General features: G+C 41.6%; 1 protein-coding gene and 1 pseudogene across 1 annotated transcript; both read right to left on the reverse strand.

Moving 5' to 3' along the window:
• Window positions 1-2,060: 2,060 nt before the first annotated feature.
• Window positions 2,061-72,554, reverse strand: UPF3 (Smg-4/UPF3 family protein). Its single transcript, XM_087666707.1, has 11 exons — window positions 71,887-72,554; window positions 60,309-60,415; window positions 60,140-60,235; window positions 59,869-59,976; window positions 59,716-59,792; window positions 38,039-38,155; window positions 36,790-37,036; window positions 23,745-23,932; window positions 23,100-23,652; window positions 2,719-2,846; window positions 2,061-2,583 (listed from the first exon to the last, which is right to left on the reverse strand). Exons 1-11 carry the CDS (start codon window positions 72,345-72,347, stop codon window positions 2,545-2,547), a joined length of 2,121 nt encoding a protein of 706 aa, XP_087522833.1. The 5' UTR covers window positions 72,348-72,554; the 3' UTR covers window positions 2,061-2,544.
• Window positions 50,363-52,503, reverse strand: LOC148013865 (uncharacterized; annotated as a pseudogene).
• Window positions 72,555-144,179: the final 71,625 nt, after the last annotated feature.

A 144,179-nucleotide genomic window follows, 5' to 3' on the forward strand; every position in this document is an offset into this window, starting at 1 on the left:
TGTAATGATCGATCTCACTGTAGTCATCTTAGCCAGTGGATTAAATGTCTCTTTATAATCCAAACGATATGTTTGAGCATAACCTTTTACCTCCCCTCGTATCTCTCCAATGAATCATCAAATTTGCACTTGACCTTATATACCCACTTGCAACCAACTGCCTTCTTGCCATAAGGCAACTCAACTAAGTCCCATGTCTTGTTCTTTGCTCATGCATCCATCTCTTCATCCATACCATTCTTCCCATATTTTCTTTCAATTGCCTTCAAAGAAAGTGGGCTCAACATGCTAAACATACAATACCATGTCCATTGGATGTCTTACTCTATCTGATCTCCTCAATTGGAATGCACTAAATGGTGTCACAATCGTTCTTGTATGTAGTGGAACATTCTTTCTTGCACTCTTACCTTGGAGTTTACATGTGGTATGCAAAAATTGTCATCCATAGACTCTCTCAAAACTTTCACCCATAGGCTTATTCCCTTGTGCAATCTATGCTCTCCTTCGTACACTCCTCAACTTACCACTCCATGGACTATGCCATTGCTTTCTTCATGACTTGAGGTCCAAAAATATCCTTAACATGCTAATTTGTTTGACCATTTGATGAACCTTTGTACTTTTCCATGATTTATCTTAAAATTGCACATTTGTATAGGTTGAGTTTTTCTTTAATTAATGTGTGAAACTCACTTTATTATCAAAATTTGTGTTTGTTTCTATGCATATTCACATACTGTACTTGTCATGCTAAACACATGACTCCACACTACGCCAAAGCAATGATAGACAGACCCCTGCAAAGCTCCTAGTTACCCCTGCTAGGAACATGGATTATGCCTTTCACCACCTGGCAATTGTTCCCACTATGAAAATCTCCTTGCCATGCACTAAAGAGTTGGACTATAGTCATTGTGCATCACAACTAGAGTTCAACCACGAGATGCAATTCAGATATTTTAGCCGGTGGACATTTTAAAGCCTAAAAAGCCTGATGAGTTATGTCAAAGTTTAGCCAAGTACCAGCATAAACTACTACTCGACAGATTAGAAACGTTGTGAAATTTCTCTCTGAGTTTTCATCAAACATTCCATTTACTAGACATATTTCATTTTAAAAGTCTCCTCTATCTCATCATGCCTTTGAAGGAAGTAAGAACAAACTAATCGGCTTGCAACTTAGATTTAGTCACATTATATAAGACAATAGTTTTTTCTGTGGACATGCCAATGCAGATACTATGGTTTATTCCCGGTATCCTTGATGTATATGCACAAAAGCTCAACCACGAGCACACATTCCACCTCAATACCAGAAAGAATGCAATGATACCCAAGGAACCCTAATCCTATTTATTGTACAACAATGCAAGTCACTAAAAAGAGATGAAAGCAGAGATTAAGTACATTAAAAATGATGCACCACAAATACCAGCTCCGAAGTTATATTACGCTTAGATCTTTACATAAAACATATGGTGAATACAGTAAGCATCATATCTACGCTGCTTCACATCAGCAGTAATGTTATCAAGGGATTACAACCATATATTGGGAATTAAGAAATAGTCAAAACACGTTAGATTCCCGTGGAGTAGACCTTGGCATAACCCACTTCAAATGAACATCCCTTTCAATGATAAAGCCTGCAGTTATCAGAAACTGTGAGCAGCGCAAGCATCTCATTGAGCTCTTGTGTACATACAGCTTACTTGCAGCGAGTGACTTGCTTACTTACATGGTACATAGGTTCCTTCACCAGTGTAACCCTGGAGGAACAAGATTTGCTGTTTCACCACAAAGAGCCTAAGCTCCTCAGTACCACCCACCAATTTGACATCTACAGCATGAAGGGAGATGGCCTAAGGATTGGAAAAGATCCACGTGTATAGGCTATGACAATCCACTCCTGCCCAAATCCAGGAGACAATAGGATGAGTTACCCTTCTTGAGTGACGCACCTGCATTGTTGAAACCAGGTTGGCAATACATGCTGTCCAGTTACAAATTTGTACACCATCCACAGGTCTCTCCTGATGAGGTACACCAGACGTTGATACCTTTTTGCAGTGTCTTCCAGGATTTCCTCTTTTAAACTCAGTTTCTGCCAAACAATAACCTGGCCATTCACCAGTATCTTGCTTGCAAAATTGCCTCACTGCTACAGTTACAGAGCAACAATTACAGATACTTCATTATCTAATCATCATGCAGATAACCCAGCAAGTAGAGGCCATGTTATACTCCTACGCCACCTCTGACACACTTTTTGCTGCCATTAATCAGGCCGCTAACTTCACTCACTACTGAAACCAAGGCCAGCCAGACAGCATTCAAGACCACAGCTTAGAACTTGGAAAGAAGCCACTCAGGTTTGAGCGAAACCCGGTCCAGATCAGCTCCAAAACACTTGTGGAAGGAGCACAGATAGATGCAGAGAAAAAGATCAGTACACTCAAATACTGATACTCCTCTTAAAAGACTCTTGATGCAATTATTTGATGGCAGCTTTCACATTGCCATACCACACTTCAAAATGATCTAAGTTCCAGATCCAAGCTTTGCAACCCATACTTGCTTCTGCAGGAACCACTAGTAAATTAGCACATCCACAAAGCATTAAGCAGAATGGTGTTAATCGGTATGGACCATTAGTATAAGCATGTCCAAGAAACATTGAAGTGTACGAATGACTCTCAGAAAAGGAAGAATCACCTCATGACCACCATAAGCAGCAGGCCCACTACCCCGCTTGGCTTTGCTGACATCAGACACTAAATTGCTGTCGGTATCTTTTGAACTGTGAGAAGAAGAACGATCACGTCGTACATGTTTCTGATTTCCTGCTCACACAAATTAAAACATAAGACATCTAGCAATCGGAATTTCAATTGATTCCAAAAGAATGGATCTATTCTATGCCCCATATTCAACTTATCATCACAATGTCATTCTTTTTATTCAGAATAATTTAGGTAAGAAATGTTGGAGTTGCTAAGGTCATGCTAAGAGGACCTACAATAGGCACACACTTAGAAAACATGTTACCATGCTTCTCATCAGGCTTCACAGACACAAAATGTACTACCTGTACAATATCAATCAAAACTTCCTATATCAAGGGATTGTAATTCAGCTCTGTTGCCTCTCAAAGGGGATCTTATTCACCAGGAAAACATGTAAAGCACAAGACAAGTCAAGCTTGAACATAATTCATGCAATCACATGTAACACTATGTATAAAACTTTCCCATCCCTGAAAAGATTGTCATTTTAGAGATGAGCTACATGAGAAGGGGCAAACTGTATATCTAAGAGATGGATTTGAATTACCAGTCTGAATTAGCATTAAAAATTTGTGGAATACATGGACTGTACATGTGAGATCATCTTAAAAAAGAAATGAACAGTTTTAAACTTCAACTTTAGAACGTATCATTCAAGAGTAAACTAATTACATTTAAATAAGAGTTTGAGAGACTGTCGGCGGGTTGTACTCTCTTTATGAAGAGTACAGCCCTTAGGCCCGTCAAAAAAGCCACCAATACATGCAATTTAGGTACCATGAGTTTCAAAGCTAGGAAGCTACCCCTACGAGGAAGGTGTAAGAAATAGATAGTTCTATCAAGACAGGAGATAAAAGACAAAAGAAGGAAAAAACCAAAAAACTATTTTCCTTACATGTTTGCCTACGATATTAATCGAGTGTTCTTACCTCTCTGAAGTGCAGTCAAGAGTAGGAGGGAGAGAGTTAGCAAGACAAAACTCCTAAGAAGTGAGACTAAGGAATAGATGTACAGTTAAAAGTAAACTCCAATATGAATTGTGTCTTTTAAAACAGAACCAAAACTATAAATTACATCTTAAACATGCAATTATGATTGAATTATAGAGAATATGGGCCATTTGAGTAATACGTCTACCTATTGTATTTGGGATTTATCCACGCCTGAAAGCATGGCAGGCCTATAATTTGAAAACACTCACTTAATAAACTATGGAAGTTTAATCCTATGGAAAGGGCAAACCTAGTATACCAAGCACATGCTTATATGCATGTCATAAACACATGCATACAAACATGCTTGTGCATACACAGACCATATCTCACAGTACCCTAATGCAGACATCAATCTGGTCTTTTCAGAATCAATATTTAAGGAATTATAGGGAAAATAATTCCAACAAAGGTGCAAATTGGGACAACTCAGTCGACAGAATCCAAACGTCAGACTAGTTAATCAGACATGCATATGCATACAAAACCATCCTGCAAGTAGCATGGCACACATCAAGCATGCATACATACCTACACAATGCACGCACCATCATACACAAGTATACAAATGTACATGCGTGCACACCCACATATATAATGACAGTTACATGTCTCGACATACCACGCATGTGCTATAGGAGCACACTTACCTCATGAATAGAGGCAGGGATGCATCCCCATCCAATAACAACATTAAAAACTACCTTTGTCCCCATGTATGCAATGATCAGTCTTTTCTTTTATTGTGGGACCGTATTTTACTAACCATCCATTCTCCCTATATTGGAATTTCTACCCAAGAAAACAAGAAACCATACATACAAGAGTACTATTTCTTCCTAGGGAATCTGAACCAAGACGCATGGAAAGAAAATCATAATTGCAGCTTTTCCCCATACTATTTCGGATATAGATGGGTGGGGATATCCTTGGTGCATACCACCCTACATTTTAAGTAGCAAACGCAGTTCCTACATGTCAAGCTTGAAGAGGGGCATAGTTCTCAAGTACGAAAGTACCCTACTATGCATGAAACACAATAGTGATTGGTACCTTAAGATTTTATAAGGTGTAAACACCCTGAACAACATAGTATAAACATAGTATACTTGACAATTATAATATTCCTTTATTTTCAAGCTTAATATTTCAAGAAATGGAGAGAACAAACACTTGAAGCTGAATATAACAATATACAACTATTGAAATGTAAACGTAATAGAGACAACATTGAGCGTTGAAACACTATCTTTTAGAAGCTACTTTCACAGTGCAAACCAACCAGCAAACATTGCCCTATTTGTTGACTCAAACTAAGTTGTTTGAGAAGCACATGAGATGGACCAACTTCTTATCTATGTTTCACTTTCAAATTATGTATATAGATGGGAAAAAGAATGTGGTGACTAATGCATTGCCACATAAGCCTCAGATTTCGGTTGTCAGTATGGTATATCACACTAAACACTGAATTGGATACCATGAAGGATCAATATGCTGCTGATTCGGATTTTGCGAATGTATAAGATCAGCTTTGCAATGGCCAAAGGCATGAGCACTTTGTGCTTAGAGATGGTTTTCTTATGATATATGGACGACTACGTGTCACAAAGCAATTTAGGCCTAAAGTAATCACTGAAAGTCGTGCTCCTCCTCATGTAGAACATAGAGGGATTCATGTAACAGTTGCAATGGAGGTTTTTTTAAATGGGCATTCTTTGAGACACAATGTTAAGCAGTTTTTAAAGACATGCATCATATGTCAAAAAGTGAAGTATGATAGGCAACAGATTCCAAGTTAATTGCAACCCTTGTCTATTTCAAATAGGGCCTTAGCAAAGCATTACTATGGATTTTATATTTGTGCTTCCTAGAAAACGTACACGGAATGATGGAATATGAAACATTATTTGCAAGCTCAGTAAGCATGCCCATTTCATTATAGTGAGGTAGAAGATAAAGTATGGCATTCTTATTTTTGTGGCATGTGTTTAAGTATTGTGGCATCCCAAAGTTTATCATCAATGATCGAGACCCTCGGATGACTATGTGAAAGGGGTGGTTTGAAAATATGGGTACCATGCTGAAATTTTCTTCGTCCTTCTATCCACAAATAGATGGGCAGTCAAAAGAGGCAAAATCTACAGTGCTTGATCTCTCAAAATGCTAAGTATCCAAGCATAAGTCACAGTGGAGTATTTGCCTTTGGTAAAGTTTGCATACAATAATACAGTGCATAGTTCCACTAGCAAAGCTCCATTTGAGGTTGTGAAAGGTGGCAAGAAAGTGCTTCCTATTTTGCACACAAAGAACGAGATCTTTGAGACTGATCCGTATATAGAAAATATGGATGCAATCTATGCAAAGGTTAAATATGCTCTTTAGAGGTCTCAAGAGAAGCAAAAAAAGGCAACTCCTTGCCGTAGACGTGCTTTGCATTTTGCAAAGGACAATTATGTATTGCTGCGTCTTGCCAAAGCAAGGTTGAAAAAGATGAAAGGTGGAGCGAGATTGCATCCAAAACTGAGTATGAGATACTATGGGCCCTTCCAAGTATTGGAGAGGATCAACAATGTTGCTTGTAGACTAAAATTGCCTCCACACTAGCAGATATACAATGCCTTTCATATGAGCTTGTTAAGACCTTTTCATAGTGATGTGTCTTTGGATGTATCTGTTGACATTCAACAATCATATAACCGAGGATAGTCTGCCAAGTCATCCTCTTCCATCCACTTAGCATCCATTGATGGAATAGTTTTCAAACTTCACCAAATATCTTCTGGAAACTTTACCTCTAATCCATTGTTGCAACTTTACCTCGAGGCTTTTCAACTAGAGCCAACCTTGAATCGGGATTAATCAAGTTTAGCAAACCAAGGGTCCAAAGCATTGCTTGATGCTCAAGGGAAAGGTAGTACTTCCACTCCTCCAATGCTAGACAGCTCTTGTGTATAGTGGATCCTGCATGTATTTAGTAGACATCTAAGGTATTGTGCTAACAGTATATCTGCCGTGAGATCACGATTTAGAATACGAGTGTGTCCTTAAATTGATATGCAAATGGGTGGGTATGGTCATCACTCTATGATCATCAAACATTCATTATCAGTTGCTCATTTTTAGTGGAATTTCTCTATCTACAGCATTCTCTCTCATTCTCCAATCATTTCTCAACTTTCTTCAACATTTTGCAACAATTTGAGTCATCGGAGGATGAGATTTCAATCAATCTCTATTGCAAATGCTAATTTGTAGCAGAAATTAGGGTTTTGATAGCTAACTCGAGATGGGTGCTCAAAATTAAAGGCCTTAGACTTAAATTCCTATTGAATTTATTTATCCTTGTGTGTGAACACACATTATTGTGTGTTAAAGTGTATGTTTAGGTGTGAAAACCTTTTTACACCACTTAGTATTAAATAAGGGTCAAAGGGTTAGCTATATACCTTAGCCTATATATTCAAGCCCTCTCACTCGTACTTTCATCAACAACTATCACATCAATCTATTCAGCTTATTGTGTACTAAAAAGATCTCTCTCTCTCTCTCTCTCTCTCTCTCTCTCTCTTTCTCTCTCTCTCTCTGAGCTGCATCCACCTTAGCCCTCTTTCTCTCACCTCATGCTACTGAACCCAACAGTGGTATCAGAGTCACTTGCCACCACTGCTGCCTTCAAATGGAAGAGCAGCCCAACTGAAGGTGCCACTCGCCTCCTCATCTTGCATGCAGCCCAAGCTGCCATTCCAGGCCAGTAACAAGAGAAATAAGCTGAAGAGGAGGAGGAGGAGGAGGAGGAGGAGGAGGAGTGGTCTTCTCCCTGCGACTTGCACAGTGGCACAGATCTGTCCACTGCTGAGTACTGCCCAATCTGTTGGCCTCCACTAGAGCACACGCTGCTGCTGCCAGCATTACGACAACGATTAACAGCCCATACGTCACTTTCCACCTGCTGCATCACCAAATTTGACATTGTCTCATGCCTGGCTGATGACACAACCTGCCTTGCCAGTGCACAAAAGCGGCTCCACCCAGCTGTTGACCTGATGTGCAGTCCATCAACCCAACACGCAACTAGCACATCTCAAGAAGCCGACCATCCCTGTTGCACGTGCCATGCTCCACATCTCATCCCACCTGCAACCCATGTCACACTCCAGCCTATTCAACAATACTTTGTGGCAGAGACGAGCTGTTTTCAAACCTTAATTAATGAAAATTTAAGACTGTTGTTAGGGGCTGTTCACATGCAGATTTGGACTCTTCAGTTTCTATTGAAATTTCCCAAATTTCTTAACCAAAATTTAGGAGGTTTTAACGGTGATTTTATTTTTTTTATTTTAAAAAATCCAAGCCTGCTTTCTTCAAATTTCTTCATCAAAATTTGACATGTTTTCAATTTGAGCCCTCTGCATGGCATCTACCATAGGGATGTTAAGATATAGCATCACAATTAAAAAATTATTGGGCGTCAAGTTCTCCATCTAAAACACAAATATTCAGCTCATACTTACGCGAGAAGGTGTGTGGAGGGTCATATCCACTAACGAGCCACAGCACGTTGGAGGCAACCCTTTACCAACAATTGACCACTCTCAATAGTTGTCTAGATGACGACAATAAAAAGGTTGTACTTCTTAATAGCTTGATGAAAGAAACACAATTCCATGAAACCATGACTGCCCAAAACATGGCTCATGAAATGAAATACAAGGAGATAGTCACTATTCTTTTGGACGATGAAAGGCACAACAAAGATACTAACATAGCACTGGCAGCCTTCTACACCAAGAAACAACCACCCAAATGTCAATATTACAAGCATATGGGCTTTGAGTTGCTATTGGACAGATCCGCACCTCATCACATCAACTGATGATTGAGATAGGTCAACGGAGTCATGTTGCAGCAAATGAGAGGATATGCCAACTTTGTGAATGGGAGCCAGAGATGGAGGAACTCTACATTTGTAGATGTATTGTATACTATGATATTTGAGGTCGCTACCATTGCCTCTTTAAGGAGGGCTTTGGACCATTGAGACGGGTGATGGACTTTGAGAACCAGAGATGTCTGGGTCTTTTCTTATTGGAGCTCCAATGGCACAGAGTAGCATTGTTACAGGATCCGGAGTCAATCCCAACCACATCCACCCCTCCAAAGAGTAGTTACAAACTTTTTCAATATAGCTAACCCCCCAACCATTGCCACCTTAGACACTACATCTCCTACTGACAGGCGCAATCAAGGAACATCATCAGGTGGCATCACAGTAGACAGAGCTACAGCGTTATGCACAGCACAATGCCCTAGGGCACCTACTCGACAATGTAGGCATGCTTATATGCGACACATTCACATCATGATTGCTTGCTACAGACGAAGATTACCACGCTGACTCGGTCGGAGATAGCTGGCAAAGTCTTTGTGCATTCCATAGACTAAGAGGAAGATACTATATACTCTTTCCTTATTTTCATTTCTCATTTCAAATTATCATGTAGATCAAGACATAATTTTGTTTTTCTTCCTTGATGAGAGATAATGATACCAGATTGCATTGGTTATGGTCTCATAGGCCATCTTGGCCTTTTAGAGACGTTAATCTCTCTCTCTCTCTCTCTCTCTCTCTCTCTCTCTCTCAGCTACATCCACCTTAGCCCTCTCTCTCACACTTCATACTACTGAACCCAACAATTTCAACTGCTAAAATCGAAGAATTTCATGGAGATTCAAAAGGCCAACCAACAATTTTCAATTTGGGGCTACATTGTCTAGTAAGGAGTAGGGTAAAGGCCACTTCCCCAAGGAAACCAAGAGCAAATTGGTTTCAAGGCTTGCTTGTCGTTAATGACAGCAAGTAGCACTTGGATTAGCAAAAGAGATTGTTGAATCTCAAGTATACTCTATCCATTTATAATAAAAGATAAAGAAATACCAAAACAAACACCAATTTTGGGGCCAACATGCTGTCCATTGTCCAAGAATTAAGAGATAAAGTCTGCATTTCAATTCATATAAATTAATCAGTTGCTGTAATTACTATTAAATCAGATTATTACCAATGGAATAAGAGGGTAAAAGCCATTGCCAATGTGGATCCATATGGAGGATGGACGGGTGTCACATACAACGACATGACGACGAAAAAGATTGATGAAGAGAAGGAGAGGATTAATAGAGCCCTTAATCCTATTCAACAGCATGGATAAAATATGGTTGATCCATTCTCACCAATGGATGGAGTGATTGTAAGAAACGAGGTATCATCAACATACTCATCTCATGTCCACTTGGCACTTACTTTTTACAGGCCGTAGATACCGGCAAGAGGGAGAGAAAAACGACAAATGCTTTCATCTACCACCACATTCGGCAAGCTATCATTGATGTATACATTGCCTTTTGAATTTGTTTAATTTTTTTCATTATAATTTACGCATAACTATCTATCTCCCTCTTCTCTATAATATCTTTCTCGATTCTCTCTTCCTCTCAAACCCCCATCTCTCTTGATTATTGAATCTTAAAACTTGAAAGGCTCAACTATCTCTTTCTCTTTCTAACCTTCAATTATTGTTACTTACTCGTAATTTGTGGTTGTAGGTGGGCCCCTCGATTGTGCAAATTGTTACTGACAATGCATCAAATTATTGCCGCATGGGCCATTTGCTTGAGACAGAGTTTCCCACAATTGCGTGGACTCCATGTGCAAGTCATTGTTTAGCCTTGTTCATGGAGGACATTGGGAAGCTCAAGTGGGTGAAAAGGGTGGTCCGCAAAGCTACATCAGTTGTCACCTTGTTCACTGTAAAAGTGAAAGTGCTTGCAATGTATTGTGAGCATAGCACACTCGAGTTGAAGAAGCTTTCTTCTACTCAGTTTACTTACATGTGGTTGTTGCTCAAGCACCTTAATGAGATGCAAGCCTTGCACCAGACAATGGTATCCACTCTATGGAATGAGTGCGATGGAGCCCAAAACCATGCAGCCCTTGTGCCTTAATGGGCAATTTTGGCAAAAAGTCCAGGCCATTGTCATTGTCATGACTCCCTTTTATAGGGTGTTACGTATAAGTGATTGCAAGGGATCTACCATGGAGCTTCTCATTCACTTCTTTAGAGAGGCATTGGTGGAGGCACGTGCTTGCATTGTGATCACAAAGCCACAACATGCACATGTTGATAGCACAGACGAGATCGGCATGGATACATAAGCCCATCCATGGTTTTGTCGCATTGGTACATTTGGCCTACAACTCATCGATGATCATGGATGATAGAGAGCTCCATTCAAACCAACTTGCTTATTTGACTCATGTGGTCCGTGTGAATGATCAAAATGCAGTTTTGGAGGAGCTAGGATGCTATGTGGCTCACAGAGGGTATGTGGCTTTTGCTTCTCCCACTTGTTGGAGAAGAGAGTCACTTGTGAAGCATTTATTTTGGTAACAAAACTTTGGATACGCATCGAAGACCCTTCAATCCTTAGCCATGAGAGTCCTTTCTCACAATTGCTCTTCGGGTGCATGTGAGAGAACTTGAAACACCTATTCTCTCATTCACACGAAGATTCACACTCGGCTTAGCACACAACACTTAGAGTGGCTAGTCTATTGCCGCACTAACTTACACATGATAAGGGCTATGATGAGCATGGGTAGTCCAAAGCAAGTAAACACTTAACCATTTGTAGTTTTAAACTTTGAGAATTTATACTTTACAATTTAGACTTCAGCATTTACAATCTTATGTGCATTGTGTAGGTGAATATTGATGCATTCAAGTTTATGAGCGACACTCTTTGGAGTGTGCATCAGAAGGTGGACAAGAAGGAGGGGATGATTTTTGCAAAGCTCTATAGAGAGCTTATAGCAGCAAATACTCACGACACTCACAATCAACATGCTTGTAGGCGAGGAGTTCAAGTAGGTGGTAGCAGGAACATGGTCATTTGATGCCCTCCAACATCGAGGGGGGGTGGTTCAAGTAGCTTACAGATATATGCAAGGCAGAGCTCTGGTAGCTCACATCTTGTGTCTCATGATGACATCCCCCCCCCCTTACCTGCACAACCGGCACCTAGAAACCCATCATTTGATGATGATGAACCTCATCATCAATGCGGATGAGTATGAGAGTGTCTCATCATCAGATACTAAGGAGTCATCTTGAGACTCTCTTGATAAGCACTCAGATGGTTCTGATGATGATGTCTCATCATAGATTCGTATATCTCTCTCTTTTTCGTATCTACTATCATTGTATCCGCATGCCACTATGATATATCGTCCATGGACCATGTATGTACTAAACTCTAGTTGTATCACATGTCGTGTGTAGCCCATGCAACCGCGATGGCCATCCTCATGTATTCATTTTAATTTGTAATAAAATGGCTATTTCCACTTTAAACATGTGCCCTATTATTTAATGATTTATGATTTTTTAATCATGTTAAAAAAAAATTGTTCTAATATCATATCGTATCTTATAAAATCATAAGGTACCATTTAGTACCATATTTTATCTCACCATACTATATTGTATCTTTCGTACTTGACAACTATGCATATGTTACCCCAGGACGACAGTGATGGCTATCCCCCCTCACTTTCCTCGTAGACTCCCCTCTTCATCTATCAACCTCTAAGACACAAGAATTTCCATCCTCTACTTATTGTGCATTATCACACACTCCATGGGTCACACCCATGCAAGGATTTCTATCCTCTACCCCACATGTCCCCATACCTTCTCCATGGGCTACTCATACAATCATTATACCCATGCATTGTCAATCCATTACCACTTTTGGATCCACTATGTACACTTCATGAATGCATCTGGCTGCAAATCACATCAATAACATTTTTTTGCTCTCTAACACTCTCCTTATCTCTCAAAATAGCTAGAATAGACTTCCACTAATCCCCAAAAACGTTTCTTTCAATTGCATGGTCAAGTTTTGCCAAGTGACAGCCATCTAATCCCATTTTCCAACATTATCCAACTTGTGAAGTTTTAGAATATTAATTCTGAAAATTAATTTAATAATTATTCTAGTGTTTAGAAAAATAATTCCACCAGCCAATAATTAAATTGGCTAGGCCAATTTGTCTTCCAAGTATCCCTAAGCAATTATTAGCCCTTAGATCGACATAAATTAATTAAGTGATGGCTAGTCTCTAATGTTACCATTGACATTAATGGCCAAAAAATTGATCCACATCAAAATCTAATACCAGTTATCACCTAGAACCTGTCAAACATAACTTATTACAACTTCTATCTTTCACATCAACTAATATTTCAAGGTCTTAGTCCCACATTGTGAAATAATTAACTTATGCCTCACATATGCATGTTACATTAGCACATTTAAGTAACTTTTAATCAAATTCTAAGCAAAGAAATAAAATTACACTTCCTCATGACAGACACTCCCTTGAAATCCTTGATATCATCTTCGATTGCACTGCAATGTGCCAAAGCATCCATTGCCACTACTGAAAATATATGCTGACATCGTAGTCAAACAATATGTGCACCTATTGCTTAGCCACGCTCATACCCTCTGCACGTGAAATTTCAGTCACTTTAACCAGTCATAATCCATACACATGAATCATAACCATTGTCAAAACCTTAAGGGGTGCATCCATATGCTAAAACCCAACATTGGTCTAACCACTATGACATTGTAATGTATAAACTAACCATAAATAACACATCATAGCAATGATGTACCACATGATAGTCATGTAAGGCATACATCAACTGCAAACCACATGTAACTTACATAATTGTACTTCTATTGCATCACATACAAATGTATAATGCATATTATTCATGTTTCATATACATGCCTTGCAAATGAGCATCACATTCAAATGTATATTCCATATATTTCACATGTTAGCAACCTTACAAATGTATAGTTTCAAAGCCTAAGTATAGACCATACCATGTGCATACCATCTTGTTGGTACGGTACTTTACAAGCTTCCTCGGAAGTTTGATGGTGTGGCAAATGCTTTACGGGCACAGACATCTATGACTCCTATCAGTTTTCTTCACATGTCTTCCATACTACTTGAGCATGAGGCTACTTTCCGACTACAAGGGAGGCTTCCGTCACATTATGGAGGTTCAGGTGAGACTCTTGCAGCTTCAAAGAGGGGTTCAAAGATGAAGAAGTCGAAGACCCAATGTTACCAATGTGGCAAGAAAGGTCATTTAAGGAAGGACTGCAAAGAGTTAGCGGCTTCCAAGAAGAAAAAGGAGCAGAAGACCAAGCAGGATGCAGACTCCTCCGACGAGTCATCATCTGCCTCAAATTCCGATTCTGATCCTCCAGCCAAGGCAAAGTCCAAGGCACGGAAGGGATCCTCTTCTTCGGATCGAGGAAAGGGCTTAGTGGCTCCTTTCTCAGTTGCTTTCTAGTGGTGGTGATGTGGACATCCCTCAAGACTCTCCAGTGCCAGAGAGGGAGTGTGAGAGGGTGGTGAGATGGGGCAACCGTGCCTCATCTATATGTCTATACAGATGCACGGGATCCAAAGAGGGACTTCCCTGACGCATTGATCGAAGTCTAACAGGTACAAATCCTGGAGCTAGGATTGACATCTAGGTTCATGATGGGTTGGTTACTTGATAGCGAGCGGGAGGCTTTCGTCTGGAGCTCACATGAGAGGACATTTTGGCAGTTTTGGCCAAAGGTAGGGATTCCATGGTCACATGTTCATAGACATGTTTGGCAGATTGGTCTTGTATGTCCTGAGTGACATAGGTGACATAACATAGAGAGTTGCTATGATTCTTCTCTATTTTCAAGTCGTGATCTTATGATCGACATCGACGTCAGATACTCTCCGAGGCATCTTGGTGGTGGGCTTGCCACTCACTGCTTGGATATCCATGGTTCTTCGTGGTTCTATGTTGTAAGTTTATAATACCCCATCATTATACTATTGTATTGTACCAACTCACCCCTGATCTAAGAGAGGGTGTTAGCAGATTAGTCAGCTCAGGATGAGTCTGTCCTGCAGGGGTTGTGGTAGTGCTTTTTCTGGCATTTTCTAGTGCCCTTTTTTTAGGGCTAGGGAGCATATAATGTTGGCCGACTGCATTTGATGCTCCCCCCATTTTATGCCTATATATTGTTGGGCTCCTACTCCTCTTTCAATACTACAACCATCATTTGTAGATTCTTGTGAGGAGAGAGGAGCCGATGCCAAGATGCCCACACAACCAGTGACTCACTGTTGTATGTTGTTGTCTCGTGTTCGATATGGATTCCGTTTCCCGAGCATACATCTGAGTTCTCATCTGTATTTGTGTTTATTTTTCTTATCTTGTGTTTCAGCATGTCATCACTTCTACATCTGAGTTCTACATCTTGCATGTTGTTTATACTTCCATTGCTGCACCACTTCTACATCTGAGTTCTCATCTATATTGGTGCTTATTTTTCTTGTCTTGTGTTTCAGCAGTTTATTTCAGCATGTTGTTTATGCTTCCATTGCTGCACCACTTCTGACAACACCAACCTACACACAAAGTTCTATAGAGCAACTACTCCCTCCACCGTAGAGTCCTCTTTGGTCCAACCAACGGCCCACCACGAGCACCTTAGACACAACCATAGAGAGATGTGAATCCCATCGCTCACATCCAGTTGTTCACGCCCTCACATGAAGCATCATATACAGAGGATACTACACCGTCACAGGGGAACTCTACCTCACCGCTTCAACCTCCCTATGCTAGACAAACCCATGAGAGAGATCCTGAGATGAGACCCTATTACTAGTGATGATCTACCATAGCCTCAAAGTGCCAACTCCCCAAGCTTCAACCGTCAAAACCAAAAAACTTTGTGCATAAGCATCACCCCAACACTGACCCAAACACAAGTACTTAAAAAAAAGGGTACCTTATTGCACCCACCACTTGCAACACAAGCCCTCTATGCATGGCTCTCTTACTAGCAATGTCCTATACCACTCTAGATAAAACTATGCCTGTCATTCATGAATGATCACTGTCCTATGAATAAAAGTGGTTTTATGCATGTCATCAAATCTTGCATCACACAGCAAGTTGACACTGATACCAATGTCCCAACCACCTAGGATCCAACCTATACACAAGACATGACACAAGCTACATCCACAAACATATAGGTATTGAACATCAAACTCACCTCCCAACCATAGAGCCAAACAAGCTCACCCCCCCCACTATGAGGCACCATCCATATGTCCATGATGTAACACTTTCAAAACAACTCCTTTTCTTTTAAGATTTCAAGATTTAGTAAATGAGCTATTGAAAATTTGTGTGAAATAGGAGACTAATCTGGTTTCAAGTTTCCATTCTCATCTCTAGCACTTTGACCTTGCCTCTGAGTGTTGGGCCCATCTCCTTAACGTCGCCTGGCTAGGAGGACCACATTAGTTTTTGCATTTGTTTTTTGTCACCCAGTTTTTCTCTCTCCTCAAGTACCTACGTTTTTAGTCTTTCTCTCTCCTCACTAAACATCTTCATCATACCCAGCTTCCAAAGCTGCATTTGCAGGTGTTTGACACTTAAAGCCTACCTTGCTATGTTTTGGGATCCATTGGAAGTACGATACACTCCTCAATTCATTACCTCTGCCTTGGTCCTTGAGACACAAGAGTTCGAGGATTAGTATTCATTCATTGCATAGTGTGTTTGCTGCATGAGCACTGAATTTTCAGTAGACATTCACTTCAGTATCCTCTGTGTTCATTGTCTCTAAGTTACCCTAACTCTAATTGTGTTCTATTAGTTCGTGCTTTGTCTCACGATTGGTCATGTGTTTTCTGTGTTTAGAGCATTTCTTCACATCCATTTCTTCAAAGAATAAGACTTTCCAAAAGCGCATGAAAAGAATCCACCCCTTTAGAGTAATTTTTGTTTTAAGGATTCTAGAGATATTATGTGTCCATATATGATTACAAGGCTTCTCCCTCAACAAGGTCTTTTAAAAACAAACACTATCGAAGCCCTCGGGAAAACCATTGTTCGGCTCCTTGACCCAAAGATAACAACGTTGCTTCTTGTTTGTAATTAAACTTGGAACTTATCAATTTCCCAACCATTTGTGCCACTACTTGCTTCTTGTCCGTAAGCTGAATTTCCATACCACTCCTACCACCTTCAACATTGAGTCCATCCAGAGCTTTATGAACTAGGCTGGCTTTATTTAACCTTTCCATGTGCTTCCTTTTATTTTGAATGTCAAGTGTATGCAAAAAGCCCTTCCACTAGTGAGGTAAACCAATTTAAATTTTGCATCTTCATAGAAATGTTAGCTCATATAAATAAGCTTCTTATACCACATCTAACAATTACATCTTAAATTTCCCTCTTATTTATGAAATTAAATCATGAGATATAGTTGCCTTGCAACAACTAATTTCCTTACACATGGAACCAAAGTTAAATCTTCTTATAACCCACCAACCTCAGGCACTCCTGTTGGGTATCTCACACGCCTTACTTACGCCTACGCTCATATGGGAGTGTGCGGGTGATCACTAGGACACTGGGGCACTTTTTACTCTCGGTAGGAGAGGTTTTTTCCCCCAGATTATGTGTACTATTTTGTATGTGCTTGTGGTGCACACTTACGGGCACTTACTGTGTTCGGGTGTGAACAGCCCCTTATAACTCTAAGGTATAAGGGTTATCATTTGTACTTTCAGCTTACTCTCTATTCAGTACTATTGCATTGGGTGTCGTGCTCAACTCTGTCTCTCACTCTCACACTGTCTACTGCACTTCAGCTGCACCTCGATCCTCTCCCATCTGACATTTGGTATCAGAGCTCAGCTCAGAGCAGTCTTCAGTCTGCAGTCTGCAGCCCCCGCCAGTTCTGCCCCAGCCACCTGTACCTGCGTGCTGCCACCTCTGCCCAGCGCGCCTCCTGTACCTGCGTGCTGCCACCTCTGCCCAGCGAGTCCTCTGCCCTGTGTCTGCCCAGAGTGCCCCTTCGCCTGTCAGTCTGCCTGCGCAGCCTCCCTGCGCTGAGCTAGTTTGTGCCGTCAGCTCCAGCTGCCAGCGCGCCACCTGTCTCCACCAGCCAGTCCTGGGTGCCGACTCCTCTGCCCAGCGCGCGCCCAGTCCTGCCTGCGCGTGTCACTGGACTTGCACGCCTGTACCTGTGCGTCAGTCCGACTGTACCCAGCAGTCATTACCTCGGGAATCGTGCCCGTCGTCAACACGTAGAGGTAACATTCTGCACTTTTCTTTTACACAGGAGTTCGTGCAACAGGTTCAGGTTCAGCATTGGGAAACGTGCTGTGTCTGTCTGTGACACATTGAATGCACATTTTGGGGCTTTTGTAACAGACATTTGTGACAGAAATTTTGGGCAGAAAATTTTGGGGCTTTTGATGTTTTAGTGCTGCTGAGCACTAATTGCACCTTGGGAAGCGTGCATCAGTGACAGTTTTTTTTTGACAGAGTACCCTTTGCACATTAATTGCAGACTTGTGTTTGCTGCAATTTCTGGAAATTTGCAGATTTCCAGCCCGTACTGCATTGACATTGCTCTATTACCTTTTGGGAAATAATGGCAAATCAGGGAGGAGATGTATTCACCTATGTGTCCAAGGAAGACCGATTGGATGGGAACAATTATTCCCTTTGGTCTTTCATGATGAAGAATGTATTAGTGGCCAAAAATTTGTGGGATTATGTCAGTGGAGAGGAAGCACGACCGGGAGTTGTGGCTCCCGCTACTCCTCCTCCAGGAGGACGTGCAAGAGGGCAACCTCAGCCCCCTCCACCTCACCCCGCTCAGCCACTTCCCCCAAGAACTGCAGCTCAGAAAACTTGGGATACACGGGATGCACAGGCTATGTCGCTGATTGCATTGGCAGTTCAGCGTTCTATCATTCCTCATATTCGTTCAGCAGCTTCTTCACAAGAAGCTTGGTTGATATTGGAGCAGATGTTTGCAGGAAAGAATGAGACTCGCATCTCTTTCTTGAAGAAAGAGCTAGAGACTCTAAAGATGAATGAGGGTGATTCTATGCAGGATCATCTCAACAAAATTCAGGACTTGCGGGAGCAACTCATGAATGTGGATGAGTACTACTCAGATGCGCAGCTGATTTCTACAACATTGAATTCACTGCCTCCCTCTTACTTGGCTTTTCATACTGCCTTGAACCTCACTATGAGGATTTCGAAAGAGCCCATCACTTTCATTCAGCTTGTCAGTTTGCTTCTAGAGGAGGAACAAACTAGACGGAACAATGGTGTGGATGGTATAGCCTTTGAGCAGGCTTTTATGTCAAGGCAGAAGGGTAAAAACAGCCAAGGGAAAAATGCTTCGCAGAGTTCTGGTAGTAGTAACACTTCACAGACAAGTCAGAAACAGGGGGGCACGCGAGCCAAGAAAGGAAAATGCCATTACTGCAAGAAGCCTGGCCACTACATCACTGAGTGCAAGAAGCGCATCGCCAAAGAGAAGAAGGAGTCAGGGATGTCTGTTTCTGCAGCTCCTTCCACTGCTAGTGAGTCCGCGTCCTTTGTTGCAGACAGGGACTATTGTTTTTACACTTGCAGTTATGATGTCTCTTGGGCTGATAGAGCATTTAGCTCTACAGAAGATGCTGACACTTGGTTCTTTGACAGTGGTGCTTCACGGCATATCACATCTCGTAGAGATTTGTTTGCTTCTCTTGGTGCACCTCCCGTTGGGAAGTCTGTTCAGTGTGCTAATAATGCATCATACCCTGTTCGTGGTATTGGGGAGATTCAGCTTACAGCCATTGATGGCTCTATTCTCCGCCTACAGGATGCTTTGTATGTGCCTCGCATTAAGAAGAATCTGCTTTCCATTTCTTCTATGGCACGTTGTGGTTTGCAGGTCACCTTTGATGATGACCGTTGCATGGTCCGTGACAAGGAACACATGACATTGGTCTTGACAGGTTCTTTGTGTCATGGGTTATATGAGTTGGATGCTCTTTCGGTAGATCAGTCTGCATATTTGACATCCACTCTTACTCCTGCTATGTTAGAGGCAGAGTTATGGCATGCTCGTTTGGGGCATGTAAACTATGGCAGCTTGATGCTATTACAGCGTACTCAGATGTTGGATGGATTACCTCTCTTGGAGAGACCTCCTGAACATTTATGCGAGGGTTGCATTTTGGGCAAAATGCATCGTTTCTCTTTTCCCCGTGATGTTGCTTTTAGAGCAACAGCCAGATTGCAGCTTGTGCATTCAGATGTTTGTGGGCCCATGCAGACACAGTCATTGGGTGGTTGTTACTATTTTGTAATATTTATTGATGACTTTACACGTTTGTGCTGGGTCTACTGCTTGAAAAAGAAGTCAGAAGTGTATGATGCATTTTTGGCTTTCAGTGCACTTGTGGAAACTCAGTCTGGTTGCAAGATTAAGACTCTCCGTTCAGACCGAGGGGGGGAATACATGTCCTCTATGCTGAATTCTTATTTGCAGCAGAAGGGCATTATCCATCAGTACACTACTGCATATACTCCACAGCAGAATGGGGTAGCAGAGAGGAAAAATCGGTCACTCATGGAGATGGCCAGATGTATGCTGAAGGCAAAGAGTTTGCCTCATAGTTTTTGGATGGAAGCCGTCATGTGCGCTTGCCACATTTTGAACAGATGCCCTACCAAGGCCTTGAAAACCGTCACACCTTTTGAGGCTTGGCACAGCCGCAAACCTTCTGTTGGCCACTTCCGTACTTTTGGGTGTCTTGCATATGCCCATATTCCACAAGTACTTCGAAAGAAGTTGGACAACAAGGCTGTAAAATGCATCTTTATGGGATATAGCAGCGAAAGCAAAGGCTACAGACTCTATGATCCCGTGACCAAGAAGGTTTTTGTCAGCAGGGATGTTGTATTTGATGAAAAATCAGAATTATCCTTGGCTGGTTTTGATACATATCAGGCTGCCCGTGATGTCTTTGAAGGGCTGCTGCCGATCACATTTGGTGATTCAGCTGGTACTTCAGCAAATGAACCTAATGTTCAGCCAGCTGCTCCTATGGAACATGCAGTAAATCAGCACATTGCTGAAACTGAAATTCAGCAGGAACTTGTACACAGTCAGGAAGCAAGACAGGTGCCTAGATGGTACACGCAGACTATGAGAGATAGTCATTTGGAAACACCCTTGGCTGGTCGTACTCGAAGGCAAACTTGACTGCATGATTCAGCACATTCCATGGAGTTTGTTATGGCAGCATGTACTCATGATAATGAGGAGCCTGAATGTTTTGAGGATGCACGACATAGTGTGCATTGGATGGCAGCCATGCAAGCTGAATTGGATTCTATTCATAAGAATCATACTTGGGATTTGGTGTCTTTGCCAGTTGGCAAGCGTGCCATTGGTACGAAATGGATCTACAAATTAAAAAGGAATGCAGATGGATCCATAGATAAGTACAAGGCACGGCTGGTAGCTAAAGGCTACGCACAGAAAAAGGGCATTGACTATGAGGAGACCTTTGCTCCTACCTCCCGTATGACGACCATTCGGTCTATGATTGCCTTGGCTGCACATTTTGGTTGGAAAGTGCATCAGCTGGATATAAAGACTGCATTCTTACATGGGGAACTTCAGGAAGAAGTGTATGTACAGCAGCCCATTGGTTTTGCAGTTGAAGGCTCAGAAAATTTAGTATGCAAGCTGAAAAAAGCTCTATATGGTTTGAAACAAGCTCCACGAGCTTGGTACGCAAAGATAGATGCTTTCTTGCTTAGTCAGGGGTTTGTAAACAGCCCATCTGAGTCTACCCTTTATGTACATAAAGAGGGGGGATCCATGCTGATTTTGTGTCTATATGTAGATGACCTTTTGCTCACTGGAACACATGCTGATCAGATTTCAGCATTCAAAAATAATTTACAGCAAACTTTTGACATGTCTGACTAGGGTATTTTGCACTATTACTTGGGCATCCAGTTTGTACATGATGCTAGAGGCATTGGATTATGTCAGTCAAGGTACATTGGGCAACTTCTTGAGAAGTTTGGCTTACAGGATTGCAAGCCAGTTTGTACACCCATGGAACCTGGGCTCAAACTGTCATTACATGATGACAGTGATTTGTTTGATATCCATACTTATGCTCCAGCAGTGGGATGTCTCATCTATCTATGCCACACTCGGCCAGACATACAGTTTGCCGTTTCAGTTTTGAGCAGGTACATGCATCAGCCTCGTATGTCGCATTGGCAAGCTGTGAAGCGTGTGTTTCATTACTTGCAGGGTACTAGAGCTCTTGGATTGCTTTATGCCAAGGGGGGACCACTGCAGTTACATGCTTACAGTGACTCTGATTGGGCTGGTGATTTTGATACTCGTCACTCCACTAGTGGCAATTGTTTCTTTCTTGGCTCGTCATGCATTTCTTGGCTTAGCAAGAAACAATCCACTGTTGCCACGTCGTCATGTGAAGCTGAGTACAAGGCAGCCTTCACTACTGCAGTTGAGTGCGTATGGCTTAGACGTTTACTTGCTGATTTGGATGTATCTGTTACGGAGCCTACTCCTTTATATACTGACAGTCAGAGTGCCATTGCAGTGGCACGGAACCCTGTGTTTCATGCTCGCACGAAACACATAGAGATTCACTACCACTTTGTCAGAGAGAGGCTACATGCAGGTGATATCAGCCTTGTCTACTGTCCTACCACCAACAATGTGGCAGACATCTTCACCAAAGCTCTTCCACGAGACAAATTTGAAGCATTTCGCGATGCTTTGAATTTGACGCCCTTTGGTGGCGGATGATCCTTGTACACTTGATCACTCTTCACTCCAGGGGGGTTTGTTGGGTATCTCACACGCCTTACTTACGCCTACGCTCATATGGGAGTGTGCGGGTGATCACTAGGACACTGGGGCACTTTTTACTCTCGGTAGGAGAGGTTTTTTCCCCCAGATTATGTGTACTATTTTGTATGTGCTTGTGGTGCACACTTACGGGCACTTACTATGTTCGGGTGTGAACAGCCCCTTATAACTCTAAGGTATAAGGGTTATCATTTGTACTTTCAGCTTACTCTCTATTCAGTACTATTGCATTGGGTGTCGTGCTCAACTCTGTCTCTCACTCTCACACTGTCTACTGCACTTCAGCTGCACCTCGATCCTCTCCCATCTGACAACTCCTACTTTGCCCTCTTATTGCATCTGATTAGATCCTGAGATAATAGTTGCCCAGTAACAATGACATTCCTGCTATTGAGACAAGAAACCAGCTTAAAAAGAAAAACCATAGTCTGACCTTGACTTGAAGATGAGGTTCCACCAGTGCTAGAAGATTGCATCATATTTGAGCCTGCAGGATTTTCAGACCGTTGGCGTACAGTCCAAACCGGTCGATCAGGCCTATCTCTATTTCTTAAACGCCTTTCAGTACCATCCCCATAAATAGCTTCGCTTTTCTCTTCCGTAGACCTTGTAGCAGCAACATTGTTTTGAAGTGCACTAGTTTCACTCTCACAGACAGGGATGACATTGAGTTCATTGCCACTGGCTTTCGAAATTGGTGGCCTTGGGGGACGCTTTTCTTTTTCAGCTTGCTCAGATTGAGACAATGGCTGAGCAGCTTGCTGCTGAAGTGAGCCAGAATCCCTTGATGAGAATATCCTGTTGGACCGTCCTCCATCTCGACGAGAAACTGATCGAGAAACCACAGATGTACCTCTGCTTGATGATATTATCCCTGATTGAGATGACAAAGATCCTGCAGAACCTCTGTTCTGATTTGTTGTTCGTTGCCTCAAAGCTCCATTCCCATTTTCATTTACAAACACTGAACTTACAGAAACAGTTCCCTGTAAATGATGTTTAAAATACCACCATCAGTACCTGCAAATAAAGTTGTTGACACAACCTCAAGATTTTATCAATGGAAGGGCAGGCATACATTATAAGCTTCTTTCTCTCTATCCTTCACTAAGAGCACTTTCCTTTTAGCTGCATTGCGTCCATCTCGAGCCTCTTTTGCCAAATCAGTTGCAGCATCCAAGGTCAAAGACATCTTCTCAGTGACCCCAAAAGAATCAGCTTGATATGTGTCCCTACTATCTGAAACTGTTGATGTAGGGTCTCCCCCTGCATTGCAAACTAGTCATTCAAAAAATATTCCACTCACAAAAGACCAAATCTATTACAATGCAACCACTTTCAAAGTGCCCAATAAAGAGAGACAAGGACAAACCCGTGGGTACTAGAAATGCCACACATTGGAAACAATCAATCAACACATTTAGAGCACAAAGCAATAATGCTCAGGTGCATACAGCCAACTAAGTGCTGACATTTGACAAGCCTCATTGGATGTAGGATTTCCCTTCATATTAAAGTTAAGAATCCCTTCATCTTCTCTATCTATCAATTTGTTGTTTCTCCACCTCAAAAATTCAAGTATGGATTTCCACTTCAATTAAAACTTAAAGACGCATTTCATCTTGACTATCAAGTTGATAGGCTTGAGACCCAAAGTCATCTTATGCGTATCATCAGGTAAGAACCTAGCAAGCGAGGCATCCTATTCAGCAAGGGCACTCAAACCCTAGCCCAAGTCTTGGCCTCATATCCATGGAAAGACACACATAAGTGAGGCCTTCGTTTTGGTGGACGTGGGTGCGTAGACCGGCTGAGTACCATTGCTCTATCCAAAGGGACACCTACAGAAGATGAGGTCCAATGATGATGTACTCTATAGGCTGTGTGGCAGTAGTAGTGGTATGTGCCATACTTAAGAAGACACAATGTAAGAGAGTGGATGCACTGTAGGTCTATGGATGCCTAATGGGTCTGTAGGTGTATGTTGGTTTTGTGGGTCCCTAATGTATGTGTTGATGGTTGCTCAGCACACCTAGGAAACACACTGAGGTGGATAAAAGTGGATGCTTAGTGTGGATGCACTATATGCTGCTATGGGTGCATCATGAATAGAGACCTGCAACAACTTTGCTGATCGTTATATGCCAACTGTGGGGTAGATTCATGTGCGAGTAACATGGCATGATAACCTGCAAAGTGCATGCCCTTACCTTGCAAGAGTCTTTAGAGACTCATTGTGCATTGCATTTGATAGGATATTTCTTTTGTCCCAAAGAAGGAAGTGTGTGCACTGTCACTTCTCTCGTGTTCCTATCAGCTGCTGAATTCTAGCCTGTATATGTCCATGAATGTATGTTTGCATATGTGAGACTGTGTGTGCATGTGTGTGTCTGTGTGTATGCACATGTTATGTAGCATTTTTCAATGAATAAGCATCCACAGAATGTAAGAGAGAGATCAGAACCTCACATCTTGTGTGAGTACACAGAACAAAATCTACATCTAATGTGGGAATTCAGTATCTGAAATGCCATTTTCAACCTTTTCAGGTGTTCAAGAGCACAGGTCATGTGACATGTCAGACTGGACAAATTCTGCTGGATCCAGAAGCTTTTGCAACAGATCAGAGTGTGGGGAAATCTCTAGATCCAACCAGGACTATTTGACCTACATCAAACCTGTTTACCTCAGCCATGGATCTAAAGCAGCAAAACTTCCTTTGCTTTCATTTTCCAAATGTCAGCCCTCCCAAACATTATGAAAGGGAAAAGCAAGACACAGACTGTCAATGTAACTAAGATCCTTGAGAAAAGAGCAAAGCCGTGTACCTTGGGCTTTCTAACATCAATTGTATAAGTGATCTTTGTCCTCAACTGTGTTCTCTGTCAAACTGACACGAATCAAGTTCCCTGCATTTTATGCTCTGGGAGGTCTTAAGGAATGGGGGACTGCGATTGACTACAGGCTGTTCTAGCTGCATCAACCCTGGTTACTTCTACCACAATCCAGAGCAGCAAAATTCCTTTGCTTTCATTTTCCAAATGTCAGCCCTCCCTTATGGAATACCAAAACACGAATTCACTACATAGTGATTGATATCTCTGACAAAGCTGTAAAGTCCCACTCCTTGAGCTTTCTACATCTACTTATAGCTTAGTCTTCTTTGTCGTGGGTCAAATTCGAGATGCCTCTGACTCCCTGCCTTCTAAACATCATAGGTTGCCTTCTATGTGCTATAGGTTGCAGCACTGGAGCTTCAAAATGGCATAATAATTGGGTGTGCACCTCTACTTTACAGGTCACATTACAACAAAGCACATGCTTCAAGCATGGGTGAAGAATCTCATGGGTTTTGATATTCTAGTGAATTTCATTTTAATTGGCAGAGGATTTTAGGATGTGATCGAGTTGCTTATTATATGCCTTGGAACCTCTTTTGTATCCTGCCAAGGACCCACGCTTTATTGTCCAGTTTGAAATACTTTTAACATCACTACTCAAGCATCTTATTCCAGATGGTCGTTTGGTGGCAGCACTCTTTTAAGTTTTGGGTCATGTCCTTCGTAAATAACAAGAGGGACTTTCTTTCCTCTGAACATGTCCTATGCAGTGTTGAGCTAAAACATGCATTACTTGCTAATTAGCCTCTAAAACAGCCCCGAAACACACTAAAAAATGCTCTTTTAGAGTAAAACCCTAAACGGGGAGCAATTCGAGAGAGTTCAGTGGAAACCCTAAAACAGGGAGCGGTTCAAGAAAGTTCAGTGGAAACCCTAAATTTTGGGACGCCCTTCCACATCTATAAATAGATAGGCTGCCCCCATTCAGCCTTGTTCTGTCCGTGCAGGTTTCTCACTCCACGTGCATATTTCAGCCATCAGCCTCCTCCCACGTGGCTGTCCAACCCTCAAGACTACTCTCATTCCATCGGTGTTTGCTCCTGCTGCTGGTGCCTTCATCCATGCCGACGTCAGCTGCTATCGACATCATCATCTGCTGCGATCTGATCATCCAGTCATCGCCAGCCACATCAGACACTATTTCAGCCTGCTGTTTACAGCAGACTGTGTGCAGTTCCCAGCCTCCAATCGGTGGTACACTGCTGCATTTACCAGTTTCCAGCCTCCAAACTGCTGCGTTTTGGTGACCAGCCTGCTGCTATTCACTATTCAGCACTCCTACACTCCGACTAGTGGTCACTGACTTGGGATCTGTCTCCGGTGGACGTCACACTCTGACATTGCTCTGCCCTTGAGCACACTGTACACTCTTACATTCATTTACAGCATTCATTCACTTCAAAGTTGTGTTCTCTCTCTCTCTTCTTCTGTTTATGTTTGAGTTTTGAGTTTTGCATTTAGGGTTTATGTTTTGCCCTCTGTGTTTATGTCTGTTTCTGTGTCTGTCTCTTTGTGTTTCTATCATGATCGTACACTCCGTGTGTCCTCGATGCAAACCCTAGCAGTTTTCTTCACATGGTATCAGAGTCGGTGCTCTTGTAAAAAGTATCCTGCGGATATTGTGGAGAGCTAGTCTTTGTGCGAGGCACACAATACAACTCGTAACCGAATTACAATGTCCCAAACACCTTCTTCTCCAATTCCTATGATGTCTTATCAGGCTTCTCCATCATTGGAGGCCCTGAGACGGCATTATGGACTCAATGAGAAGGACGACACTCCACCTTCACCAGATTTCACTAACATGACAGAGAAGGACTTTGAGGAGTACTATCGCAACAAGTACAGTGATGTTTACACCCCTCCTACCAGTTTTGCTCAACCCATCTTCATCATCTCAACCAGATCCAATGTCAGGTTTGTACAATTCTTTTGTGTTGCATGAATCAAAACCCTCACCTGTTTCTTCTTTTGAGATACACGATCCGGATGGCTTTGCATATGTAAACTTCAATAGAGGGGGCTCACGAAGCAAACGGAATTTAGGCACATCTACAGCTTCTGTTTCATTTAAGCATATCACACACACTTCTCACTTCCCTCTCATCCCACCCTCTTCTATATCACACCTTGATCACCTCTTATCATCTTTCCAAAACCTTGGATTACACTCCACATCTGCATCACACACCCTAGGGGTTGAATCTTCCATCTCCGCTCCTAGCACCTTTTCCTTCTCCACCCTATTCTCTACCTCTTTGCACCATGGTACTTCGTTAGGGGAAATGCCACGGTCGACTGTGATGGGCATCCCCCTCACTATCCCCAGCTTCACATCTCCCATGACCACTCATACGCAGGGGTTTCCATTCTCAGCTTATGGTGCGTCTTTACACTCTCCTTGTGTTACACCTACGCAGGGATTCCCATCTTCTACTCCCCGTGTTCCCATCTCACCTCCTTGGGCTTCTCATGTGGCTACCATGCCTATGCCTAGTCAACCCATCCCTACCTATGGATCCACCTTGCACACTACCCGCATGCCTGGTGGGCACTTTGAGGCCCATTCCCAAGTGTACTCCACTCCCCCATCCTACCCACACTATACTTTTTCACACTATCCATCTCCGAGCACTACCACTCCTATTGCAACGGCCAAGAATGCCTTTATAGATAAGACACGTTTTAACGGGTCAAATTTCACCACTTGGTCAAATTTCATGTAACAAGTGCTTGAGTCTCAAGGTCTCTGGGATCTCCTCCTTGGTTTAGAGCCTATGCCGGATCCTCGATTAGCTCACCCTGATTAAATCCGTCAATAGAGAGCCCGCAATGCCACAGCCAATGTTGAGCTGATGCAGGGATTGCTTCCTGAGTTTCACTCTCAGTTGTAGCACTTCTCGCTCGCGTCAGAGTGTTGGAGTCACCTTCTTAACCGCTATGCGGCTCGTGATCGTACTCACTGCATGAATCTCGACTTTGAGCTTCAAGAGTTCTCTATTAAGGAAGCGGATGATCTGAAAGTCAAGCTGGCTGAATATAGGCACTTACTTGCCGAGTTCGCTACTACTGGCTCTCCAAAGTCAGATGACTATCAGGTTACATTCTTCTTGAATAAGTTGCATGAAAAATACTTCAATTTCATTGAACACATCATCTCCCAACCTCGATTGCCAACCTTCTATGACTTTGAGTATCAATTCTTGTGTTACGCAAGGCTGCATAATCAAGTCCATAAGAAATCCTCATCACAGCCTAAATCAGAGCAGAGGGGGTTGGTTGCCTCTTCTTCGCGAAGAAAAACAACCAGTGGCAAGAACTTACAAGATGCGAAGACAAGCCAATCAAAGGGTGACTCCTCTTCCTCAGATGGAACCAACGAATCTAGACCTATCTGGCAGCAACTCCCTAAGAAAAACCAGTTTTGTACACACTGTCAATGAGCAGGCCATGTAGACAAGTGTCGCTTCAAGGCCCGAGGTCTTCCACATAAAAAGACTCTGCAAACTGCTGCAACTGCACAGTCCAGTAGGGCTACACCTTCCGCTTCTGCTTCATCTGCTCCTTCAGCACCCGTTGTTGCTGGACATGTGGCTTGAGTACAGCCTCAATAGCCCATGTCTTTCACTACCCCTGAGGAACGGGCTGATTGGTCTACAGATTCCGATACCGTTGCACTTCATGTATCTATCTCACCTTCCTCCCCACCTCGTCGGGCGTTTCCTTAGCAGAGCCTTGCTACTCGATGTACACGATAGTAGCCACCTTCTTAGACTAGTATGTCTCTAGGTCCTTTCAGATATCCTAGGTTAGTCTAGCATTCTTTTGTCTTCCGCTGCATTTACTCATACATACACATTCATTGCATTTATTTTGAGTTAGATGTTCTTTCTGTTATGTTTTACTTTGGAGCATCTCACCACTAACCTTTGTGTTTGCAGATTCTCATCTCTTTTGCAAGGTTTTGTCTTTCAGTGTAGGGCTAACTTACAGATTGCTTTGGTCCTACCTGGGCTAGAGACATGGGGATGCACATCGTTCCTTTCATGGTTTCATCATCCTAGAAGTGCTTGCTCTTCTTCCAGCATGACGGTTTCCCCTCCCAAGGCGGATCATGCAGCATCTCTCTTGATGCTATCCTTGCAGTGACTTCTAACTTGCTCTTCTGGCGGGGTGCTTCATCCACTTCTTCTTCTTTTATTCCTTATGGTTCTTGGCACCATCCAAAGACAGACATCAGGCTCCTCTTCCTTCTTCGATATCTACATCCAAGTTGAGAGGAAGTTCCTACCCTTCTTGATATTCTACAGGCTTTGGCACGTTGTCTTCGACATCAGCTTTTCCCCCCCTATTGTACCTTACCCTTTGCATTGCATGATTTCATTATCTTTGTACTAGGGCGCTTGGGCAAGTGAACAATTTCTCCATGAGGGACACTATCCAAGTGGCACCTGCTGCATGAGCATTCTTCAACATGTAGCATACTTTACATCTCATTCTACAGATCACCACTTGAGCGGATCCTAAGCTGTTTCCAACGATGGTAGATATCACCACACCACCATCCTCTTCCATCACATGGATACCTCATCACCTCTTTTTCCTCATCCCTCAACACGCTGAGTGGATGGGTTAGCTTATTCTGTTTTGTGATGTGTTGGATATACCCTCTCTACTCCTGTCTTTTGGGTCACTATTGCTCAATCAACCGCATCCCATAAAATTTACCACTTATTCAATCCAAAAAAAAAAAAAAAAAAGTTCCATGTAGTTCCATCCGCCTTTGTAGGGCTTGGTAGGCCCCTGGGCAGCCGACGTGCACCCTTTGTCCGATGTCTATTCTCTCTAAGGTGACTACCTGGATTCCCTTGGTAAGATAACCATCACCTCTATCGTCTTGGTAGGCCACTAGGCAGCCAACGTGCACCCTTTGTTCAAGGTCCTGGCTACTTTGGGGTGGAACGACTTGGGGTAAATAAACATCACAGTGGTTGGCCTAAGCTTTCAGCTCAATTTTGGGCCTAAGAGGAGATGTTGAGCTAAAGCATGCATTACTTTTGCTGATTAGCCTCTTAAACAGTTCCAAACCATACTAAAAAATGCTCTTTTAGAGTAAAATCCTTAAACAGGGAGCGGTTCAAGAGAGTTCAGTGAAAATCCTAAAACAAGGAGTGGTTCAAGAGAATTCAGTGGAAATCCTAATTTTCGGGAACACCTTCCACATCTATAAATAGATAGGCTGTCCCTATTCAACCTTATTCCGTCTGTGCAGGTTTCTCACTCCATGTGCAGATTTCAACCATTAGCTTCCTCCCACGTGGCTGTCCGGTCCTCGAGACTGCTGCCACTCCATCCGTGTTTGCTCCTATTGCTAGCACCTTCATCCATGCTAACGTCAACTGCTGGCGACATCCTAGTCTAAGCAACAAGACAACCATTGATAAAGAACAATTTCCACTTGTAGAATGCATAGATAAGTAGAATACCAAGACATGAGTGTATGTCTCCAAGATTGACCATGTCAAACATCGAAGATAAAACCTTCTTTACTTGTTGAAGGAAGTTAAGATTGTTAGAGATAAGTATGGTATCATCCACATATAGAGCAAGAATAACAAAACTATCATTGCAACACTTAAAATATAAGTTAGGATCTAAAGAACAAGAGATAAAACCTTGTTTTGTAAGGTGGAGATCGATCACTTAATACCAAGCTTGTGAAGATTGTTTGAGACCATAGAGTGCCTAATGAAGTCTACAAGCAAGATTTTTCTTATCTATGACTACAAATCCCTCTGGTTGCTCCATGTATAACTCAGACACTATTTCAGCCTGCTGCTTACAACAAACTGTGCGCAGTTTCCAGTCTCCGATCGGTGGTACACTGCTGTGTTTACCAGTTTCCAGCCTCCAAACTGCTGCGCTTTGGTAATCAGCTTGCTGCCATTCACTATTCAGCACTCCTACACTCCAACTGGTGCACAGACTTGGGATCCGTCTCCAGTGGACGTCACACTCCGACATTGCTTTGCCCTTGAGCACACTGTACACTCTTACATTCATTTACAGCATTCATTCACTTCAAAGTTGTGTTCTCTCTCTCCCTTCTTCTGTTTGTGTTTGAGTTTTGAGTTTTGCATTTAGGGTTTGAGTTTTGCCCTCTGTGTCTGTGTCTATCTCTTTGTGTTTCTGTCATGGTCATACACTCTGTGTATCCTCAGTGCAAACCCTAGCAATCTTCTTCACATGCAGCTACAGAATTCTCATTTCCCAATGCCTGCTATAGACATGAGCGATTATGACATTTTGTTGGACAATAATTCAACTTGGGAAAGGATCCAACCAAGATTTGTTCATTGTTTGAAGCATAATAAGCAGGGGTCACTGGTAGTGATAAGTGAAGATATTTCTCCCTATATACCTGACGAGTCTAGTATGACCTAAAATGTGCAACCATTTCTTATTCTCAAACTGAACCCTCATTTGAGAATTCTTTTCCCATCATCCAAACAAAGTTCCATCAAACTAAAATGGAAGAGCAGATATTGGAAACTCCATAGTAATATATCATTAATAAGGAAGACTTTGAATTAGGAAGGATTCCAGCTCCCACCCCATCCATCTATTTCTAGAACAGCCCCCTCAATTGGTCCTTAACCTATTCCTAAAAATAAAAGGGAATGCGATTCCTCTCTGACCCTTTTATGTTTTATCACAACCAAACAATCACCATGAAGATGCAGGACAGTCTTCCAATCAAGAAGATGGGCAACAGCAGCAAGGCATGGATGTGCCAGAGAAATTTCTTGTTCAATCTCCTTATATAATCAAGTACAGACTATAGTTGTGAACCAGCACTTGCAAATGGCAGCCCATTTGACGTACAGATAATGGTAGCCGCCTTAAGTTCAGCCATTAATGGTTAGAGATATGGATATAATGGTTAGAGATATGGATATGCGGTGTGGGGCATATAGTCAAAATGACAGACAAGATCCAACACTGTTTCCTTGTTTCAGGGACCCTTTTCCTCAACAATTACAAAGTACCATGGTGACTACGGATCGCGATGAAAATGAGATCAAAATGTTGACTCTTGCTGCCAAAAGGACCTCACAAATCTTTATCATGTGTCAAACCAATTCTTGAACAATCCATTTCCACATCAAGATGCTTTGTGATGATAAGTACGGATGGCAATTTGTGGAAAATGGGTTTTTGTTAGCAGACACATCTTCAACCGTCTTTCACTGTGCCTTGTCAGCCTGCCCTAGAGTCTAGCGAGGACATCCAGAGCTCTGCCCTAGGGTCTAGAAAGGACATCCAGAGCTCTGCTACTACCTGTGTCTATCAGTCCTGTGCATGTGACAGCAATTTTCACACTATGCATATCAGATGTAGAAATTCGGGCAGATCTGTCCTCTACTTTTCCGGATCCAGCCATAGTATTCTCAGTCTGCCCACTCTTCTCTGCAGCCCACATGGCTCCCAGATGGCAGGCAACATTTTTCTGCACTACGTGGCTGCTTAGAGGCTGGGTGGCACGTTTCAGAGTAGACACACAGTTTCTGGGCAGTGCAGACAGCAGATTGGGTCCTTTGACTATGATTGGCAGCATTTTTCATTGTGGCAACAGATTTCCAAGCAGGATGGCTGATTTCCAGTCTTTCTAACTGGTTGGAGAGCTTTGGCGAATTTATAAAGACTTTCTTTTACTTGTTCTGGTTACCACATGCATTCTCTATTTTACTAATCACGGTCATCAGACTGCTGTTGCAGTCATCTTCTCTCTCTCTTCTCTCCTAAGTCAGCTCTCCTGCTGCTGCTGCAGTATGGCAGCCTTAGTGACTGGTGAAACTTCATACTGTTCCCTCATCATTCATTGAGTTCACCCCCCCCCCCCCCTTCTCTCTCCCCCTCACGGATGGTCTAAGGGTTCATCCCCGGAGCCAAATGAGATAGTCAGGGCAAAGATGGGAGCACCCCCGTTTGTGCTTGAGGTCCTTCCAACACAGAGATACTCTCATCAGGCAAAGTACTAAGTGAGGATGGACCAGCACAGTGCACAACACTTTCTTACACAATCCTCACAGCTGGAGATATTTGCCCAAACATTGTGCTAGTAGCATCCCTCCTACACATACAGCCAGAGTATAATGGTAATCAAATTAAAGGGCACATTTTTACTTGTAAAGATGCTCTATGAGATAGATCAAGGCCCTGCCTTGCTCCTCCATCATGAGCATCTTGAAGTACCCCTGCAGAAAAATGCATCAACAATCAAAACCATGCATCCATCCTCGAGTACAAAGTCAAATCTGACTATACTATCTTGGCCAGATGTTGAGAAAAAAAAGTTGGAGCCAAGACAAGTTCAGAGGCAACTATAGCATATCTACTTACCAAGCGACGAACATGGCAATATAAGAATCAAAAGGCATCCATTCATATACTAGCTGCGATAAGTTTTCAGTACACAACTGTCCCAAGCTACCGGCCAGAAGCAAAAGCACATAATCAAGGCCTTCAACATGTCAAACATAAGAATACCCTTATGCGATAGAAGGCAAGAGAAGCACAACAAATAAATAGCATTCTCCAACTAGGGATTCTACCGAGAACAGGACCAAAGAGCTTCAAACCTCTTCAAGAAGAAGGAAACAGAAGGTTGAACCACTCGTAGCAGCAGCCATGGCTTTTACCATAATAGGTTATGGAATTGCAACACATGCGAATCTTACTACCTTAGCCTCCCATTGGGATGACATTAAGTGAGGAAACTGCCACACTTGAAGAGGAGCTGGAAAATTTTAAGAATCTTACTCATATGATAACAATTTATCTCACCCCTTTCACATTATCTTTGTTGTGCATAAAATCATTTGGGGCTGTGGTAAAACCTCAGGCCTCCATCAAAAGGTGACATGTAAAAAGCTGTTGACCCTATGGAAAACTAGATATGGTGCCTCTTGCATAAGCTGAGCCTACAAGGGGTGAGAATAAAGTGCCATAAAAGTCATCACAAAGAGCATGCTATTACATCTACCGCATGGTAGTGAAAGTCCTGATTCAGCTGTACAGTCTGGGTAAAATTTCTCTGCGTCCCATTGGTGAAATAAGCACCCAATTGATTTTTTCAATTCCTACCAAGTAATGGGCCTATGGAGCGGGTGAACATAATTCATACCTGATACTTCACAATGATCAATGTATGATATAATGTGAAACTAGCACATACAACAAAATGTGTATGCATGCATATGGTTGCTTCAGACGTGCATAGAATAGATGGGCACGTGTATATGTACAATGCATGTATATCATAACTTTTCAATGCATATACGGATTCACACACAGTTTGTGTGTATGTGTATATATGCATGACATAAGTCCATATGTCGTGGCATCAAAACTAGATCCCACATTACTAAACAAGCAAAGTTTCTACATCATCATAACCCACTGTATGCACCTGCTTAGCTATCAGCCTAGATGGGAAGAACACCCTCATGCACATGTGCATACATGTATGGCATGATGACTTTTGTTAAGTGGATGGGCATACCATGGGTGAATAGCCAACCGAGTGAAATGCACATCTTTGGGTTTCAGCCAGTGAGAAAACATGTGACGTTAATACTACAAATGGAAGTTCACAAAACGCAGTTCACCCACAGCATGGGTAATAAAGGTGAGTGAATGCACAGCTTTCCAGTTTCAGCATGTGTCCACAAGTACTAGATTGAGCACAAATGAGGGATAAACTAAACCAAAGGAAGCTGACTAAACATAGCATTAAGGGATCAAATTACCTCAATGGCTTTAAGAAGTAGAAATGTGCCGCATTTCAACTGGAAGAATCTTGAAATACGTCAGAGCTTGTAAGATGCAGGTGTCGGTGAATAACAAAGTGAATGAAACACACATGTTTTGGGTTTCAGAAGTGCATGTGCACAAGAGTTTACATAGATATAGAGACAAAAGATCTTAATACAACACACAGATTTCGACTAACTGTAGTCCACCCACTGCATGGGTAAGCACAAGTGAACAAATGCTCAGCTTTGGAGTTTCAGCAAGTGTGCAAAAAGTTATATAATAGCTCTAGAGTACAGGGGAACAAATTCAAGACATTAACACAAGAAATGGAAGTTGAGTAAGCATAGCACACCAACTAAACAGAGTTCTTTGCTTCTTAGTTCTTTAAGAAGAGCACTAAGAATGATACCACAGTTGAAATGGAAGTTGACTAAACATAGGACACCAACTAAACCGAGTCCTTTGCTTCTTTCATTAATAAGAGCATTAAGGGTGATATCGCAGTTGTCCACACCATAAAGATTTTGAAATACCACAACAGCTATAAGATGCAAAATGTGCAATCAGAAGATAGCAGCCTTCCATACCAAAACATGAGAATTTCCTACACCCCAACTTCTCCAATATAAATTACTGAAGAACAAGACCTTCACTCAGCAAGCAAACATAGGGACGATCATGAACATTTTGAAGACCAGGGAACCGGAGGTGATTGAGGCCCAGACAGTGAAACATCCAACACTACCCACACGCAACTTTTATGTTAGTCTCCTGAGCACAAGTTTAATTCTATAGTCTCTCAAAAAAAGCTACTAGGAAAAACCTTACCCATGCATAACTTTTATTTTAGTCTCCTGAGCCCAAGTTTAATTCTATAGTTTCTCTCAAAAATAGCTGCTTGGAAAAACCCTTGAACCTGTCAAAAGTTTGCCATTTAAGGCACTGCATGTTGGTTTGTAACTGACTTTTGACATCTCCACCCTACTCTTAGGCAGGAGGAGGAGCTACAATATTTGCAAAGTGATAAGAAAATGTTCAATCACCAAGTATTACCGCCACAAATGCATCCATAACTCCTCCGGAAAGACCACAAATGAAACTTCTCAAAGCTTCATTTCTGTTTTCACTTGCGCTCCTCCAAACTAATCATTGTTGGAACAAGAGAAAAGATAGTCTAAAGCAATCAGCATTTTGTTTGATTACTTTGGGGAAAGTAGATTGAAAGTATATGCATGTGACATGAATATTAGTGAGCAGAACCACAATTCAGGTCCACATAAACAGCATTATCCAAGCACCAGACAGCAAATGAAGTGACCAGATATGATTGTTCAAACCACAGACCATGGTAGGAATGATATGACTTGCTTCATACACTTAACAGCCTAACAGTACTTGTCTTACCTGGACTAGCTTCTGAGGATGTTTTTGGGCTTTCATCTTGAAATTCTTGACTGGAATCATGGTCTTGATCACTTGAAACCACCTTTGCCAACCCTTTCTCACGCACAAGCTTCTTGTCTTTAAAATCAAGGGACTCCTTGCGTTTTTTGTCTAGCATTATTTCGCGATCACGGCGTTGAGTGTCCTCCCTACGAGGGACATAAGTTGTCTTCTCTTTGGTTCTGATGGCCACTTGAGTTGGAAGATACTGCAAACCAAATGTTTTATGCTATGATTCAAAAGGGTTCCGGTACTAACAGTCATCTGCATAACTTATCAAGAGTAAAAACTACCTCAGGAAAATTCAGAGTTGAGGCAACACTACTCTCTGTTTATGACCTGACATATTAACATTCGCTGCCATGACTAGGTCAAATTTGAAACATAGAAATGTATATCCATCAAATTTTCTTGTCTTTTTTTTTTGTAAAAGATGAAATAACCTCTCCCAAAACGCTGAAAAAAATCAAGTCAAGGATAAGGTGTTAGGGAGATGGTAACTAGTGTGGTGCATTTTCTAGAAATCCCATCCATGACCTGCACACTTTTTCAGTGCGTTTCTAGAAATCCTGTCCATGACCTGCACAGTTTTTCGGTACCTCTCCATATGTTATTTTGTATCCTAGCCAAAAACAGATTCATCCTACTGAATTACTGCTTAAAATTTTTCCACCTATTATCCTACTACTGTAGAAGAACCAACGACAGTGAAATGAGAGACTCTTCTACTGGAGCATACACAGCTCTTGAGACTGCGAGCCCCATGTGATGGATGATAGCTAATCAGGATTTTCACTCTGCAGATTCTGTAAAGGAACTACATTGTAATCCACAAGCAGCTGATAGGTATTGCCTATCAAGCTAAGGAATTCAATGCTTCTTAAATGAATTTCCAAAATCTGCTTCACTACATCATATGAAACAGCACAAAAGTGATCAATCAAGAAGCATGAAGACAAGTATATTTATCCATAACCCTGGCTTTATCAGGCATAAACTGTGTACAACTTTTGTATATGCAAACCTGCAAGCCCTGCATAAATTTTGAGGTCTCAAACAAAACAAGACAGCAGAATCTAGCTCAAGAAGTGGAATTATGTTAATATCGACTGATTGTGCCAAATCCATCCTTAGCAATTTTCTGATTTCTAAATATTCTAGCATAAACACACAAACGCTCTCCTCCAGTAGTAAATAGGACAAGGATTACCATGGTAGTTGTCCTTGACCTTTCACCTCCTCGCCTAGATAATAAATTGTTTGACGTTCCTGGTGACGAAACCAACCCTCGTGTACTGAGCTTTCCAGCAGATGCAGCAAGTAGCCTCTGCAATGATAGACAATAGACCCATCCAATTTCCAGTAAAGAGAGGTCAACTGAGGGAAACTTTGCCATCAATTCCTTCTTGTCGTAAGTTCAAACTTTGATAATGCTCTTCTTAAAAACCCAAAAGTTGAAAAGAAAGCAAATAGATTGAAAGAATCTGTAGATAAAGTGACCACAAATAAAGCACCAAGACATCCAGACAGGATTCAAAATCTAAAAAACTACCTTGCACTTCATCAAAACAGGGCAAATCAATTAAAATGGAAGGAAGGAGACTCTCAAGCATCTTAAAACAAGCCCTGGGACATAAGGCAACACCTAACAATATGAAGGGAATGGCCGCTTTAAGCAAATCATAGGTGAGCCTTAACAAAAAGAATTGGTGGTGTCACAATCACATGAACATGAGTGCATCAACATGGATGACAGCACCAGAAATTATGTAGCAGCCTGGGCCCTGCAGACAAAGATGGAAGGGGGCAGTAATATCAGCTGAATAGTGCAGGTACAGAAATAAAGCAGAAAGATGAAGCCTTCTTGTCCCACGAAGAGAAATTATATAAGCCTGTCTGCATGCTCTAAGGAAATACCCTTTATAGAGGAAAAAGGTACCAATTCGGAGGTTGGTAAACTGGCTTCTTACGTCAAAATGTACCTTTCCGGCATCCTTCCCTCACAGTTTGAACAAAACGTGGCCTGCTGCTCTCTTGAAATCTGTTTTGAGTAGGACACACTCCTCCCTACTGTTTCTCTGTCTACAACCCAGGCTTCAGCCCCTACACAGCCTGGAATGCCCCTTCGAACATCCGTTTTAATCTAAAAATAGTGCATTACAGATTAAACCTTCATAAGCTCATTAAACACCCCCAAACCTCTAATGAACAGGTGTGTTTCAGTGCCCCATAAGTAAAACCCTAAACTTTGGTTGGTTCCGTCTCTATAAGTAGTGTGCCCTAGGTCAATTGCCTCCCGATACTTCATCAATCTGCACACTCCAGTCAACTAGCCACCTTGTACCTCCTGTAACCACACAAGCTCCATGGATAGCTCGCCAGGACACCAAGATTCCTCCACTAGAGCATCAGCATGCCCTTTGGGTCCCCTCGTGCGAGACCACATGAACACATCATGTCAATCATCCCAGCATCAACTTGGTGCTCGACACACCAGTCCAAGGTTTGGATCGCTAGAAGATGTGAAAGTGATGACACATCAAATCCACCAATGATGAAAGAGCATCAGCATGCCCTCTCTCCACCCCACACTTGCACCTTCAAGCTAGGAGCATGTGAGGGCATGCAGTATCACTAGAGCCGAGAAGGACCATCCACTCGAGCCAATGGTAGCCCACCTAGATGATGTAGACACGTATGCAATCTCATATACCGCCAAACACGACCATGATATCCACCACACAAAGTAGTAGCATGTCTTTCATATCTTCCTTCTCTTCAAATGTGACACTATGCCACACCATTCCATCTCTTCACCTTCATATCCATGACTACAATTGTGCCGCATCATAATAGAAGTAGAGATCCCTCCAAAGACTAGAGTAATCCAACATGCTTTGAAATGCATTGATTAGCATCACAACACTGAACAACAGCTTCATGATATATGTTAGAAGAAAGAATCTCGCAATCACAAGGGTACCCAGATGATCATAATGAAGTAAAATGAGAATAGAAAGTACTTGCATGTTACCTAAGTGACAAGGGTAGCAAAGGGAGTGTGAATGCCTGCACGAACCTTTAAAAACAACAAGCAGAGTATTACAAGTACAAATACAAGACAAATGCAAAAGATGAACAAGGCATGTGAACACCTACAACATGAGCACTAGAAGAACCATCAAAATGGACTCTACATACGAACAACGGTTGAGAAATATTCCAAGCTGGACACGTTAACCAATTGGGCGCCTTGTGAATACAAAAAGCATAGAATACAAATGGACACTTCAAGCAATGGATGCCAAGAAGTGAAAGGTGAGAAGGATCAAAGCTTGCATAGGAGAGCTATGGCGGGAGAGCAAGAGGAAGAGAGAGAGAGACATACACAATGTGGAAACTCCAATAGTCACAATGTGTGACCGGCCTTCCCTTTATTCAAATGTCACTGAAAGAATAAAGAATGAAGTGGCAGTGATTGATGGGCGCCCGCTACCTATAGTTTGCACACGCGAGTACTGTCAGTGTAGTAATACACGGGCGGCTAGGCAGAGACCCCTTTACCCCCAACAACCTCCCACTTAAAGGCGAATCTACCCCAGTGAAGAGTGAAAAAGAAAAAGAAAAGACAGTACAACATGTACACGTGTACAACAGGATGAGGAAATACGTCATCTCATCCCACGCCCATCAATCTCCTGAGGAAGGCAAAGCGCTCCATAGAGAGGCTTTTGGTGAGCAGATCTGTAGGATTCTGGTTAGTCGAGATCTTGACAAGGTCAACAAACTTGTCCTTAACAACCCCACGTATGAAGTGATACCTCACCTCAATATGTTTCGTCTTCGCATCAATATCGAATGCAGTGTAGGAATAGCATCAATACCAAGGTCATGAACCAAACGGCCTAACCATATTGCCTCTTTGCAAGCCTCAGTGGCTGCAACATACTCGGCCTCAGTGGTGGAAAGAGCCGTACACTTCTACACCTTGGACATCCCAACACCTCCAGCATAGGTGAATACATAGCCAGAAGTGGACTTCCTACTATCTGCATGTCCTGCATAATCAAAGTCGGTGTACCTCACGACTCCTGTATCCTAGCTGCCATAGCATATGCACATATCTACAATGCCCTTCAGATACCTGATGATACCCTTCACAACATCCCAATGCTTCTTGCCAAGTGTAGCCATATAGGGTGCCACAATACCAACTGCAAAGGCAATATCTGGACGAGTCGCTGTCATGGCATACCTAAGACTGCTCACTGCAGATGCATAGGGAATCTTGGCCATCTCGGCCATCTACTTAAAGCCAGTCTATAACTCACATAAAGCAGTAGTCCCTTCAATTAATACTTGGTCTTTTCACATACACACACAAATAGAGATCTCACTCCCTTGCTCAACACTAAATTGGCCCCAAAGCCTGATGCCCCTCTCAGTATTTCTTTATCAATTAAAAGATGAAAAGTTACAAAAAAAATAAAATGTTCAAAAGTACAAAACCTGTGGACATTTGGCTTTCATCTTTTCTGAGTAAATTTCAGCTGCATAAGAACAGTACAGCATATCCAAAACAACATCCCTTTCTGAGTGAATTTCAACTGCATAAGGACAGTATAGCATATCCAGAACAACATCCCAAGTAGGAAAACACTTTCTGTGACCATAACTCAATAATTCAAGTGTAGAATTGCAATCTGCAAAACTTTGTATTTACTAATTTTCACCTATTCTCAGCCCTATTCCATTCCAATTCTATTCCATACCAGTTGGGACTACAAACCCTTTAACCTTGCATCATTCCAGTAGTAAAACAGTCCCACAAACAACGCTAAATCAGAGCTGAAAGCCCTGTTCTTGTGTAGCGTGGTCAATACTTTATTTAGTTCCTGCATTGGAGAAGCAATCAGTTGCTCCTGAACCCGAACAACGAGGCTCTTGCCTCAACAGAAGAGCAAAGAAAACACAAAACTATACATTTGATTGAATCAGCCCATCATGCAAAGCATTTCTTCTGAGAATCGAGAGAGAGTTGACTAGAGGAAGCAAGCTCTACCTCCGTACATGAGTCAGAGACCAAGAAGTACTCTCCATAGCTAATGTACTTGGAGCAATCCGCCCTCGGCCTCTGAAAACTTCACGCTCAGATCTGCCCCTCTTGCCTATTATGTTTTTTTTTTTTTAAATGCTCTCTCTCTCTCTTTTGAAAAGTTGTGCCCAAATTGTGACACATGGCATACATGTAACAATTTTCTCATTTAAATCTTCTAGTCTAAAATTCTCCATGATTGATGCAAGATTTGACCTCGACACAAACCAAAGAATTAATCCTCATGCAAAAACGAAGATAGTAACTCCCTAAATTTTAGGGATGGTGACCCCTGCATTCGTCAAGTTGTTATGAGCAACTTTCATCATTGCAACCACATCAAAAAGTGCAATGTGGCTCAATTACGAAGACTTTTATTCCGTGAGCATTCTCACATGTGTATCTTCTGCCTTGGCCAGACTCATTGTCCTACACCATCTCCAGTGGCTAAGCACACGATTCCAAACCACTAGCATTGTATTCTTCAGTACCCATTCAATATGGAACCGGTCCCAAGGCTCAGATAAACCATTAGTCCAATTTGTCCCAATGGCTGCCTCTTCTGGCCATGTAAAGATCCCAACTTAATCCAAGAGAACTCTGGGGGGTAAAAAGCAACAACAACTAAAGAAAAGAAAGGTAAAATATTAATTTAAGTAAATAAGAAAAACAAATGCAAAAAGTATCACCACTTGGTGGCACTACTCATCTGTCTGCGGACAATCAACCTATAATACCTTCACATAAGAAGACAATGGACAGCCAATAGGTTTCACGTCTTGCATACGGAAGCGCTCAATGACTTTATGAATGTACTCTCTCTGTGACAAGTAGAGGAGTCCCTGATGCCTGTCGCGGCTAATGCGCATACCAAGTATGTTAGAGGCATGTCCCAGGTCCTTCATCTCAAAGCTCTTCTTGAAATGAGCCTTAAGAGCATCTAGCTCATCATAAGTTTTCCCTACTAATAGCAGGTCATCCATATAGAGTACCAAAATAAGTAAAGATCCATCACGGGCTTTCTTTGTGTACAAGCACGGATCCATAGCACTACAATTGTAGCCCTGTGACTGCATAAAAGCATCGAACACATGGTACCATTACCTAGGTGATTGCTTCAAGCCATAAAGACTTTTCTTCAACCTGCACTGCTCCATGTAAATCTCATCAAGCAAATCCCCATGTAAAAATGTTGTCTTGACATCCATTTGATACAAGTCCAAGTCAAGCTACGCGACTAAGGCCACAACCAAGCGAAGGGTGGTCATCTTAACCATATGAAAAAAGACTTCATCAAAGTCAACTCCATGCTCCTATTTAAAATCCTTAGCAAGAAGTATTGCCTTATAAGCCGACTTGGTGTGTCCAAGGGTACTCTTTAACTTATACACCCATTTACATGGCAGAGCCTTCTTGCCACTAGGCAATGAAACCAAATCCCAAGTCTCATTCTTATGCAAGGAGTCTATCTCAGACCCCATAGCCCTCTCCCAAGAGTGATTGTCACCCCTCCGTATAGCCTCATCATAAATAAAAGGCTCTCCTGCATCTGTAACGAAGACATAATGCATTGAGAGCTGAAATCTATCAAGGAAGTGTCTATCTCTAGTAGAACGCCGCACTGCAGGCTCTACGCCTACCCAACATTCTGTCCAACACCCTGCCATGAGTATCTGCTGCTGCTGCAGGCTATCCAGCTAGTTGTACAAGAGCTCGTGGCTCCTCCTGAAATATAACCCTGTGTATCTCCACTATCTTCTCAAGCTGCCTATGCATCTTCATGGAAGGCTACATCATGGCTGCGGATGACTTTCCACACCTCCATATCCCATAGATGGTAACCCATCTCTCTTGCATCTCCATAGCCAAGAAATATGCATTTAACACTCTGAGAATCCAGATTGTTACGCTTGTCCTTGGACACATGGCAAAATGCCTCACATCCAAAGACATGTAAATGCGCATAAGAGGAAGGCTTTCTTGTCCATACCTCCTCTACAACCTAGAAATCAATGGCACTACAGGGTGATCTATTAATGATATGCACGACAGTCGTAACTGTCTCAGCCCAAAAATGTTGAGGTAGGCCTATATGGCTAAGTATATTGCAAACCCTCTCCTGGATGGTCCTATTCATCTGCTCAGCCCTACCGTTTTGGGGAGGGGTGTAGGGTACCGTTAACTAACGCTTGATATTCCTCTCATCACATAACTGTTCAAAAGCACGTGAGACATACTCACCTCCATTATCTGTCATTAGGCATTTTAGCCTATGTCCAAATTGGTTTTCTGCCAAGGCAAGCCATCTTTGGAAAACTACCAATACATCGGACTTCTACTTTATGGGATAAGCCCATACTTTACGTGAAAAATCATCCATGAAAGTAACAAAATACTTCGCACCACCCATAGACTGATAGAGCATGGGCCCACAGACATCAGAATGAACCAAAGCCAAGGGCTCACTCATGCGTGACATACTAATCTTATGTGTAGACCTAGTCTGCCAGCCATAAAGACAATGATCACAACAATCAAAATGAGAATAGTCAAGGGGCGATAAGTATTGCAAACTAGAAAGCATTTTTATTCCCTTAACGGACATGTGCTCCAAACAAGCATGCCAAAGAGATACATGATGGTAAAGACCCCAAAGACAAAGCATAATCAACTGTAGATCCAAAAACAACTAAGGGGTAGAGGCTACCAGCCTTGGCACCTCTCGCAAGCACAAGCTTGCCACGAGTAATCTTCCATGCAAAGTCTCCAAAAGATACATGATATCCTGCATCATCAAGCTGTCCACAGTGGGCATGAGACTGCGTATCAATGTAGGTACATGACGTATATCGTGTATAACAAAATTGCTACCACAAGGAAACTGCAACCTAACATCACCAATGCCAACAATCTCAAGAGACCTATGATCAGCCAAGCGCACAGAACCCGAAACAGAACCATATGAATGGAACCACTCTCGGCAAGGTGTCACACGAAAGGACACACCTAAGTCCAAGAGCCAACATTGTGCATACATAGAGTGTATCTCTGTCATCTACGAAGCACTAGATGAAGCTACTACAAGGATATAATCCCTATCACTATCCTCGAGCTACATTACATTAATCTCTTCAATTTTAACACTTGACTTAGCAGATACTATACTGCGATCAGAAGACTTTTCCTACACTTTCTCTTTCTCCTTGTCTTTGCGCCTTTCATTGCGCAATTCATGACACTGTGGCCTTTCTTCCCACAATGATGACAATCAGATTGGCATTTCTCCCACGAGACTTACTGCACGACTTGTACCGAGATTTTTGCAAATCCTATCCACGGCCATTACCATGGTCATTCTTTGCATTTCCATCATGTCGGTCTCTAACTGTCAAAGCATGAGACACACGAGAGGCATCCAAATTCTTACGATTTATCTCTTCTTACAAAGACATCTCAACATCAGATAGCTTCAGAGTAGTGGCAGAAGCACATAAGGCAATGCGGAATACATCCTAAGAATCATTAACAGTTCCAAGCAAGAACAACGGAGTGATATCCTCTTTGAAATCAGTGCCCTGTGAAACCAAGTTCTTGAGAATAGTATGAAACTAGCTCAGATGAACTGACATGGTCACATTCTCTTTCATGCGGAGATCCATAAGCTATTTCAATCAATACATTTGACTTGCAAGACTTTGCTTACCATAGAGGATCTTGATCTTATCCCAAAGCTGCCAAGCACTCTGTGCTTCCTCAACCACATTGTAATGTACCTGTTCAATGAGAGACAAGATGAGGGTGGACTTGCACAACTCATCAAGCTCGATCCATTCGTCATTAGTCATAGTTTATTGCTACTGCCCACTCAACCTTAGTGGCTTTATCTACGATTTCTGCACCAATACCTGCCAAACTTGGCTCTTCCAATAGGCATAATTCGTACCATCAAGCTTAGTGATATTGAAGATAGCACTGTCAATGGAAAAAACTGCTTCCTATAAACTACAGAAAATGACAAAAAAACCACCAAAACCAAGGCAAAATGGCGAGAAACGAGTATCTAATGATGCTGCCCACCAAGTATCATCAAAAGTACATCAAACCAAGACGATTCAGCATGAAAAATAAATGATAGTCCGGAGATATATGCTTGCTGTAATTTATGACAATTGTGTACAATGAGAGCTAACAATAGGCAAAACCCAATATTCAAAGTCAATCACATGTTGTCAATGCAAAATCAACATCAAGCAAGCATAAACAAGCATGTAACAGTCAAACTGACATGAGCCAACACCCAAACATGTCAAACAAAGTCCGCTAGTAAAATCAGTACACCCCCCAATCAACAGGGTACAATGTGCATACCACTGCCAAGACCTAACACAAGTCGGTGTCAGCTCAATGAATACAAAGCTGAATCAGCCCAAGTATATCCACACGGACCAAGGTGTTGAGAAACCCTTCACCCGCAGTTTGCGTTTCTACATTTTGCGTTTAGGGTTTGCAACCCCAAAAGGGGCGCCATCCTAGACTGACTATGCCTATTTATAGGCCACTCTCTCATTCATTCCTCACGACTGATTCATTCAATCCGTCACCCCTTATCTCCAGCCTCTCCACTACCCTCACACCCCTTCAGGAGGACATTGCGGTTCGTGGTTTGTGGCTGTCTTCATCATCTTCCTTGTGCTACGGCACCCTTGTTCCCTTGTATCACATTTACTCTATGATTCGGAACTTCATCATTCCATTCATCAGAGTTTCTTCTCTCTTCTCTTCTCTTCTCTTCTCCATGTTTGCCGAGTTCACTCTGTGTTCCTCCCCGCCAACCCTATTGTCTCGCTGATACATCATCTGCTCACCTAGCAGCAAAGATCCTCCACTCCAATGAAGGCAAAGACCAGTGGCGGGTTCGGCATCCACTTCTCTTCTTCTGTTGCATCAAAATCTCGTTTTTGCATATTTCAGGTATTTCAGCTTACTGCTCACACCCCGGACGCAGAGGACATCGCGGTCCAAGCTCGCCATTGCTGTCTACAACAATTTGACACTTGTTTCCAGCCTCACACACACTATTTAGAGCCAATTTCAGCATATTGACTGTTGTTGCTATTTTTTTCTACGTTTTTAGTCTTTCTCTCTCCTACTGCCTGAGTTTTTAGTCTTTCTCTCTCCTGCAGGCTGTCCTGCCTACGTTTTTAGTCTTTCTCTCTCCTCACCTCCGTTTTTCTACTAGTTGCATAATCCTCCTCCCACTCGCGGCTCACTTCTAGCCCTTCCACTACCCTCCCACCCCTTCAGGCAAACATTGCGGTTCGTGCTTCACACTGCCCTCACACCCCTTGAGACTGACCTCTTCCTTCTTCAGCAAGGCACACTAGTATCCATGGCTTCTTTACCAACAGATAACCAGACTACTAGGTGCTCCTACTGTGGCATCACCGGGCACACCACCAATGCCTGCCGACTTCAACCCTTGCTCCCCACCCCTCCGGAATATATGCGTCTTCCACCAGGCACTCCTTGTGCCACCTCTTCTTTCTGGGCCACAGAGATCATTTTGCATCAGCTATCACAGTACTATCCTCAAGGCAATAAGACGCATCCGATGCACACTAAGTCCTTTCGAGCACATGGAGGATCAATTGGCGCTACAACCTCCTGGAGATCATCGCAATGCCAACGACAATATTCTCCCATTTATTTTCAGGAACAGTGGCTTCCACGACCTACGGATCTGCAGTCCGCTCCATCGAGAGACAATAATTGTTTGATACCGTCTCCTCATCAGTCTGCTCCTTCAAGAGACAGTGGCTGCTCGACTCCTTCCTCTTCTTCGGCTACCTAGTCCGCTCCACTGAGAGACACTGACTGTTGCCCACCTCCTACTCATTCTGAGCCCCACCTTTCCCTGCCCTTGACTACTCAAGTTCAAGAGGCTACCTCTGGGAGCTCTTCGGTACCCCAAATACCTTCTTCCGCACGACCGACAACACTTCCTTCGTCATCAGACATTTTTGAGTCTGTGATCCATGAGTTTTTCAATTCCCTATCTACTTCAGAGGGGGATTCGGAGGGAGATGTTATTTCTTTGCCCTCAGAGGGGGCATCTACTTCTTCTTCGACTCTTGCGGGGGCCACTCCACCTCCCACCTCAGAGGGGAAACCTACTCCACATGAAGTTCTTCACCCATCCTCTACTTTCTTGGCGTGGCTGTCTTCGACCAGTCATCTCTTCTACTGATACCCAGTATCTTCAGGTACCACGGGACCTCGGAGGTTCAGCCACGACTTGGTGACGAGGCCTTCGTATTCTTTCCAGTATGGATGCACGCAGCTAGTGGCTTCTCTCCCAAGGTTGTGTTTCGGATTCTCCAGTTTCCTCTACTACTGGTCTTTATTGCAGGTTCCCTTTCCGATGGAAATCTTGGATCTTAGGGATCCTCTACATCTTCTTTCTCCTCTTCTTCTTGCCTTCGTCACTTGGTCGGTATGGAGCCACCTCTCGAGATCAAGTACAGGCATATCCAACATTCCTCCTATGCATTGCATGTTTTCATCATCTTTGTACTAGGGCGCTTGGGCAAGTGAACAATTTCCCCATGAGGGACACTGTCCAAGTGACACCTGTTGCATGAGCATTTTTCAGCATGTAGCATTGCTCCATCTCACTCTTCTCTTGTTCTCCTTTTTGGGCCTGAGAGGGGGTGTTGAAAAACCCTTCATCCGCAGTTTGCGTTTTTACGTTTATGCGTTTTGCATTTAGGCTTTGTAGCCCCAAAAAGGAGCGCCATCCTAGACTGACTATGCCTATTTATAGACCACTCTCTCATTCATTCCTCACGGCTTATTCATTCAGTCTGTCACCTCTTCTCTCCAGCCTCTCCACTACCCTCACACCCCTTCAGGAGGACATTGCGGTTCGTGGTTCATGGCTGTCTTCATCATCTTCCTTGCGCTACAGCACCCTTGTTCCCTTGTATCACATTCACTCCATGATTCGAAACTTCATCATTCCATTCATTAGAGTTTCTTCTCTCTTCTCCACATTCGCCGAGTTCACTCCGTGTTCCTCCCCACCAACCCTACTGTCTCGCTGGTACGTCATCTTTTGACACAAGGTATATCAACTATGCATCATCCACGAGGAGATCCCGGTCTCAAAGATCCAAAAGCTCAGTATGCATAACCCGCAATGATAACATCCAATGTTATGAAGACAATCCCAATCAATCTCTAACGAGCCAAAGCAAGACCAAAATAAGCTCTAGAATATCCAAAGTCAAGCCCAAACGAAGCTCCAACAACATTCAAGTCCAAACAATGTAACTAGCATATGTAGGTAGCATAAGCATCAAGCATGTACCAACAGGTCATACAAAGACCATAGGTATAACCTTTGTCACAAAGCATACCAGTGTAGACCAATGTCAAGTAAATGCCAACCAATATGGAGCTCAAACAAGGCTCAAAATGCATTCCGAAACCCTCCAAAGCATTTGGCAACCTTCATTTACATCCCAATAGTCATATGAAACACCTAGAAAACACCCATGACCAATAGGCAAAGTATAAAGTGACTAAATAAGCTTCAGCCCTGGAGTGTACAGTAGTGATTTACTATGTAAAATTGAGTATTTCAGGCCACTAAATCAGCTCCAAATGATGGCTGATCAATAGGCATACATTCCCCTAACATTCAGGGACCCCAACCGGGCATCAAATGTCAATGCCAACCAAGTTGTAGCATCAAATGTCAGTGTAACACTGTTTATAACAGCCTGTGGACTGTTATAACAGTCCCAAAACAGTGCTAAATCAGACCCAAATTAATACCAATACTCAATGCTTCAATGTCAGGCTCTAAGTATGCTTCTAGCCATCAAATGAAACCTACCTAAGTACCCGATGGCTGAAGTAGCTGGAGAAAATCAATGTCAATCTGAGAAAGATACTCCTATAGGTCACGTGATCGTGCAAACTGATATGGGGCCTATGGAACGGCTGGGCAAGGTCAAGGCAAGGTTTTGTTGGGGGGGGGGGGTGTGGGTAGTCAAGGATCCCCAGGCATAGTAGCAATGAAATGGAAACGAGAACACGGGGTCCTAAGGGAACGAGAACGAAGCCCCAAGGAGAACGGGAATGAATGTAAGGGGAAAGACTTATACTATATATATGATTTACATATTTTAAACTATTCATTTATATATTTCATAAAAGCTCTTTGAAAAACACATGCACAATTTGCAAAACATGATAGTCTTTTTCATAGATGAAAGGATGGTTACATTGAAATGGCACATAACTTATAAGATCCAAAATAGATGATAATCTAGGATTATACTACATAAAAGAGTCAAGAAGCATCAAGTAACAAGTATAGTTGACAAAATATGGCAACTTGGAATTTGAAAGTCTCTCAAAGTAACCATTGGATCATACATGGCTGCCACTAGCAACAAGACTATCCAAAAGACTATCATCCACATTGTCTAAGAAAGCCATATCATCATCCAAATCAGCATTTGCAAGTTCCAAAGCATCTTGATCATCAGCCATATGTGTAGGCACAGGTGTCTCCCCATCCTCATCATTAGAGAACCCTTCTTCATCAAGAGCTATAAACTTTTATGCCTTGAGGGAAGCCACATCTGCAAGTAAGCGCAAGTTTGCACTGACAAATATCAAGTCATTCACTTGTTTTGTCCCAAACATATTCCGCTTTTTAGATGCAACATGCCCAAATACACTCCATAGTTGCTCAATGGGAGAGGAGCTTGCACGTTGAGACAAAATCTGCACTGCCAATGTTTGAAGCTCAAGTGTACGTGCCCCATAATCTTCCCACCACAAGGCAGCCCCAATCTTAAACCAATCTATTTGTGCATCAGCTGACCCAAACCTTCCTAGCTTGTTTCTATAAAAACCAAGCTAATCTTTCACCGATCTTCTCTTAGTATCAATGGGAACCAACCTCAAAAGCACTATGTCCCAACCCTGCATTACCTCTTCATCCTTCTCTTGACCACACCCTTGGAACTCTGGATCTAATACATATGCTGCTGCATGCATAGGTGAGTGATAAGCATTCCATCTTGCCTCACATAAATCTCGAACTTCTTGATACTTTGCATCATCCAAACCAAGCTATCCTAGCTTCTCAATCATGTGATCTACCCACTCATAGACCTTTCCAATGCATGGCTCTCGTCCATCTGCAATTCGCATGAAGCGCACGATTGGCTTCATGACAATATTGATGCTTTTTAATTCATTCCAAAATGCATGATCTTGTATAATGTTCTCCACTGCTATACCAACCCTTGATCTAGAAATAGCCCATCCCATCCACTCATTACTTACCACCAATTGCTTCAGGCGTAAGCTTACCTTCTCAAGTCTCTTTGTCATAAGAAAGTTATAGCCAAAGCGCGTCTCAGAGTACTTTAAGAGATCTTTTTTAGGTGATCTCTTGCAGAACTCACTAAGAATGAACTGATGGCTTTGGATGAAACTGATTATATCCTTGCCCTTTTGGATGAACGGATCAATCCATGACAAGCTACCAATGTCTTTCAACAAATTGCTCAAACAATGAGCAAAGCATGGGCTGAATGTGATGTGCAGATATCTCTCCTCAAGTCTCATACCTGCTGCCCTATTTGTTGCCTAACCATTAGCAACAAACTAGATTACATTTTCAGCCCCAACTTTTTCAACACCTTCCGCCCATTCCTCCACAAGCTGATCTGCACTTTTTTATATACTTGAGGAATCATGTGAGGAAATGAATTGCATCTTTCCTCGGGAATAAGCAACCATTCCATGGATGGACCGTTTTCGAGTATCACTCCACCCATCTGCTATCAAAGAGACACCATTCTTCACCCAACTTTCTTGCACAGTTGCCAAAGCACATTCAATTGTATCCTTTTCCTTTTGCAACAAAGTGGTATGCAGTGTCTCATATGATGGAGGCTTATAGGTCGGACCATACTTGGCAATCTCTTGGACCATCTCAAGGAAGTAGGGAGATCTTATAACATTGAATGCAACATGATCATGGTAGAAAAACCTTGCCACAGCTGCATCCACCCTGTCTTTTTTACGAGGATCCCAAGTTGTTCCCAAGGTTTGTTGCTTGCTACATTTTCCATGATGGGATTGTGAGGATGCAAAAGTTCCAAGTCCGCCATGGATGGCTTCATCACCCATGACTATATCATCAGCTTGTCCACGAAAAAAAGATGCATCACATGCTTTGTCTTCTCCACTTGGGTACTTTGCCAAGAGCTGCCTTCGCATTTCGGGTGTGGTATTTGGGCAGAAATTTATTTGGGCTCTGATGTCAACATGACACAAGTGTTGCTTCACACGATTCAATCCTCATGTTTTCAATTGCTCACACCTTTTGCATTTCCATTTCTTTGCACCTCCCTTTGATGCATATAATGGTCCACTTTCTCAACCTCGTCCCACCAACTAGGCTGAGATCGCTTATTACCCAAACGCTTTGATCCTGAGGAAGCCATAACTTCTACAAATTCGGGAATCAAAAGCATTAGTCGACCCTCCATGAGACTCAATCTATTTTGAGAGAGAGAGAGAGAGAGAGAGAGACTACTGTGAAAACAAAGCTGTTTGAGAGAGAGAGAGAGAGAGAGAGCTCTAATTAATCTGAAATGAGAGAGAGAGAGAGAGAGAACTGTAAAAACAAAGCTAAGATAGAGAGAGAGAGAGCTATAATTATTCTAAAATGGGAGGGGGAGAGAGAGCGAGAGAGAGAGAGGAGACTGCAACACAACAGGCAGTTTTCTCTTACCTAGAGGTTGAAACGAATGCACGCGAATCGCAGCACACAATGCCTTGCTCCCGACAATCTGACAGTTTACACACCAATCGCCACAATCCGAACACCCCATGGTCACTTCCGACAATTGCAACAATACCCGTCACTTTTTCAGCATTCCCCCGGACGTTCCCCCTTCACAAGCGTTCCCCCATAGCATTCCTCCGTTCCTTTGGCATTTTTTTCATGTGGAACGCGTTCCCACATTCCCAAGGGGGTGGAACAGTATTCCCTTGCTACTATGCCCCTAAGAGCTCCCTCTTGAAGAACAAAGTTACCAATGGAGTGTAGGCATCACAAGAAGTAAAAGGACATGGCTGCCCTACTTCACAAAACCTATGGACTGAAGTGAAAATAACAAAAGAGAGCTCCAATACCGCTGAAGGAATGCCATGAGGCTACCCAAATAGGCCGGGTAGGTGCTCGGGAAGCCGAGGAGTGATCGAAGCTCGGAGGAGTCAGATATGGCTACCAAGAGTGAGAACCAATGGCGTAGGGATTCGAATGAATGTTGAAGGAGTCATGGACCAAGCTCGAATGCTCAAGCAACCATGCTCTGATACCAATTAAAAGGTGAGAAGGATCGAAGCTTACACGAGAGAGCTATAGCGGGAGAGTAAGAGCAAGCGAGAGAGAGAGAGAGAGAGAGAGAGAGAGAGAGTCACAATATGGGAGCTCCAACAGTCACAATGTGTAACCAGCCTTCCCTTTATTCAAATATCACTGAAAGAATACAGAATGAAGCAATGGTGATTGATGGGCGTCTGCTACCTACAGTGTCACCGGGTGGTGATACTTTTTACAGCTACTTTCCTTATTTACTTATATAAATATTTTATTTTTATTTTTTTTAGTTGATGTTGCTTTTTACTCCCATTTAGAGTTCTCTTGGGTTAAGCTGGGATCTTTGCATGGCCAGAAAAGGCAGCCATTGGGACAAGTTGGACTAATGGTTTGTCCGAGCCTTGAGACCAGTTCCATATTGAATAGACACTGAAGAATAGAATGCCACTGGTTTGGGACTGTGTGCTTAGCCACTGGAGATGGTGCAAGACAATGAGCCTAACCAAGACAAAAGATGCACATGTGAGAATGTCCACGGAATAAAAGTCACTGTAACTGAGCCACATTACACTTTTTGATGTGGTTGCAATGATAAAAGTTACTCAAAACAACTAGAGGAATGTAGGGGTCACCATCCCTAAAATTAAGGGAGTTACTATTTTTGGACCTTAGAATTTGTTCGCCTCATTATCTTCGTTTTTGCACAAGGATTAATACTTTGATCTATGCCGAGGTCAAATATTACACCGATCATGGAGAATTTTAGATCGGAAGGTTTAAACGGGAAATTTGTTACATGTATGCCATGTGTCACAATTTGGGCACAAATTTCCAAAAGAGAGAGAGCATTTTTTTAAAAAACATAATAGACAGGAGGGGCAGATCTGAGAGTGAATTTTTTAGGGGCTGAGGGTAGATTGCTGCAAGTACATCAGCTATGGAGAGTACTTCTTCGTCTCTGACTCATGTACGGAGACAAAGCTTGCTCCCTCTGGTCAACTCTCTCTCTATTCTCACGAGAAATGCTCTACATGATGGGCTAATTCAATTGAATGTACAAGTTTGTGTTTTCTTTGCTCTTCTACTGAGGCAAGAGCCTCACTATCCAGGTTCAAGAGCAGCTGATTGCTTCTCCAATGTAGGAACTAAAGAAAGTGATGACCACATCACACAGGAACAAGGTTTTCAACTCTGATTTAGTGTTGTTTGTGGGATTATTCTACTATTGGAATGATGCCAAGGTCAAAGAGTTTGTAGTCCAACTAGTATGAAACAGATCTGGAATGGAATAAGGCTGAGAACAGGTCAAGAAACAGGTGAAAAACAATAAATACAAAGTTTTGCAAATTGCAATTCTACACTTAAATCATTGAGTTGTGGTCACAGAAAGTGTTTTCCTACTTGGGATGTTGTTCTGGATATATTGTACTATCCTTATGCAGCTAGAATTTGCTTAGAAAAGATGAAATTCAACTGTTCATAGGCTTTATACTTTGAAACATTTCATGTACTTTCCATCTTTTAATTGATAAAGAAATACCGAAAGGGACACCGGACTTCGGGATCAATGTGGTGTTTAACGAGGGAGTGAGGTCTCTGTTTGTGTTTGTATGTAAAGACCAGATATTAATTGAAGGGACTACCACTTTATGTGAATCATAGACCGATTTCATGCAATTTGCAAGCGCAGGTACTATCGATGTAGTAATACACGAGCGGCTAGGCAAAGGCGCCTTTACCCCCAACAAGAAGCAACCAAACACAAAGAATGACACAAGCAGCACGTGTTAAGTGACAATACGTTAGTCAATGCAGATCGGAGACAACACAAGATACGTGGATCAATAGCAACAATGTCGCTAGAAGCAACTAGACATACATATCAATGTAATACGTGAGCAACAACATGTCAAAAACAGCAGCCAATGATGACAAGTGTGACCAAGTCAACCGCAGGTCTAATCAATGCAAAGTCAAAACCAACTTGCCGCATGCATCGCAACTCTCTACAAACGTATTAGATGGCACATCAAAACGTAGGATATATACTTCAGAAACTTAAATGACAATCAGATGAAAAAGCAACACAAGCAAAGCACAAAGTCAACACAGTTGTGTCAATGCAAGTAGAAGGCACACCGATGACAGATCACAAATTAACATGCATAGGTCAACATGGTCTACGCAGCATTCACAAGGTTAACGGGACATGTTAGGTTAAAAGCAATCTAAGGGAAGCAATGTCAACAAGTCTACAACTAGAGACACGAGGACATGCACAAGTCAACCAATTGAAACTTGATCACAACGCAATGAGTCAACACACGGCAACCCTCAGGATCAACACATGATAGGCAGTTACATGACGACAATAGGTTGATGCAAGGCAAAACGCAAACTACAAACGCAAAGGACGTCAATAGTAGCAATAGCACAAGACCTTAGGTGATAAAAACATGCAGAAAAGCACAAAAATTGAGCAAATAATCAAAATCATATGCCTCCAAATGATCAAAGCAGCAGTAGCAAATGGTCATAGGTGCAACTGGAAGTTATGTACAGCAGCCAGTTGATGAAGATTGAAGCTGTTAGAAGTGGTCATATCACAGGTTCACAGGCACCCACGGCCTAATTTATGGGCATTTTCTTTATTCTTTATTTGGTAATTGGCCAACCTATTTTGCGGTAGGACAACTCTTTTATTTTTGTCTATAAAAGGAGGGCCACTATCCATTATCCACCCATTCATGTACTTGCTGATTCTTGGTGTGGAGAGAGGGGGCTTGCAGATCATGTGAGATGGCGCTCAACCATTGTACTCTTGTCATAGTGGATTCCTATTCCTGGTTACATCTTGTGCATTGTCTCTTTCATCATTCTTGGGTCTTTCATTAGTCCACTATGTGTTTTGCTCTTCTAAGATGGTATCAAATGTTTAGGTTGTCTAAAAGATGGTCAAGGTTCTAGCTGCTGACAACATCATTCAGTGCTGCATTTGGTTCAGATTGGACCCGCCCAGCCTGTTATTTACCACTACTGCCTGTCACCATCATCAAGAGAGCCCGCATTTTACCAATTAAGAATTCCCTCATCATCACCCATTTGCTGATTCACTCCTAGACGCTGCAGATCAGGCCACTGTCAATGCCACATCATCACTCCAGCTGCTAAATGCTACATTTTGAGTTTTTCAGCACTTTTCTGCATCAGCCTAATCTGCACTTGCATTTACAACAGGTTGTTTTTTAGTATTCGGCACTTTCTTACATAATCCACTACTCCAACTCGTGGTTACTGCACTCTAGATCTGTCTCCAATGGATGAATGGCTCTGACATGTCCCTCAGCCCACTCCCAAGAGAGTCATTCACTGTTAGACAGCTCTGCCTTTCAGTATCGTTACAATATCTCATTTACATTCAAAAATCAGGACTCGTTCAGTTTCATCAAATTCTACACTTCTCCCATGTTTTTTTCTAAATTATTGTGTTTTGGGCATGTCCGTATATATTGTGTTTTATCAGTGGAAAACTTAGTATGTCTTCACATGATATCAAGGCAGGTGCTCAACTGAATGGTATCCTATGGCTATCCTGAAGGCTTGGTTTGTGCAAGATACAAGAGCACGTAACAAACTTACAACAGTTGAGACACCTTACTCTTGGGAAGCCATTGGGTCTCCTTCATCATTGGAGACCATGAGGCAGCATTCTGCTCTCAATGAGGAGGACAATGTATCCTCTCCCTCATCTTCAACCACCTTAACAGATGATGTGCAGATGATGAACACAAAGTTCTTAGAGTACATGTGTAGTGGATGGCCTGACTACACTCCTTTGTCTTCACTTCACTCACTGTCAAGAGCTACATATCAATCACACCCCGCTAATGAGGCTGGCCACCCCTCCAGTAAGGGAGGATATAGCACACCCAAGACAACTAGTCAACCCTCTTCATCATAGCTAGGCCTAGTGTTAGATCAATATAAACCATTTGATTCATATGAACAAAAATCCTTCCCTATTGATCCTATTGTGCAAGATCTATTTCTAAGACGCCTTGGAGACCATGACCAATATCAATACATTAATGTCCGTGGAGGAGACTCCAGAGGCAAATGTACATCTTTGAGTGCACCCATTACATGACCTTGTGCTTCATTTGAGCATGCTGTGGATGTTGATCAATCAATCATTTAGATTCTATTGCTTTTGCTTTCAATGGCTCAGGAGTATAGATTCAACACTTGCATCATCTACATTATGCTCACTTCCTTCAATGTCAAGTACGATAGGATTAGGATCTTGATTTCTATTCCAAGTTCAGAATCCTTTTTCCCTTCCACAAGTTAGTATCCACCCATGCATGCCACATTGCACTCTAATTTCCCATTCTTGAGAATGCCACCCTCACACATTGAACCTCACACTTGCCTACAAGTGAGCATACCAATCTATCTTGGAATGGCTATATTAGGTATCTGCCTCGCTCCCTCATGACATTCACCCATGGCCGCTCACATGCAAGGATATCCATCCTTTGCTTATGATGCACCTCCACACAATCCATGGGCCACTCAGATGCAAGGATATTTATCCTCTACTTATGGTGCACTCATCCACCCTCTTTAAGACACACTATATGGCAATGATGTCTATGCCTAGTCATCAACCAATATACATATATGGATCCCCATGCACACATCTACAACGTATGGTGGCCACTTTGGGGAAGACCCCCGAGTGTACTCCAATCCCATGACCTACCCACCGTACACATCATTCAACACTAACACTCCTATTGTTACAGTCGAGAATGCTTTTAAGGACAATACTCATTTTAATGGGTTCATGACTTGGTCAAATCATAATGCAACAAATGCCTAAGTCTCAAGGTCTTTGGAACCTGGTAGTTGGTCTAGAGGCTATGTCGCACCGTCAACTTCCTACCCTAACCATATCAGTCAATGCAAGGCTTACAACACTACCGCAAACGTGAAGTTGATGCAAAGGTTACCATCCAAGTTTCACTCTCAACTTCAACATTTTTCTCTCACATTCCATCATTGGAGTCATCTCATTGACTGCTATGTGGCAAAAGATTGAACCCAACGTATAAATCTCAACTACGACTTACAAGAGTTCTCCATGAAGGGGGATGTACACCCACAAACAATACTCCCCTTGGGCAGCCGAGAGGGAGTCCTCCAGCACCTATACCTACTGCTACTGCTCGTTCTGGTACTCACCCGTCTCATTGGCAAACCATTGGCCATCTGGCATATGGACAACCCTCTTGCCCACACCTACCAAGAAAACTGAACGCTTGGGTGATTTATCTTGCACACCACATACACTAGACTTCACTTGACAAGCTTATCTAGCCACTCTTGTCCTAATGCAGCCACAAATAGATCAGTTTCTCCCCCACACCACAATTTTACTTAGTTCAGACCTGCTGATGGCTAGCACCTTCTCAATCCCTTAGGGTACACTAGGCTAGTCTAGCATTGCTCACCTCAGAGGTGACATCGGTGTCTCCCACTCCTCCTTCAGATCACCTCATCCCCAGTCCGGGCAGACAAGACAGGAACCAGCACATGATTTACCAGTTTCAACAAACTTCGCGTTCTGAAGAATCAATCCTTATTTATTTCATGCACATATGACAACTAGATCATTTTCAGGCCCTGGTAATAGAGGAATGGTGGTGCAAAGCAAATTTGAAGGGTCTAATGCATTGTTACGTATCAATACAATTCACATTGGCTTATAAAGACATCGTAGCAGTGGCCTGAATTCTTAATTTTCATATTTCAAGCCAAGTCAATCTTCAATAACATTAGATAGTTCCTATAATATGTTGTATCGATTCTTTTTAAAATACCTCATTTGCATTGCATGAATTTTCAGGCCACATTTGAAGCTGTAGATAAATACAAAGATAACAAACCCAGCAGCTGTTCTGATAAATAGAGACTCCATGAATTTTACTAGTAAATTTGATTGTACTATACATCCTCCCCACTTTAGAAAGCATAACATACTCAAATTGAGATAAGTGTCTTTTGATAATAATGTCATTAGAATCCTAAAATCGGAAATGTCTCCATGTATCTGTCCTCCAATAGATTCAAGCATAAGTGGGCCACCCATGAATTCAATCAATCAGGAAACTGATGCTCCAAGCTTTCTTGTTTAGAAAAAAAAAAACTTACAGAGAGACAACATTAACCATTGTCCAGACACCAAATATTATAAAAAATCTTGGCAGCCTTTCATGGTTGCTTAGAGTGATGTAAAATGGAGGATGGAAACAAGACTGTAAAAGCAAACAACCTCCATGAACAAATTGCAGTAAAAAACACCAGATAATACCTGAGATGCAGGTTTCAATGCCCTCTTTTGTCGCACATATTCCATAAGTGGTGTCACAATAATGGCTTCCTTAGCACCTAGTGTTCATGAAAACAAAACAATTGAGAAACTGCCAAACCACAAATTGCAAGCACAGGTAAAGTCAATGCATACCTAAATTCATGTTCCTCTCGGCTTCTTTCCTTTCAAGTTGCACCTCAGCACTTGGTAAGTTTTCAACTGGTTTGGCCAAAACTTCAAGAAACTCCAAATACTCTGGATCTGCAATGCTAAGAAAAACACATTCAACAGAGATTGCCTACACAATTTCTTTGGAACCTATGCTTTTGCATTGCAGCTGCGGTAACAAGTTTGAATGCAAAAAAGCTTTGAGACAGAGCAACAGCTTATGACAGCAAGCGGCATAGACAGTTGAATCTCTTGCCTTTAAAAATTGAGCCATCGCGTACATCCTTTTTGCAGGATGGCTTTGGAACTCGCTGAAATGGAGCATACTCTACCAATGCTTTATATTGTGAGCCTACCAGAAACATCAGAATACAGTGTTAACACCACCTGCATCATCAGCCCGGTGCATAAAAGCGCACATGTACCTTTCTCATTCACAAAGGTGTGGCCATCAAAAGCATCATGGAACTTGAAAACATCTTCAGGATTCTTAAAATCGATATATGCACGAGCATATTTGCTGCCCTTCAAACTGTTAAGAATAAGTCAAGAATTAGCACAGATGAAACCACACTTCTGTAAAGACATTTCGCTTACTGCAAACAAACTTTGCACCCTTGGATTTCCAAAGAAGATTTCTAACCCACAAACAAATTTCATGCCAAATTCAAGAATGTCAAAACGCATGAAAAAGTAAGCCTAAGACAGTCTTCACTAGCTTTTATCTTCTTTATTTATCTCAAAGTTGGTCCCACTCTCCAGTTATCTTGCCTTGTTTTTTAAGCATCACTCCCTCTCCCCCTCCCCCTCTCTTTGTCTTATCTTTTTTTCGTGATCAAGTGGCTACCCTAGTGGTAAACCACTTATTTTATCAACCGACTGACCTAAGTTCAAATCTCCCTTTCATATTCATATACTAAATGACCATGCAGACGTAGGAATTGAACTTGAGACATTTAGTCACCATGCGTTCAATCTCTCTCTCAATCTCTCTCTCTCTCTCTCTCTCTCTCTCTCTCTCTCTCTCATAATAGGTAATTGTATTAATCGCAAAAAAAATACAAGACTACAAGATGCAAGATGGCCCTAGGCCATTGAGCATAAAGCAAATACAACATACTCAACAATTACACTTCTGACACATTAAAATCTAAGTACAAAGGAGTGGATGGGCTAGAGGGGGCATAAGAAATTGCAACATGCCAAGAAAGCAAATCATGTCTAGGGAGAATATCCGCCAACTCAATCAAGTCAAGCTGCCAATGAAGAAGTCCTTTCTAGCGAACTATATGACTCTACACTCCTCATGAGACATCAAAGATGAATTGCATTCCTCATAGTCCATATGTGCCAACAACCCTAGAAACATAAGAAATGAAAGAGCACTTTCATATTGGCCTACATAGGATCCACAAACTTGGGATGTCCAAAGACCTAGTCTTTTGGAAACATCAATGGTCCAACCACTTGGAACCAAGTGGCCAATAGTAGTGAACAAACCTTCTGCACCACCGACAAGTAAGAAACCAATGGTGGGGGGGTTTTCTACAAATGTCTAACAAAAGAAGCAACAACCATTGAAAATCCTTTGCTTGGAGCCGATTTGGCCTTTTGTAGACATTAATATAACTCTCACTCTCTCTCTCTCTCTCTCTCTCTCTCTCTCTCTCTCTCTCAAATACACACACACAACAACAACAACAAAACAAAAAAAAAAAAGGGTTTGATCTAAAAAATAAAATTTAGACCAACATTGGATCATTTTGCACCAACTTTCATCAATGTACACAATCAAATACACTAGAGATTGATCATTTTGAGGCACCATAACTCGAGGATTTCAGGATTGAGATAGTTCCAAGAGTGGAATCTCCCTTGAAGGCACCCTACTAGATAATCAAGAAGGAGCTCTAGGAGCTTCGAACGCAAGCTAAGGAACTTTTGGAATAGGGACTTGTTCGAGCCACTACTATCCCATTTATGCTCAGTCTTGTTGATTTTAAAAAAAGAAGGATGGGAGCTCACAGTTGTGTATGGATTAAAAGACACTCAATAACCTCACCATCAAAAACAAATTTTCCTTGCCACAGATAGAAAAGTTATAGGATCAACTACTAGGCTCAATAATTTTCAGCAAGCTAGATTTAAGGTTCATTTATTACCAAACTCAAGATTGCTCTAGAAGATATTTCAAAGACGGCACTTCAAACTCCATTTGGACTGTTTAAGTTTGTGGTGCTTCCTTTTTGGCTGTCCAATGCACCACCTTACTTTCCTAGACTCATAGCTTGGATGTTGCACCCTCCTATTTGAAAGTGGGTTATTGTTGTCCTCGATAATATCCAATAAGTCTCGAAAGGAGCATTACAATCAGTTGCGGGGGGTCCAATAGTTGTTGCAAAAGAATCGCTTTTTCCTAATTAACCAAAAGTATGAGTTCTACAAAAGGCTAAGGCAGTCATGGAGTGGCCTTCCCCCAAAGATACATTGGAGACGGCCATGTTCCTGAAATTGACAGTGTTTGACTGCAGGTTTGTGGAGCACTATGCACAAGTGACCTTGCCTCTTATAAACACCAAAACACAAAAGTTTCAATACATGCGGACATGGGAGATGTACCAAGCTTACAACGAGTTGAAGGCTATCTACTCTTCAAAACCTATATTGAGATTGTCGAATCTCAATGAACCTTTAGTGGTGATTTGCAAACGCCCCAAGCAACGTAGTATGCTTGCAACTATAATATTCCCTTATTTAGGAGACTTTAACCATTCATGAAAATAAAAAGAACAATTTGATGATGGGTCAATCTCTCCCCTCCCCTTTCTCTCAAAGAAATGTCATTTTGCTCAACCTAAGCCTCCTTGGAGTGCGCTCGATTACAATCAATGTAAGAGTAAGGAATAGTTCTCTCTCTCACACAAAATCATGTCAAAGTCTGAAATCCTTCTATGAGTTTTCTATACAAAGATATGTGCATTCTAGACTTTCAGTCTACAAATGCGCATTGTACAAACTTTTGATGATCGTGCAATTTCGCGGATTGTAACTATCTATTCTAACAAATCTAGCCCACATTTCAAGGCATTAGTCCTTTCTATGTGCACTGATATGCTTGAGTTTTGGTCAAAGTCATCCAATTGGGTCATGTAGATAAAAGTGTGCACTACCTTTCTTCTAACCCATTGTGTGGGCCCACCATATAACCTGTAACCACTCATCAATGGGTCAATGCTAATGTACTTTTCTAGATATTTAGTATTTACAAGGGAAACAAATTCAATACATGATTAGTCAAACAAATTAATAAAAAGAATATAATTTCTTTGTGACAGCCCTCCAACTTTTATTCAATTAAAACAATGATTATGATTAAGAGCAATATGAAGTTTACAATGCAACCTTGCTTGGAACCTCCTAAGCTTTTCAAAGCTACTGAATGTATACGAAATGTTGGACCTTCAAAAGAAGCTTCCAAAACCTCTTTCTGTAGTTTATCAAATGGCTCAATTTTCCTTTGCCAAAGCCGATCCCATTCCATTTTACATCTCTTTTAAAATAACCATAATGAGATTGGCCTTGCTAAGCAAACAAAGAATCCACCATGAGAATAAGTATACTTAACATATCTCCACACATGCAAACAAGCAATTCAATGTGACCTCTTAGGTGCATTGAAATATTGACTAAACAAAGAAACTAAGTATGTTAAATATGGCCTAGTTTGAATTTACCAAAGAAATTTTCCCACCACTGATAAATAGGTGTGCCTATGGAAGGCCCATCATAGATCAATAGGTGTATCTATGGAAGGGTTGGCAATCAGGATCCTTAGAAAGCCTCACAATAGAATGAAGGAATGACTATGGGGCATATCTAATTGCTGCAATACTAATCTACTAACTAAAGGGTATACTTTTGCTAAGATATGAAAAATAAGTGAGCTGACCAAGACTAGTCATTTCAAATGTTGAACAAAGTTTGGCCTTTATATTTGCTATGGTGGCAAAATCTAAGAGTGTGATCAAAAGATCAACACCATATAGTAAGATAAAGTGTATTTTACATGTAAGTTGGATCATTAGGGGTAGAATGGTAGCCATGAGATCTAAGGAACTCATCCATTCCATGAAACTAGGAACGCGATGCTTGCTTCAATCCATAAAGAGTTTTCCACAAACGAATGGCCTTGTCTTGATGGTCTGGAAGAGAGAAATCGGAAGGCTGCTTCACATAGGCCTCCTCCTCCAAATACCCATGAAGGCAGGCACTTTTGACATCCATCTGATAGATAGGTCGATCGTGATGGGCAGCCAATGCAACCAAAAGATGGAATGATGTCAACCACACTGTAGACACAAAAGTCTCTTCATAATCCATGCCACGCTTTTGTTGAAATCTTGGTACCACAAGGCAAGCCTTATACTTATCCAAAATTTCCATCAGCTTTCAATTTAGTGCAAAATATCCACTTTGCCTCAATGGCCTTCTTGTGGCCTAGATGATCCACTAAAATCTAAGTCAATGCTCTCAAGCCCCTTGTCCATGGTCTCATTGGAAATGCTTTAGAGCCTCCTACCAATTGTTCGGGTTAGACTATGATATGTAATCAATTCTAAAAAAGGACGCAAATGAAACAGTAGGTGCAAGCCTATCAAATCTTTTGGGTCCCTCTGAGATGGAATTGAGTGAAAGGATCCTTGAATCCCATTTGGTCTATTGGTATTAACAAGAGAACAAGTGCCTAGCAGGAGACTTAGGAGTCGAAGACTTTGCGAGTGGGGTCACGAGAGAGAAGCAAACCAAGCTTAGATAACACTATCTTAGGTAATGTAGACTAAGGAATAGGGCTCATAAGTCAATGCAAAGGGCTGCACAATATGCCTCTTGTCAAATATAATATCTCTTCTCGTAGTGATGTGGTTTGTTTTATGATCAAGCAACTGGTAAAATTTTGCTTCAAAAGAGTAGCTTATAAATGTCAAGAGCTCTGGTCGAGACACAAGCTTTTCTATCTTGTCATCGAGAGTATGCATGTTGCATGATTCCAAAGAATCTTAAGGTGAAAAATGGCAGATTGAGTGACAAGGAAGGCCTCAAAGGGGATCTTATGAGAGACCAATACACTTGGGCACTGGTTGAGAATATACACTGAAGTGTTAAAGAGCCTCAATCGACATGTACTCAAGGAGCTCTGCTATGAACAGCTTAGAGCAAATCACATTCACCACAATCCAATTCCTACACTTTATGACTTTGTTTTGAGAAAGAGAGTTGGTGAGCTAACACTGAATGCCTTGCATATGTCAAAACTCAGAAAATTGGCGGGAGACAGAACTCTCCACGACTATCACTTCTCATTGACCCTATACGGACACCCATCTAATTTTGCACAAGGCACACCTATATAGAGAAACATGCAAATGTATTACATTTATTCTCAAGAAACTAGACCCCCACCTATATCTCGAATATTCATCTACAAGTACAAAGAAGTACGACGTACCATTAATGGCTGCTATGCCATATGGATGTCAGCTTATAAAGATTGACATGAAACAACTAAGGGGCCCCTCAACCCCATGTGAGTATTACATGCTTGGACATCCAAATGGACGCTAGTAGCATCATTCACACTGGTCATGAAGTCACTTAGTGGGAATGCACTAAGGGTGGGGTTAGGGCAACTAAGTCCTATTTATAAAACTCACGGCCCTATTGTACACATTCATTGCGTGATCACTACTCTTAGTGCAACCAACCTTCCTTCCTCGTAGAGGGTGGTAATGACCTAATTAATCAACAATTATAGCAAGCATAAATTTCACATAAACTGAAAATGCAAACGTTAGAGATATTGACAATTGCTAGGAAAAGCATTAAAAAGGCCCAAGATCGTGCCATGTTTTATGCTAACCAACATCATAATCCTCGAGAGCTCCAAGAGGGTATGTGGGTTTACCTTCAAGACCAAAGGATTTTGATTTGATGACAACCGACAAGTGGTATAAATTATCATCGAGGGTATGTGGCCTTTCCAAATCACCAAGAAGATAATTAGCATATCCTATAAGCTGGATTTACCATCAAAAATCCAAGTTTACCTTGTGTTCCATGTTAATCGTTTGAAAGAACGATTAGGAAAAGGTGAACTAATTATTCCAATTGAGAAAGTCCCATAACTCAAGGATATTGCTCATTATATTCCCTTGGAACCCAAATTGGTTCTCGACCTTACGACTAAGTGGTCTTATCACAAGTATTTGGTCAAGTGGAAAAACCACCCAAAGGCGGAGGCTACTTGGAAATCAGTACGTTTGTTGAAGAGTCATTTTCCCTACTTTGTCCCTAAGGATATTGCTGAGGACAGTGTTACATCCTTGGACATCTGAACAAGCTCTAGTAGCATTGGTCATAATGGTCATGAAGTGATTTAGTGCGAATGCATTAAGGGCACTTCGGGGCTACGGTAGCTTAGTCCTACTCAAGGGCCTATTGTACACATTCATTGTGTGATCACCACTCTTGCACTCTTGGTCCATTGGCCGACACATCCATATATTGGATGGTATGGGTTGGTGGTATGGGATGTCGATCCGTGGGATATGGTGTGACTCGAAGTGCTACTAGTTCCCAAGCTTAGGAGTGAAGCCGATTTGGCTCTATGGTGAGGAGGTGAGCCTGATGTCTGGTCCCTTATATTTGTGAATGCAACTTTGTCATGTTTCGCATGCAAGTTGGATCCTATGGGGACATTTTAGTGAGACTTATTGAGAATACGGTGTGCGATATTGTTTCCCCAACTGACATGGTCTACAAATGTCGTTAGACTATTTTAGGCGTGGAGGGCCCTCAAACATTTGATGGCATGACAACTTATAAAGAAAATTATATGCAAGGTGTCCCTGAGTAAAAATGTCAAAGACACTCTCATCATTCGTAGGTTCCCTAGCAACAACTAGGGCATGAAGCCTATGGAACTTAGAGCCCTCTGACATTGGCTAGGATAGAAATTGTATTATCAGATAGAGAATCATTAGCTTGTACCTTGCTGCAAACAATCCCTAAACTAGTCTTAACATCAAGTACTTCAAATGTGGTTGTTGTAAAGAAGGTAAAGTTAATGGTCAGATGAAAGATTCACCTTGATCACAATCAAGGTCATAGACTCTCGGACTTGTCTAGTGATTACTGGCGACAAGGCACAGCCTAGTAGCCTCTATATGATGACTCATTTTCTCTACTAGCCGACTGCTAAGGGCTCTAAGTTCCATTGCTTCCAAGCTTTAACGACCACAAGAGAACCCACAAACGATAAGCATCTTTGGCATTTCTACTTTGAACACCTTGGACATGACTATCTTTATGGGTTGTCGCACTGTTTCATGCGGTACTTTACCGTAAGTTCGTTTCGAACCTCTTCTCTTCTCCCTTACCTTAGCCATAATAAAAGGGAAACCCCCCCATCTCACCACACAAACGAGCTTGCATCTTCATCAATCTCCCTCTCTTGAGCTCAACTTTCAAGCCACTATCCTTCTCCCTTTTCCTCTCTATCCCTCTCCCCTCTCACTTTCAAGTTTCATTCATACATATCTACCTTTCCCAAATCCCTCTTCCTCTCCCTCTTCTCCTTCCTCCTCGTTCTTCTCCATGAGGCCTAGGACTCTCCATGATCTATCTTTAAGTTGCACATTTTATATGTGTAGGCTATTTTATATATAGTTTTATATGCGTTTTTCAATGAACGTACGAAACAACATATTTTATTCTTAAATTTTTTATGTACATTCCATACAGTACATATTCACGTACTAAATGTATCGTATTAAACATACGAAACCGCCCCACTTTGAGTTGTAAAGCAGAACCTCAGCTTAAGGTTGGTCCAATCAGCAGCCCACTTACGATTAATGACCAAGCCATTAATTAGCTCTTAATCAAAATTGACATCTAATCAAGAAGCAATTGGTTACTCATTTCGAAAGCTTATTTTGGCTATATATGGGGCTCCTTCTCTCCCATTTGAGCAGACCAAGTTTAGAAATAGACATTTTTCTCTACTTTCTACAAAAATTGCAAGTTTCAGCTACCATGGAATATGAGTTGACAACATGGATGGAGTGTTAAATGACAGCAGCCAACCTTCTCCTCTTGGCATATGCAATCCATTGGGCAACTTTGAACTCCATTTACAGCAAGTTATGCTATTGTTTTTTAGCTAGATATCAAAAAAACGCAATATTACAGCACTACCAATTGAGATCCTTTCTTCTCCTTTGAGATCTCAAGCCCGGTACACTTTCTAAGCACTTCATTACAAAGAGAGTGACGTTCTCACAATTTCATTGCGAGAAATTTCCTCTATTTGTGAAAGAAACGCCATGGATTGATTGGAAACTATACAAGACAGTTGTCTAGGCAACTACTCCATAAAATTGGGTTCAAATATTGGCTGTAATTTTTAGGGTTTAGCAAGCTCAAGTATTCATTCGCATCTTTTAACACTCTACACTTAGTTGGAGGCCAACATGGAAGGTGACAAGGTCATTGAGCACCCATGGATCAATTGTCTGGCAGAAAATCATTGAAATGCAGTCATTCGTAATAACCAATTCCAAGCATACATTAATAATCTAAAGAGATACTGAAAGGGGCACCAAGCTTTGGGGTCAACACATCTCATGTGTGGTGTAGGAGCACTCTAGCTCCAATTGTGTATGGATTTTTCTTGTTAAATTAAGTGTTTGCTAAGTAAGAGGTGGTCTACTACCTTTGAGCTTCCAAAGGCCAATTTCATGGTTTCATTGCCGAGATATCACCATCTTCCGAAGAAGGTGTGTTGTGACATGAAAAGGAAAGGATTCAAGATGAGCCTAGAACTTTTTAAGCCACTTATACAATGGAAATTCTCAAATCTCACTCTTAAAATCAATTCTCTAGAATTTTCATTTAATCATATGAGAGTGGAGGAAATATCCCATTATTGAAGATTAACTTTAGATTGAAATCTAAGGTCACTTAACAAGGACTATGTATATTGTTAAGCTAGTGAAAATATGAAGAGAGTAAATAAAACATAACAAATGTGAGATGTCATCACCAAAATGTCTACACTTGAATAAGTTTAACATTCACTCTAAAATGTATGCAATAAGTTATAAGGATATTAGATAGATGTGTACTTGAATAGTCTAATACGCATGCATGTACGCCTGAATTGAAGCTCCCATAAAAATACACAAAAGCCAATTGAAAACCAAAAAAATTTGATGATGATCCATGTCTAAATCTAAAACATGGGAATATCTCAAAATTAAGTAGGGTCAATCTTGGTTGAAGGATGAAAGAATGCCTCAAAATATGATTAGACCAAATCAAATTTGGGCAGCCAAATTAGAAGCAAGGCTAGAAGATCACGTGGCAAGGAGGGAAGATTAGAAACTTGTGATGTGTCTTGGGTGCATGATAGTGAAAATGGACACATTGATGATGAGGTATGACATGAAACTAGAGGCACAAGATGGAACTCACCCTTTAAAAGATGGAAACGATAACATGGTAAAACACCAAGCATTGTCAAAACTGCTATAGACAATTGCCTTTGCTAATATAGCATAGTCACATGGAACAAGACTCTTTTGAGAACGAGAATGAAGGCACTAAATATATATGGGAATGGAACAAGACTCCTTTTAAGGACGAGAAAGAAGGAGCTAAGTCTATACGGGAATGCCACATCACACTGATATATCAACAAGCTTTGCAACGCAAGATGATACAAGCCCCAAAACATGTAACTATTTTGGTGTAGCATTCTGCAACACTCTCATATGATTATGAAGTATTTAAGCTTAGACGTTTGCCCAAATGCACCCTAAGATAGCTTCATCATGCTATTACATATATGTGGAATAAGAATGGGATCAGTCACACTTGCTTCCAAATTCCTTAAGCCATGGAATGGAGTTCCATGTGACTATGGAATGTAGACATAAAAAGAAAAGCACAACAATCACCAAGTGTGGAATCTCCCAAGATAACAAGCATGAAAGGTAGAGGTGCATTCATTCCACATATGTCAATCCTCTATCAAACCACAGATGCAACAACCATGTGTGATTGTCGAGATATTCCACTCCACCACCACTAAGATCAAAATGTTGGTATTAAGCTTGGACCAACGTATGTACATTTGGGACTTCAAGTGTCAAATACCATAGCTACTATAAATAAACTACTATCACTCCCTTGTGAATCAACACATGCACTTACAAGAGTCAATGACAATTGCTTCACCTAAGCAAAGATAAATGTGTATCATTCCTAAATATAGAATTAACTCTATATGAACTTTATACAAGAAAGTACTATAAAATAGCATGCGTACACACCTTACCATCACTCTATCATAAAGCAATGCATTTAAAAATCAAGATATCTACCTCTATGTAAAGCATAACTAACTCAACACTACACCAAAACATGATATTGAACACATTGTCATAGCAATCTTCACCTCTATATGTTACATATTGCTTTTTCAATCAAACAAGTCCATATCCCATAGTACACAACCCTAACTTGCTAGGACACTCGCACATTCATAACTATTCCACTATACACCATTGGTATAACCAAGCAATCTATGAACCCAACTCACTAATAAACACACATAGTAGTATTATACAAAGCATCCATCTAAAAATCATAGATTTTCTCCTCTCAATGTGTCCCACAAGCTTTGAGACCTCCAGGTCAATCTATCTAGAACTTGGACTTTTGCTCACATAAGAATTTAATGTGATTGCTCCTAACTAACTATCATTTGTTCAAACAACTTTCCAACACAACAATTCAATAGATCAGCACAAACGCACATGTTGTGTGTGTGCATGTGGACATGCCTGCATGCATTGCTAGAGAATAGGATACAACACAAAAAGATAAGACAGTATTCACAACAAGAAAGAAACCCCTCCAAATGAGGGTTAAAAGATTCCTTGTGATGAGATACCTTCAATATATTGAGAGAAATTACCATTATCATGTAAAAAATCCTTCGAAAATGCTAAAAATGAGAGGTAAAGCAGCAAATGGTAAATGAGATAAAAGTTTTAAAAAGGCTTCTACAGATAATAGCATCTAATTTGCCAAGAAAATGAAAACAGCAAGTAAAAACTTCAATTCTAGGAAGAATTTATAAAAGGACAGGATTATAGCCACACAAAAATACTTAAAAGTTTCATGGTATCACCACACAGCCAACCAAGTACTCCCATGTATGTGCTTTAAATACCTGTGTGCTTTAACTCTGAATGAGATGGCTAAACAACAAGCATGCAGTGCAAAGCAGGACTGAAATTTGCTCCAAGGAAAGTCACTACAAGCATTTCACGCTCACATATAAAGGTGCTCACACATCGAACCAAGTTGTAGTGCACCAAAAATCTATACTACCGTCTGTCCTTGTGCCTCGTTTTCCCATGTGCCCAGTAAATGAACATGCTCAGGTTTAAAGCACAAAGAAGACAACTACAAACAAATGCATACTTGCTATGTACCCAAAAGTCTGTCAGAGCACAGAAATTCCATATACGATGTGAACTCTTAATTTATAGTATGCATTATAATGTCACTCTTTGTCATCACTAGACAAGGAGACCATGACCTTAACTCTAATCATGCTGTTTTTATAATCACAAGACAAAAGCTAGACTCAGCAATAGGATGCAGTTAAAGAATAAAGAGAATTAAAAGTAGCTCTATAGCTAGATTCTTATTCTTTCCTGAACCATTTTCCTGTTTGAGTGTCTAAAAAACACCATGAATTGCATAAGTTATCAGACCTACAAGAACCCTAGAGAATAGAAGTTATCTGCGAGTACCATCATAATCAACTCATAATAATTAGCATCTGAACCCAAAAAGAGAATTCTGGAGACCCTACTGACCAAAACTCTGTTTTAGTGAGCAGGAAGCGAGAGTAAGTATAAACCCTACCTGGACTTGCCAGGACAGAACGCGAAGAAGTGATAAAGGCCAGCAAAGCGTGATTCGATCTGCTCAAGGAAGGCACTTTCCGGTAGAGAAGGAGGCAGGTGTCGGATGACTACCTTAGTACGACTGGGAGGCTCTTTCATGGTTGCTAATTTGGACCTTCCTCTGCTTGTCGAAGTTCCTGCTATTCCTATCACGGCTGAAGATAACGATGTCGACGCTAGTGCAACAGCCCCATCCTGTTGTCCTTGCTGATCAATAAGACCTTCCCTGCCGTGCGACCAGATTAAACCCTGCTTTAGTAAAACCTGCTGCTCCGATTGATGATGATCGTCTTGGAAAAAAGGATGATATTGACTATGGTAAAGAGGCTCAGGATGATGCTGTTCCTGCTGCTGAGGAGGAGACGGCTGACGATTGAAATAATGATCCCGTCTTCTAACAATTTCTGCACGGCCGATCATCGTGCAGGGAGATCGAGACCGGGAACAGAGAAAAAAGAAGGCATGTGAGCCATCGATCAGAACGGACGCCGAAGCTTAAGCAATCTCCGCGATAACCATAGGCATGGCGCCTTCCCCTCTTTCTTTCTCTTCTTCGTCTTCTTCTTCGTCTGCTGCTCGAAAAGCTCTTGGCTAATATGCCCTTCGGAAAACGCTTTTTGGTGGCATGTCTCTCGTATAAATAACCTCTAAGGTCCCTATAGATTTTATACCAAATTAACTTCAACCATAAACTTATACTTGTGTTATGTTGACAATGGGCTCATTGAAGTGGTATGTAAGTTGCTTTGAGATACACACAAAAGCTCATATGTCTTGCATCGTACAAAAATGCATGACACTATTGATGTATAATTTCAAGTTATGGATGTAGATTACCTGATTTGGTGATCTTCATGTTCAAGTCTAAAGTATCAAAATTGAAACCACGGTTGCATCATCTCATGATGATATATAAGCAAAGCAAACTTTGTTTTATTTGCAAGACCTTATCATGCATTCTATTAGAATATGCCTCCTTTAAAGACCATTGTGAGGTATTCCATAAGCTCTTCAAATGGTCTCTGATGATTTGAATGGTTCCTTATATGAGGTTTAATTTCATGTGGTTTTAGATGTAGTTGTTATGACTAGAGAGTAGCCATGTAGAGATGTCTTAACAACTAGGAGATGACTCTAAATTCATTTGCTTATGCACGTAGCAATGTTCTCCCAATGGCATATCTAAATTGTTTGTAGAGTATTAGTAAACATTAGATCTATTGGAGTATATAATAGACAAATCTTATTTCTGGAGTGCAACCATGGCAAATGAGTAACATGATGCTTCAAGGGTCAACATGAAGCAATGGACAATTGGTACATGTCACTACCCAACCAAAGGCTACCTACACTTTACACCCTCCTCTGTTAGGAAATATCGCGAGTGGACTGACATTTGCTATATTTATAAAGCAATGGAGGTCAAATGAATTTGTCATTATCACTACATAACTACATGTATCCCTCAACATGTATCACTTTTTTGAAACGATCTATAGATAAGCTCCTTTGTAAGCTTCCACGGTGGATCATAAATCCATAAGCATTTATGGTGCCCATGTCCAATAAGTCTTAAGCATGATCTCAGTAGATAGTTGCATATCGAGGCCACTTAAAGTGAAGAGGACTTACCTCGTAAGAGCCTCACAACAACTAGTGTTGCCAAGACAAAAGGGCTTGTAGCCCATGACTCCTATTTATAATATAGCCTATGGAGGGTAAGGGGAACACATGTCATTACAAGAGGATGCCACATGGCATGACATGCATGTCGACACATGGCATGTTGACATCGGCGATGAGACATAAGCAATGATGTGAACGTCTTCTAGAATTTTTACAATCTTCTAAAAACTTGAATGAACTAGGAGCTATACAAACTTGCATACAAACCAAGGGCTATCCTTGCTTGAGCATCCATTATTAAAAAAGTCCATGAGGTCAATAACAAGGGACTTTAGCTCGATTCCATGTGTCATAAGAACACATAAAGTCCTTAACTAGTTTCCACATTTGCAACCACCAAAAATCCCTTGAAACTAGCTCGATTGTTTTGTTAACCCCAAAATGCCGTGTTGAGAGGAGATCGTGTCTCTTTTGGAGTATACCCACTTGAAAAGGACCAAGAGGAATATAGGAGTCCTTTATAATAGATTAGCCCATCAATTGTAATTTACTTATTGATCTTTGATAAGAATCCAAAGTTTTCTAGGGCTTTGTTGATAACTGCCCTTAGTTGCTAGAGTTTCAAGGTAACATATTTATATTGGTCATGGGCTTCATCACCTTCTTTTGGTAACATGTAGGATCTTCAAGATGAAGCATCTAGCTTCCCTTGTTTGGTGGCCACACCTATAGATAATGACAAAGTCAAATCTAGATAGGAAACCACTCCATCTTGTTTGGCAATGATTCAAGACACAAGAAGCCATAAAATATTTTAGATTTTTATGATCTATATAGATAGTGATCTTATGAGACACACGTTCAATCAGGTGTCGCTAAGTCTCTAAAGAGTCCACAATAGCTAGAAGCTCCTTATCATGAATTTCATAGTTGATTTTTGCAATAGAGAAATTTCTCAAGTGGAAAGCTGCTTGATGAATTGAATTGTCATCACCAATTAGGGATAGAATAGCTCTAAATGCAAAAACTAAGGCATCTGTCTTCAAAAGGGGTTCGATGGACTTGCATTGCATGGATAAGAATGTGTGTTGAACTGAGGGCTTACTTCAATATTTGAAAAGCTTGTGCAGCCTTTTTATCCCATACAAACTTGTCCTTTCTAGTTAGGTTGGTTAGAGGTCAGCAATGTTGGAGTAATCCTTGATAGAGATTTGATAAAATTTTGCAAACCCTAAAAGCATTGAACATCTCACATAAATGAAGGAGTCTCCCATTCTAGAATAGCATGTACCTTCTTCGAGTCCATAGAAAATTCATTCTTGTAAATTACGTATCCCAAAAACTCAATTTGAGTTTGATTGAAAGAATACTTTTCCAACTTTGCATAAAAGCCTACTTCTCGCAATTTATTTAAGACTATTTCAATGCAATGCTCATGCTCATCTTAGCTCTTGGAAAATATCAAGATGTCATCCAAACAGATCACAATAAAATCGTCCAAGTATTACAAAAAATATTGATTGATAATAGTACTAATAATTCAAACCATGGGTTCTCGAATTAAGTGACTAGTTGTTGCATTAAAGGCCATAAAGTGCCACCTCATAATTGATGCCCTCTTGATAAGGGTTATTGGACTAAAGGCTACAAGGGTTACCTTAAATTTAATGCCATTTAGAAAAGGTCGATGCATATTAGGATGGCCATCAACCATACATGGGCCATCACATTGCATGTTAGCTCAAGTTGAGCATCAACACCTCCCCTCCTATGTAAGTAGGGAGAACATGGGGAGTAGAGGGGCATGTCTATAAGGAGAAGGAGGCACGTTGCAATCATCATCATCATCACCATTCATCATAATCATCATCATCATCATTATTATTGAGAGAGAGAAAATGGTGTAGTGTTGATCAAATGCTCAATGATTGCCACCTTAGCCATGCTCGTGTCTATCTCCACGCTCTCAACCACCTCCATTGTCTTTTATCATTGCCTTCTTAGCCACCTACATCACCTTGGCCACCACCATCCTCTTGGCCCAACTTCTACCACCAACCTTGCTATTGGTCACCACCTTCTTGACATTTAGGCCAAACCTCATACCCCTACTCATACATCTAGCTAGTCACATGGAGATTAAGGAGATCAAAGGAAGGAAGATCTAGGATCTCTAGTCTATCAAAGCTTTGGATTTTTTCATGGCCCCATGTAGATGCTCAAATTTTGCCCCCCCATCTTTCACCACCAACAAAGCCTCAATGGACCCTTGCTTCACCCAAGAAGTCTAAGTGTACTTCCATTTCTCAAGTGTTCAATTCAATTTAAAAACTCCTATGCTTGTTGTGAGTTAAAGAACAATATGTTATCCATAGGTTTCCTCAAGGATGGCCTAAGAGAAGGAAACTATAGGTTGAAACTTTTTAAGATTTTCTTAAGAATCCAAGGTTGAATGCTTTGTAGCAAGGAAATTTTCATCATAAGGATTGATTAGAAAGTGAACTCTTGACAATAGACATTCCAATCATTCAAAGACTTCTAGTCGTAGATAGTTGACTATTAAATCATTATGAAAAGGAAATACGATATAAGAACTTTAGTTGAGAGATTCACTTATAAAAGACTTGAAGATAAAGGACCAAAATTAGGGACCCAATATCAAATCTCCTAGGGAGAGTTACCAAATAGGCAGAGGGATCTTAACAAACCTTAAACAAATTAAAAAAGACTTAGATATAATTAAAACTTGAACTACTTCACGCAAAAAATTGTTATGTAGGCTAATTTAACCCATCTAGCTCTAAGATTGGTAAGTATCTTATAACTAAAGGACCTTGGGTAGATAAAGACCAATCACTTTGAAGACTAGACCTTTGATTCTAAAAGCACATTAAAAGAGAATTCAAATGAAGATTCATTCATACAAGGCAAATAATGTAATTCAAACATGTGAGGGTACCTTTACAAAGGGATAAAGTAATTCACCTACCATAAGAATTTAAACCCTTCATCGAAGGTGAACTCTATAAGTCCCAAAATCAACTTTGCTAAGTTTTAGTGGGGGTCAAGCCTAACCTAGCAAGATTAAGAAGTCAAATAAGCATAAAAATATTAAAGAAGCACATAACATATTCAAAAAGTTGATGAATAAGATTCATCCATGAGCCATGGGTAGCAATTTGGGCGATTTTCCCAAGGTTGTTGAATTCTATGGAGTTTTAGTACATTGTTACCAAAAGGATTTGATTTGCTACACATAACAAAACAATAGAGCAATAGTTTACCTTTTTAAAAATTTAGACTACATGATATTGGAGTAAAAGCAATCTTTTGCGTTTTTAAAAAATTAGACTATGTGCTACTTAGGTATAGGGATTTGGTGCATTGGCAACAAGTTGAATCATTGTTCCCTTTTTAGTGGGATTAGTAGAAAAGAATTCCATTAAATTTATCAATCTATATCAAAGACATGCGATGCGTATCATGGGAAGTTCAAACCTTTGACAAAGGAGAGAGGTCCGAGTTGATATCACAAATGACCACTTACTTCTTATGCGTTAGCTTCTCACGAATTGGTTCTCCTTATGGCTTTGGTTAAAAAGATGTTACTCGATTGTTTAGGGATTCCTTCAAGTTTAGAATGCGATGATTTGCTCTTCTTAACTCATGAAGTTGATCATCAAGGTAATGCATGTAATTTATAATAAGGATATAAGGTTGGTGTAGCTTAGAGGCTTGAAATTAGTTGTAAGATTATACATCTATTTTTATTGCTTCATTGAGAGAGAGAGAGAGAGAGAGAGAGAGAGAGAGAGAGAGAGAGAGAGAGAGAGAGAGAGAGAGAGAGAGAGAGAGAGAGAGAGAGAGAGAGAGAGAGAGGCAAGCATAGATTGTACAATGGATGGAGCAAATTGGTGTGAAATTTTTTATGTGTACATGCTAAAACATGTTCATAGAGAGAGGGAGAGAGAAAGAGCATGTAAGGAGATGTTCATGACTATCTTTTGTGGTTTTTAAATTGGAAAACAAGTGATTTTGGTGGGTTGGTGGTTTTGAATAGCGATAAAGACTAGACCAATAGACCCAAGTCTTGAAAAGAAAATACCTTAATATTTAGATCTTTGTAGTGGGAGCTCACACTTGACCGCCAAGACCCACGGACCGCTTATTCTTTCGAGTGTTTCAAGTGAGCACAAATGGCTATCTCTCACCTAGCTGATGCACCTTTGATCCTACGGGGGTGTAGCAAGCATACCTTGATGCCCGAACAAGTAGCCTCCTCCCTCAAGAAACCCGTAGCTCCACGATTTGAGATGTGAGCTTAAGCAACCTCAAGCCTCCACCTTCAAGCTTCATCCTCCATAGCCGCATGCAAGAGAAGAGAAGAAGAAGAGAGGAGATGATGGAGAGCTTCTTCTCCTTAATCCCTCACCCTCACACACTCACTCTCCTGCACTCTCACACTCCCTCTCTCAAGCACACACAAGCAAGCAAGAATGAGAGAAGAAGGGAAGAAAAAGAGATCGCTTTAGCCACACACCAAGAATGAGCCTTTCATTCACTTTTTGAGTTTATATACAAAACCCTAAATCCCTTGGGCACCCATCCCCTTTTTTACATGACCAGGCATCTTGCCAAGGTCCTCTTTCTCTATTCCCTTCTAGTTGCCTTAGCCCTTCATCTATGTCCGTTTAGACTTTACAACTTGCACAGGAGGGAGCTTGGCGCTCTTTTTCAAAAGTTTTATGGGCGCTTTGCATTTAAAAATGCACTTTTGCCTTTGACTTAGCTTTTGAGGCCACCCTTGTGCTTTTGGTCGTTTTCCTTCTTGCTTCTTCCTTTGTGTCCACATTTGGAGTTTTCTTGGACTTCTTTTTCTCCATCTCGAATTGGGGTTAACATTACCCCCCTCCTAGCCACGTGCTAGTCTCATGGCACTGAGCAGTCACTTGAAGTTGGGGGAGTGGGTGTAGCCAGATGGATTTTTGAGCTTTTATATAAGCCCTTGTTGAGGATGGTGTTGGATGGATCTGGTCTTTGAAATTGAAGATGGTGTTGACACCAATGGTGGGCGGATCTGTCCTTTGAAATTGAAGATGGTGTTGACACTGACAGTGGGTGGATCTGTCCTTTGAAATTAAAGATGGTGTTGGATGGATCCTTCTTGGAGAATGGCGGATGGGCACATCTGTCCTTGAAATTGAAGATGGTGTTGGAGGGATCCTTTTTGGAGAATGATGGATGGATGGATCTATCCCTGAAAGTGAAGATGATGTTGGATGGATCCCTCCTCATGCCCTCTGAGGTCGATACGGCATGATCTTAACTTGCAAGACAAAGTTGTGCACTTCCTAAGAGGTGTATCTACCTCTCTATGTAGTGCATGGTGCAGGTGCCATTGGAATTGGGAGTTGGGTCTCAGGCAAGCCTGTGATGTTGTCCCACACTTGAGAATCCAATTCGTGCACCATTGTAGGTGCGGTGGGCAGCTTAGAAAGACACGTCTCTAACTATAGGCGAGCGTGACCTCCTAGGTATATCCTACCCTTGATGTGGCCTAAGAGTGATGTGGGGAATCAAAATGGGCTAGGGGATTAGGGAGAGAGCCGACTGACCAAAGCCACTAGACGTTTCTAACTTGAGGACCCCTAAGTGTAGTGACTGTTATCTATGTGCGGTGCATTTCCCTGGTGATTTTCTTCTTGGGATCTCTTGTTTGTTTTTGTTTTGTTTTTTTTTTCGTGCATAATTGACCTAGCTATTGCACATATATATTTGTTGGCATTTGAGGTAAAAAAAGAGTGGCGGGAGAGGCGGCATTCTTGCGAAGTAGGGTCTTGTCTTAAGAACCTTCTACTAAGAAGCTGTGTCTTGCTACTCCCTTTCAAAACTTGGCCATGTGTCTTTAGTCGGCCTTTGCCTCTCTTCTCCCCATTGCTCTACTGGCTTAGCTTCTTTGGGCCCTACAGTTTGCGGTTGGACGTGCAGCCTGTGTCATAGAGCCTTGCGGGTGATCTCTAGCTTTCTCCTTAATGACTCTACGGCCTCCTTTTCCTCAGATTGGATGGCATCCAAGAGAATGTGGAGGAAGGTGCATTATTGGGCTTCCAAAGTCACTTGTGTAGCCTTTGCCGCCCTGCTCTCTGCTAACACCATGTCACCTTTTGCAGCAAGGGCTAGCCGGTGCACTAAGTCTCTCACCCTTTCTTTGCTCCTATCCACCCACTCATATGCTTTTTTCTTCATTTCTTCAAGGCTTTCGTTGTGCTTGTAGGAAAACGCCCTTAACCCCCTTTCTTGTTTCTTGGTTTCTCTTTCCAAGTGTTGTTGCTCTTTAAGCTCCGAGGCCATCCTCTTTTCCAAATCTTCTATGTGCTTTTGGTGTTGTCGGCTTCTCTCTTCTTCTTCTGTTGCTAGCTGCTCTGTGGCATTTTGTATCTTTTCATTTTCCTTTTGTAGATCTTTATACAACACTACTAGCTCATCATAATGGCATTGTATGCTCATGAGACTTTGTGTTTCTGCCACAAGCTTTGCTTGCCACCTCTCTTCTTCTCCTCCCTTGGCCTCAAGCTTCTCCTTTATGTCCTTGATCTCTCTTTGATACATGGCCACTTGACGGGTTTTTTCTAATTGAGAGGCTGCCATTGTCTCCCTTTCAACTCGAGCTCAATGACGACTATTTTTCTGTCTTCTTTCTCCCGCTCCAATTATGACAGGAGTTCCTACACATGGTCATCATAGTTTGTAGACAAGGACAATATACTGGGACCCGTGGTTGTAGATGCTTCTATCTTTTGCCTTTTGGAGTCCCATCTAGATTCTGCATCCATAGCTACCTGTCTTTTTGCTCATGTCAGGGGTTTCTCCACTTGCGCCTTGAGTTGTCTCTTTATTATTGACCAGAAATTGCAAGCCACAAGATTGCTGGCATCCATCGTGGTGAAAGAGCCTTGGGTGGGTGCATTGACTGGGTGTTAACCCCAAGCCGAGAAGGCAGAAGGATGAATGAAAAAACAGAAAGAAGGTGGAAAAGGAGCCAGGATACGCATGCGGCCTCTAAAGCTAAGTCGGGGCCAAAAGCATAGTTTTAAATAAAAGGTGCCTCAAAAACTCCAAAAACTCTTGTAAAAGAGCGCCAGGATCCCTCCTGTGCCGCCTATAAAAGAATAGTTGAATATAGGCCTAGGGCATGAAGCAAAATGAGGGAATTAGAAAAAGGGACCTTGCCACAATGGCCGGTCATGTAAAAAGGGATGGGTGCCCATGGGGTTTTAGGGTTTGTATATATAAAGTTCAAAAAGTGAATGGAAGCTCATTCTTTGGTGTGTGCCCAACAAGAGCTCTTCTCTTCTTCTCTTCTTCTCTTCTTCTCCTCTCCTTGCTTGTGTGTGCTCTTGAGAGAGGGAGTGTGAGAGTGTGAGGGAGTGAGTGACTGGGAGTGAGGGATTAAGAGGGTGAAGCTCTTCACCATCTCCTCTTCTCTTCTCTTCTTTTTTCTTCTCTTGCGCACGCGACTATGGTGGATGGAGCTTGGAGATGGAGGAGGCTTGAGGATGATTGAGCTAGCATCTAGGATTGTGGAGCTATCGGAGTGCGCGGGAGAGAAGACAACTCATATCGGCATCAAGGTAAGCTCACTACACTCGTAGGATTGATGGCGCGTTGGCTATGTGAGAGGTAGCCATTAGAGCTCCCTTGGAACGCTTGAAGCAATAAGCGGTCCGTGGGTCTTGGCGGTTGAGCGAAAGCTCCCACATTTTAGTTCTGTTGTGCCGAGACCAACGGATTCAAGCTTGAGCACTTGCGCACCCCATATCGAGCATTGAAGTAAAGGATTCTCCCCCCAAAATGGAGCTTGAGGTAGGTAGGAAGGTTGGGTGTTTTGATCTTCGAAACAAGTAAGTATTTTGGGTTAGTTTGTTGTTTGATGATTGGAAAATAGGGAGAAATCATTTCAGTTTGTTGCTTTTGATTCTCCTTGCTGATGACCAGGAAATCAGTGCAAAATAAGGCACAAAAATATGCTCACATGGAAACAACTTTTTGTAAAATGACTCATTGCAATTGTACCCCTTTGTTAAAATTTCAAATATGAAGCAATGTAAAATGTGTAGTCCAAAAGGCTCACATTAAAAAAATGTTGAAAGGAAAGGAAAGGTCAAACACCTTTTGTCTCATTCCAAAAATTGAAAGGTCCTTAGACCTTAGCTAATGTATGCAAATTTGAATTTTATAATTCAAGAAAGGAAAAGGAGGTGATTGCAGCCGTGGGATTTGGGGAGGTGGGAGGTTGAGGTGGTTACACCCTCTCTCTTCCTTTATCTTCTCCTCTCACGGTTCATTTCTTCCTCTCTCTCATTTTGGCACAACACTTTCCTTCTGGTTCTTGTTTCCCTCTCTTGTGCTTCATGCTCATTTCTAATGGAGAGTGAGGAAGAGGAAGAGGGTGAGGATGGAAGAATTTCTCTCAATTTCTTGTGTGCCATTTCCTTGTGTGTTTGGAAAGCATGGTTCTTGGTGAGAAGGAGAGTTTTCTTGCAGGTTTTGTGGCCAGCAAATGTATTTGCAGCCTCTCTTGGCCAGTTCGTGGTTCTTATGGTGCCGTGGCAGGGTGCTCTTCATTTGGTGCACTGGCCGGGAAAAGAGGTGGCTATGGAGCTTGCAAGAAAACAAGGTTTTTGAGGTTGCCCATGAAAGGTTTCAGAAAATTTCTTTTATGTTTAGGAAGAAAGGGAAGAAGATGATGAAGTGCACGATGATTGAATTCTTCCAAAATGCAATCCTCTTATTCTTCATACCATGCCAAATCCTCCAAGCCCCCTGTGTGGCATTGCAATTAGGAGTGTTACTGCCAGCGTGAACCACCTTCAGAACTGCAACACACCTTGGGATTTTGACCCGCAGGTTCCCCACAAGGACCTCGTGGCCTATCTAAAGATGCATGAATATGTCGTCCATGAGAAATGGGTTTTCCCACTGAGAGGGCCAAGGTCGTCCATTTCTTCCTTATCTACCATCCGCTTCTCCTGGAGCCTCTCCCTCCTGCGAGCCCATCTCCATCGACCCCATGTCCTGGCCCTCCCAGGGCTTCCTTATCCGCGTCCACCTTTTGCCCACAGGGCCTGTGCTCCCACGAAACTTCTCCATGAGCTCATCGTCAAGAGAAGGAACCAGTCGCTTATCTAAAGCTGCCCACAATGGCAGCGCTGTTGCTTGCTGATGATGATGATGACCGTAGCTACAGTCGACAGGCATACATGGACAAGTAGGCAACGTGAAGCGTGAAATGTGGGCTTCCAAACGATGATGCTGTCTTCTGTCTCACGGCTCGATCCCTTCATCTAATCCTCCACGTCGCTTCGACCGATCGACGTCTTCTTCTTCTCCCCTAGCGTGATGTGGCCAATCAGAAGATCTTGAAAAATTAACATAAGAAACCTTAATTATTAACCTTTTTCTCATGGGTGGTTTATATGCATATCTTTTGTTATCCTTAATGCAACCTTTATTCTCACCAAGAACATTCTCCAATACTCACAAGCTTTAATTTAGGTTTTCCCTCTTGTTATTTTCTTTTTCAATTTTAATACAACTTATCTCTCCTTTCCTTTTCAAAAATGAACTGGGTGGAATACCTTATGGTCATATCTTTTGTGAGGGTATGCAGTACGGTTATATATTTTTCGGGTTTTTATTATGAGCTTTATGATGTGGTTGCTTTTTCTTTCTATCCTAAGAGTGAAGTTGTTCTTGTATGCAAAATTGTTGAAGAGCCCTATCTTTCGAGTTTTGTTTGGTGTGCTTTATAACCTAGGCTCAACGTCCTAGTTGTGATTCTATTTTGTGTGTTATTTCCCTCCTTATCCAATGGCAATTCAAAGATGATGAATAAAAAAATGAAGACCGAAGATTGAAGATGAAGTTTTTCAAAGATCTGATCGTGGTTCTTCTTCAAGTTTGTTCGCGGGGACGCTTCACACTTAAGCGTGGGAGGAAATGATGACCAGGAAATCAGTGCAAAATAAGGCACAAAAATGTGCTCACATGGAAACAACTTTTTGTAAAATGACTCATTGCAATTGTACCCCTTTGTTAAAATTTCAAATATGAAGCAATGTAAAATGTGTAGTCCAAAAGGCTCACATTAAAAAAATGTTGAAAGGAAAGGAAAGGTCAAACACCTTTTGTCTCATTCCAAAAATTGAAAGGTCCTTAGACCTTAGCTAATGTATACAAATTTGAATTTTATAATTCAAGAAAGGAAAAGGAGGTGGTTGCAGCCGTGGGATTTGGGGAGGTGGGAGGTTGAGGTGGTTACACCCTCTCTCTTCCTTTATCTTCTCCTCTCACGGTTCATTTCTTCCTCTCTCTCATTTTGGCACAACACTTGCCTTCTGGTTCTTGTTTCCCTCTCTTGTGCTTCATGCTCATTTCTAATGGAGAGTGAGGAAGAGGAAGAGGGTGAGGATGGAAGAATTTCTCTCAATTTCTTGTGTGCCATTTCCTTGTATGTTTGGAAAGCATGGTTCTTGGTGAGAAGGAGAGTTTTCTTGCAGGTTTTGTGGCCAGCAAATGTATTTGCAGCCTCTCTTGGCCAGTTCGTGGTTCTTATGGTGCCGTGGCAGGGTGCTCTTCACTTGCATTTAGTATAGGATAGGATTAGGAAATCGAACCGGGAAAGGGTAGGGTTTATTGTTGCAAACAGGGCAAAACAAAGCATAAAACATGCAAAAAATGGCAAAAAGTTGGCTTGGGATGCTTAATGTCGGCAAGTGAGTGATTGAGAGTGTCAAAGCCTTGCCCGGGAAGGGGTTTAAGAGCCAGGAGGCCAAGGGAGAGCTTATTTGCAACCGTTGTAGTGAGAGAGAGAGAGAGAGCCCCCGCAAAGATTCGATTTGATCGCGTCATCGGAGAGCCTACCGCTCACCCCAGGTATACCAATCACTTCCCTTGGTGCCTTAGCCAAGATCTGGAAGTTTGTGCTTGGGATGATTGCCTAACTAGGGAGATTTGATCGAAATCGTCACTGTGCGGCATTCGTCGCGCCGCGTCCGGCCCATTCGAATGGCCATTGTTAGGCTGAGTCCCAGACTCGGCCCTCGGACCCGCCCAGTTGGACCTCAACCCGAAAACTCTAATCGGCCCTCGGCCCAACATTCAACTCGGCCCGTCCGAGTTACTCCACTCGGCCCTTTGACCAAACCGACACTCGGCCCAAAGTCCACTCGGCCCGAGGTCCACTCGGCCCAGGACCCACGGCCCAAGACCCGACTCGGCCCTCGGTCCAACATTTGGCTCAGCCCGCGTCCGAGTTACTCCACTTGGACCTCGACCTGCGGAAAACTTTTTGCACTCGGACAAGTGCGATTTGGCCCATCCAAGTCACTCGCTCAGCCCTTGCAATTCGGACCAGTTGGGCCAAGTGTGTGTTTAACTCAGTCTTAGAGATTTGACCTGACCCAACTGGAGCTCAATAGCGCAACCTGTCATTCAGAGCGTGATTTTGGCGCATTGAGTAGACAAAATTGTAAGGCATAGCCGCTTAACAGTTTGAGTGGGCTGTTGCCATACTTAGAAACCCAGAGACCTAGAGGTAACTTGCTGAGCCATAAAACCCTGATCGAGCCCAAAAATGACAAGGCAACGTAACCGAAAGGCCCTAAATCCCGTCTAGATGGCTAGAGAATTGATCTACACAGCCTATCAGGCATGAGGGTGCATGAGACGCTTAGAGGTTGTTTGCCGCACTCACCTTGAATTTCTGCACTTGAAGTGCATTTAAGAAAAATTGAAAGCCTGATTGAACACAAGTGTACCAGAAAGAACACACGCACGAAGTGGAGATAACTTGAGGATTGTATTTAATAAGTCAAGGAACTCACTCAGATAAGCCACTTAAGGAACCCACGAATAGGAGAGAACCCATGGACGAAGACAAACCATCAACACGCAGAGCAGGACCAAGAAAGCGGCACAAATGAAGGGGATTTGACAAACCCACTCAATCTGATCGATAGCTTGGCGAAGCTCGGACCGCAGGTACAACATTAATCAATCACACACCATTACGAAGTTTCACTCTGATACCAACTATAACGTGCCCGGTCCATGCACGTTTTTTAGTGGACGAGTCTAAGCGATGCCGCCCGACACTCCCATGGAATGTTACGGGGTTTGTCTCCTAGGGTTTCCCATGTCTGCCTCGCAAACAACAAAACATTCCCGGCCAAACCCACTAGGATTGACCTAAAATCTGGGTTTCTAGTGGCAAGGTCTCCTGACGGCATTCTAGCATCGAGTCCTGGACATCCTACTTTACGTAGAGATACCCAAGCCGAAGCAGATCCATGTTGCACTTGGTTCAAAGAGAATGGGAAACGAGAGGGATGCATCACTCAACCTCTTTGCCCGTAGGCCATAGTTCCATTCTGGTCCCCTAAAACGGCATGAATCGAGTGCTAACTTAACAATACCTAAAGGTCGAACAATGGTAAAACATTGTGAGAAGCCTCTCGATTATTTGGGATGGACCTGTCTCAGGAGTTCCGTCCACCTGCTTCCCTTGATAGCTTTAGTTTTCTAATTAGGTCATATCACATTTATGTGTGACATTCAAAATCAGCTTCCTTAATTAGGCCTTTTAGGGAATAGGGTTCCTTGTGTAACTTAAGCACTGACACGAAAATAGAGCAAGCAGTCCTTTTTTGACAAACAAGTTTCCTAACTTATCTTCAAGATAATATTTGTCTCATGCCTAGACAAGAGAAATTATGCCATCCCTTCTGTCTAACAGAAGTACCCCTTCCAAATCACACGGCATCGTAATTTCCATCCATTATCTAGAATAGGATCTTCCAATGCCCTAGATGTTGGGATCACGGCATTATACAACTCCATTCCAGACTAACCAAGGGGTGTCCAGAGCTCCACTGACCCCAAGCAACCTAGGAGTGAGACACAACTTCCGTGGTTGGCCTTTTCACCACTCGACCTTCAGCCTGTGAGTCGAGCAGTGCCCTCTCATATTGAAACGCGGCATGACCTTGGAGATGATCCACCCATGCAAAATATCCTTTCTTAATTAATCCAATTAAAATTCAATCACAATCAAGGCAATCGGCCTAATATCATCTTCCAAGAAAACATTCATTTATTTCCCATGGCAACTTGTCATCACTGACCCTTGCCATGCATTTACCATCAAACACAAGCACTTAGAATAATCATCCAAATCACACCCCAACAATCAATTTAATGCAAAAGCATTTAGGACATTGTTTGATCAATCAACAAAAACAATGGTATCATTTTCCAAACATTGCCGGACTAGTCGCGATAACCTTTCCATCACATATTTGCTCTCCCCCTTGGAGTCAAGAGCGGTTCTATGTAAAATTTACTTAACATGCCCTTCTTTCGGCTAAGGCATATGTTATGGTTTCAAACACTATACAAGACATAAGTTCTATTAATCACTTACATCGATCAATAACCCAGCCTTCTTCCCGACAAGTACAAAAGCATCAGTCTTTCCCTTGACTCGGGCTTTCCTAACCCCTTGAGCTCTCTACTTGCCTTTGAGGTTTGGAGTTGTTGTTTGTATCTAGCCCAATCCTCGAATAGGATTGATAAACATAATCGCTATCGAATGAATCTCAAGGCATCGTAGTTTTAATCCTAATGATTGTTGTTTGTACTAGCTATGCATAATTTCAAGATCCCAATGAGCTAATAGCTTGTGATATTAGCAAGAGTTTAATGCAAGATCAGCTTGTGTACCATCGATGTATGTTCCATATAATATTTCCCATGCATGCACTGTCTACGTGCATAACCCTTAAGTAGCCTTATATGCTCTTTATGCTACGTATGATTTTGTCGTGTAGCACTGGGATGCATTGATTGTATTTGAATACAAGGGTTTGTGCGAACCTCAATGCGACATATGCATAAATCTATGCAAGGTCATTAATGGTTACAGAAAGAATTATCCTAAACTCCTCTACGAGTTCATTAACTATTGAAAATAATTTTGGGTTACTTATTAAGATGAACTCATGTGCATGCCAAGGTAGTGTAACCTATGTCTCAATGAATAGCGGAGATGGCAATTAGTACCTGGATATTCGGATATGAATTATCCATACCCGATGTTGTATTCATATTCGTAGAAATGCCATGTCTGATGGCTCCATTGTTGGATGTGGGATTACCGTTGGTGTGTGTCTCCTTCCGTTTTGGGGCCATACTTTCAGCTTATGAATCTCTCTCTCTCTCTCTCTCTCTCTCTCTCTCTCTCTCTCTCTCTCTCGTCAAAGAGATGGTGTGCCAGGTGACTCTTCTCGATTGCGATGGGGGTTAAATCGTGGGAGATGAGGAGAAGAGCAATGCATGTGGTCACCCTCTAAGGAGGGGAAGAGAAGAATAATCCTCCTTAGATTATTCTCTCTCTCTTTGTCACCTCTCTCTCTCTCTCTCTCTCTCTCTCTCTCTCTCTCTCCCTCGGCAATAGAAAAGGGGAGTGCAAGAGGTGGTATCTCTCCTCTTTACGATTGGGGGGGGGGGGGGGGGGGGGGGAGAGGTTATTATTGGGAGGGGAACATGGTGTTGCATGGTGGCAAGAGTTTTGAGGCTTCCCAGCTGCCCATGAACTAGTCAAAAGGCTGGGGGATGTTTGGCCATGTGGCCTCCCCCTTGATTTTTTCATCGTCATCCTCATCTCTGTCATCTCCCTTGTCATCATCACCTTCAGTCTTCATCTGCTTCCTTGACATCATTGTTGTCATCTCCTTCCTCCCCTTGCCATCTATTTGGCGGTGGCAGGGGGTGGGAAAAAATTTTCAAACTAATTGTATTAAAATTGTTAGAAGGGAGTTGCACCAAGATAGTGTAGCTCTGCTTCTACCATATGGCAAAGTTATGTGTATCCTCAAGCTTCTTGATGTGCAAAAGGTTGCTGCCATCACTCCTGCCAGCCATGATTATAGCCCAAAGATTATTCAAATGTCACCAAATACAAGCGCAATTTGTCACACAAATGACCAAGATGAAAGACAAGTACCAACCATCATATTTCTAAAATCTTCAACTTAGTACCACCTATTGATCATGTCCAAGCATATCTAGGCATAAACCATACATCAGTACATTACCAAATAGCATTTGATAGCATTATGGATAACCTATCTGCATGTAAGACCTACTATCCATAGTATACAACATGAAAATCTCTGCAAAAGTTTATATATTTTAGCCCAAAATTGAGGCACAAAGCATGTGCAATCACTGTTCAAGCATATACCAATGATTTAGTACCAAATCAGTACCTGAGGACATCAAAAGGAAGCATAAATTTGTACCAAATGCTTTTCTAGATATTGTACCTGCAACCTACAATTTTAGTATAGCTAATGATAATGTTGGCAAGCCTAAATCCAAGCTCAAAATATCCCCATAATCACCTTCAAGTGCATAACATCCATGATAGATATCAGTGTATCATAGAAAATACTTAAAATGGTAACCATAAGCATTAGGCATAACATAATCCATGTGAAATGCATTCAACCATGCGTATTCTAGCACCTATATCACTGTCAAATCTAAGCCAATGAATGCTCAATACAATGCCAAAATGATGCCCACACAATAGGCAAACATCCCCAAAGTTTCCAGCATCAATCAGGCATAAATAAGCATCATGTTGACATCACCTATGAGCATGGAACCTTCAAGGCAAGGGGCTGCCCTATTTACACAACCTATCTACCTATAATTTCCAGTCACTAACTAAGAGTGTGGAGCTAAAGCTCAATGCCAAGTCAAGGATCAATGCCAAGAAGCAGTGCTCAATATCCAAGCATTCAAAATGAGATGCCAAGTACTCAATGAGCTATCCAATGAAGAAGACAAGCTATATAATTTGAAAATGAGTTGCTATGTGCTAGAGTAGGATCCTAAAATCAGGCACAACCTAGAGTGAATCAACCTTGGGGGGTCGATGATAGAGCTTAGCACTATTTAGTGCTTAAGTAGCTTGAATGGCTTCCAAAGAACCTTCATGCAAAGCCCCAATAGGCATACATCCACATAGATGGGAGAGCATTGACATTCAAAGGCTAGTCATATTGAAATTTATAGGCTCAAACAAGCTGAAACCACACTAATCCACAACTTCCAATGTTGAGGCCAATGCCCACTTGAATGGGCTCAGTGCAATTGACAATGCCATGATGAGGTCTCAGTAAGTCCTAATGAATCCTTGGATCAAGAAGGGATCAACTCATATCTTGTAGATGAGCTACCATGACTGTCAATCATGCACATATTGAACTATTTGGTGAAGCAATACTAGGGAGCTCCTCTAGATTTCCAACTCTGATACCAGTTTGAAGTGAAGGATTCAAGATAGAGCTTCCTCTATGCTTCAATGGAGATGCAGTAGGTTGAGAGAGAAGAGAGCAAACACCATGTGTGGGTATAATGACTTATACCTCTTTAGGTTTTTTAGATAAATATATCAAACAGAGTACAATACTCGTAAAGTGTAAGTTTAGACCCATGTAGGGTGCAAGCACAATGGCCCTTTATTCCCAACAACACGAGCAGTTTGCACCATAATCCACATAATTTTTAATTTAAAATAAACCCTCATTGTTCACATATGCACGTGCATCCGCACTACATACACAATAATTTGTAATTAAAAGTAATTCCCCAATGTCATGCATGTATGCACTCTATGTCATATATCATCTAGTTATAAAAATGAATTGCATTGTAGAGACCCCTAGTCGAGTCGAGTGCGAGTGGGGATGGGTTATGTTAATTACAATTCACTATGCATTAATGATTTAAGTTAACAATGAACTAATGAATCATTTATAATGTAATAAAATGAATCCGATTAGCCTTCACCCATCCACCACTAGACCACACTTTAGGCCTAACAAAATATGCATACAAAGATGGGGTTTATCAATCGAGTCCTATCTTATTAGTCCTTTTCCAACCTAACTTTCAATCAATGATTAACATAATAGTCAATTTTGATCTATTTGGTCTAGTCAATATTAAGGATATGGTGTGTTTGATCTTTTCTTTTCTTTTATGTGCTTGATTACAAGGTCTTGGGTGCCTATTTATTTCATTTTACCAAGCGTTCACTCATATATGCACATAGGTCATGTTAAATTTTTTCCGTCATTCAGACATGGATTGCTTCGGGATGTCTACTCCAATACTCTCAGTTTAGTGGTTTCTTCCATGATTTTTCTCATTTGGGAAATGTGTTCATTTTTGCAAAAACTCCCCATGTTTTTCCCAGTTTTTGTATGTTTTTCAGTTTTTGCTATGTAATCTGAATGGCACCCCCATCAATGATAGTGGTTTAGCATGTCCCCATTCTTGGTCCATGACTATCATCTTATCTTGGAGGATGACTATATCCATCGATGATAGTGGTTTAGCATATCCCACTCTTGGTCCATGACTATCATCTTCTCTTGGAGGATGACTATATCCATCGATTAAGTCTGTGTGACTTTATAGCTCTCAAGTTTCCACTCATAGATGCAAAGCTATATTTTCTAGTGTATTACAAATGCCATGTTGGATTTGTCTATGGCCTGACTTTTGTATTTCCTCTGCCAATCTCAATGAGGCATTATCTTTGCCTCTCTCTACTCCACTTGTGCCTAGTGATATGCATATGTTATCAATTGAGCAAATTATGGCAGTCCTTGAAAAGGAAACATCTGTATAGTTGACTCCCAATAGAGTCATAAGCAGTTCAAGTGTGTATATGATTGCTATTTCTTCTCTTATGGAAGTAGCTCTACCAATTCCTGCAATACCATTTTATGTCTAGTAGACCAACATCCAAATGCCTATCCAATGAAATCTTCACTATCTCCATCAAGATTCTTAGTGATGAAAAGTTTAATTGGATCCAATTCTTGTTTACTAAAATGAATCAACATTTTCGGAAGGTCCAAAACGACCAACAGAGTAATGTGTCCCTTGGATTTTTCCTTCAGAGTGTGATTACTTTTGCATCTCCCCCTATTGGAGTGCATGTCCTCAATCATGTTTCTCTTTCTACACAAACTTTACCTTTAGTTTTGTCTCATTCTCCCATACAAGAAGATTATGATCATGATGAGCCTCCTACACGGTTTACTTGCAAGAAGCACTTACATACACATGGATGCTCATGTCTTATTCACGTCCCTTCTCCTATGTAGGCTCCTACACTTGCTATTTCACTCAATTCCCTTCCCTTGTTCCTCTCTTGCATAAACTTATTTATAGCACAATGGGAAGGTCAACTTGATTCTCAAGTCCCCTCATCTTTTTAGGCAATGTTAGCTAGACCTATACTATCACAAATGGTCTCCAATGTATAGTCTACTTTGGAAATAGTAATCACTTGCTATCTTCAATCCATATACAGAGGAGTCTACATATCCATGAAATACAAGGTGGATTCTTTGACCAGCCAACTTAGTAAAGCCTTAGAGGATTTAGCCTCCTCAGAAATACCCTTAGTGATATCCATAAACACATGACAAAGGCTATAGCTCTGACAGATTCACAAAAAGCTAGTATCTCTGACAGATTCACAAAAAGGCTATAGCTCTGACAGATTCACAAAAAGGATTTAGCCTTAGAGGATTTAGCCTCCTCAGAAATACCCTTAGTGATATCCATAAACACATGACAAAGGCTATAGCTCTTGATACATAAGATAGTTGCTCCATAGGATGCTCAAGTTTCACTTACCAAAAAATAGGATTCTACCCTTTCAAAGATGGTAATTGTAGATTCTAAATTTGGTACCTATGAGGGTGAATTGCAGCACTCTCAAGATACTATTACATCACAAAAAAAACCATTGAGGAGTCACCAAAAAAAAAGTGGCTGAACTTCTTATTCCTTCCCCTGCTCCTATGGTTCTACCTATTATATCTTCTCAAGAGAATCTTGAAAACCTATGACAGTAAGCTAAAGTTGTGCGATGCCTTTTCCGCTATGGTAGATTTTTTTTGGTAGTGTATGGATTGTTTGGATGAAGATTTCCTTCGAGATGCTGATATTGCATCATCTCCCCCCACTTTCTAGATTAAATACCACCAATAGTATTTGGCCATGTACATGCCTCTAAATATGGTTGATTTAGAACCTCCAAAAGATGGATGGCATAATCCATGGTCAATTGATTTACTCAAATCATATTTTGATCAAGTCATGGATGATCTCGATTGCCATGAGGTGTGTTATTCTATGAACAGCACTCTATGTTTATATTATTAAGAGGAGTCTATCAGATGGCTTGCAAACATATCTTACTTCCTAGTGTAAAGGTCATTTATGGTACCCACCTTTGGAAGATGATGTAATGGTCCAATACCATCAATGGATTATCTTTTATAAATTTGATATCTAGCCTTTGTGTGCCAAAGTCCTTTCCCATATTGCCAATAATCCTTTATCTATTGATGTGTTTTTTAAAGCATTTAATTACTATTCTTCTATCTATTCATTCGATCCTATTGATCTTATTTCTTATCATTAGATTTTTCATTGTCTTCCTATTTATATTTCCATTCTTAATACTAGTACAGATATACAATCCCTATTTTAACCATTAATCTTGCCACATCTCCTCACCTTCTTGTTTTTAATACTTGCTCTTTTATTACTAGGTATGCCTCTACTCCTACTCCTTTTGATCCTCCTCCTCTTGCTACACCTATTTCATCCACCTTTTTAGAAAAATCACTTCAAATGTTTTTGTTTTCTTTTCCTTTCTTTCTAGCATCCCTATTGCTTCAACTTTCCACTTTTTATGATTTATCACATCCGCCTCTTCATTGTTCAACTCTAATTCCATTGCCCCAACCCACTGACTACATAAATCTTCCTCCCCAATCAATCTTGGATACCAATGGATTTGACAATGACACACTCCATCGTTGAAGGCAATGGACTTTACAAGACTCATTAAGAGGGTTTGTCATTCTGGGGTCCTAGGAGAACTAATCAACATTTCAAATCTTACCTACAATTTGCACGAGTGCATGCTCAATCAAAAGATATATCTGTAAGTATGGTTTACTGTACACTTTACTTGAAAGTCTATCTCTCCTTAGACTATCAATCCTAATGAGGATGTGACAGCCTCTCACATGGATGTGTTATACTATTTCTCATAGGCATTTCCTTCTAGATTTATCATCTTGATATGGAGAGGATGTGTTGCATGCAATTCCTTCAAAATGCTTCTATTTATTTTATGGATGAGAGTAGAGCAATGGAAAATTTGAAGCTTAGCATGAAAAAAACATTTATATCTTGGAAAATTAGCAAATTACCTTTGATGTGTTTGAATTTTAATGATACTAACTTTTTTCTCTCCATTTTTGGGGGTTTTATCCATTCATACTACAATACTATATTGTGTGTTTAGGAGTTTCAGTGTTTGTATGGATGCCTTGTATGTGTCTAAGGATGTGTCTTATCCTTTCGAAGCGGATGTGCTAAGGTTGATGCAGTTAAATCTTATTCAACTGGATGTTTATTCAACCCAATAATATCTTTGATCATTAGAAGATAGAAGTACAAACATGAGAAAACTCTTATATCCTTTACTAGTTTTTCTAATTTATTTGATTCATTAATGGAATGGTTTATGGAGTTCATGATTTTCCTTCCATCTATGATTTTATATCCAAGTTATTTTTACAAAGAAGAGATGGGGTCATGGCCATGTCTGAGAAATTTGATTGAATTAAATTGTAAGAAAAGATGACTAACTCTTTGAGTTTTGTATTCTGTTTTTTGGAAGGTCGCAAGCATACTTAGGGATATGTTTGAGAATGAAAAAATGTGTACTTTTGGCTATTTTTTGTTGGCCTTCTTGTATTGAGTGGTTGCTTTAGTGCTTGATTTATTGATTTTGGTTGGCCTTGGAAGTGTTTTGGAGAGTCTTAGTAGTGCTTGAATATGTTTCATTGCCTTGTGATAGTTTTCTATTGAGTTGTGATGTGCTAATAGGTTTTATTGATAGTCTGATTGGATTTTATATGTTCTGCATATGTCAATTTGAGCTTGTTTTGGATTCTATAGATAGATTGAGATTGTCAAAGAATCATTTTGAGTATGATTGGATATGTACTAAAAGATTTTTTATATATTAAAATGGTTTTGGTTTAAAGCTAAGTGGTCTTGTTGTGTTTTATTGACCTTTTGTGTTATTATGTGAGCTTTTGTATGTCTTTGTAAATGGTACTTATGCTTTTGTATATTATCTATTAGATGGCTTTATAGCTTGGGTAAAGTTTTCTAACCTTGTAAGGAGAATAATATAAACTTAAAGTAGCACGTTTAAAGAAAGAACTAGAAATTGAAGATTGAAGTGAAGACTTGGAGTGACAATCTCAGTGCTAAGCTATGAAAAGACACTATATTGGCTTTGGTGACTCTTAAGATCACCCTTACCCTTTGAAGGGTGTCTCTGTGACCAAGAGAGGATTTTTGGGCATTCATTCTATTGTATTCTTATGTATGAGTGATTGAGAGTATATGAGTCTTAGTGTTTTCTAGAGAGCTCCACATGTTGGGGGTAAAGGCACCTGTGCTCAGCCACCCTTATATTAGTTACCCACACACTTGTACATTGTAAGTAGTGGGTGCCCATCACTATCACTTCATTCTTTATTCTTTCAGTGACATTTGAATAAAGAGAAGGCCGGTCATACATTGTGACTGTTAGAGTTTCCACATTCTCTCTCTCTCTCTCTCTCTCTCTCTCTCTCTCTCTCTCTCTCTCTCTCTCTCTCTCTCTCTCTCTCTCTCTCTCTTGCTTTCACTCCATGATTCCACTTCAAGGTTCACTCCCTTCAATTGGTATCAAAGCCATTGTACTGGCATTGAGGAGCTCTTTCCTTTAACTTACTTCAACTCATTCAAGGCAACCATGGATTCTTCAACCCGAGGTATGCATTGAGCTCTATCTTTTACCAAGCTTCTTTCCCTTTGAGGCTTGTTCAAGGGCATCACTTGGTCTACTAGAGCACCTTAGAGTTCTTCTAGAGCTTCAATAACATTAGTAGTAGTAGCCACATCAGCAGGGACAACCAGTGTGATTTGTGCCCGACTATCCTACTCCTCCTACATCATCTCACCTCTTCCCAATTGGAGACATTGCATCTTGACAGCACTTGGCAAAATTGTGGACTCTTCCCTCGCATTGGTCTTGTGATTCTAGGTATCATTTGAAACTACCAAGATCAGTCATTGGCTCATAGTTTGTGAAAGTTTGATGTCATATAGTTTAGGATAGCACTTACCTCATTGTTTGTGTGTCACTTATGCTTCTTAGGATGTCTTTTTTATTTTAGATCATTTGGGGATGCTATTTCAATGTATTGGAATGCTATGGGATTGATTTAAGCACTCATTTTCTTAAATTTACATAGGTTTTTTTAATGCTGTAATAAGCAAGATTGAATGCTATTTTGTCAAAGAAACTTCATGTCTATTGCTTGTTGATGCTTACTAACTACTCGGCATGCTACACTGATGTCTATGGTTGATGCCACATACTTGGTTATGCTTCCAAAATGCTCTTGAGCTGAGATTGGAGCCTTGACTTTTACCATTGTCCGTTATTCATTATTATGTATGGTCATTGGATGCGACAGTAAGTGCTTTGCAAGTTACTTGGATTGAATGCTCCCAGATATATGCTACTTGGATCTTGGATATATGAATCTCTTCCAAATGATGTTTCAAGCTTTTTTCCTAGTCTAGAATTTGACTTATGTTCCAATGGGAGCCATTACTTGACACTTGGATGTTACATCGAGTATTTGGTTATGCAGTTCTTATAGTGAGACCATGGGACTTGGTGACATGTACATGCTCTTGTCATGCTTTATATATGCAATTGATTCTTAATAGGCTTATCTGACATTACTTTTGGGTTGGAACCTATCTCTATCACAACGTTGTCAGTGATACATGTATATTTATGTATTAAGCTTCCATTACATTACTTAGTCCATTGTGCCTTTGGTTGGTCTCTTTTGTTATCCATGAGATGTACTCTATGCATGATGGTAATGCCTATGGAATGTATCTTAGTCTAACATATTGATCCTTTAACAGTTCTTGGTGCCAATCATATATTCACTCACTGCCAGTTTGCAACTATTTTGTGGCAGTTGCAGTCTGTCTTGTATCAGTGGTTACTCCTCTTTGGCATTGATTTTTTACAAGTGTACTTTATTTTCAACATTTTGTAATCGTATTATATTGCATTATTTATGCAAGCATTCACCTTCATTTGACAACAGTCTTTTGCATTGAATTTGTGGACAACTCATTATTTGGTTAGTATCCCTTGTTTTTAACTTGACCTGGCAGAGGATCTATGTGGCTGATTTATAGGTTATTACAACAATCTATTTTGCCCTTTTTTGTGTACATTTTCTTGGTCTCAATATGGCTTGTGGTTCCAATGATAGTGCTATCTTTAATATTGACTAGTTGGATGGCACCAACTACATCTATTACAAGGCCAAAATCTAACAAGTTTTAGTGCAGAAAATACAAGTTAAGCCTTTGAAACATGAGGGTATCAAGCCCGAACATATTGATGTAGAGGATTGGGTTGAAGTGGATAAGCTATATAAGTCCACCATTATTTCATCCCTATCTAAGCAAGTTTTCTATAATGTTGTCTCTGATGGTGGGCAGTCTGCATGGGACTTATAGGATAAGATTGGTAATGTCTATGACAAGCAAATCCCCACAAATGTATGCTTAAGCAACTCATGGACAAAGGAAGGAGAGCACTTCCATGTTAGTCCACTTAAATGAATATCATTCCATTCTCAGTCATTTTACTTTGCAAGGGATTGAATTTAAGGTTAATCTTCCCCTTTGTTCCTCTTGGTTATATTGCGTGAATCACGGGATGCATCATACTACTATGTATGTAAACATGCCCTACTAATAGGCTAAAGTTACATTATGTAGAGGGTGTACTCTTGAATGAAGAGGTTAACAAAAAGAATGTGTATGCTTCCCACACCTCTCATGCTTTGACACTTAGGGACAATAATGGTAAGAGTGGTAATGACCGCCATGGGAAAGACTCTTAGCAGTAATCTTGTTCTCAATCATGTGGATAGTCTCATAGTAAGTCCCATACCCATAAGTCCTCGTTGACTTATCATTACTATGGGAAAGTGGGACATATTCGGACACAATGCTATAAAATGTACAAGGACAAGCGCAACGGTAAATTATAGGACAAAAATGATCACAACATTGTCCCTAGCAAGTCTAGCATTGAGATTGACGAGATTAATATTGTGCTGATTGGAGCCCCAAGAGAGACACCCAGGAAGTATGGATTCTATTGTAGAAAAATCTATATTGTATCATCAACAACTATCTTTTTCATATTTGATATGATCTCAACAAAGAAAAGAACACCATAAACAATAAATCTTCATGCAACTTCATGGAAACAATTCTCCCATGTCTTTAACTTTAACAAAATCCATCATGCTCTTCATATTCTTCATAGAATTATTTGATAGACCACAAAAACACAAGATAATACACTACTTTGAATGGAAATTTATCACATATTATTCATCTTCAAAGATTCTATAGCTTTCTCTCACAATCTCTCATAGGTAGATACATTGTCTTTCATAGAATTGGCTATCTCTAACTTTTTCCCTCTCTCTCTCTCAATAGTACATCATATCCTCACTACAATACTCAATAATCACTCACAATAACCCTTCTTTGGTCATAAGTATCCCTCCCAAGAGGTATGTCTGATATGAAAGGTTACCAAAGCCACTACAGTGACTCTTCATAGTTCACTACTGTCACTTCACTCCAGTCTTCACTTGAGTCTTCAACAACTGCTTCTTCCACTTCTTTGAGCTCTTTTGAACTTTCATTCACCTCTTTCCAAGGCTAATTTTTTTTCCCCTATTACGCCCTTATCCAACTAAACACTTACATAGGCATACAGAATAGAAGAGAACAGAAACAAAGGCTCTATAGAAGCTCAATAGAGGGTTACATAAGGTCAACAAAAAGCATCTAGCTCAACTAAAACCAATCAAAACATCAAAGCCCATTCAGTAAGCTTTCAAACAACCTCAAACTTCATCAATTGTGACTTTATCCTTCCATATAGAAGAAAAACAGAACAAAACAGAAGGTCAATAGACTTAAACAAAACTAATCAAACATTATCAAGACATCACAGAACCTCATATCTTTATTGAAAAGCATTATGAGCTTATCAAAACCATTCCACCCTATCCAAAACACTCTCAAATTACTTCCAAAATAATCAATCATAATGTAAAATCAACCATTCATCCCACAAAAATAACAAAAATCAACAAAAAAAACAAGTCATTTCAGCATTCAACATATCCCCACACTTAATAAAGGAGCACCCTCACGACCTAGGAAAAAGAGAATACAAGTTCATCAAAGAGCTCAACTTGATCTTCAACAATAATCTTTAGAAAGCACCATCCAATCACGACCCCATCTTATAGCCTACATCTAATAAAGAATACAATTAAAGGAAAATCCTTCATTTGTTAACACATCTTATGAATAACAAAAAATCATGGCAAACTCGTAAGGATATAAGAGATTCTGCATCTTTGTATCTTGAGCTATCCATCTAGCATCACCATCACTGTAAATCTCCAACAATATATCTTTCGAACCAATTGAATATCCAACCACCATGAACCCATCACATATAAATTAACACACAACACAACACTAAACATAAAACTTCCATCTGAATGGCACCTCCAAAAGAGAGATATATCATTATAAATCACGAAATATACATCCAGAGGCATCAATGAAGATGATCCCTCTTGAAAGCTTGGTGATTGCAAAAACGATCCATAGATAAGGATTCATCTACAAAAGCTTTTGGAGGATTTTGGAAAAACTGAAGGCAATACATCCTCTCTAGCAAGACAAGTTATTTGCTAGGTAAACAAAGGGCATGAAAAAACAATACATCCAATTGTGGGGAATCAATGTTCACATTCACATCCATGCATAACTTTGGAATGGCCTTCAGATAATTATGTGAATGCATGTGCATATACGCTAGGTACCAAGCAATGTGAGCCATCAATCTCACTGAAGGATCTGTAGGTTAAGAATGTTATTGAGTAAAATGTAGATAATTCTGATATGCTTGACTAGTAGTCGTCCACTCCCCTGGAATCAATGGCTAGTTAACCTGAATGCTAAGAAAAGGCCCACAAACTTGGATAATCCCACTTTAGCTACAAGGTCCAAATCTAGCAACAAGGAATAAGCATGTGATACCAAAGGCACATAGTGGATTGGGGGAGGGGTTCAAGGTGCCATTTAGATGGTTTATACACACACACACACCACATACAGAGATAGTCACAATGAATGCCTGCAAAACAACATGATAAGAATAAATAAGATATCGATCATAATAAACTCACATGACGTGATCAACTGACTAATTATCCCAAGTAGTTCTCATCCTAAGAAAAATTTGGCATGATCTCTACACACGTACGAGTGAAAGCTTCATGTGATGCAAATAAATAGACACCCTGAATCCCCGTAGTATTAGGTAGAAAAGAAAAAGAAAAATACATATCGTATCCTAACTCGTCAACATGAGTAAAATATATATATAGAATTACATAATAACTTATTAGACCGACATGACACTCGAACTATTTGACCATCATCGACAAGATGAACTAGACAAGACTCCACTGTTCTCATCCTTATGAAGTGTGTTCATTAAAAAAGGAAATGTGTAGTGTAGGAAAAAGAAATGTAATGAAGGATTTATTTCAATAAAATTATTAATAATGGGTGAAATTTTATTAGGTAATAAACCTTAAAAAGAAAATGATGATTCCTTATGATTATTTATTTAAAAATTATTAATTTTAACACGGTGCTTTAAGCATAACCGCGACTTTGGACCTTGACTAAGGGTCTTTAAATGCAAATTCATTTATTAAAAATTAATTATGTATTGGGCACTTTTTTGCCAGCACGTGTGTTTTTTTATGATGATTGGTTCATTTTTAATTAAAATTAAACGTGTATGTAGCGCACAAAGCACGTGCTAAGTGAACAACGGGTTGATTTTAATTAAAAAATATGTGTGTGGCACAGACGTGCATGAAAAATGTGGTGGTTATGATTCCTTTTAATAATAAATTGTGGGTTTTGGGGTAGCAAAACTAAAAAAGGAAAGAAAAGAAATACACGGGAGGATGTGTATGCTAGCATAGTCTGAATGCGCTATCAATAATGGAGAGAATGCAGCCACAATGTAATCCAACAAGAAAATCCAATGAGCTGAAAAAGTTTGCCAATATAAGCTTAAACAAACCAAACACCATGGTGAATAATTTTCAATAAATGGTGATATATTTTTCTCTATCAAGTTTTCAATCAATGATGTCCAAGAAATGTGTTGAATTTGTTTGTACTATGTATGATTCGATTTATTTATCAATTTAAGATTGTTCTATGCATTTTTTCCTTAATAAAATTAGATATGAATGTTAGATTAATAATTTTTCTCTTTTTTTAATTCAACAATGTGGGTTGGAAGCTAAACACAAAGGTTTTTTTAAAAAAAAGGTAATTTTCGAAGCAAAAAATATTTTTTCAAAGAATTTACATGTTTAATAACGATTTCTTATTCAATTAATTGGTTCCTTATTAATTTTAATCATTTTAACACATGCAAATGATCCAAAAATACAAAAGAAAGTGAGTATGATTTTTTGGATTTTTATTTTATTTTTAAAACTATTTTAAAGAATTTTTAGATAAATTTTCATTGAATTAAAGGTTTTTAATTACTTTCTAATTTTATGTTAGCATTTTCAACTAAGAAAAAATCTGATTTTTTAAAGAAAGTGTCAAATTATATCGTGAATTTTTTCATCTTGATTTGGAATTTTTATGGTTTTTGTAATGTTTAATGTGTTTTTTAGTATTTTTCAATTTTGAGAGATTTAAACATTCAAACAAATGTACTTGGGTTGCATGTTAGCTACGTGTGAACATCAGCTAGCGTGTCACCCCACGAAAAAAACGTACGGATATCCTCGCACGTGAATAACCGCAATCACGAACACGCATATTGAGGTGTAAAACCCATGGACACAATTAAGGCATAAGAAGGCACACATATGCACAAGACGGGGCAAAAGGGGTCACGTGCAGAAAATGGAGTAAGAGACACAGGGCCAAAAATCTAGGGGTGGGGATTGGGGGAAATTAAGGGGGCATAGAATGTGGGGGTTATGTTTTTGGGTGGTTGTTTTTGTTATTTTTTATTGTTTAATTTTTGAGTTGATTTTTTGTGTTTTTTAATTTAAGTATTTTTTTTGGGGTGTTTTTGTAGTTTTGTTGGACAGTATTTTGTTCTGGGAATTGAGAGGGCATGCGAGAATATGCGCAGGTGGAGGACGGCATGACAGACGTGTCGATGCGCCATAGAAGTCATAATCGAGGATGCTCCCGTGGAAACATGCGCAATATTGAAACATAAATTCATAGAAAAAATAATTCTAAAAAGTCAGACATCCTAAATGGAACGCAAAAGGAAGGAAAAGTATGCAAAATGACGGGCTGAACAGGCCTGTCCAATGAGAGTATAGTTCTAATAGGGATAAGACATGTTCACATAGAAAGAACCGAGAAAACACACCTAAAACGAGAAATAAAAATTAATACAAAGAGATCCGTCATGCAAAACCTGGCGGGGTAAAAACAAAAAATGCCCCCATGAAGTTTTCAAACAAGATAGGTAGGGTCGAACACAATTTTGAGCATGGTAGAGAGTGTTAAAACACAAATAAAAACGGAGTCAAAAATTAAAACAAGAAAATCCATACATCGAAACAAAGTGTAACAAGAGGAAAATGTTAAGGGAATCTTGTGGGACCGGTGTTTCAGGTCAAAATACAGTTCCGATGGGCATTAGAGGGTGTTCACATGGGAAAAAGAAAAAAAAGAGCATGAAAATGCACTAAAAATTTAATAAAATGAAATTGGTAGGCCGGATCAGGATGGTGGAAAAAGGAAAATCATGCAATGGAGTAAATCGGACAAGGTGTCAAATCAAAACTAAATTCCAAGGTGGTTAAGGCAAGTTCACATGGAAAAATGGTCCAAAATGCACATGAAAATACTCGAAAAGACGGAAAAATTAATAACGGACAAACCGTACATCAAAATTATGGAAAGTAATAATAAAAAATGTCCAGAGAAATGTGTAGGTCAGGGCTATCACATCATGTCATGATCATAGCTAGGTGTATCCGTCACTGTCTAGGGAGGAAGGTTAATGTAATAGGATGGAGAGAGCAATGGAATAAGAGGAGAAGATTGTAATGGAGGATAAGATAAGTCATGGAATGAGGGTAAATGAAGTGATAAGGAAGGTGGAAACGATCAATAATGCATTAAAAAGGTTTGAAGGAAATCTGCCGAAAAAATAAAAGGAATAGGAATGGTAGGAAGAAGTTCATAAGAGGTAGGAGATATCATTCGATCAGCAATAAAAGGACAAATGGTAAACACAAGAATGTGAGGCGACCCAGAAGGGGTAAAAGATAAAAGATGAGTGGTATCAGATTTAGAGGAAAGAAGAGAAACATATAAAGGGAAATGATAAGATATGAGGGAATAAGACAAAAGACCTGTAGGATCCAATGGATAGAAAGATGAAGATTTTGGAAAAAGGAATCAATAAATTATGGATGATCAGCAAGATAGCTCAATAACTCAGATTGTAAAGGCTGGATATCAAATTTATGGAATACACTCTTGAGACGACAAGGTTCCAAAGTAGCAATCTCCAAAGGTGGAATGCCAGGAATGTCCTTTACACCAAGATGTCTACTCATGATAAGTCTTCAAACTCTCTGCTAGCAAAAGCTCCATTGAGTGCACATACATAACAGCTTGCAAGATCACATCTCCCACTTAAACATTTAGATCTTCCTCATCAGGGATCTGCAAATGGCTTGTAAGATACATAAAAGATAATAACTGAACTTCATGGGAAACCAACTCATCCACGAATCTATAAAAAACAACCCTCAACAAATCTACAGACCAGAGATTTGACCATCCATCCTCTAGAGGTTCCAAATCCACATTGCTTAAGGATATATATAAGGAAAATCTGTGCTGATGATATTTAACCCAAAAGGAAGGAGGTGGTGACACCAAGTCAATATAACGAACAAAATCTTCTTGCACACAATTCATGCACAGTTGGAGGCATTCTACTTTAGCAAAAAATCCATCACGCAGTTTGGCTTTATGTTGCAATTGGTCAAGCTCCTCTCTAGAAGATAAGACTAAAGAAACTACAGGGGCTGGAGGAGGAATAAAAAGAGTGGCAACTTTCTGATTAAGCTCTTTAATAAGCTTCTTTTGGGCCTCAATATTTTCTTGGTAATGTTGCAAGTGACCTTCACAAGTTCCCAATTTATGAGCTAACTCTAACATGTCCTCAAGAGTTGCATTCTTTTTAGTTGTTAAGGACAGATTCTCAGCTTCTAATGTAGCTACATTAGCTTCTAGCTCTTGAATTTTGACTTTCTGGTTATCCATCAAAATAGTCGCCTCAGTCATTTGCTTATCAATGTCACTCAGGGTAGCTTTGTTTGATGCCAAATCCTGCAAGGCTTTACTCAACTGGCTGGTCAATGAATCCACCTTATCTTGCAAGGAAGTATACGCTCTTGTGTAAATAGACTGAAGACAAGATGTAAGAGAGGTTTCCAACGTAGACTGGACACTATAAACTATCTGAGAGAGCAATGGTCCAGCTATTAGTGTCTGTAAGGAAGTAGGAATCTGTTGATCTAGTTGTCCATTCCTCTGAGCTGCAAATAGGTTAGGACATGAGAGAAACACAGGAAGGGAACTACTAGAAACAGAAGGAATAGTATCCTTGACCAAAGGATATGTAGTGATACTACAGAGGGACTAGGTGGCCCTTTAGTACGTCGGCGCTTAAGTTGGGAAAATCTTGGAGGGGACTCATTGTCTGAATTTAAGGTTGCCTATAATGGTGAGGGGATGGAACACAAGGTGGTGGCTACTTCGGAAGAGGAGCAGGATTTTAGCCATTGGCACATCACCAGGAGGAGGGGCAAGAGTGATAATCTTCTGAAGGAAAGCACCATAAGACACACTACTACCCTAACCTTTTTTGACTCTTTGGAAATGTTGATCCATCTTGGCCAACATGAAGGCTAACCAATTAAATTTAGCCCCTTCCAAGATCCGAACAGAAGCAGTAAAAAGTTCCTTGGAGAGACATTTAGATGCAGGCTTGCTGACATACATCTGTCTTGCAGAAACTGATAAAGTTGCTTCCATATCGAGGAGGCGATAGGAGCAACAAAAACACCTAAACTAGTATTAACCTTGCTAGATACCAACGGGATAGACGTCTCCTTCTGAAGAAGGGAAAGGATCTCTTCAGCTATCAATAATTGGTTTCCACTAGGGACAAAAGAAGCTAAAAGGGGCAAATACAACGCATCACTTATGTTGGTTGTGGATAAGCAAAAGCATCTGTTATAAACCAAGCCAGACTGGTTCTTGTATGACATCAGGAAGAAGTAGGAGATCGTGTTGTCCACTGGTGAAAACTTCAGGGTCACAAAAGGACAAAGACCAGCATGGCGAATACAATCCGCCTCCAGAAGGAAGGAATAATCATGTACTGACAATTGCACATGCTGGATCACAAGTGGGGGAATAGAGAAAAATGATGCCATTCAAACTACACAGGATGTCCACACTCACACAACCAAGGAAAAATAGGAAAAATTCCTGCAAAACCCCAAACAAAATCAACTCTAAGTAGGATATCACAGAAAAGTCACAACAAAAAAATAGGATTGGACCAAACTTCCCCAAACAAACCATAGCCTATAAAAAAATTTCAACATGACCTACGCACACGTGTGATCGAAAGCTTCGTGATATCCATAACAATCAAGCACCCTGATCCCCATAATCAAGCACGTAAAAAGAAATATAGAAGTTCTAGCATACCGTAGCCCAGACACTGACTCGACCGAAAGCAGAATGACCGACTCAAACCATCATGGAGCAAATACGAATGACCTTTAGACTAAAGAATCCAAATCCCCATAATCATTGAGCATACACCTAAAGCGCGGTGAAGTGAGCGGGTGATCACTATTGCATTCATTTTAATCAATGAAAAATTAGTTTGCAATTCATTTTTAATTAAACCCTGAATGCATGGTGGATCGATTTCATAACCTAACCCCACTCTGACAAAAGAACTAACCGACTGGACTAGGGGTCTCTAAAAATGCAATTCATTTTTACAATTATATGATGTTTGGCGCAAAGCGCATGCATGCGTGACTTCGGGGGTTTATTTTTAATTACAATTTAAATGTCTCTGTAGCACGTGTGCACATGCACTGTAAATGGATTTTAACTACAAATTATGTGGGTTATGGTGCAACAGTGCTCGTGCAACTATGGGGTTCCTTTTATAATTAACGGTCGGGTTCATTTTAATTACAAGTTATGATGTGTAGTGTGTTTATTCGGTGGGTTGCAACGATCGATAGATTTTAAATTACAATTAATGGTGTGTTATGGTGCACGTGGGAGAGGGAAAAAGGAAAGGAACCTAGAGATGGGTGGACACCTGCAAGGTTTGAAACGTACTCCGCATCCAAAGAATCCGCACAAAAGAAAAAAAAAATCCATAAGTAGTAATAGTAAGGCGACTAGGGAATAGTCTACCTCTTATCAAATACAAACCAAAAGACAAATACCATGATGCCCCAAAGAAAAAGATGGAGAGCTTGTGCAATGTGGATGAACACATCATTAGGGAAAGGGGGATTTGAAAAATTTTAGGGGTCTATTTTAAAATTTATCGGCCATTTAATAGGATTTTGGGTGGGGGTGTTTCGTTTAACATTAAAGTTGTGTGTTTGGTTTTATTTTAGGTTGGTGTTTATGTTTGTTTTTTTAAAAAAATTGTGGAGATGGATGATGGAAGGGTAAAAAATGTAGATAAGATTGGTTTTTAGGTTGTGTGTTTGTGATTGTTGTTGTTTTAAAAAAAAAAAAGTTTATGTGTGGAGGCCTTAAAGGGTTTGTGTTTGGATCATTTTGTTTTTCAAGTGATGTGTGGAATTTCAAATGAGTGTGAATGAATTATGTATTGGATTCAGGGTTTTTATTTTTGTTTGTTTATTAATGTGGTATTTTGTTGGTTTTTTTTTCTTTAAATGAGTTCGATATTTATATAGGCAATATAAGCTCATAAAATATTGAAAAACATGTGAAAGAGTGTGTAGACATTTTTGGGATTTTTTTGGAAATTTTTATGGATTTTTAGTGTTTTTTAAACATTTAAAAGAATTTTGAATTTTTAATAATATTTTTTTGTCATTTATTCATGTGTGTTCAGCAAAGAAAAATGATTCCAAAAATTAACCATTGGTTTAGAAAAATTCATCTATTTTTTTGGTGTTTTTTTTTGAATTTTTATAGATTTTTTATGTTTTTTATTATTTTATGGGTTTTTGATGTTTTTAATGGGTTCGGGTTAGAAAAGTACATGGGAGCATCTGCTAGCACATATGAACTATGTAGAAATGGCTACAACGCGTGAACGACTGTTAGCGTCTGCACCACCGCACGAACAAGAGGACATGCGCGTCCATGCGCGTAAACACTGGCTAACTAGCTCTCGGATGAGGCAGGAAAGCACCCGCAAACGCACATGATTGCACAAACGCCCGCATGGAGACACGAAAACAGTGGGGGTAATGGGGGCTGGGGAGAGAAGTGCTGGGGGGGAGGGGAAAAAGGGGAAAGGGGGACTAAGGGAGAGGTGGGGAGAAAAAGTGAGTGTAGTGGTGGGGGGAGGGTGTAGGGTGGGCGAGTAGGGCAGGGGGTAGGAAAAGGGGGCGTGGGTAATGGGCGCGTGGGAAAGGGGGGTAGGAAAGGGGTGGGGGGGGGGGGGGGGGAAGGTGTCGCCGAGGTGGCAGCGACAAAGGAGAGGCGGTGGCCGGGGGCGCAAAAGAAAGAGGAGTGCAGCAGGGGAGAGAACAAGAAGAAGAGGAGGAGGGGAGAGAAGAAGAGAAAGAAGAGGGAGGCGGAGGGGGGGAAGAAGAATAAGAAGAAGAAGAAGAAGAAGAAGAAGAAGAAGAAGAGGAAGGCAGGAGGAGGAGGAAGAGGGGAGAGGAGAAGTAAAGGAGAGAGAGAGAGAGAGAGAGGAGAGAGGGGCAATGGGGGAGAGAGGAGGGTATATAGAGAGGAGGGGAGGTGAGAGAAGAGAGGAGGGAAGGAGGGGGGAGGAGGGAACCATCGGGAAGGGGGGAGGGATTTAATTTTTTAATTTAAAAAATAAAATGTAAATAAAAATAAAAAGAAAAACAAGGTAGCCTCCTGTGTCTCGCGCACAGGTGCGGGGCGGGGGTAAAAAAATTTGTAGTGGCAGGACTCGTAGACAGCCAAGACATGCGGGCAAACAACACATTGGATGCATCAAAAGAGGGAAAATTTAAAAAATGCATGTGTTCACGTGCAACACGAGAGGCACGTACACACTTAAAAACACGAAAAATTTAATAAAACGCAAATCGTGCACATCGGAATGAGATACTGTCATAACGGAAAATGTGTCAAAATGCATTATAAACATAATGGAAAATTGCAACAAGGGGTCTAGGAAGAATGCAGGGCATTCACACGGAAAAAATGCAAAAATCAAGCTTGAAAATGCATACCATAATTAATATCGGATAACTTGTTCGTCGAAACGAAGTGTGGGAAGAATGAGAAATGAACCAAGATTGTGCTTGCCAATCCTATCACTTCAGAACACAATTCTAATCAAGATAAGATGCGTTCACATGGGAAAAACCCAAAAAGCGTACCCGAAAAGGGATTTAGAAATTAATCATTAATGATCCGTCAATCGGAATGGAAGGTAGTCAAAAGGAGAAATGTTAGGACATAGATGATCTTTAGGGTTGGCACATTAGAACTCGGTTTCGATGGGGTTAGGAGGCATTCACATGCAAATAACAATAAAATAAAGCTAAAAAATATCGATAAAAATTAATAACAAAAATCCATAGGTTAGAATAGGGTGGTGGAAAAAGGAAAAATGGGAAAGAAGGGGGGATAATTGAGCCTATCTACTCAGAATTGAATTCTAATGAGAATAGGGCAGGTTCACATGGAAAAATGACAAAAGTACACACGAAAAAGACACAAAAACCTGCAAAAATTAATAATGGACAAACCGTACGTTGGAATGACAAGGTGTAAGAAGAAAAAATGTCATATGGAAGGTGTAGGATAGGGTTGTCACATTAGATCAACATTCTGAAACAATAGAGAAGCGTTCACATGGTAAAACATCCAATGTGTGCGAATTGCTTCAAAAATGAATAAATTTTAATCCATTGCTCGAAATGGGGGGCGGTAAAAAGGAAAAAGGTACATTTGAAAGGGATACACAATGATATAAGGTTGGATGTGGGTTTTTGTAAGCTGAGGATGTGTTCACATGGAAAATGACCAAAACATCGTATAAAGAAAAATAACCATAGGAACGATCTCGTAGGTAAACGAAACGAGGGTTAGTGGATGGGCAAGGGACCTATTAAGGTAAAGTGAAGACATGGAATATATGTAGACTCTGTGAATGACATATGCAAGATGTATGATTGGCAGACATGCACGTATGCATTCCCACACTTAAAACCTTATTGGGTAGGGTGAAATGACTCAGCATGAATACAAGACATGTCACCGAATGGTACGTGAACATCCCCACACTTAAAAAACATGATTGTTACTTTTGCAAACAAAAGGTGTAGGGTTAGAAAAACTTGGCCCAGTTTGCCTAGCATTGCGGTTGACTGTTGACATCGCGTCCTGTGTCGCAGTCGGCTATAGGAGGTACCAAGATGTCTTCACAACATACGTCCAATGTGGTAGGGGCCACGCAACAGCACCCAGGGAGGTAGCTTTGTTGATGAAGGTGTAGAAATTCGGGTGATGATGAAGGATATTGCACTCAACGCACGGTCACTCAAATGGGAAGGAAAGAACTGTCACTCGCCCCATAACGTACATCACTCGATGAATCTCACAGAGAACCCCATAACGTGTATCCGGTTTAGAAATCGACAAGAGAAATGGGAAAGAAGGAGTATGCCATGGTGCACAGTTGATGGTGCATAAGTGTATCCAACCCTATCTAGAATAGGTGCAAGTAGAAAGGTCAGGGAGCCTTATAGTGCAGTGTACAAAATAGGGTGACATATCATGTGATGACGGCAAAGATCCATCCAGTGGGTGTGTAGGGAAAGGAAAACATACCTTGCACCAAGTGTCGTAACATCCCTCGATATCGCCTCTTGATGATTGTTTTGAGGACACACCAGTCACACTCGATCCCCCCTCCCCTCTAACTTACACTTTGTTTGATAATACAAGAGGGCAACCTGATCCTTACACCCATTATTGTATGCATTGTGCGCATTTGATGGTGCAACAATGTATTCGGCACTATGCTGGCATACAATGCAAGAAGGAAGGCCAAGGAGCCTTATAGTATAGTGCACATGAACAGATCGTGCATTGTGCATTGAGAGGCCCATCACGTGCGTGCAATGCTCCACTCCACACAACTTGCCTCTCATTTGAATTAAAGGGAAAGGACTAATCACTCACCCCACCCTCTGTCTCATGCTTTCTTGATAAATACAGAGAGCAGCCCATAACTCACAGTCCATCCTGCTAGGATGAAAGCTCACATCACTCAATTGTTTGTCGATGAAGATCGCTTCATCTGTTACTAGCATCAAGGAGTTGATGTCGACGCGTACCCAGGGAGGTAGCCCATATATCTGGTACTGTAGATTTTCTGGAAATCATGTCGACTGTGTTAGGGAAGCACACCAAGGGAGGTGGCTTTGGAATTTCTTTCGAAAAAAGCGTATGCTGACGATTCAGCTATCCTAGACTGCGGGGTGTTACCACCTTTTCCACAGCCAACTTCCCCTCCAAGGGTATTTCCACTTTTTCTCAGAACGAGGCCTATTATGATAGGGAACTGCTTCCTTTTCTCCCATAACAGTCCATTTTGTTTCTATTTTTATTTTTTTCTTACTCCCAAGGGTATTTCCACCTTTTCCCAAAGAATAGGTCGGCATGACACGGACTGAAGTTCTTTTCTCCCATGACTGATATATTTTTATATTTATTTTACTTTTTTTCTTTTTCTTATTATCTTTGAAGGGTCGAATGGCAAGGATGCCATATATCAGAACCATCCTCACCACCTTTGTTTCATCATATGGAAAGGAAACCAAGGAGGAGGAGAAGTTGGCTGCAAGGGGCTTATAAGGGCCCATCCAGTATTGTTGAAGCTTGCCAAGAAACTCGCCAAATTGAGAATCATAAGCGAGAACTAAGTCACCTTCCTTGAACTCCTTCTGCTTGATAAAGCTATCATGTAGGCCTTTCTGCAAGCTTATGTGGCTTCCATGCATTATAGAGCCATCCTGTGAATCTTGTCTAGGCATTCCAAGTGCAAGAGATGGCATTGCAGGGACTCGGCATCTCCCAAGCGCTCCTTGATAGCCACTCGCAAGGAGGGCAACTCTAGTTCAACAAGAAAGACAACTTCTATACCATACACCAGCTGGAAGGATGTCTATCCTATAGCTGCCTTATGGGAGGTGCTGTACGCCCAAAGGGCCTTTGTAAGTTGATCATCCCAATCACGACGATGTGCATTAATCATCCTTGTCAGGATCGAGTAGAGGATGCGATTTGTGACTTCAACTTGGCCGTTGGCTCGGGGGTAATGGGGGGTGGACTTGCAATGGTGAATCTTATACAGCTCTATGAGTTCTTCCACGATCTTATTAATTGAATGAGTGCCTCTATCACTTACCAGCCCTAGGGAACTGCCAAAATGGGTGATTATGTTTTCATACAAGAATAAGGCCATGCTATCACCATCATCGTGAATTAGAGCTTTAGCTTCACACCACTTGGTGACATAATTCGTACATACCAAGTTGTATCTATTCTGCTTTCGTCTAGTGGGGGGATCGATTAGACCTATGAAGGGGATGCCCCACTTCTCGAACGGCTTTAAGGGAAGAATAGGGTGCAGTGGCATGGCACTGGTCTTGGTGGGTTTCCCCACCTTTTGACAAGCGTCACATCACTTACAGTAGTCATAGGCATCCTTATGGAGGGTCGGCCAAAAATATCCTACTAACAGAGCCTTTTTGGTTGTTGCTTCTCCTACAAAGTGGCCTCCGCATGGCTCGTCATGGCAAGCCTTCAGAATAATCCCAATCTCATCTCCTACAACATATCTTCTAAGCGCTTCATCTTTGCCTTTCTTGTACTATGTGCTGCCTAACAAGATGTAGGGGGCTAATTCTAACAGAAGCTTCTTCCTTTCTCGACTAGAGATGCTAGGAGGATACTATTGGGTTGCTAGTAGATTGGTGATATTTGCGTACCATGGGGTAACATTTTGGACTAGAAATAAGGAAGCATCAGGGAGCTCTAGATCATCCTACCCCTCATCTACATTCTGCGGGATACGTGACAAATGATCAACCAGAACATGGGAGCGACCAGGTTTGGTGATTACCTCAAAGTCAAACTCCTTGAATAGAAGGAGTCATCTCATCATTCTTCCCTTCACATCGGCCTTTTTCATCAGGAAGGATAGGGCTTCATGGTCCACGTAGAATTTGAAATGCGTCAACAGTAAATAATGTCGGAACTTTTTCAAAAAGTAAACACCATTGCTAGACATTCAAGCTTTGTCACCACTGTGTAGTTCTGCTCTATGTTGGTTACTTTCCAACTTGCATAATATATTGGTTGATCTAACTTAGAGGGGGCCTTTTGGCGCATGGAACTCCTTCGTCCAATCAGGAGATCGCAAGATGGGTGCCTCAATCAGACACTGCTTCAGAGTGTTAAATGCTTCGTCACGGTCATTAGTCCATGTAAACTTGACATCTTTCCTTAGGAGTTTACACAAAGGGGCTACCTTCATCCCAAAGTGTGCAATGAACCATCTGTAATAGCCCATATGGTCAAGGAATCCCCTCAATTGCTTAAGGTTAGTCGGGGCTGTCAAGGCGGAAATCTTCTCAATCTTAGTAGGATTTGTTGCTATCCGTGTGCAGAGACAATGTGGCCCAAAAGAACTCATGATGAGACACCAAAGACACATTTTTTGGGATTGAGAGAAATCCCATACTCTCACAAAACACTGCTCTAGGTGTCCCCAATGCTCACGGATTAGGCTATAGACATAGAAGTCCTTGAGATACACCTCAATGAAATCATGTAAATGGTTTTGGAAGGCAGCTATCATCACTCATTGAAAAGTAGCAGAAGTATTACAAAGCCCAAACAGCATCACTCTGTAAGCATAGGTTCTCCATTCACTTGTAAATGTTGTTTTAGATTGGTTTTCTTCTCTGCAATTTGGACTTGGTTGTATCCGCTGAATCCATCCAAGAGGGAATAGAGCTCATGGCATGCCACTGTATCCAACAGTAAATGGGATAGGGAAATGATCCTTCTTTGTCTTGGAATTCAGCTTTTGAAAGTCCACACATATTCAAAGTTTCCCGTTCTTCTTGGGTACTACCACAATGGGTGAAACCCATTCACTATTAGCCACTAGATAAATGAACTCAGCTTCAAGGAGCTTCAATAATTCGGCCTTCACCAGAGTAGAATAATTGGGATTCATACGCCTCTGTCTTCGCTTCATAGGTTTGGCATCAGGCTCTAGATCGATATGGTGTTGGCATACTGTGGGATCAATCCCCTTTAGATCTTTGTACAACCATTTTCTCCTTTAGTAGGTCTCGCAGGACCACTAGTTTCTCTTCTAGAAGATTTAGACCCACTTTCAGGTGACATTCAGTACCATCAACATCCACGAATGTCAATTGTCTTTCTCCTTCCACTTCACAAATAAATGTCCCACGGACTGCTTCTGGGTAAAGATCCGACTCCTTCAAGGGAGTGGTCTCATCTTCTGATGATGCACTGGAACTGATGTCCTCTTTTAATGGAGGCCTAGCTCACTCTTTGGGAGGCTGAAAGGGTATCATTAAGGTTTTAGGTTTGGGTTGAGGATTCGTCTTCTGAAGATACATCCAAGAACGTCAGATAACATGAACTTTCTGCGTTTTGTTTGAGCTGCAGGGCTGGGGGTTGTTAGCAAGGTGCATCATTATCATCTTCTTTAAGAAAGGGTAACTTTGGACGACAAGAGCCACCACCGAAGGAAGGCCTATTCTTCTTAATTTATTTCTTATAAAGAATTTGCTCATGTCGTGACTCATTAATCAGTCCAAAGGGTACCACAATCATTCTATCGAACATAAAGGGATCTTTTGCTTCTGAGGCTTTAAGAGCTTCAGGAACTTCTTCCTCATCTTTGCCTTTTATGAGTAGGATAAATCCTTCTAGCTCGCATCCATAATCTTCTTCTGCATTATCGCCTTCGTCCTCTTCAAAGTCTATTTCTATCTCTATGGGAGCCCTGTAAGAGAGGAACAAGCTCTCTGTTATGTCCTCTACTTTTGTCTCTGTGTCTATCTCTATCTCTGCTCCTGTCCCTGTCTCTGGCTCTATCTCTGTGACTGCCATGTAACACGGAGAACAGTATATCCATGCTTCTATTTCGCTATCAAAGATGATTTCACAAGTCAATTAAGATTCAGGCAGGAGGTATTCACCCATAGCCAAGGAATTTGCTTCCTTTGGTAGTTGGCTTATAGTGCCCACTATGAGGGACTATGTCTCTATTTTCTTGGGAAAGATCTGCTTAATAGCCTCTTCATCTCCTGATGTGCCATCTATTACTTCATTAGAGAAGTCAGTCACGACTTTGATGGATGTGGATCCATTGCCTTTTTTGCGATCCATACAACTTCAACACCACTTTGTTGGGTCCTCAGCCTAGGGTTAGGGTCCCTTTGAACCAATTTGTCCTTGCTCTTGCTTCAAAAATCCAAGATCTTCCTAACAACAGAGGGTATGAGGTCCTATAGGAATTTGGTTTGACCACTAGATATGTCAGCCAATAGTCTCTTCCTACAAGGGTTGTCTTTACATATGGGAGAATGCCCAACGGTTTGATTCTACTTTGGTCTGCCAATCTGATAAGCCACTGCATAGGTTGCATTCCTTGCAATCCTAGATCCTTCATTGTCACATTTGTCATTATGTTTACTGATGAGCCTCCATCAAAATCAATGCATCTGCAATAAAGCACCCTTCAATCCATACGCTAATCTCGAAAGTTCCACGATCGTGGAAAGCGTTAACCACATCTACTTCCTTTATGGATTCTGAGGCTCTATTGGACTTGTCTTTACATACGGGAGAATGCCCAAAGGTTTGATTCTACTTTGGTCTACCAATCTGATAAGCCACTGCATAGGTTGCATTCCTTGCAATCCTAGATCCTTCATTATCACATTTGTCATTATGTTTATTGATAAGCCTCCATCAATCAATGCATCTACAATAAAGCACCCTTCAATCCATACACCAATCTCAGGGGTTCCAGGATCCAGGAAGGCGCTAACCACATCTACTTTCTTTATGGGTTTTGAGGCTCTGTTGAACTTGGTTGTTGTTAGGGGAGCAATCCTTAGGTCGTGTCTTCTTGTTAAGTTGCTTTTGAATATTTTTTGACAACTGGGAGACATCATCAGCAACTGTCAGAATGCTAGGTTTGGTTTAAAGGTGTCTAGCTCTTTGACCAAATCATACTCTTTGATAGGATCCACACGCTTTTCCAATCGGCTGGGAAATGGGGCCATGCCCACTTTTATCTTCCCTTTTTCTTCTAGGAGCGGCAACATCTGCGCTTCTTCTACATAAGAAGATACTTTCTCATCCTCTATTTCTTGGATCTTGGGTCCTGTCTCTACCACTATCTTTGTAGCTCTCTGTGGCTCTATAGTGCTCTATACTTCATTGTTATGGACCGCCTTGTTTGCTTTTCTCAATGAAGATTTAACTTCATAGTCTTGGCAGAAGGAACATTCTCTTTTGGAATTACAGATTCTCCTTTCTTTGCACACATTATGGCGACCACATCGAATTCCACCAAATTGGAAGTGGGTTCTTGGGTCTTCTGTTGGGTATTAGAAGTAGATTTCACAGGGGTTGGACTTGGACAATCTTTTGCAGTGTGGCCTTCTCCTTTGCATCGACTATATAAGGGCTTGTAATCTAGAGACCTTCTAGGGTTTGGACAATTCGGTGAGATTTGACCCTTTTCTCCACATCTATAACACTCCACCTCTGATCTTTGACCACCGCCAAACTGTCGTCCTTTGTAACTCTGAGAGGGAAACCTCCTTGGACCAAAATTAGGACCAAATTTCCTAGGCTTTGATCCAATGTCCTGCATTGTCATTTTGGATTCTAGAAAGTTGAATCTTGTGTCTTCATCTCTCTTTCTTCATTTATGCATCTCTTTCAGAGAGCATATATCCTCTGTATGGTTCTTTCTCAAACAATTTAAACAGAAGGCTCCAAAAATGGTTGGTTTTTGGGTACATTTAGTGGCTAAATGTCATGCTTGATGGAACCTTCTGCGCCATGTATTAGAAAGCATCACATCTCTCCCACCTCCTGGAGGAACTGTTTAAGACCACTAGTGTTGTGGTTGAACCATCATTTGAGGCATTGTCGTGTGCAGCCACTATGTATTTGGTGCATTGTACTATGGCATTGTTTGCATCTGGGGGTAGGGGTAGGGAACTGTCCTTGGGACTGTATTTGGTGGGTATACCATTCTTGGCATGGGAGGAGGTAAGACTCCTCTTCTTGAGGTCATTGACAACCTTGCTTCAACTTTATCATACAGTCTTGCATCTTCCACTATAGCTTCCAATTTGACTGGTCTTCTTAATTACGTGAACTTGCGAACTTTTGGTTGTAGGCCTCTAAGGAACACTCCTTTCTAGATGCCTTCATCCAAAGGATGATTGGTCCATCTGTTGAGTGTTGAAATGACTTGTTTTTTGACTGATTTTTGTTGTTTTTGAGAGCTGAATGGTTGATTTTATGGGATGATTGATTGATTTGGAAGTGGTTTGAGAGTGTTTTAGATGATATTGATTGTGTTTTGGAAGTTCATGATGTTTGTTGGTGGTTCTGTGATGTTCTGATAGGTTCTGATTTGTTTTGTTTTGTTCTGTTTTGGTCTGTTTTGTTCTGATTGTCTTCTGTAAAGAGGGATGGAGTATTGATTGATGAAGATTGAGAACTTGTGAAAGCTTATTGAATGGTTTGTGAGAGTTTGAAATGGTTTGAGAGTGAGTTATGAGGTTTTGATAACCTTCTGTAACCTTCTGTAGGTCTTCTGTAGAGCTTTTGCTTCTGTTCTGTAGCTGTTCTGGTACTGTTCTGTAGACTGTTCTGTATGCTTCTGTAAGTGTTCTGTGGAATGTATGTGTGACTTTGGGAAAAGTTTTTTAGCCTTGGAAAGAGGTGAATACAAGTGCAAAAGAGCTGAAAGAAGTGGAAGAAGTAGCTGTTGAAGACTCAAGAGAAGACTAGAGTGAAGTGACAGTAGTGAGCTGTGAAGAGACACTGTAGTGGCTCTGGTGACTCTTCATATCAGACATACCTCTTGGGAGGGGTATCCACGACCTAAGAGTGATTATTGAGGGTGATTTTTGAGAGATTGTAGTGAGGATATGATGTATTATTGATGGAGTGAGATAGAGAGAGAGCCAGAGATAGCCAATTCTACTGAAACAGAGTGATTGTATATGAGAGATTGAGAGAGAAGACTATGAAGATATTGAAGATGAATATTATGTGATGTATTTCCATTCAAAGATGGTGTATTCCTTTGCTTTCTTTGTTCCATTGATGGATTTTGTGAAGATATTGAAGAATATGGTTGATTCTATTAAAATCCGTGGGAGATTTACATGATGCTGCATGAAGATTTGTTGTGCCTGGTGTTCTTTTCTTCATTGTGACAATATGAAATATGATAAACAAGCTTGTTGATGTTACAAGATAGATTTTCTTGCAAGAGAATTCCCTTTTCCTTGGTGTTCCTCTCGGGGCTCCATGTTTTTGGTGCGCAGCCGAGGAATCTTGCCATCAACAAGCACCAAAAGAGGCTGAAAATGAAGGAAATGGCATTGCCAAGAAGAGAAGAATTCAATGGATGTTTGTAAAGTTCCTTCTTCCACTGAAGAATTGTAATTTCTCATAATCAAAGCCACTTTCCACAAGAAGTTCATCCCACAATGGCGGAAACACATCACCATCATGATGCATGCTCTATGTGGTGGACAGTTTCCTCTTCCTGTTGAAGCAGCAGAAACTTGCATCTTGGTGGCAAACTGTTTGGGAACAAACTGAAGGGCAGAAACAGAAAGAATGACCATCCATGGAAGATTTGACATTCATTGAGAAGTTTCCAGACAACATCAAGTGGGAGATTGTGAAGAAGCTTCAGGAGTCTTGGTCTGTAGAGGTTCACAAAGACAAGAAGGAAAAAAGTTGGAATTTGTTCTTGGACGCTCAATAGCAAGATACATGGGATGCTTGGTGTACTGATAATCTTCTGTTTGTTCAATTAGCAACCCACTGGAAGTTGGTAGACACAGTGTTTTTCACAACATACACTATTGAAACCATCAGAAGTTGGCATTACTATGATGATGGCACCACTATAATGCTCAGACGTATGCATTTTGACACCTTCAGAACCGAATACTTTCCTCTGTGCAGTGGCATGAAAGCAGAAGTCAGGGACGTTGAAAAGAAAGAAGTAGAAGAAATGTTGGCAAGAGAGTTCTCCAGAGACTGAAGTCTTCTGTTAACCCTCTGTGGAGCACTAATAACCTAGTGGAGCCACACCCCTAATGAATGACACAATAAAGAGGCAAGCGTTAGAACGAGTCCAGAGGTACGTGAGAAGAGAGAAAGCAAAAATCAGAGCCGAGAGCGAGCTTGCAGCAGAAGTCGCCTTTGACGCCCTTGCGGAACTCTTTACAGAAGTCCCAATGGCACATCAAGCCCTTCCTCCTGCTGCTGGAGGTCCACTTCCAAGCCAGATCCGTCCTGGAAATATTGATGACAGGCCAGTGAATGTAGTCCCATTGCCAGTTTTTAAGGGAGAGTACAATGAAGACCCTGATCTTCATGTAGCAGAGTTTATGGTAGCGTGTGTGGCTAACAATGCTAGAACCCCTGAGCATTGGTTAGCAATATTCCCCGCCACTTTTAAGGGCGCGGCGTTTCAGTGGTATGAGAGACAAGCAGCAGGAACTTTTGGCACATGGGACGACCTGAAGTTGGCATTTCTCACTAAATTCAGGCGTGAAGGTTTTGAAGAGCGGATGCGAGAGGAATTTATGAACCTAAGTCAGTCTTCTGGAGAAAGAGTAGAAGCCTATGTCTCATGAATGGAATCCATCCTGAAGAGATGGACTAACCATAATTTAGATGATGGCATTCAGAAGGGGGTGTTTCTCAGAGGATTACAACCAGAAGTCCGTAAGTTTGTGGAGCTGCAAAGACCAGCCACCCTGCAAGCTGCAACAGAAGGAGCAAGACTGTACGATGAAGTGGAAGCTAGATTGGCGATGAATACAGGAAGAGGAGTCCTACCTCCTCTGATGCCAGGAATGATGTATCCACCAAATGCAGTCCCAGGGACTGTTCCCTACCCCTACCAACAGATGCCCCCGGTATCACATTACAGTGCACCAAATCCACAGTGGCCACAATCCATGCCTCAAATGATGGTTCAACCACAACAACAATGGTCCCAACCAATTTCCTCAATGCCAAATCAGCAGCAACAGTGGAACCCTATCAACTGGAGTCAACAGCCAACAGTTCAAACAGGAGCTATAAATCAGAACCAGAACAGAGACCCCTCTGTACCAGCCCAACCCGTTTATGCAGTGATTACAGAGACTCCTCAAAACCCTCCTGCCAGTACGTCCGGAGGAGAAAGCTTGAAGGATTATTTATCCAACTCAGTTGCAAACATTAAAAAGGAGTTGATGGATGTGATTACAGAACAACTACAGACGTTGAAAGTGAATACCGCAAGCATATCCAATGTTGTGGGAGAAGGAAGAGATGTGATGCGGTCAAATACTTGGTGTGATAAGTGCCATCAAGCAGGCCATTTAGCCACTGAATGTACACGGAAACCAACCATCCCTGGAGCCTTCTGTTCCTACTGTTTGCGGAAGAACCATACAGAGGACATTTGCTCTCTGAAGGAGATGCATGATAGGAGAAGGAAGGAAAAAGACGCAAGATTCAACTTGCTGGAATCCAAAATGACAACACAAGATATTGGACCCAAGCCTAGAGAGTTTGGTCCTAATTTCGGACCCAGAAGATTTCCCTCTCAAAGTTACAGAGGAAGACAGTCTGGCGGTGGTCAGAGATCAGAAGTGGAATGTTACAGATGTGGAGAAAAGGGACACAACTCACCAAATTGTCCAAATCCTCGAAGGTCAGTGGATTACAAGCCCTTATGCAGTCGATGCAAAGGAGAAGGCCACACTGCAAAATACTGTCCAAGCCCAGCCCCAGTGAAAAACAGTGCTACTGATAGTCCGGCCAAGGCCCAAGAGCCTACCTCCAATTTGGTGGAATTGGAAGTTGCTACCATCACGCGTGCAAAGCAGAAGGAACCACCTATTCAGAAAGAAAATAACCCTCCTGCCAGAACAGTGAAGTTTAGTCTTCCACCAGAAGAACAGAACAGAACAGAGCCTAACAGTGCCGTACAGAGCCCTACAGTGCCACAGACAGTTACAGAGACAGGACCAGAGGTCCAGGATACAGAAGAGGAGGAAGTGCCACAAGTGGCAGAAGAAGCTCATGTAATTCCTCTGTTGGAAGAAAGAGGGAAAATGAAAATGGGTGTTGCCCCATTCCCTAATCGGTTAGAGAAGCCAGTGGATCCTATTAAGGAATACGATCTGGTTAGAGATCTAGATACCTTTAGACCAAACCTTACATTCCGACAATTATTGTTGTTGTCTCCCAGTTGCCGGAAAAGGTTCAAAAGTATACTGACAAGAAGACGTGGCTTAAGGATTGCTCCCTCAACAGCAACAAGGCCCAACAAGGCTCCAGAGCCTGTAAAAGAGGTGGATGTGGCTAATGCTTTTCTAGATCCGGGTACTCCAGAGACTGGTGTGTGGATAGAAGGCTGCTTCATTACCAACGCACTGATTGATGGTGGTTCATCAGTGAACATTATGACGGATGTTACAATGAAGGATCTAGGCTTACAAGGTGTGCAACCAACCCAATGGATCATCAGACTGGCGGATCAGAGTAGAATCAAGCCTTTGGGCATTCTCCCATATGTGAAGACTACAGTGGCTGGAAAAGATTATTGGCTAACCTATCTGGTGGTGAAGCCAAAATCTTATGGTACATCCTACCCTCTGTTACTGGGCAGACCATGGCTTTTTGAAGCCAGAGCAAGGACGGATTGGTTCAAAGGAACCTTGACCTTGGGTAGAGGACCCAACAAAGTGGTATTGAAACTGTATGGTTCTCAAAAAGGACATGGATCCACCTCCTTGGAATTATCTTCTGACTCTCCTAATGAGGCTACAGATGGAACATCAGCAGACGAAGATGCTGTCAAACAGATCCTTCCTAAGGAAACAGTGGATACTGTAAGCCGACTTCCAAAAGATGCAAAGCCATTATCAATGGGTGAATACTTCCTGCCTGAACCAGGAATGACTTCTGAAATCACTTCTGACAGTGAGATAGAAGCATGGATGTACTGCTCTCCCTGTTACATGGCCACAGCAGAAGCAGAGACAGAGGCAGGAGAGGAACCAGAGAATCTATTCTTCTGTTATAGAGCTCCTACAGAAGTAGAAGCAGAAGCAGAGACAGAAGCAGAAGCAGAGACAGAAGCAGACGCAGAGACAGAGACAGAGACAGAAGAGGATGGATATGATATGGACGAAGAAGATTATGAAAGTGAGCCAGAAGAATCTATCCCATCTGAAGAGGATACATTTGAGGAAGAAGTTCCAGAAGCATAAAAAACAGACGACCTCATGCTATGGGACAGCATGGTGATGGTACCATTTGGTCTGGTAAATGGATCTTCTCATATGCAAAACCTTTATAAGACGTGGATTAAGAAGAACAAGCCGTCTTTCAGCAGTGGCTCATGCCGTCCTAACCCATCTTTGCCAAAGAAAGATGATGATGATGCACCATGCCAACAAGCACCAGTCCCACCAATCCAACAGGCATCAGAGGGTCCCTGTTATGTGACATTCCTGGATGTGTCATCATCAGAAGATGAGTCCTCAAGCCAAGAGGTAATTAATTTTGACACCAAACCCGAAACGGCTCTTATCCCATTCCAACATCTTAAGGAGCAACCTAAGTCTCCACCAAAAGAAGAAGTTGGTTCTAGTGGGATATCAGAAGAGGACACCACTCCCTTGAAGGAGTCGGATCTGTATCCAGAAGCAGTCCGTGGGACCTTCATCCGTGAAGTAGAAGGTGAAAGGCAGTTAACTTTTGTGGATGCGGAAGGCACTGAACGCCACTTGAAGGTGGGTAGCAGTCTCCCAGAAGAGGAGTTGTCAACCTTGTACAACTTGTTGAAAGAGAATTTGGACGTGTTTGCGTGGTCCTACAAAGACCTAAAGGGGATTGATCCCACAATATGTCAACATCATATTGACTTGGAGCCTGATGCCAAGCCAGTACGGCAACGACAGAGACGAAAGAACCCGAATTATTCCACATTGGTGAAAGCGGAGCTGCTGAAGCTTCTGGAAGCCGAGTTCATCTATCCAGTGGCAAATAGTGAATGGGTTTCACCCATCGTGGTTGTACCCAAGAAGAATGGCAAATTGCGAATATGTGTGGATTTCAGAAAGCTTAATTCCAAAATGAAGAAGGATCACTTTTCAATCCCTTTCACAGACCAACTGTTGGACACAGTGGCAGGACATGAACTTTATTCTCTTTTGGATGGATTCAGCGGATACAACCAAGTCCAAATCGCAGAAGAAGACCAATCCAAAACAACCTTCACCACAGAATGGGGGACCTATGCTTACCGAGTGATGCCATTTGGGCTCTGCAATGCCCCTGCTACTTTCCAACGAGTCATGATGGCCGCATTTCAAAATCATCTGCACGACTTTATTGAGGTATATTTGGATGACTTTTGTGTCTATAGTTTGATCAGTGAACACTGGGAACACCTGGAACAATGCTTTGACCGATGCCGGGAGTATGGGATTTCCCTCAACCCCGACAAATGCATCTTTGGGGTCTCTTCTGGAGTTCTGTTGGGCCACATTGTCTCTGCACAAGGGATATCAACAGACCCTGTAAAGATTGAAAAGATCGCAGCTCTGGCAGCACCCACCAACCTCAAACAGTTGAGGGGATTCCTAGGCCATGTGGGTTACTACAGAAGGTTTATAGCCCATTTTGCGACAAAGGCAACTTCCTTGCACAAGCTTCTGAGGAAAGATGCAGAGTTTACTTAGACGGAAGAATGTGACAAAGCCTTCCACACTCTGAAGCAGTGTCTGATAGAGGCACCCATTCTGCAACCTCCTGATTGGACGAAAGAGTTCCATGTACACACTGATGCATCAATTGAAGGCTTAGGTGCAGTCCTATGCCAGAAGGGCTCCTCAAAGTTGGATCAACCGATCTATTATGCAAGCCGAAAAGTCACTAATAGGGAACGGAACTATACAGTGACCGAGTTGGAGTGCTTGGCAATGGTGTTTGCCCTGGAGAAGTTTCGCCATTACCTCCTATCTACCCACTTTAAATTTTATGTGGATCATGAGGCCCTGTCCTTCTTGATGAACAAAGCAGATGTGAAAGGACGAATGATGAGATGGCTCCTTCTATTCCAGGAGTTTGACTTTGAGGTGATTACTAAGCCTGGTCGTTCCCATGTTCTGGCTGATCATCTGTCGCGTATCCCACAAACTGCAGATGAGGAGCAGGATGATCCAGACCTCCCTGATGCTTCCCTATTCTTGGTAGAAACTGTAACTCCCTGGTATGCAGACATTGCCAATCTGCTGGCAACCCAACAGTACCCTCCTGGTATTTCTAGTCGGGAAAGGAAGAAGCTCATGCTAGAATCAGCCCCATACACCCTGCTAGGCGGTGCACTGTACAAGAAAGGCAAAGATGAAGTGCTCCGAAGATGTGTTGCAGGAAAAGAGATTGGGATTGTTCTGAAGGCTTGCCACGACGAGCCATGTGGAGGTCACTTTGTAGGAGAAGCTACAGCCAGGAAGGCTCTGCTAGCGGGATATTGGTGGCCTACCATCCACAAAGATTCCTATGATTACTGTAAAAGATGTGATGCTTGTCAAAGAATGGGGAAACCCACCAAGACAAGTGCCATGCCATTGCAACCTATCCTTCCGTTGAAGCCGTTTGAGAAGTGGGGCATCGACTTCGTAGGTCCGATCGACCCTCCCACTAGAAGGAAATAGAATCGATACATCCTCGTATGTACGGATTATGTTACAAAGTGGTGTGAAGCTAAAGCCCTCAAGCGGGATGATGGTAATAGCGTGGCCCTGTTCATGTATGAGAATATCATCACCCGTTTTGGCAGTCCCTTAGAGTTGGTAAGTGATAGAGGCACGCATTTCCTCAACAAAGTCATGGAAGAGTTGACAGAGTTGTATAAGATCCGCCATCGCAAGTCCACTCCTTATTACCCTAGAGCCAACGGCCAAGTCGAAGTCACGAATCGCATCCTCTGCTCGATCCTGACAAGAACGATTGCCGCACATCGTCGTGATTGGGATGATCGACTTACAGAGGCCCTCTGGGCGTACAGAACCTCCCATAAAGCCGCAACAGGACAAACACCCTTCAAGCTGGTGTATGGTACAGAAGTTGTTTTTCCTGTTGAACTGGAATTACCCTCTTTGAGAGTGGCTATCAAAGAGCGTTTGGGGGACGATGATTCACTGCAACGCCGTCTCCTGCACCTCGAATGTTTGGACGAAATTTGCAGGATGGCTCTACAGTGCATGGAAGCCACGCAAGCTCGACGTAAGGCTTACCATGACAGCTTCATCAAGCACAAGGAGTTCAAAGAAGGTGATTTGGTCCTAGCCTATGATTCATGATTTGGCAAGTTTCCTGGCAAGCTCCAGCAGCGGTGGATGGGCCCCTATAAAGTACTTGCAGTCAACCCTAATGGCTCTGTCCAAGTACAGACCGTGGATGCCTCTGATGATCCCTTTCTGATCAACGGATATCGCTTGAAGAAGTACTTCCCTCCTTGGGGATCTTGACAATTACGGACACTTGATCCTTTCCCTCATTGGCGCGGCACTGTACTTGTTATGATGCTACTTCTAATAGTCGTTCTTCAGTCACTTCTGATGAAGTGGACGCAACCCTCTGTCTCCTCAAACCCCCCTTCCAGCCTTGATCTCTTATCCTCTATTTTCCACCAGCGACAGTGGCGAGGTGGGTTTTGACAAATGGTCTTTCTACCATTCCCTTGCTCAATTTGAAGAAAAAAGAAAAAGAAAAAGAAAAAAAACAAAACATATCAGTTATGGGAGAAAAGGACTTAGGTCCCTGTCATGCCGACCTATTCTTCGGGAAAAGGTGGAAACACCCTCGGGAATAGGGAAAAATAAGAAAAAGAAAAAGAAAAAAACCAAAGAAGCAAGAAAAAAAAAAAACAAACAAATCTGTTATGAGAGAAAAGGAAGCAATTCCCTGTCATAGCAGGCCTCATTCCAAGACAAGGTGGTAAACACCCTTGGGCGAGAAGCTGGCTGTGGAAAAGGTGGTAACACCCAGCAGTCCAGAAAGTGGATTCATTGATTGATATCCCTCGGATCCAATTCCGAAGTTGCCTCCCTTGGTACGCTGTGTCATGGGTCTCTCTGCAAAGCGTCTAACTGTCCTCTAGCAGACAACATGTTCCTATCCAATACAATAATCGATTTGATGGCTACCTCCCTGGGTACGCCTCTTCAACAACTGATGACGCGATCTTCATCGACAACCCCTTGAGTGATGTGAGCTTTCATCCTAACCGGATGGGGAAGTGAGTACGGTTGCCCTCTGTATCTATCAACAGAGAGTGAGACAGAGGGTGGGGCGAGAGACCAGTCTTTTCCCTTCAAATCGAATGAGAGGTGAGAAGTGTGAATGAAGTGTTGCACGCACGGGATGGGCCTCTCAATGCACAAAGCACAATTTGTTTCTGTGCACTGCACCATAAGGCTCCCTTGCCTTCCTTCTTGCACCGTATGCCGGCACAGGGCGGGATGCACAGTTGCACCATCAAATGCGCACAAGGCATACAACCTTTGCACAAGTGACTGTGAGGATTACATCAACGGGTTTCAGGAAAAGGCTGTCCTCTTGTATCTATCAACAGAGAGTGAGACAGAGGGTGGGATGAGTGTGACTGGAGTTTCTTCAATCAGTTACCGAGAGGTGAGATTGAGGGACGTTACGACACTTGGAGTCAGGTATGTTCCCGTTTCCCTATGCACCCCCGGGATGGGACTTTGCCCTCATCACAAGACACATCAATTCTGTCCACTGCACTGTAAGGCTCCCTTGCCTTCCTCCTTGCACTTATGCCAGACGGGTTGGACGCACTAATGCACCATCAAGTGTGCACCCTGGCATACTCCTTCTGCACCATTCCCCTGTCGATTCCTCAAGAGATATTAGTCATGGGGCGAGTGACTATTCTTTCATTCCAATTGAGTGATTGTGAGTTGAGTGTAGTATCCCTCATCATCGACAAATTTCCTGTGATTCCTTCCATCAGCTACCTCCCTGGGTACTGTCGCATGGTCCCTGCCATGACGGACGTGTGCCGAGAAGATGCCTTGGTCCCTCCAGCACCGACAACTACACTGGACGTGCCATCGATACTCAACCTTGATTCTTGACGAAACGGGCCAAGTTTTTCTAACCCTACACTTTGGTTTCTTCGTGCCGGTCATGTTTTAAGTGTAGGGAAGTTAGTGGATGGTCTGTGGCGTGGTCCTAGGTCCCTGTTGTTCTGTTAACCCTATCCGTTAAGGTCCTAAGTGTGGGGACGCGTCCCTGCGCGTCTATGTTGCATACCCCTCTCCATATGCCTTATCTTGCTCATGCATGAATGCCATGAGTTGCTTTTACCCTCCTGGGGTCCTTCCCAACCACCGGTTATGTTCCACCCACCCTTGGGGCTGTTCCCTTCCAGTTTTTCTTCATTCCTTGATTTTGAGGTCCTACTATGTGAATGTACCCTACGTTCATCAAAATCCCAATCCAACCTTATAGCCCTGTTCCCCCCGTTGAATTGACCATTTTTCCTTTTTACCTACCCCTGTTCTGGTGCACGGTTTTTGCGTTATTAATTTTTGAAGCATTTTACGCAATTTAGCCGGTTTTCCATGTGAACGTGCTTTTTTGCTTCGGAACCATGATCTGACATCATAGCCCTGACAACCACTTTTCCCCTGACATTTTCCCTTTTTACTCTGAGTCATTCTGATACACGGTTTGTCCAATATTAATTTTCCGGGTTTTTACGACTTTTTCATGCGTATTTTTGACATTTTTCCATGTGAACCTGCCATGTTTGCATCGGAATTCCAATTTGATTTGACAGCCGTGTACCTTGTGCCTTCCCCTACCTTTTTCCTTTTTCCTCCACCCTTTTTCGACTTCCGGATTTTTACTTATTAAAATTTAAATGACTTTTCGGGAGTATTTTTGGAGTTTTTCACATGTGAACCCCTCTTACTTCCATCGGAACTGCTTTTTAACATGATACCCCTGTGTCACTCCTTCCTGTGGACATTTTTCCTTCTTACTGCATGTCATTCCGGTGAATGGGTTGTCCGCTATTAATTTCCGATCCCATTTTCGGGTTTATTTTTGGGTTTTTCCCATGTGAACGCATCTTATCTCAGTTGGAACTATGTTTTGATGTGATAGGATTGTCGGGTACATCTTTCTGCACAGTTTTCCTTTTTTCTGCACCTCATTCCGATGCACGGATTTTTTGCTATTAATTTTTACTTGCGTTTTTTGGTTCATTTTTTGTGTTTTTTGCACGTGACCACCCTTTACCCCTCCCAGAACCTCCTTCATATATTTTTCTTGTTTTCCCTCTGTCGTCCTGCCCACTTTTTGTTTTTACACTATGTCATTTTGACGTCCGGATTGGGAGTTATTAATTTTTCTTTATTTTTACGTTTTTCTCGCGCTCGTTTTGTGTGTGAACGTGCCTTTTTTTTCGATTTTCCGAGTCTCTACGCGCCCCGGTTGTGTCCGCGTAACCCGTACCGTTTTCCCCGCGTCATTTCAATCCCGTCACGGCAAATTTTTTTACCCTGCCCCGCGCATGAGCGCGGGACGGGGGTACGCGCCCTTGCCCCCCACCCCTTCCCCCCCAACTGCCCACCCCTTTCCCCCACCTGCCCACCCCATGGCCCCCCCCATGGGCCCCCATGGGCCCTCGACCCCTTCCCCCCCAACTGCCTACCCCTTCCCCCCAACCGCCCTTCTCTCTCTTTCTCTCTCCCTTTCTTTATCTCTCTCCTCCTGCGGGCCCTCCTCCTCTGCAACTCCTCCCTCCCACGCGCCATCTCCCACCCTGCCCTTCTGCCTCCCACCCCGCCCTTCTGCCGCAAGCGCCCTTTCTCCTTCCCTCCCCCCACACCATCGCCTTTCTCCCTCCCTCCCCCCAGCCGCCGCCTTCTCCCTCCCTCCCCCCACACCGTCGCCTTCTCCTCCCTCCCCCCACACCATCGCCTTTCTCCTCCCTCCCCCCACACCGCCGCCTTCTCCCTCCCTCCCCCCAGCCGTCGCCTTCTCCTCCCTCCCCCCAGCCGTCGCCTTCTCCTCCCTCCCCCCACACCGCCGCCTTCTCCTTCCCTCCCCCCAGCCGTCGCCTTCTCCTTCCCTCCCCCCAGCCCGCCGTGCTTCTCCCCCGCCCCCCCGCCCTTCTGCCGCCCTCCTCTCCGCCTCTGCCCGCCCCCCTGTTGCAGTCGCCGCCGCCGTGCCGTGGAGCAGTCGCCGCCGCCGCCGCGCCGTGGAGCAGTCGCCACCGCCGCGCCGTGGAGTCGCCGCCGCTAGCCGGGCCACCACCTCCCCCTCTCTAACCCTAGGTTAGTCAGACTAACCCTAGGTTACTTAAACTAACCCTAATTAACTTACACTAACCCTAAAGTAGTTAGTCTAACCCCCTAACCCCCTAGTCACCCTAACCTAACCCACCCCCTAACCAACTAACCTTAGGTTAGTTCCCACTAACCCTCGTTAGGTTCAATTAACCCCCTAGGTTAACCTAACCCCCTAGTAACCTTACACCTAACCTACCCTAAACTAACCCTAGTTAGTTCCCTAAACTAACCCTAGTTAGTTTACTAACCCTCCTCTAGTTAGTTGACTAACCTAACTATAGTCAACCTAGACTAACCTAACCATACTCAACTTAATTAACTAACCCCTACCTAGTTAACTTACCTTGACTAACCTAACTTAGTTGACTAACCTAGCCTAGTTGACTAACCTAAGCAACCTAGACTAACATGACTTGCCTTGGGCAGACTAACATGACTTACCCCCACTAACCAGACTTAACTGACTTATGCCTACCTGACTTATCCGATTAATGTGATTTAGGTGACTTAATTAATCACTACATTAATTTTTTCCTTAAAAAATTCAGAAAAATTTCTAAAAATTCCTTTTGCCTTTTGCCAATTTTTGGGAATTTGTCCGCTGGCAATTGCCTACCCTATAATTTGTGAAAATTCAATATTTCCTAATTTCACCTCCAAATTGCCAATAAATGTAGAAAATTCATTAAATTTTTTTTACAAAATTCTAAAAAAATCTAAAAAATTCCCCTCACCTCCCTTCATCGTTTTCCCTTTATTCAAACATAAATAATCACAACTTAACACAAAAAAAATAAAAAATAAAAATCAAAATAAACAACCAACACAAACCAAATCCACCCATCCGCTAAGGTGTTGTCATTGTTGTTTCATCAGTGGTCTTTACTTTTCCTTTCCTGGATTCCCTTCTTTTGGTGGACTCTTCCGTGCGCATTTCTGCATTACATACACACCCCTTCTAGGTATTTATTTTATGTGATTTATTTATTTTTTCATTTTCCCCTTAATCACAAATTAATTGTTAAAATGAACCCTTTAATTCACCCACAATTTCCACACGCATTCGCGCTAAACACACATTCTTTTTAATTAAAATAAACCAGCCGTTCACTTAGCATGCGCTACGTGCGCTAAAGAGGCACTTTAACTTTTAAATTAAAATCAACCAGCCGTCACATGAGCACGCGCTGGCAAAAAAGCGCTCCACATCACCTTAAGTTATAATCAATGAATTGCATTTAGAGACCCAGTTGGGAATCGAATAACTGCACCGTTTTAACCTAATAATTGGTAATTAAATTTATAATAAGGAACCGCCGTTTTCGTGCTAAGGTTTATCACCTAATAAAAATTCACCCATTTTTAATAATTGATTAAAATCAACCCTTCATTCAATTAATTCCCCCCTTACTGCACTTAATTCCCCTTTTTAATGAAGCGTTTCGTGGGATGGGTATGCGCAGTCATTAGAGTTCTTTTCCATGGTCCAGTCTTGGTTTATCACAGATGTCGTATTGATATGTGTCGGATGTGGTCTTATTTTGGTTTCATGTCTTTGTTACGGTTACGGGTACGGTATGCAGTTTTTTTTTTCTTTTGTTGCCTGATACGGGGTTCAGGGTGTTTGTCTGATGCATCGCATGAAGCTTTCGGTCGCATTTGTCTCAAGGTCATGTCAAATTTTTTCTAGGATCTGGTTTGCTTGGGGTTAGTAGGTCGTGTCACGTTTTATTGGTAATTCTCTTATCTTTGGTTTTTGTTTGTTGCCTTGCAGGCATTCTCCTTGATTGTCTGTGTTTGTGGTGTGTGTGTAACCATCTGAATGGCGCCTTCTCATGCTCCTCCCCCTATCCAGTACGTCCCATTAGTTAGTAGGGATTACTCTTCCCTACTTACTTTTGAGCCTCTCACGAAGGCGGGACTTGCTGCTTTTGTGGCCACTCCTTTTCCCCTGCTTCCAGAGGATCCGTCGTTATGTGATGAGTTCCTGGCCTCTTACAGCAAGAAGACAGGTGTAGTCCAAGGAATGTCTATGACTTTGACATCTCGCGGCTTAGGGAAGGCTCTGTCTCTTCCCTTCAACGGAGAACCTTTTGTGACCACTCGTCAGCTCTTCTCTAATGAAGAGATTCTTAAGCTGTTGCAAAAGCAGACAAGGGAAGTCCTTGATGTTAAGAAGGTGATAAACTCTTCAGGAGTTTCTTTTTCTATGATCACTGATCCCGTATGGAAGACGATGTGTCAGTTTCTTCAGGACAGGTTTATGCCTGCCAAAACGCCATCCCACTATTTGTCCAAAGAGCTTTTCACAGCTTCCAGGATGGTGCTGAAAGGAGTTGCTATTGATTGGAGCACTTACCTCCTTACTAAAATGGATCAGCATTTTGTTAAAGTCACCAGGGATAATGTTACCAATGTTACATATGGATCATATTTTTCTGCCTTCTTGACCTATTCAGGTTTACAGAAGACTGTGCCTCCACCTCCTCCATCAGATCCAGTACCTCCTCCTCCACCTTCAGAAGAGTCAGCACCTATTGACATTGAGGATGATGATTCTCCGCCTCCCCTGGTCATACAGCGCAAACGCTTGAAACGGGTAGCGGATAAAGCCCCTGCTGTACTTCCCTCAGTGCATATCCCTGCTACTTCTGGCAGTGAACTCCCTGGGTATCTCACTTGTAATAACCTGTTCAGAGCACATCGAGAAGGATCCTTGGAGATCTCAGTTCCTTCCCTGAACAGTCTCGTCTCAGGAGATGCCATTCCTTTCCTCTGCAAGGATATTCAAAGTTCCATTGAGTTGTCAGTGACAGCCTGTGTTCAACAGCTGTACACATCTTTCTATGAAGAGCTCATGCAGTCTAAGGACCAGTTGCATAAGGCAACTTCTGAGTTAGCTTCTGCTAAGGATACCCTAGCAGATTTATTTAAGCAAATTGAACATCAAACCCAACTGGTTGCCACTCAAAGCGATGAGATTTCTTCATTGAAGACCCAGTTATTCGAGGCTCAATCCTAGGTTACTAGCCTTTCAGAGGAGAAGGAGAGGATGTCCAGCGAAGCGAAGGAATTCCAAGCTATCTTAGATGACAAGCTTTCAGCTTTACAGATGGCTAATGACACAGTGGCCAACCAAGCCTCCCAAATCCGGCAGTTGCAAGATCAGCTTGCAAAGTCCCGCTCTGTTCCTCCAAGCCCTCCTGTTCCATTAATTCCTTCTCTTTCACAGCAGGACTTGGCTGCTCTTCAGAGACAGGCTACTTTGTGCCCTCTATTCCAAGATAAAGTGGAAAGATTGCAGTCCAGAATGGACTTGTTATGGTCTACCTTTGAACAGTTTCAGGAATATGTCTTACCTGACCATTCTTTCTTTGTCCACTACCACTTACAGAAGATGGTTTTCTATATGAAGCTTTCCACGATGGATTTACATTTTCCAGAGGATGGCTGGAGTGGGGCTTGGTCTGCTGAGTTGTTGACAGAGGTAGTCAGAATGGTCTTTGAAGATTCTGTCACGCCAGATACCATGTTGATATCATACATGTATCTCCGAGGAGATTTGTTAATTCCAGATGAGGTAGATATGGCATGGTATGTGGGGGATGTGGTCTTACAGGCTGTTTTATATGTCAATCATTTGGAGTTGCGCATAGCTGATATGTTCCAAAGTTATTCCTCCAAAGTAGCTGATTGTCAGGATAATTCGTGGCATCCCATGATTGATTCGGTGGTCCTCAATCAAAGACAAAACACAGCTCCTACCTTTGCCCAGAGTACTAACCAACTGAGGATGGATCTCTTAACCTATCTTTCCAAACATAATCCATTTGATGCTACCTTCTTTGATGCCTATCATAGACGATCTCTCTTAGGACCTTTTGTTCCTACCCTCCTCTATTACCAACAAATGGCTCACCGCTATGCTATATATTTTTTCCTTTGTCAATCTAATTCCACAATTATTTTACCACTTCTTTTCCAACCTTCAAATTTTCCTCAAATTCCTATTTTCACTTACTGTTCCTTTATTGAGGATAGGGTATTTTTCCCTTCTCCACCCTGTCCTTCACCCCTCATTAATGTACCCTCCACAGTTCCTATTTATAAGTTAACACCGTTCCTTAGTGATTCCTTACAAATTTCTGCCACTCCTTCTTTAACCTTTTCTTCCTTTTATGATTTTTCCTATCCTTCCCTACATCCATTTTCCCTTATTCCATTACCCTCTCCTAGCACTTCCATATCTCAACCACCTCAGTTGGTTAGTGATTGTGACGGGTTTGATAATCAGATTTCCAGAAGAAGGGGATGGAGTTCGGATGATTGCCTTACAGGACCACAGATTAATTGGCCAGTAATTCCAGGAGAATGGACAGCTTCCAGTCAAGCTGATCAAAACTATGTTCATTTTGCCCAACAATATTCACAGTCTGCAGATCCCTCAGTGAGATTAACTGCTCACTTTGCTTGGTACCTGGCGTATATGCATAGGCACTCTCATACTGATTCAAAGCCTATTCCAAAGTTGTGCATGAATGTCAATGTTAGCATTGATTCCCAACAGCTGGAGATACTGTATTTTCATGCCCTTTGTTTGCCTAGCAGATACTTGGTCCTATTGGAAAGGATGTGCTGTCTCCAATTTTTTCAAAATCCTCCTAAAAACTTTGTAGATGAATCCTTATCTATGGATCGATTCCGACAACATCAATCTTTTAAGAGGGATCATCTTCATTGATACCTTTCCAATGTATGGTGGAAGCTTTTTAATGAACAACTCTTTTTTTTGAAGAAGTCATTCAGATGGTTGTGTTGTGTATTAGTGTTTGTGTTGTGAGTTCATTTATGTCAAACGAACGTGGTGGTTTCCTATTGGATTTCGTGTACGAGCTCTGTTTTGGAGATTTGTAGAGATGGGGTCGTGGTTGGAGAGTTGAAGCTGATGCTGAAGAAGACGAAGCAAACTCTTATATCCTTTACAAATTTGTGGTGATTTTTTTAGTTTGATAAGAGGTGTTAATGTATAAAGGGTTTTCCTTTCTTTGTATTTTTCTATCAGAAATAGGTTATAAGTTGGGGTTGTGGTGGATGGATTCTTTATGAAAAGATATTGAAGATCAAAGTTGAGCTTTTCCCAGAACTTGTATTCCCTTTTTCCTGGGTCGCGAGGACGCTTCCTTATTAAGTGTGGGGATATGTTGAGTGTTGAAATGACTTGTTTTTTGGCTGATTTTTGTTGTTTTTGAGAGCTGAATGGTTGATTTTATGGGATGATTGATTGATTTGGAAGTGGTTTGAGAGTGTTTTAGATGATATTGATTGTGTTTTGGAAGTTCATGATGTTTGTTGGTGGTTCTGTGATGTTCTGATAGGTTCTGATTGGTTCTGTTTTGTTCTGTTTTGGTCTGTTTTGTTCTGATTGTCTTCTGTAAAGAGGGATGGAGTATTGATTGATGAAGATTGAGAAATTGTGAAAGCTTATTGAATGGTTTGTGAGAGTTTGAAATGGTTTGAGAGTGAGTTATGAGGTTTTGATAACCTTCTGTAACCTTCTGTAGGTCTTCTGTAGAGCTTCTGCTTCTGTTCTGTAGCTGTTCTAGTACTGTTCTGTAGACTGTTCTGTATGCTTCTGTAAGTGTTCTGTGGAATGTATGTGTGACTTTGGGGAAAGTTTTCTAGCCTTGGAAAGAGGTGAATACAAGTGCAAAAGAGCTGAAAGAAGTGGAAGAAGTAGCTGTTGAAGACTCAAGAGAAGACTAGAGTGAAGTGACAGTAGTGAGCTGTGAAGAGACACTGTAGTGGCTCTGGTGACTCTTCATATCAGACATACCTCTTGGGAGGGGTATCCACGACCTAAGAGTGATTATTGAGGGTGATTTTTGAGAGATTGTAGTGAGGATATGATGTATTATTGATGGAGTGAGATAGAGAGAGAGCCAGAGATAGCCAATTCTATTGAAACAGAGTGATTGTATATGAGAGATTGAGAGAGAAGACTATGAAGATATTGAAGATGAATATTATGTGATGTATTTCCATTCAAAGATGGTGTATTCCTTTGCTTTCTTTGTTCCATTGATGGATTTTGTGAAGATATTGAAGAATATGGTTGATTCTATTAAAATCCGTGGGAGATTTACATGATGCTGCATGAAGATTTGTTGTGCCTGGTGTTCTTTTCTTCATTGTGACAATATGAAATATGATAAACAAGCTTGTTGATGTTACAAGATAGATTTTCTTGCAAGAGAATTCCCTTTTCCTTGGTGTTCCTCTCGGGGCTCCACCATCTCTTCAGGATAAATTCCATTTGTGAGACATAAGCTTCTACTCATTCTCCAGAGGATAGACTTAGATTCATGAACTCCTCTTGCATCTGCTCTTCAAAACCTTCACACCTGAATTTAGTGAGGAAGGCCAACTTCAGGTCATTCCATGTGCCAAAATTTCATGTTGCTTGTCTCTCATACCACTAAAACTTCATGTCCTTGAAAGTGGTAGGGAATATTGCTAACCAATTCTCAGGGATTCTGGCATTGTTAGCCACACATGCTACCATACTCAGGGTCTTCATTATACTCTTCCTTAAAAATTGGCAATGGAACTACATTTTCTCACCTGTCATCAATATTTCCAGGATGAATCTAACTAAGAAGGACCTTGAGTCACCATGGGGACCTCTGTAAAGAGTGCTTTTAAGGCGTCAAAGGAGGCTTTTGCTCTGCAAGCTCATTCTCGGCCTTGATTTTTGCCTTCTCTCTTCTCACATATCTCTGGACTTGTTCTAGTGCTTGCCTCTTGATTGCATCATTCATCAAGGTGTTGGGTCCTCAACTAGTTAGTATGTACTCAACAAAATAGAATCAAAAGGGGCTTCAGTCTCTGAAGGACTCTCTGGCCAACATCTCTTCTACTTCCTTCTTCTCTAGGTCTCTAAATTCAGCCTTCAAACCACTACAGAGGGGGAGATATTCCGTTCTTAAGGTGTCAAAACTCATTCTTCTGAGGATCGTTGTTGTGCCATCATCATAATAATGCCAGTTTCTGGTGGTTTCAATAGTGTGTGTTGTAAAGAACACCCTATCTACCAACTTCCAATGGGTTGTTGATTGAACAAACAGGAGATTGTCTGTATACCATGCATCCCATATATCCTGCTATTGAGCATCTATGAACAAATTCCCCCTCTTTTATTTCTTGTTTTTGTGAACCTCCACTGACCACGACTCTTGAAGCTTCTTCACAATCTCTCACTTGATGAAGTTTGAAAAATTCTCAATGAATGTCAAATCTTCCATGGATGGTTATTCTCTCTATTTCTGCACTTCAGTTTGTTCCCAAACAATTTGCCACCAAGATGCAAGTTTTTGCTGCTTCAACAGGAAGAGAAAATAGTCCACCACATAGAACCTGCATCATGATGGTAATATGTTTCCGCCATTGTGGGATGAACTTCTTGTGGAAAGTGGCTTTGGTAATAAGAATCTCTAACTCTTCAGAGGTAGAAGGAACTTTGCAAGCATCCATTGAATTCTTCTCTTCTTGGCAATGTCATTTCCGTCATTTTCAGCCTTTTGTAATGCTTGTTGATAGCAAGTTTCCCCAGCTATGCACCAAAAACATGAAGCTCCAAGAGAGACACTAAGAAAAAAAGGTTTCTACTACAAGAAAATCTATATTGTAGCATCAACAAGCTTTTTTTTCATTCTTTACAGAACCACAACAAGGAAAAGAATACGACTAGCAAGAAATCTTTACGCAGCATCATAGAAATAATCTCCCACGGTTTTATCTTCAACAAAATTCATCATTCTCTTCATATTCTTCATGCTTTTCATTGATGGACAAAGAGAACACAAGAGAAACACCAATTTGTATGGAAATAATCACATATGATTCATCTTCATTATCTTCTTAGTTTTCTCTCACAATCTCTCATAGATAGATACATTGTTTAGCATAGAATTGACTGTCTCTAACTCTCTCTTTCTCTCTCAATCAATAGTACATCATATCCTTACTACAATACTCTATAATCACTCATAATAATCCTTCTTTGGTCATGGATGCCCCTTCCAAAAGATGTGCCTGATATGAAAGGTCACCAGAGCCACTACAGTGACTCTTCATAGCTCACTACTGTCACTTCACTCCAGTCTTCTCTTGAGTCTTCAGCAGCTACTTCTTTCACTTTCCTGAGCTCTTTTGAACTTATTTTCACATCTTTTCAAGGCTAGAAAAATTCCCCAAAATCATACATACACTCCACAGAACACTTACAGAAGATCTACAAAACATAACATAAACAGAGTAGGAACAAAGGCTCTATAGAAGCTCAATATAAGGGTTACAAAAGGTTTCACAGAAAGGATTAGAACCTCATATTTCATACCAAAACCATTCCAAACCATCAAAAACTATTCAATGATCCCGCAAACATTCTCAACTTCCATCAATCATCAATCCATGCTTCATACATAAGAAAAAAAAAACAAAACAGAAGCTAAACAGAACCAATCAGAATCTCAACAAAACCTATCAGAATATCATAGAGCCTCATATCTCTACTAAAAATTATCATGAGCTTCCCAAACATAATAAATCTCATAAAAAACACTTTCAAACACTTCCAAAATAGCTAGTCGTCACTCAAAATCCATCAAAAATCAACCATTTAAACTTCAAAAATGATAAAAATCAGTCAAAAAATCTAGTCATTTCAACATTCAACAAACCACCACATCGATTCTAAGAGACCTTAATTGGACTATAACCTTCCACATTCACATTGATGCCTCAAAGTTTTCCATGGGATCTGTGCTATGCCAGCCTGGTTAACACAATCTCCAATATCTAGTGAGCTTTGCTAGTAGACAACTCATGGATACAAAAATGAACTACTTTACAATAGAGAGAGAGGGTTTAGCCATAGTGTTTGCAGTGAAGAAGTTTCAACATTACCTTTTAGCTACACCCTTTATCTTATTTGTTGACCATCAAGCCTTGCTTCATCCTGTTTACAAACCCCACGCTACAAGATGCATCGCTCAATGGTTACTTCTACTTCTAGAGTTCGACTTCTTTGTGGTTGTATGCAAAGGGAAGCAGCACTACATGGCCGACCATATGTCTCGCATACCCATAGAAGTCGTTGGACAGGGCATGATGGACGATTTGCCAAACACACATCTGTTTAACCTATCTAGCAAACAAGATTTATTTAAAGCTAACTTGACGCCATATTGGGCAGACAACATAGTCCAAGTGCTTGAACAAGGATTGCCTAAAAGACCCATTAAAAAAACATGACTTAGGAAACTCATCCTTAAAATACAACCATATCAGTTGATAGCATGCCAACTCTATAGGCTAGGGCAAGACAGGTTGCTATGAAGATGTGTGTGTGAGCATGAAATGCATTTCATACTTGTAGAGGCACACGGTAGGATTGCAAGAGGATATTTTAGCAGAGACACAATAGCCCGCAAGGTGCTATAGTCTCAACTATAGTGGCCTACTCTTTTTCGAGACACAGTATGATTTGTTAAGCATTGTGGCGAGTACTAATAACGAACCAAGGTACCTATTCACAAGGACAAAATGGAGTTAAGTCTCCAATCATTGCAAGACAACCATTGAGAATTGGGGGACTGACTTCATTGGGCCTATTAGTCTAGCATCACAATACTCACAGGCCAAATACATCATTGTTACCACCGATTATATCACAAAATAGGTGGAAGCACGAGTCACAAGGCAAAATGATGTTAGGACCACAACGAAGTTCTTATGGGAGCAAGTGATCTCACGATTCGGCTACCCCATTAAATTGGTTAGTGATCAAGGCACACGCTTCATCAATGAAGCAATCACTCACCTCCTATCCATCTTCTTGATCATCCATAAAAAATCCTCACCTTACTACCCTCAAGCGAATGGCTAGGCTGAGTCCACAAACAAGATCCTAGTAAATATCCTGACCAAAGTAGTCTGTACTTTGCATAATGACTGAGATAACAAACTAATGGCAACCTTATGGGCCTACCAAATAGCCTATAAAACGGCTGTAGGGCAGATTCCTTTCAGGTTGACCTATGGAACTAAAGCAATTCTACTAGTGGATTTCTTCGTTCCTAGCTTGAGAAGATCTCTTCAAGAGAGATGGGACAGAAAGGAAGCATGGATGGAGTGCCTAATCGAGCTAGAGCGCTTATCGAAGACTCGACTTCTAGCCACCCATGCACTGATTTGCAAAAAGGCATGATGAAAGAGCTAGTTTGATAAGCATGTCAAGCAACGAGATTCCTAGAGGGTGAGGGCATAGGATTTTTCAATGGCAATCACATAAAGAAGTACTACCCACCCACGCACCCACTACATGAGCCTCCAATGTTAGAGTCCCCTATCAATATACAAGTGGCCACTATCATGGAAATTGAAGATGAAGATGAGGAAGCCATAGCTTCGGCTTACCTACACACGAATGTCACTACCCAGCAAACACATACATTTGATGCATTGATCGATGAGGGAGCTGACTTTAATATTTGACTCACGATCATTGGATTCAAATTGACAGACCACAATTGCAACCCACTAATGCCAAGCTCAGCCCATTTGGGGGTCGATCATATGCACTTTTGGGAAAGTGCAAGGTTGTAGTCTCTATCGAGTCTAAAAGCATACCAATGATCTTTTATGTGTTGCGAAATACAAAGGATGTAGGTACAAAATTGCTATTAGGATGTACGTTTAAAAAGTAGACACTTTGTAATGTCACCTACCAGCCACAGCTCATTTATCTAGCCATCGGCAACATACATATAGCCACAGCTTTCAGTAAGGGCAGCGCGACTCTATCAAAGCCTGCCAAGCCACCGATAGAGAAACCCACCATAAAGCCTAAGGAGGGGGGTCATGACTTGTCACAACTTGCCAAACCTCAATGCCAACAAACAACATAAATTAGAGTGGCCCATGCATCACAATTCAAATGGATACCTAAACATCAAGGGCCGTTGCCTAGAAGCACACGATCACAATCTCTCAAGGCTAAGAATTCATATTTGAAACCTAGGAGGCATAGAAGGAAGTATAGGCATCGACGAACAGTCAAGCAACAATGGGTCCCCAAGATCTTATTGCAAGTGCAAGGCTATTACAAGGGTAATGCCTAGATATGGGTACCTAAAGCCGAGATGGTCAAGGGAACTACTCAAATGCCATCTACAACCTTGATCACACCAAGCTACGTGATAGAAAATGCTCCATTTTCACAAACGATTTGGGCTGCAAAGCCCATAGAGCCTCAAACACATGAGCTAAACAAGTCTATCGACCAAAGACACAGCTTGCTACTCACACACTAAAACCTCATTGGCGTCTAGTAGCTCAACATCCGTATCACAAGCTAAGCCAAGTGCACCAATGACTCAACCATGCCATCAAGAACAACCAAAGCCACAACCATCAACTATCTAGTTCCGTCAAACCCCAACCACCTACTACAAGCCTTAGACCCTCTTATGCAATTCTCATTTTGGTTGCGGACTTTGCTGAAAATATGAGGGATGACTTGGTTGCATGTCTTTGATAGTTGGATGCCACATTTAACACACTTGCTAAAAGCTATGATCGACTTGACCTAGGTCTTTGGACAAGCCTTTAGCAACGGAGGTACGTACACAGCCTTGTTCGTGGAAGGAATCCAAATTCGTATTTGTTAAGGATTCCTAAGCAACCAAGGAATTAATTGCCATCGAGATATCCCAAGAACACACATGAAAACAACGCCTCATTACGTCTTATGACAAGAGCATAATCCTTACACCGACTAGGAAATGGAGGAGTTGAAACAACTTGCTGACAACGACTCCTCTTTCTTGAGGAAATGGTATGCTCTCCAACTTCAATGGGAGCTAGAGGGCTACCAAATCATGACTAACACTGAGCAACGCTATGCCATCAAAACCTCAGAGTATGACCCCACTTATGTAGCTCCAACCTCCTATAGGGTGTTGACCACCATTCGTAACCGACCCCTAGAAGAGCACCTCCTGACCCACCCATATTTAGATCAAATTTTGACTGAGGAGGAGTTACACATTGCCAGTCGAATAGACTCCGATGACTTCCTCATAGATGTTCTCACCTACATCACTCAAGTAGGTATCTGTCCTTTCGACATGGAGCGCTATGCTAATCTAGAATACAATCCAAACTTCTATGCTTGGCTCATGCAAAAGTAAAACACCGAGAGCATGTGTCGAATGCCCTTGACCTCTCAAACCTTAATCCTAGGAAGGATTCTTCTCAATTTCAAAGGGGAGGGGATAAGGTGAATCAAACATGTAAGGTGAATGAACATGTGAGAAAAAAAGCCTCAATTAATGTCCAAAAGCAGAAAAGAGTGGATGAAAATCAACTTGTGATTGAGGAAAAAAAGTCATAAATTTTTGGGAATGAATGACTGCTTGAAGGAAAATTTCTCTTTTTGTACTTTCCATAAAAGCATAATCAATTCTCGCTTACCTTTCAGTAAGAAATTATCTTAAGGACATCAATGGTGAACTATGATATCATGGCAAGAACTCAAAATGGCAGCACAGTAGGATTGGGCCCATCGGCTTCCATTCACGAAAGAAGAAAGAGCAAGGTACCACATCTCCCTCGAGAACCATGCCACATCTCCCTCGAGAACCATGCCTACAACCAACTAAAGTTCAAAACTATCCACAACATTGAAGAAGTTGTGGCCAAGGAGGAGGCTGGCAAAAGAGTCGTAAAACAATGTAATATGGAAAAATACATCGAGAAATTTGAGCAGGAGACTGACCATTCCAAATGCGTAGAGTTCTTGAGAACCTACAATCTTGATAGAGAATGTGGCAAGATGACAGTTGGAAGAGGAGAAGGAGCCAAGCAGGTACATGTCCAACTCAGTAAGGCCTTGGTGGAGAAGACACTAGGGCTGGAACCCAAGGTGGAAAGGAGACCGAAATGAGATGTCTATACCATGTTGAACATGAAGAAAGACCAGGTTCTGACCAACAATGGTGTCAGCATTCAAGACATCCTTGACCCAGAGATAAGGCTCCAAGTAAAGGTCATCCACTCCCTATTCTCCAGCCAAAGGTATAAATTTCTCATGCGCAGAATCAACGTACCCATGTTAGAGAGCTTGGCAGCCCACTCACTAGAATGAGTTCGATTGGAATGGATATGTGAGAAAGATGATCAACCAATCAGCCACCAAGGTAGGAAGCAAGCCGACAGGTGGAGAATCCCCAGCTTCTAAAGCTAAGAGGTTGTAGTCATCAAAAGCCTCTACCATTGGCTTCCGAGGAGTCTTGATGGCCATTACTAGAGCAGAGAGGCCTAGGGGAAGTGCAAGAAGATGAGAAAGTCAGTGAGACACCACACGAAGGTCCCCTCCGTGCCAAGAACAAGAGCAGTTTAGCGAAAGGAGGGTGAGTGAGGAAGAAGGAGAGTGGCAAGCACAATCAATAGTAGGATGTGATGTGTGGTGCATTTGTTTTCTCACGCTCCATACCTTCTCGTGCTGTATTTTTGTCTAGGTGGTGGAGGAAATTGCTCATATGCCAACCATGAACTTGGCAGAGCCAATGCATGCAAGTTGGTTGGCATGGGAGGGGTTCAAAGGATCTACCAGCTTGTACAATGCATGTGTCAGTGATTTGGCCAATGCTTTACTATAGAGCACAAAATGGCATGCATTCATTGGTGGAAAGTTCCATGATGCAAGACCTAGTGCAGAGAAGCTTTTGAGTCGACTACAACAAGGAAGTAGCCCCACACCTCAAGCAACGGTAAGGATGGTTGAGGAGGTGGAAAGAGGAACTAAATTGCATAAACATCCCGATTTTCCAGGGGACAATGTGACTGTAGTAAGAAAACGGAAGGTTGATGGGAAAGTGGGGTCCGAGGGAGCCAACGCCTCTCACAGGCCTGAGTATGTGACCGAAAACATACCCAGAAGAAAGAGTGTAAGAAAAATAAACTTTGAGGATCCTTTGCCTTCCAACCAATCAAGGGCAATATCACCAAATTGTTTGGAGGAAATGGAGGTGGAGACAGTCCTTCATGACACCGTTTGGGCTATAAGAAGGATTCCAACTCATAGTTGTGTACAATGTCAAGGATGGTTGGGAGCTAGAGAGGAAAAATGTAAAAAACCTATAAAAAATACATCATGGAGTGGTCTAACTCAAGAGGAGAAGCTATCAATTAATATGGAATGCAATGCCAGTTCATGTGGTTTTGTAACGATAGTGTGGACCATGCATGGAACATTTGTTTTTCCATTCATCATGCACCGCCCAAGGTTCCACAAGTATGGCCAAAGGCACGAGGCACTAATTTGACCATAGAAGAAATCCACATGTTGGAGAGTGGTGGGTTTGTTTTACAAAAGGCAGCAAAAGAGGTAGATGCTAACGAGGTCTCATGTAGATATCGAAGAAGAGGTGCTTCATAGGCTGCAAGAAAAAGGATAGACTGAGCGTTGGCTCTAGATGCAAGTGTGAAGGGCCACACAGTGGTGAAGCCCTTGAAGCATGAGGTTTTCAAACTAGAGACAACTAACTCAAGTGTCATGCACAAGTGTTATGATGTGCATATTGCAAAGAATCCAACATGTAGTTGCCAGGATTTCATGGACTATGCCGTAGAACAAAAAGCGTATTTGGAATGGAAGCACCCATACTATGTGCACCTTCGAGTGCAAAAGGAGGGAAGAAGGTTGGCTCTCATCATTAGGCGCGCCGTGGCACAGCTGTCAATGGCATTGGGGTCAAAAAAGAGGGGAGGCAAGCCACGCTCTTGTGGGGTCGGGTCCTGCTTGAGTAATATCTTAAGTAGCCTAAGATAATTACAGGTAGTTATAAAGGCTGGATCGGGGCATGAAGAGAAGTCCGCGATAAAGCACGTTATGGAATCATTTAGGCTTCCTAAGTCGAAAAGGAGGGCATGCTCGAAGGAGGCAGCGTTGGAGTTGTAGATGATGGGGAAATCATGCTGCCCATGGAGGGTGGCAACAAAATCCACACCTACCCTACGAGGATATGCCATGAATCCGGGGTCATTCCTCTCATAGGATAGGGTGTTGCGAAAATCCATCCAGGCGAGCATGCTAATATCGCACACTCGCCTCCTCCAAAGGGGTTGGCAGTTGTAGCCCTATACAGTATGTGGTATT

Source organism: Lygodium microphyllum, chromosome 25 (genome assembly GCF_053477565.2).
Source record: "Lygodium microphyllum isolate KBCC chromosome 25, Lygodium_microphyllum_v1.1.10, whole genome shotgun sequence".
Lineage (NCBI taxonomy): Eukaryota > Viridiplantae > Streptophyta > Polypodiopsida > Schizaeales > Lygodiaceae > Lygodium > Lygodium microphyllum.

Bases quoted from the DNA above. Each gene is read 5' to 3' on its own strand.
- UPF3 (XM_087666707.1), bottom strand. From the start codon at position 72,347: ATGATCGGCCGTGCAGAAATTGTTAGAAGACGGGATCATTATTTCAAT. The intron at 59,977-60,139 runs GCAAGAGATTCA...TTAGCATTGCAG, and splicing joins CGATGGCTCAATTTTTAAAG to ATCCAGAGTATTTGGAGTTT. The intron at 23,933-36,789 runs GTAAGACAAGTA...TTTGCAATGCAG, and splicing joins ATCCTCAGAAGCTAGTCCAG to GGGGAGACCCTACATCAACA.